The 144,179-nt window shown below is 47.0% G+C and overlaps 1 pseudogene; it reads right to left on the reverse strand.

Annotated features, from left to right (window-relative positions):
- Nucleotides 1-64,864: 64,864 nt before the first annotated feature.
- LOC120248375 lies at nucleotides 64,865-64,965 on the reverse strand (annotated as a pseudogene).
- Nucleotides 64,966-144,179: the final 79,214 nt, after the last annotated feature.

Raw genomic sequence — 144,179 nt, forward strand, 5'->3', positions numbered from 1 at the left:
TTAGTTTTCTTCCTGGAGTAATTTCATGATCCTGATGCAGGAGAGGGGAACTCAAGCTGAGCACAGCAAATCTGGTGGTGTAAAGCAACAAAAGCCAGAGTTTATGGAGGACTGAGATGGTCAGAATTTGTGGAGCAGAGTGCAAGAGAAAAGGTAGCTTCACAGGGAACAATCTCCAGAAATCTTCAGAAGTTTCATAAGACTTTGATTGAATGATGGTCTACATATTCACAGGGTGGGACTCTATGAGGCTGGACAAAGTTTATGCGGACACTCTTCTCTCCATGGGAGAAAAAACAATTACTGTGGAGTGGTAAGCCAGAACACTACCAGAATTCACAGAGTTGTGACTCATTCAACTCACAACCAACCAGAGTGGAGAGACCTTGTTCGGTACTGGGGGAATTCACTAGAAATTCCAGAAAGGCCATGCCTTAAGAATTGAGCTACCAGAGCCATAGCATTAAATCAACTCTAGACTGACTCTAATAAGTTTTTCTAGAGGGTAATGCTCATTTGTTAGTGAATTATCTGCCTGCCAGAACAAAACTCAACACCCTTTGATGAAAGAAAGCAAAATCCACCTGCTCTACAATGTAACAGTCGTGATATCCTGCATCTGGTTTAAAATTACAAGGCAGGTATAAAAAGCAAGAAAAATGTGTCCCATAACCTGGAGAAAAAAATTACTAGAGTTAGACTGAAAATTATATAGACAATGAAATTATGAGGCAAGGACTACATAGGAGCTCTTATAAATGTGCTCAAGAATTTGAAGGAAGCATCAACATAATGAGAAGAGAAATAGAAATGGTAAAAAAGAAGCAAGTGGATCTTCTAGAGCTCAAAAGTACAATCTATGTATTAAAAATTATAGTAAAAGTATATTAGAAGCTGCAGGAGAAAAGATTGAAGGTAGAGTCATATGAACAATCCCAGATGAAGAACAAAAAGTAAAAGGGTGAAACAAATGAACAGTCAGTGACCCATGACACAGTAGTACACAGTCTAATATCTGTGCAATTGTAGTCCCAGAAAGAGAAGAGGGAGACAATGGGGCAAAAATAATATTGTAGAAATAAGAATAAAAATTTCTCCAAATTTGGTGAAAAACATGAAATCACATATCAGTAAATCTCAGTGAAACCCAAGAAAGATAAAAAAAAACACATCAAGACACATAATAATCAAATTTCTCAAAATCAGTGACAAAAGAAAAATCCTAAAAGCCTCCAGAGATAAAAGACATAACATATAGGCCAACAGACGTTAAATAAATGACCTCTGGCTTCTCTCAGAAATAGTATAGTCTAGGTGATACTACAATGATATCTTTTTTATTTTTTTAAAGTAGGCTCCATGCTCAGGGTGAGGCTTGAACTCATGACCCTGAGGTCAAGAGTCTCACGCTCTACTGACTGAGCCAGCCACGTGCCCCTATAATGACATCTTTAAAGTGTTAAAAGAAAAATCCTACAAACCCTGGCCACTTAGAATTTTATATCCAGCAAAAATATCCTTCAAAAGTGAAGGTAAAATAAAGAGAAAAGCCAAGAAATATTGTCACCAGGAGACCTGTACTAACTACAGTAAATATTAAACTACATTTTTCAGGCTGAAGGAAAATGATTCTGCATGGAAGCACAAATCTACTGAAAAGAATGAAGAGTGTCAGAAATGTCATATATATATATGTTGTGTGTATGTTTATTTTTCTCATTTACATTAAAATTTTTTAATGCTTATTATTATTTTTGAGAGAGAGAGAGAGAGAGAGAGAGAGAGAGAATGCATGGGGGAGGGACAGAGAGAGAGGGAGACACAGAATCCAAAACAGGCTCCAGACTCTGAGCCATCAGCACAGAGCCCGACGTGGAGCTCAAACTCATGAACCATGAGATCATGACCTGAGTCGAAGTTGGATGCTTAACCAACTGAACCAACCACCCAGCCACCCCTCTTATTTACATTTTTAAGAAAATATAATTATTTAAGTAATAGCAATATACTGTGGGACTTGTATATAGAAGTGAAATGTGTGGCAACAACAGCAAGAAAGCTGGTGGAGCTATATTAGTATCAAAGTAGATGTCAAGAAAAGATATATTACCAAAGATAGGAGAGATATTTATAAATTATAAATGGCTTATTTATCCAAAAAATATAACAATTTTGAATGTGTAATGGTCTAGGAGCTCCTGGGTGGTTCAATTGGTTGAGTGTCAAACTTAATTTTGGCTTGGGTCATGATCTCACGGTTTGGGGGATCAAGCCCTGTCAGTCTCTGCGCTGACATCATGGAGCCTGATTGGGATACTCTCTCCCTTTTTCTCTGCCCCATATACATGGATCTAATGATAGAACTCCCACGTACATGAAGGAAAAATGGACAGACTCCAATGAGAAATAGATACATCTTTAACTTTTGTTGAAGATTTTCAACATTCTTCTCTCAGTAATTGAAAGAGTGGAAAATAGGTCGGTAAGCAAAAAACAAACCAAAGCAAAACAAAACACACAACACACACATACACACCCAAAAACCACAGACACACAAACAAAAAACCCAAACCACCCAAAACTTGAATAATACCATCAACCTACCTGACCTAATTGACATTTTAGATTATTCCACACAACTGGAGAAAATACCTTTTTTTTTTTTTTTTTTAGTGGATCATTCATCATGATGGCCCATGTGCTGGGCCATCAAATAGGTCTGTATAAGTCTAAAGAGTGTATTCTCTGACCACAATGACACTAAATGAGAACACAATTATAAAAATAAATCTGGAAAATCTCCAAATATTTGGATATTAAACAACATACTTTTAAATAACCCATGGATCAAAGAAGAATCATAAAGGAAATTAGACACAATTTTGCATAGAAATAAAATAAAGCCAAACATACTAAAATCTGTGATGTTCATGTTTTTAGAGGAAAATATTTATCTTAAATGCATATATTAGAAAACAGGAGAGTTTTAAAATAAGTGATCTAAGGTTCCATCTTTAATGATTACAAAAGGAATGGCTATTAAAACCTAAATTAAGTAGAAAGAGGGAAATAAAAACATAAGGGCGATGATCAACGAGATAGCAAATGGAAAAACAATGAAGAAACTGATGAAATCCAAAGTTTATTCTTCACAGAATTTGTTAGTTTGATAAATCTCTGGATTGATTGATCAAATAAGAGTGTCTATGAATGTTTACTAGTATCAGGAGTAAAATAGGGGATGTCATTACAGATTCTGCAGACATTAAAACTATACTAAAGAATGCGTGAAAATTACATCAATAATTTCAATAACTTAGATCAAATGGACACAACTTATCAAAATAGACATAAGAGAAAATAGAAAATATTAATAATCTTATGTCTATTAAGACTGAATTAATAATTAAGACCTTCCCACAGTAGAACTTCATGCCCAAATGGTTTGACTGGTAAATTAAATAAAAAATCTGATGAAGAAATAATAATACCAATATTATATTAATTTCTCAGAAAATAGAGGAAAAGTTGACATTTCTTAACTGAGGTTGTGATGCCATGATACAAAGACAATGTGAAAAAAAGGACAGAATAGTTTACTTTACAAATATTGAGGGGGGAAATCCTTAACAACATATTATCAAGTCAAATCCAGAAGTAATCACCAGATACAGTTAATATGCAAGTTTGGTTTGACACTCAAAACACAATCAGTGTAAATCACAATGTTAGCTGTAAAAAGGAGGAAACTCATGATCATCTCAAGAGATGCACAAAAATGATTTGATGATATTTTCCAAGTATAGATTAAAAAAACTATCAGAAAACTCAGAAGAAAAGGAAGCTTTCTCAACATGATAAAAAGCATCTATGAAAAACATCCAGCTTACATCATTTAATAGTGAAAGACTAAATGCTTTTCCTCTAAGATCAGGAGAAAGCAAAGATGACCATTCATTTTCACAATTTCTTTTCAGTGGCTAGCGATCCTAGCCAGTGCAATAAAATAAGAAAACAAAATAAAAAGCATAAAGATGGCAAAGAAAGAAATAAACCATCTTTATTTGCAGGTGATATAATTATGGGTATAGGAAATCCTAAGGAATCTACAAAAAAAAAAATGCTACAAAGTGAAAATATTGCAAGGTTGCTTGATATAAGGTCAGCAAGCAAAAATTTATTGTTTTCCTGAATACTAAGAATAATTGGCAACATGAAACAGGAATACTTGACAAAAGTGATACTGACTGAAAACTGCAAAAACTTCTGAAGGAGACTTAACTTGGAGAAATACACTAAATAATTGGAAAACTCAGTGTTGTGAAGACACCTGAAAGGTTTTTTCCTCAACACTTCTGACACGGAATGTGTGGTGGTTTCCCACAGCAATTCTCCAATTCTCTGATACCAGCCAGGTGTTCACCAATTCAAGTCAGTTATGACAACCACCCCTGGAGTTAGTGCAGACCCCACAGGTTAAAGATGCAGTCCCATGCTCCCCACTCAGATGCCAGTCACAAGTGGGGCTCCCAGGCTACTTACATTTCTGCTTGGCTGATTCCCTTGACTTATTCCCGATTGTGATAATTTACTAGAATGGCCCACAGAACTCTGGAAAACACTTTGCTTACGTTTGCTGGTTTATTATAAAGCATACGACTCTGGAACAGTCAAATGGAGAAGATGCATAGCATAAAGTGTGGAGGAGGAGCTTCCATGTCCTCTCCAGATGCACTACCTCCCTAGCACGTTGATGTTTTCAGCAACCAGAAAGCCCTCCAAATCTTCTTGTTTAAGAGTTTTTACGGAACTTAAGCTCCAGCCCCTTCTCATCTCCAGAGGTCACTGGGTGGGGCTGAAAGTTCCAGCCCTGTAATCACTTGGTCTTTCTGATGACCAGTTCCATCCTGAGGCTAGCCAGGGAGCCCACCCTAAGTTACCTTATTAGCATAAACTCAGGTGTGATCAAAGGTGGTTTGTTATAACTACTAAAAGACGCTCCCATCACCCTGGAAATTCCAAGGGTTTAGGAGCTCTGTGCCAAATCAAGAACAGACATCCAATATACTTCTTATTATACTACAACATCACTTTCACCTACGTGAATTGTAACTCTTGTAAGTGTTTCAGTAGGTTTTCTTTTTTTCCAGAAATAAATTGATAAATTGATTATAAAAATTAGATGGGAATATGACAGACCTAGTGTAGCCAAAATAACTTTTAAAAACTAGAGCAAATTTGGACAGTTTAAACTACCTAATTCCAACATTTAATGTTTATTTATTATTGAGAGACAGAGGAATAGAGCACAAGTGGGGAGGGGCAGAGAGAGAAGGAGAGACAGAATCTGAAGCAAGCTCTAGTCTCTGAGCTGCCAGCACAGAGCCTAATGTGAGGCTCAAACTCACCAACTATGAGACTTGAGCCGAAGTCAGATGCTTAGCCAACTGAGCCACCTAGGTGCTCCCCTAACTTCAACATTTACATTATAAAACTATAATATTCAAACCAGTAAGATGAAAAATATAGATTAGTGGAACACAATCATACATATATGATTGATTGATTTTTAATCAAGAGGCAAGGTAATTTCATTGGAAGATAATCTTTTCAGCAAATAATCTTAGACTAACTGAATATCCACATGGGAAAAATAAAGCTTGACTCCATCTCACAACACTCACTAGAATGAGCCTCAAATAGATTATGTGCCTTAGCACAAAGTCTGAAGTTATATAACTTCTGAAGACAAAAAGGGCACTTTATTTCTGACCTTGGAGTAGGCAGTAGGTGCTTAGAACACAAACAGCATGAATGGTAAAATAAAATTTGATAAAATGAACTCTAACAAAATGAAAACATTCTGATTTTCAAAAGACACCATTAACAAAATGGAAAGCAGGTTACAAATGGAAGTCTTTTCAACATGTATCCAGAATGATTCTTACAACTCAGTATGACAAGCAGCCCAATACACATGTGCCAAAATTTGAACATGTATGGTCTATGTATGGTTAAAAAGACCATGAAAAGATGGTCAACACCCTTAGCCAATAGGAAGTTAAAATTAAGATCACCGTGAGGTTTCTCTGTGTGCCTACTAGAAAGGCTAAATGAAAAAGTCAAACATAACAAATATTGGAGAAGATGTGGAAAAACTGAGACTCTCACATTTTGCTGGTGGGAATGTGAAATGGTATAGTCATTTTGGGAAACTGCAAAAATGTGTTATAAAGTTAAATAATACGTTATCATATAACCCAGGAATTCCATTCTTATATACTACCTTAGAGAAATAAATACATATATCCACACAAAGCCTTGTATATGAATATTCAAACAAACTTTATTCATAATATCTAGAAACTGGAAACAACATAAATGTTCATAAATAGGTGAGGGGATAAACCAGTTATATTTTTCATAAAGTAGAAATTACTCAGCACTAGAAATGAATGAATTCCTGATATCCACAGCAATATGGATGAATCCCAAACATGGTATATTAGCCTCATGTTAGAAGGCAGAACACATACTGTTTGATTCCACTTATTTGAAGTTCTAGAAGTGGCAAAATTAATCTTTACTGACACAAATCAGATCAGTGGTTTCCTCTGGGGAGGGATGAATTAAGAACGGGCTTGACAGAATTTTGGGGGTGGTGGGACTGGTCTGTATCTTGATTAAGATACATGCACATAGGGGCGCCTGGGTGGCTTAGTCAGTTGAGCGTCCGACTTTTGCTTAGGTCATGATCTCGCAGTTTGTGGGTTCGAGCCCCGTGTCGGGCTCTGTGCTGACTGCCAGCTCAGAGCCTGGAGCCTGTTTCAGAGTCTGTGACTCCCTCTCTCTGACCATCCCCTGCTCACGCTGTCTCTCTCTCTCTCTCCTAGAAATAAATAAAACATTAAAAAAAATAAAATATATGCACATATTTGTCAGAACTCATTGAGCTATAATTAAAATAGGTCCATTTTGTTGGATATAAGTTAAATCAAAATAAAGATGATTTTCAAATTTTTCAAAGTTGGTCAGTGTGTGTCTCTTCAAATTGGTCTCTGTTCTTGCATGTTCCCATCATGCCTTGAACACTTGCTCACTTTCTGGCAGAAGATGCTCCACCTACATCTTGTGCTTTCACTGTCCCACCTCTGGAATCATACACGTCTCTAAGGACCTCTTGTTCTTTTGAGTGGAGAATGGTATGTAGAAACCAAGATCTGACACTAAGTGTGCTCACTGCTACTGGGTATCACTGTTTGCAGGTCCACTTAGTGGACAGACTCGAACACAAGTTCATGACTATAGTTACACCTCTCCTTAGATATTGAAAGCTATGCATTCAGACCAACATTTTTGGTTCTAATCCAATCTGTTTCATGGTAGACCTTCACTCTGGTGGCTTCTTTTTAAGAGTCCTAAAGTTGATTACTATAATCAGCTATTTCACCTCTGTTCTGTTGGTTACCAGGTTTCCACTCTGAATTTAAATCTGAGTCCTCCTGACTGGATAACTATTTCAATATACCCTGTGTGTTCCCCGACAGGTTCCTAGAGATTCACTCTCTGTTATTGATTTTTATGTTGGTTATTGTTCTTTGTTTTCAAGTCATATATCAAATTTCTGATATATGGAAGGCCAAGAGGCTCATGGCATCTAAAGGTAAGCTGAAAAATCAAAATTGGAAACAATAAGGAACTAGAGAGATTCTAGAGATAGAAGAGGCAGAACCAAGTAGCCTTTCATCAGAGCACCACCAAAGGGATGCACCAGCTACCACTGATCTCCACCTTATGTTCCGCCACTTGCTAGGCGGAGGGTGAGCTCCAAGTGAGGGTCTGACAGTCTATCCTGGGTCATGTACCCTTTCCTTTGCTGGATGAGGTCAGGCACCCTGGCGGATCACCTCCCCCACCAAGAGTATGCCATGGAAGTAGGGCTTGGCTGATGTGAGGGAGAACTGGATGTTTGGTGGGCAAACAACAGATGCCCATGACACAAACCCTTTTATTTCCTGTACTCAGCCCCTGGGATGAGCTGCTGAACTTTCAACTCATCTGACATCCCTCAATTACCCTATTTATCGTTGGTCTTCTTCAAGTTTCCTCTTTGTCAACACTCTGCTTACTTCCTATTAGCATTTTTACCCGTCTTGTTGCTCTACCTTTCTTTACAGAAGTCCACTCCTGCAAGAGTGCAAATTTCAGCCCGTCTGGATCCTCTGTGTATTCCTAAAACTGAGAGCCATGATTGGCATGTAGCAGATGATCAGCAGATATCTGTTGAACAAATGAACCCTAAATAAGTGAACGGGTGGGTGCTCAGGGGTCGCTCAGGACAGCAAAACTGGGCTTCTTACCCTGGTCAGTCTGACCCCAGCTTTCAGGCTTTTCCAACTGGAAGCTGACTCTTGTCTACTGAAGGGACAGACAAAACAACAACAAAACAAAACAAAACCAAGCCACAAGAACAGGACAGACCAAACTCTCCCTCTCAAGAAAATATACATTTGTAACTTAACAGCCAGTGACTTGGCTGACTAGCTGGAAGGGTTAAATAAAAAACGGGTAGAGGGGAAGCCAGTTAAACTTGTTTTCCTTTTCCTTTTTTTTTTTTTTTTTTTTTGCAAGAGGCCTAAGTTTTGCAGTCAGCAGAGCTATCTGTTGGGCTGGGGAGCCGGGACAACCGTGAAAAGAAAACAGAGAAGCTTGCTCACAAAAGACTGAAATCCTGGTATCTCTTTTGTTTTCACCCAAGTCTGCGGCCACTGACATTCCTCTTTTACACCATGGGTGGATAATAAGCCCCCTTCTCAGGAATCGAAATGCTCTTATACATTTTAATGTGACCTTAGCAAGCGCTTTTCAGAAATCACAGGCCCATCTGACTACACTTGAGGTTGAATTGAGCTAATGGTATTCACCTCATCTTTAGATGCAAAATTGGAAGGATAAAAAGACCTTGCTGTGAAGGGGGGGGTGTGAAGGGAGGAGAGGACGGATGGGTTGGGGGGGCCTGGAGGGGGAAGCAGATTAGAGATAAGCTTAAAAATCTCATGATTGCGTGTTGATAAGGAAATGTCTTCTCTTTCTAAAATCCCCATGGGCTTGAGAGATGTCCTTATGCTTTTATTTTTAATGACAGAATCTTTTCATTCTTGGGCTTGGGGAAATTTGGATGTTGCTGCATATGTGGCCAGGAGATACACTGACCTTTAGCAAATCTTATTTTTTAAAAAATCAGTTGGAACAGTTACTGCAATATTCCAGCCCTGTAAGATGAGAGAGAGAGAGAGAGAGAGAGAGAGAGAGAGCGAGCACTTTTTTCCTTCGTAATCAGATGTGGATTACATTTATTAAAGATTCTGTGTCTCCATTTAAATGACTTGCAACTGTCTTTCTGAATTACAAGAAGCTAGTTGGAGACATGGCCCCCTTCTGATTTCATCTTCAGATCACAGAGAAATCTTCTAAAATGGGAAGAAGCTTGGTTTTTTTCTATTGCCCTTTGGCTAACACGTGGTTCTCATTCATGAGCCCGATGCATTCAGGGCCCTGAGGAGGTAGGAACAGGGGTGAGGCGGATGAGGGGGTTGGGGAGCAGGGTGTGGTCAGGAAAGAAGCTGAGAAGGAGCCCCTGCACTCCAATAAAACACATGTCCCCCCAAGACAGGCTCATTTCCAGTTTTGACGTGCCCACCGTCTGTCAAAGCGCTGGTGGATGCTTCCCGCCACCGGGATTCATCTGCCTCCAGGACGGAGGGGCCCGTTGGGCAATTCATCACGGAGCACACCTGGTCTGCCCAAAGGAGACAGCAGGTAGGGAGGGGCCGGCTGAGTGGTGGGGGGAGCTGATGGCTGGCTGGGAGAGTGGGGCCCCAGGCTGACTGGTGAGGATCCCACTCTCAGACAGGACCTCAAGCCTCTGGGCGTATCCGTCCAAGGGGTGGACAGAATTTATCAGCATGGAAAGGGTGACAGATTGGGATGGTCTGGCCTTTTGACTTTGCAGTTTCTGTCTGTATTTATAGAGCTGGATGCTTGGGCCTTCAGGCCCACAGCATTCTGACTTTAAAATTGGGTGTGCTGACTCAGATACAGGTGGTGAATGGGATTATTATGATGATTTAAAAACTTTTTTAAGACATGAAAATCCTGTGTGCTTCCCACTCACTGCAACTGTTAAGTTACTTTGGGGAAACACTTCTTTTGGGGAGCAATGGCCCTCTACATGCCCTCGTTACTGCTACACCTGTAAAAGGGAAATTCTGATGCTGGTTCCCAGTTCAAGCAGAATTTCTTATGTGGTCTCTATTTGGAAAGAGAAGATGGCAATCTGGGGCCACTGCGTCAAGAGGCAGAATCGTAACGGAAAGTTGGGTATAACAAAACTTCTTAAAGTCAAAATTTACGAGTTCAGAATTCACCCACCTCAGCACACCACCGCGTCATTCGCTGAGATATATGTCGGAAGAACTATCGTTGTCATTTTCTCTTAGCTCAGAATTCATTCATTCATAAGGGAATTCCAGGATGAGAGATGCTTTTGCCTAAAACACTTGGGAATTTAAGGTCTGTTGAATGAATGGGTAAATGAATAAATGTATGAGTGAATAACTGAGTAGGGTTTAGCGGGAGGGCAGTCATGCTGAGCTTGGGCATTTCAATAAACGTCAGAAATCGAGAGAATGAGTAACTTGCTGAGTGAGTAAATGGGAGAGCAGGTGAAATTTAGGCTGTAGGGAAAGCGAGTCCAGCAGAGTGGGTGGTTCTTAAATCAAGGATGAAATGCTTGAGTTAAGTGCTTCGTCCCGGCAGTTGGTGGAGTGTCCCCAGCCCGTGGTAAAGATGCGGGACAGAATGTAGAATGAGTGGATGGTCTCCTTCTCCCTGAACAAGCCCGGGGGTGTGTGAGGGGTGGGTGATCGTCTGGTCTTGGAGGTCAAGTTGCTAATAGAGCTGCTGTGTGGGAGAGCCAAACTTAAGGCAAAGCCTTCCTGCCTCCAAATTGCGTGATTGCACCTCTGTTCTAGGATTTTCTACTGTCCCCTTTGGAGCCTTTGTCCTCAGGGCTTGGCCCTGGTAGAAGGACGGGCTGGCTTCCTGCCTGAACAGCACACCTGTAGAACTCCCCGCCTGGCTTGGTGCTGGGAATCTTCTCCGTACATGAGAGGTCCCACCCCTGCCCTCCAGGGCCTGAGAGCTTTCTTTCCATTGCGTGCCGAAGGCCCAAGGCGACCTGGCACCGCTCCCCCAACCTTGTCCTGACCAGTCCTCAAAAATGCAATCGTGAAGGAGCACAGGCTGGGGTAGGGCACTTGGTCAATTCCTGGGACCAGGGCCACCTTGCCTGAAGAATCCTTTGGGGTTGGATGCTCCTGCCAGGGGCCTCTGAGGCTGGCCTGCCTCCGCCTGACCTGACCTGGCCACCTTGATGAGAGGTGGGGTGGGTGGGGAGCAGGGTGGGGCCAGGCTCAGCTGTGTCATGCGCGGGGGCTGACCTCCCCCACCACAGGAATGTGCTGACAAGTCCTGATTTTAGCGTCCCCCGAACCTTCATTGGCAGTTCGCAACGTAAATATGTTCCAAGACTCAGAAGACGATGGATCCTTTGTGTGCCATGGTTACTTTTAGGTTAGATCTGTTGTGGTTGCCTTTGGGGAGAAGGAGATGGTAGGTCCACAGCAAACCAGCTTAGGCTTCCAAATCAGCCAACCTGTGTTGAGCTGTGTGACCTTGGGTGATCAACTGCCCTTCTCTGAGCCTTAATTTTCTCTGTCCAATGAGGCTGTAAAGGATACCTAAGCTGCAGAGTCATCTGAGGAACAGAGGTCCTTATGTGGATGACTGGGGATGTAGTGTGCTGTGCAGGTATTTTTATTTGCAGAATTCGGTGTTTAATAATGGAAAAACAAAAAGATGGAGGAGCAGGAGGAGGAGGGGAGAGGAGAAAAAATACGAGTTAACGCTTCTTGAGTGTTACGCCTAAGCTCTAAGCCCTTTACAAAATGATCTTCTAAAATCCTAAAGTTTCCCCCTTCTTCTCCCCCATGGGGGAGAGGGAGGGAGGCATACCATGAGAGACTCTTGAATGCCGAGAACAAACTGAGGGCTGATGGGGGTGGGGGGAGAGGAGGGAGATGGGCATGGGGGAGGGCACTCGTGGGGATGAGCACTGGGTGTTATATGGAAACCAACTTGACAATAAACTATTTGTAAAAAAATAAAATAAAATAAAATCCTAAAGTTACTGTTATTGTCCCCACTTTCCAGTTAAGGGAATGGCTTTAGCAAGGGGAGGTGATGGTGGAGTTAGGTTTCCCATGACTGCCCCCGACTCTGTGTCTCACTCACTGGTGAGTGTCCACCATGGAGAGGACACCTGGCCTAGGACCCTCTGGTGGTGCCAATGGACCCAGCAGGCACAGTCAGAGCCTGATAGACTGGGCGTGGCACCTCAGTAGCTCCTGGACGTGCTACCTGGTCCGTGAATGTCGCTGGGGCTCTTCGCAACCTCTGTGGTGGGTGGGCGCCGATGTGGGGCGCCAGCATCCACCAGATCTCCACGTGCCCTCGGAGAGATTTGACTATGAAATACATGTGTGCTGGGAAAACGACTTCAAACACAGGCCCCCGTGAAGGAAGGCGCTCTCTTGTATTTTGCCGTAAATATTTGGAGCCGAAATTGCCTTTGAAGATAAAGATTGGGCTAGAAGCAGAGCTTGCTCTGGCCACGTCGCCCACAGTGGGAAACACTGATGGGGGGGGGACGGGTGGTGAGCAGCCAGAGAATGGGGCCTCCAGGCAGGCTGAGGACTGAATGGATTTGGGGGCCTGCAGAAAAGCGCCACCAGCCTTGGCCTGCAGTGGGTGGGGACACCAGCTGGGTCTGCCAGCCCCATGACACTGCAGGGATGGTCCTGGGAGAAGCCGGGACTTTGGGGACTTTGGAGCATGGGCTGGACTGGAGTGACCGTCCACTAGCTCTGACTTTGGTCAAGTCCCTTAATCTCTCTGAACCTTCTTTTTCTCATTTGTAATATGGGAAATAAAGTAAACCTCCTCTTGGCAAGGTCAAGTGTAACCAAGCCAATGCGTAAAGTATTAGGTGGCTCTATAAGTCCTTTTTAAACAGCTTTGTGGAGCCATACAATGTGTCCATTTAAAGTTTACAATTTAATAGCTTTTGGTATATTCACAGGTATGTATAACCATCACCGCTGTGCATTTTAGAGCATTTCATCGCTCAATAGCACTGGCTCCCACCCACCTTTTCTCCTGGCCCAGCAACCACCCATCTACTTTCTGTCCTTATAGATTTCCCTATTCTGGACTTTTTCATACAAATGGAATCATATATGTGGCCTTTCGTGGCTGGCTTCTTTCACTCAGCATACTGTTTTCAAAGTTTGTCAACGCAGTAGCATGAATCAATACTTCATTCCTTTGTATGGCTGAATAATACTCCACTGTATGGATAGACGGCATTTTATTCATCTACTCTTCAGGTGACGGACAGATGGATATTTGGGTTGTTTCCACTTTTTGACTCTTATGAATAATGCTTCTCTTTAAAAAATTTTTTAATGTTTATTTGTTTTTGAGAGAGAGAAAGAGAGACAGAGCATGAGCAGGGGAGGGTCAGAGAGAGGGGGAGACACAGAATATGAAACAAGCTCCAGGCTCTGTGCTGTCAGCACAGAGCCTGACATGCGGCTCGAACTCACAAACTATGAGATCATGACCTGAGCTGAAGTTGGACACTCAACCGACTGAGCCACCCAAGTGCCCCTGAATCATTCGTGCACACATTTTAGTGGACATATGTTTTCATTTCTCTTGGGTAAACACGGAGAAGTAGAATGGCTGGATTGTATGTTCTTTGTTTAATCATTTGAGGAAAAGCCAGACTTTTTTCCAAAGCGGCTGCACCATTTTTCGTTCCTACCGGCAGTGTATGACGGCTCTCCACACAGTATTCAGGAGTGTTCTGTGCTCCCAGGATATCCAACAACCAGAATCAGAAACCCACAAAGCCTGGTGCCCGCAGTGTCCAGCCCCATCCCTTGCTCCGCATGGTGTGGCCCTCCCTCGCCTCCTTCACCTCTCACGTGGTCCTGTCTGGTCAACCTTCCTTACATTTTTTTTGTCTCTGACGGAACCCTTTGCTCCTGGGCTCTCCAAACCTGGCTGCCCACCTGGCCGGGGCCTTCCCAGGCTTCCGTAGAGCCGTCTATGTCTCCAAGGAGCTGTGACCTTCTTGGAGAAGGACCTTGGATTTCTCCTTTGCTGTATTCCTACTGGCGCCTGATGTGCAGGACCCGGTGCCAGCTTGGGTGGTGGAGAACCATGGCACTTGGGTTCTGACGGACCAGGATTCTGATCCTGGCACTGGAATGGACAGCTGTGGGCTACCAGGCAAGTTCAGCTTTACCCTCACAAACAGCGCCCCAGGCCAAATAGCAGCGACAACAAAAAGGGGGTAATTACACCTTTCTCGGTCTGTCAGGTAGTAAATGTTTGTTGAATGTGTGAAAAAATAAGTAAGAGCAATATGCGGTGGGTAAAAAAAGAAAAAAAGGAAAAAAAAGTGGTGCTTTGTTATTTCCCAGGAAGCTGTAGGCGCCCAGTCCTGTGTGTTCTGAGAATATTTTCCTCTATTCCAGAAGCAATGGTTTATGTGGATACTATGCATGATACCCATTTTATGGATGTAAAAACTGAGGATCCAAGAACTTTAGTTGTCAAGGCTGCTCGCATTTGTGGGAAGAATTTAGAAAACTTTATGCCAGATTTAGTCATATTTAGGAAATAGGAAGGCCACCCTTCCCAAAATATGTCCCTAGAACTTGAGTCCCATAGGATGCCATGGGTAAAAAGACTCCTAAACCACATGAGACTGAGGAACACTCTAAGGGGTAGCCCATCTCAGGACTCTGTCAGTCAAAGGCTCGCCGTGGACCGTGCTGTGCACGGGGTGGTGAGTAACAATGACTGAGAAGGCTCCTGGGTGGATCTTAAACGGTCCCTGTCCTCTCTCTCTAAGCCAGGGAAGTGGTCTTGGCTGAGAAAGAGCTAGCTTGTTTGGGGTTGTGGGTAGGAGGGCAGTCTCTCTGGTAATGTGACCCCTGACTCTCCCTTACCCTGAACTGGGCAGTGCAGACAGCTGTCCTGAGCAGACAGTTCTCATGTGCAGGGAAGAGGGAATTGTGGGAGAAAAGCCAGCTGGCCTGCTGGTTGACCTCCTCTCTCTCTTTCCCAGACTGCTGTAGTCTCGCCCAGAGATTCTTTCTCCAGGAAGCTGCACCAACCCTTCACTGCCGAGGGGTGTGGGGCCCCACTGTGGTGGCTTGCTCTTTTTTTGATTAAAATTAAAAAAAAATTATTTTATTTTATTTTCAGTTCTTTTTTTTTTTTTTTTTTTTTTTTTTTTAGCAGTGGTTTGCTCTTGATTTCATGTCCCCCTCTCCTCCAGGAGAGTCTGGACCCCATCCTGGGTGCAGCATCACACAGCTCATTGGATGGAGAGAGCAAGGCTTCTCCCCTGCCCCTGACTCTTGCCAGCAGCGACTTCGGTGAGGGTCCCTCTTAGTCCCCAGGAATAAATGGTGGCTCAGCTGAGCACAGGGCTCCTCTTAGGAGCAACTGTGAGAGATGCAGCCCTTGTTGAATACCTACTATGTGCCAGGAACACACACGAGTGTTGACTCCTTCCACTCAAGGATTTTGGTCCCCTGCACAAGATGAGGGTGTTGAGGGACAGGGAGGCAAAGGGACCCCGGCAAGTTCAGACCACGGTGCTGTTGGGATCGGAATGAAGGGCTTCCAGATGGCTGCGGCTGTGTGCACTCCACTAACCTGCGCCACTGTATACAAGTGCCACCTTCTTCAACCTCTGCTGTGGTCTGCAGCCAGGGACCCAGCTCTAAGGAGGGGCCAGGCACTGAGGTCCTTCCCCCTGAACACAGGTATCAGTCTGTTCCTTGAAAGAAAAGAAACAGTTTGCTGATCTCCAACTTCAGTGCGTGTCCCCAGAGTGAGAAGCTGTTCCAGGAGCCAGCTCTGTTTCTCTGCTACCCCAGACCGTCCAACATACTTCTGCTCCCCTGCGGGCCCACGAGTCAATAACCTTCCAAAAGCCCGGAAGCGTTCCCCCTCGATCCCCACTGGCAAAATAATCACTGACGATAAATTATCTTTTTAAAATTATCTGTCTTGGGGCGCCTGGGTGGCTTAGTTGGTTAAGCGACCGGCTTTCGCTTAGGTCATGATCTCATGGTTCATGGGTTCGAGCCCCGCGTCGGGCTCTGTGCTGACAGCTCAGAACCTGGAGCCTGTTTCCAATTCTGTGTCTCCCTCTCTCTCTGACTCTCCCCTGCTCATGCTGTCTCTCTCTCTCTCCTAGAAATAAATAAAACATTAAAAAATTTAAAAGAAAAAACAAAAAAATTATCTGTCTTTATTTCTCATCTGTTTACAAGACATCATAGGACCTATTTGTTATTGTGGTAAAACATCCATGACAGAAGATTTATCATTTTAACCGTTGCCCATAAGTACCCAATTGAGGAACATAGTCTGTTCGCACCACTGTGTAACGACCACCGATCACCGCTATCTGTACCTAAAACTTCTTCACCGACCCTGATAGAAACTTAGTACCTGTGATTCATTGCCCACATCCCTCCTGTGCCCCCCAGCCCCGGGGAGAGGTCTTATTTACAAAACACTCCCCCCCCAACCCCGAGCCACTATCCCTTTTTTTTGGGGGGGGGTACTTTTAAATCAACACGGCAGCACACGTCCAACCAGGGCTGCCTAGATCCCGGGCTTGGAAACCTAATTAGGAAAAAGGAAACTACAAACCAAGGATTCCCAAAGAAAGGAACCTGGGCGGCTGGAGTTACCTTCTTCCTGGAGGGTGGGGCCCACCCCGGGGAGATGGAAAGCTGGATCCGGGTTTGTTTTTGAAATGTCTGGGCTGGGCTTGGCCTCCTGGCTGTTCCTGGCCACAGCTGGGCGGCCGTCTCCCCTTGCCACACAGACCGTGAACTATTTTCTCTTGGTCTCTGTTCCAGCTGCCTCCCAGGCCCAGCAACCGGCTCCCCTCCCCTGCGCTGGGCGTGGGTGTGGGGGGGCAGGAGGCAGCGCCGGGGGGCAGGGGCCGGCTGCTGGGTTGGTTCGTTTTGATCCCAGGCTGCAGTTTGGCCAGAAGTAAAGAAGAAGAAGAGGGAACAAAAGACACAAAGCACAGACCTCTGGCCTCAGATAGCAGCCGAGGGGGGATAAAGAAAAGTACTTGGGACATTGGAGACGGCCCTGGACTTGAGCTTAGAACTTCCCAGCTCCCAGACAGGAGCTTCAAACCTTTGAGACTGAATTTGCATCTCGGTAAGAGAAGATAGCTTGAGTGTGTCAGCCTACATTTCATCATTCTGCAGCAGGAACACGGGCCCATGGGCCTCGGCGGTGCTGGTCTTCTGAATGTCTCTGTGCTCTTCCTCCGCCTGAAAACTCCTATTCATCCTGCAAACCCCAGCTTCCATAGCTCTTTCTCTATGAGGCCCACCCAGAAGTTAATGACTCCCATCTCTGTTCTATTCCAGAACCTCATACCGTTTTCTGTATTATTGACCACCCTTGTCTGTAATGTATATTTTTACTCCTCTGTTGGGCTGAGCTTCTCAAGGGCAGGCACATTGCTGATTCATTCCTGTGTCCACACACAAAACGTGCTAGATAAACCTGAGATCTTCTTTACGTTTTGGTGACCCTGAGGTCTACTTCCCTGCTGCTGGGGCACTCGGGAGTGCACAGGGTGTGTTACTGGGGGTGGCGTGTGGGGGACTGACAGAGAATCTCCCTTTCCTCCTGTGAGTGACAGCCACCTCCAAGTGCCGGAAGTCCCAAAGAAGTGCTTACAGTCTTACTCTTTGGGGAACCTTGAAGGGAAGGTCGAGGGTCCTGACTGGTTACAGGAGTGGGAAGGAGCGCTGTTGGAGGGTGGGTGGGGGGGCTGTCTTCTTCCAGAATGTGGGGGAGCTGCTTTGCACACCGGAGTGGGGTCAGGCAGCTGGGCCCTGGAGGTCAGTACTGGTGCCTTGTCACGCCTGCTCAGTACCTGGCTCGGCCCAACCTCTCGGATTTGTTTGTAAAAAATAATTATTTGCTTAAAACACATGAAGTGGCCCCTGTAATTTTAATTGGTTTAATTTAAATTTTAAACATCGGATCTTCAACCTCTAATCACTTCGAAACTGAAGTGCTTTTCACCAAATGTGAAGTGCTTTGGGGTTGGAGATGATTATGCGCAGCTCAGAGGGAAAGAGGGGGAGAGAAGGAGAGAAACAGGAAGGAAGACACAGAAGGGAAGGGTCAGAGAAGAGAAAGGGAACACGGCAGAATCACGCTGGGAAAACTTTCTCGTGGGCTGAGTCACTGTGGGCGCACAGCTCAGCTCATTCAGGGATCTAAGCTCAGCGGAGAGCAGAGGCACCTTCACCCCTTGGGATCCACGTTTTTCTGTATTGACACAGACCTTGTGCGGACGGTGGGTGGGATTTAAGGTGACTTCTCATTAGGTTTTCTGAGTGTGAAACTCTGATAAACCTTCTGAAGATGAGCTTTGTGTGTGTCCCCAGGACCCTGGGCACGTGCCTGGTCTGCCCCTGGGGTCACCCAGCACTGGCCACAGAGCAGCCCGGACAGTAGGGGTCAGGAGGATGAGCTGAGGGGTGAAGATTCAGAAATTTGAGCTCGGCATGCAGGGCCCCAGAGCCGAGGTCCTGCTGTAGGGTAAGGCTGCAGCACCAGGCATCAGGGGACGGCATGTGTATGCACATGCGGGAGCGTGTGTGTGTGTGTGTGTGTATATGTATGTGTGTGTGTGTTCTGGGGGCAGGAGGCTGCAGACAACTGGCTGCAGCTGGCATGGACAGGCATTGCTTGGTAACTCGGGGACCCCTGAGTGGCTGCCGGGCACCGTGGGGCCTGGAAGCTTCTGCCACAGAAGCCCCGAGCTGGGGGTGGAGGTCCAGCAGCTGGGGTGGTGGGGGTGTGTGTGCCCACAGCTGCAGCCGGGTGTCCCTTCTGCTTCCTTCCTTCTCTCTGCATAGCAATGTCAAAGGAGCAAGGGAGGCCAGACTTCATTTCTACCGGCCTGACTTCTGATTTCACTCTTGCTCCTTCCTTCCATGTATAATTCTGGGCTGGCTTCTCTGACTTTCCAAGGTTGTTTTGCTCACTTGTAACTAGGAAATAAGCACTTTCTTTGTGTTGTCTTGGCTTTTGGGACAGGGTTTCCCCAGCCTCATCTCTGGGCCTTGTTTCCTCGTACTTGGCCTTCAGCAATGCATAATTCAGGCATTCCCTGTGATAGCGCATATCCTGGCCCCGTCAGACTGAAATCCAAGGCAGGCTTGGGTCCAACTAATGTCTGTGTTCCTAGCACCTACTTCAGGTTCAGAGACCCAGCACAGCTCAGATTGGAGGATTCTGGAAGGATGCTGTGGGATGGAGGAGAAAGGCCATGTGTCAATCAAGTCTTGATTCCAGGCTCTGCCTTTTCCAGCCTGAAGAGTCCGTTCAGCAGTCTGAGCCTTAATTTCATCTCCTGTAAAAATGGAATCAGACTCACATGACCTCCAAAATAACTTCCAGGTGGATTATGGCATACATGGGGAAAGAGAAACTTTAACACGTTTAGAAGAAACTATAATGGAATATCTTCATGACTTTGGGGATACAGGAGAACTTTCAAAACAAACCCACAAGAAAAACCACAGGAAAATACTCGTACCTTTGGCCACCTTAAAATTAAAACCTTCTGTTCAATGAAAGCCACCCTAAAAGAAGTTAAAAGGTACGCTACAAACTGATGGGAAGTATTGCAAATACCTCCTACCATCAACATACAGCAAATAAAGGATTGGCCTCCATACTGTGGAAAGAACATCTACAAATCAGAGTAAGAAAACATGAGGACTAGAAAGATGTGAAAAAGATCTAAACTTCAGTTCATGGAAGAGAAACTCCATGAGGCTCCAAACATAGGAAGAGATTCTCAACCTTCTTAGCAATTGGGAAAATGTAAATTAAAACCGTAAGGACTGGGTTAGCAAGAGTATCTGGCAGTGAAGTATAAAGGGCAGAAGACAGAACGTGGCTGAAGCTGATATTTGGGCAGTGGGCTTCCTGCACAGACCACCGGCCCCCCGGAAACCCCACAGAGCCTCCCCAAGGCAGCACCCTCTGCAGACCCCAGAACCTTCAGCATCCATGCCTTCTGTCACTTTCTTTGGGTTTAATTTCCTATTTTCCTCTCCTGGTTCTGGAGATGGAGGTTTGGATCATTGCCTTTCAGGCTTTATTCTTCTCTAATATATGCATTTAACGATGCACCAATTTCTCTCTAAGCATGGCTTTTGTGCATTCTACAAGTTATCATCACGTGTGATCACGTATGTCATAAAAATGTTTCATTATCATCGATTAAAATATTTGGTAATTTCCATTGTAATTTTTTTGGTTTGGCCTAGAGTATTTCTTTGACGTGTGTTTTTTAAAATGTTTATTTATTTTGAGAGAGTGAGCGAGTGTGAGTGAGCAGGGGAGAGGCAGAGAGAGGGGGAGAAAGAATCCGATGCAGGGTTTGATCTTACGAAGCATGAGATCCTGACCTGAACCCAAATCAAGAGTTGGACACTTCACCAAATAAACCACCCAGGCTCCCCTTAGAAGTATGTTTTCTTAATTTCCCTAAATTCTTAATTTCCCAAAACATTCTACTTATTTTGCTACTGATGCTTAGCTGAATTCCACTCTGACCAGAGAACAGGCTCTGTGGGATTTTAGTCCTTTCCAGTGTGTTGAAACTTGATCTGTGGCTAAGCATATGGTCAATTTTGGTAAATGCTTACAAGGTATACTCTATAGTTGTTGGGTGCAATGTTCTATAAATGTCAAGACAAATTGGTTAATTATGTTATTCAAAACTGTATTTTTGCTAATATGTTTGGTCCACTTGTTTGACCCTTGCTGAAAGATGTGTTACAATCTTTCACCGGGCTATTGATTTTGTCTATTTATCCTTTTAGCTCTGTCAGTTTTTGCTTTATGTATTTTGAAGCTATATTACTTGGTGCATACATATTTAGAATTATTACATCTTCCTGGCAAATTGGAGTTTGTATTTTATAAAATGTCCCTCTTTATAGCTAGTCACATTTTCTTCCCTGGAATCTAAATTTTCTGATATGAATGTAGCTTTACCAGCCTTCTCTTGGTTATTATTAAGATATCATACCATCCTTTTACTTTAAACTTTCCTGTATCCTTATGTTTTAAGTTTGCGTCTTGTAAACAGCATACAATGAGACCGTGTTTTTTCTAAAATCATGTCTTATAGCTTATAGATTTTTTCTAAAATCCATTTACACTTAGTGTAATGACGGATACAGTCTATTTATTCTCTCTGATCTATGTTATTTTTCTTCCTTTTCTTCCTTTTTTGTCTTATGGATTCACTGAGTCTTTTTTTTTTTAATTCTCTTTCCCCCTCCCTTCACAGTATTTATACATTGTTTTAATGGTTACCTTAGAACAATGATTCTCAAACTATTGACTCTCAAGACTCTTTTATACTCTTAATAACTTCTGAAAATCCCCAAATTAGTTTGTTTGCATTACATCTATCCATATTTTATTGTTATGATTGAGAACTGAAAATAATTAAAATATTTAATTCATTTGAAAGTAACTACATACTAGTAAATAGAAATACCTTATTTTTATGAAAAATACCTATCTTTTCTGAAACAAAAAATTGAGAAGAGGACATTATTTTCTATTTTGTATCACTTCAATGTATCACTTAGTAGAAGACAGCTATATCTTCATATCAGCCTCTGCATTCAGTTTGTTGTGATTTATTGTTTTGGGTGGCATGCAATAAATAATACATAAAGAAAATCTGGCCTTACTCAAATTTGTGCTTGGAAAAACAGAGGAGTATTTTATCTTACTTTTTAAAATTGAAGTATAGTTGAGATACCATTTTATATTACTTTCAGGTATACAGCATAGTGATTCTACTGTTCCATTCATTACTCAGTGCTCATCACAATAAATGTAGTCACCATTACAACATAATTACAGAATTATTGACTACATTACTATGCTGTAATGAAGTACTGTGCTGTACTTTTCATCTCTGTGACTTATTAATTTTATAACTGGAAGTTTGTACCTCTTAATTCCCTTCACCTGTTTCACTCATCCCCCCCATCCACTTCCCCTCTGGGAATCATCAGTTTGCTTTCTGTGTTTAAGAGTCTGTTTGTTTGTTCGTTAGTTTGTTTTGATTTTTTTAGAGTCCACATATAAGTGAAATTATAAGGTATTTGTCTTTCTCTGACTTAGTGCACTTAGCATAATACCCTTTAGTTTCATCCATGTTGTTGGAAATGGCAAGGTTTCATTATATTTTAATATTTAAATAATTTAAGTAATATCCCGTTGTAGATATGTGCCATATCTTCTTCATCTATTTATCTGTCAATGGAGACTCTGGTTGCTTCCATATCTTGGTCATTATAAATAACGTTTCAATAAACATAGAGGTGCATATATCTTTTCAAATTAGTGTTTTGGTTTTCTTGGGTAAATACTCAGTAGTAAAATTACTGGGTCATATGATAATTTCTTTTCTTATTTTTATTAAAAATATTTTTTTCCTTTTCAGTGTTTATTTTTGAGAGACAGAGACAAGAGTGTGAGTGGGGGAGGAGCAGAGAGAGAGAGAGAGAGGGAGACATAGATTCTGAAACAGACTCCAAGCTGTCAGCCCAGAGACTGACATGGGGCTCAAACCCATGAACCGTGAGATCATGACCTGAGCCAAAATCAGATGCTTAACTGACTGAGCCATCCAGGCACCCCTGATGTTTCTATTTTTAATTTTTTGAGGAAACTCATACTGTTTTTCACAGTGGCTGCACCCATTTACATTCCTATCAATGGTGTATGAAGGTTCCCTTTTCTTGAGATCCTTGCCAACATTTATTATTTCTTATCCTTTTTTATTTTTAGAAAAAAATTTAATATTTATTTATTTTTGGGAGAGAGAGAGAGAGAGAGAATGAGCATGAGCAGGGAAGGGGCAGAGAGAGGGAGACACAGAATCTGAAGCAGGCTCCAGGCTCTGAGCTATCAGCACAGGGCCCAATACGGTGCTCAAACTCATGAACTGTGAGATCATGACCTGAACTGAAGTCAGATGCTTAACTGACTGAGCCACCCAGGTGCCTCTTCTTGTCTTTTTGATAATAGTCATTCTGACTGGTAAGAGGAGATATATCACTATGGCTTTTATTTGCATTTTCCTGATGATTAGTGATGTTGAGTATCTTTTCATTGTCTGTTGGCTATCTGTCTTCTTTTGGAAAAATGTCTATTCAGGGTTTCTGTTCATTTTTTAATCATATTGTTGTTCTGGTGTGGAGTTGTAGGAGTTCTTTATATATTTTGGATATTAACCCCTGGTCATATATATCATTTGCAAATATCTTCTCCCATTCAGTAGGTTGTTTTTTTGGTTTTGTTTTGTTGATGGTTCTCTTTGCTGTGCAAAAGCTTCTAATTTTGGTGGAGTCTTAATTGTTTTGCTTTCGTTTCCTTTGGCTGAGTAGACTTATCCATAAACATGTTGCTAAGGCCCATGCCTATGAGATTACTGCCTATGTTTTATTTTAGGAATTTTATGATTTTAGGTCTCACATTTTGGTCTTTAATCCATTTTGAGTTTATTTTTGTGTACGATGTAAGAAAGTTGTTCAATTTCATTATTTTGCATGTAATTGTCCAGTTTTTCCAAAATTATTTATTGAAAAGACTGTCTTTTCCCCATTGTATATTCTTGCTTCCTTTGTGGTAAATTAAGTGACTGTATAAGTGTTAGTTTATTTCTGTGCTCTCTGTCCTGTTCTGTTGATCTATGTGTGTGTTTGTGTGCCAATACCAACCATACTGTTTTGATTACTCTGTAGTGTATCTTAAAATCTGAGACTTGATATCTCCAACTTTGTTCTTTCTCTAGATTGCTTTGGCTATTTGAAGCTATTTGTGGTTCCATACAAATTTCAGGATTATTTGTTTTAATTCTATGAAAAATGTTGTTGGTATCTTGATAGAAATTGCTTTGAATCTATAGATTGCTTTCGGTAGTAGAGGTACTTTAACAATATTGATTTTTTTCAATCCATGGACATGGTATATATTTCCATTTGTTTGTGTCATCTTCAGCTTGTTTAATCAATGTTTTGTAGTCTTCAGAGTATAGATCTTTCACCTCCTTGGTTAAGTTTATTCCTAGGTACTTTATTCCTTTTGATGTTATTGTAAATGGGAATATTTCATTAATTTCTTTTTCTGATAGTTTGTTATTAGTGTATAGAAACACAACAGATTTTTGTATATTGAGTTTTGTATCATGAAATGTTACTGAATTCATTTATTAGTACTAAAATAGTTATTTGGTGGAGTCTTTAAGGTTTTCTACATATAGTATCATGCGATCTGTTAATAGTGACAGTTTTAACTCTTTCTTACCAATTTGGATGCCTTTTATACTTTTTCTCTTGTCTCATGGCTACAACTAGGACTTTCAGTACTATATTGAATAAAAGTGGTGAGAGTGGACATCTTTATCTTCTTCCTAATCTTAGAGAAAAGGCTTTCAGTTTTTCACCACTGAGTAGGAAGTTAACCGTGGATTATTTATATATGGCTTTTATGAGGTTGAGGTATGTTCTCAACCCGCTTTGTTGAGAGGTTTTTTTTTTTAATGTTTTTTAAAAAATTTATTTCTGAGACAGAGAGACAGCGTGAGCAGGGGAGGGTCAGAGAGAGAGGGAGATACAGACTCTGAAATAGGCTCCAGGCTCTGAGCTGGCAGTCAGCACAGAGCCCGACGCGGGGCTCGAACCCAGAACTGCGAGATCATGACCTAAGCGAAAGTCGGACGCTTAACCAACTAAGCCACCCAGGCACCCCGAGATGGCCATATTTTATCTTTTCTTTTGTTAATGTGATATATCACACTGATTGATTCCTTGTATCCCTGGAATAAATCCCACTTGATCATGGCAAATGATCCTTCTAATGTACTGTTGATTTGGTTTGCCAAAATAGTTTGTTGAAGATTTTTGTGTCTATGTTTGTTGGAGACATGGACCTATAGTTTTTGTAATGTCTGTGTCTAGTATTAGGGTAATGCTAGCCTTGTAGAATGAATTTGGAAGTTTTCCTTCCTCTTCTATTTTTTTTTTTTTTGAAATAGTTTGAGAAAAATAAGTATTGACTCTTCTTTAATGTTTGGTAGAATTCACCTGTTAAGCCATCTGGTCTCAGACTTCTGTTTGTTGGGATTTTCTTGATTATTGATTCAATTTTGTTACTAATAATTGGTGTGTTTAAATTTTTTGTTTTTTCCTGATTCAGTTTTGGAAGATTGTATGTTTCGAAGAATTTATCCATTTCTTTTAGGTTGTCCAATGTGTTGGCATTTAATTTTACATAGCATTCTCTTATGACTCTTTCTATTTCTGCAGTGTTGGTTGTTAGTTTCCACCTTTATTTCTGATCTTATTTGATTTCTTTCTCTTTTTTTCTTGATGAGTCTGGCTAAAGGTTTATTAATTTTGTTCATCTTTTCAAGGAAAAAGCTCTTGGTTTCATGGATCTTTTCCATTTCTTTAAAGTCTCTAATTTATTTCCTTTCTTATCTTTATTATTTCCTTAAAAGAGGAGTATTTTAACAGCTTTTTCAGAATATTGTTTCTCTTCTTCTTTCATCTGATCCCGAAAGTTCTCAAGTAGTAGTTTCTTATAGTTACAATTTAGAATTTGAAACTATATCAGTGAACTTTTTTAAAATTTTTAAAAATGTTTTATTTATTTCTAGGAGAGAGAGAGAAACAGCGTGAGCAGGGGAGGGTCAGAGAGAGAGGGAGAGACAGACTCTGAAACAGGCTCCAGGCTCTGAGTTGGCAGTCAGCACAGAGCCCAACGCGGGGCTCGAACCCACGAACCGCGAGATCATGACCTAAGCGAAAATCGGATGCTTAGCCGACTTAAGCCACCCAGGTGCCCCAATGAACTTCTTATATTTTGTTTCATTAAAATCCATTGGTTTCTCTTGCCATTGGAATGAATCATTACTCATGCATAATTTTCTAACACTACCTTGATTATTTGGAAAATATTATTTCTTTGAGTTCTGCAGGTCTTCCAAATGTTGACACATTTGATTATATGACATACAAATTGCATTTATTTATATCGCATTGATCTTACCAGAAAAGTCTTTAAATATTTGGAGAACCACTAAGTTGATGATGGCTAATACAAGTTTTCCAAAATATTAACTTCTAATTTATAGTTTGAAAACTCAAATTATATCATGGGTAATACACACTGTAAATTGTTTTCCTTTAAGTGATGTATTAACTGTGTTAATTTTTGAGAGGATGACTGCCAGATATCCAAGTTGGAATAGCCAGAGTCTGTCAGTGTTACAAATGATGTTGGATTTAAAAGTGGCTCATTCACCTTGCAACTTAATCACATAAGTACCCTTCCTTGAGACAACCATTTTATTTCAAGATACAGTAGCTATGCTCTATGCCCATGGACTGCTAAAAATGTGTGGTCAAAGGTCATGATTTAATAAAAATTAATGCTTAAAAAAACTGTTCTATTAAGGATAGTCAAATGAAATTGGCTCACCCCACCCCACCTTTTCCTTACAAGTGAATTGCAGTGTAGACCACAAAGATTGTGGTTTCTTGCCACTCCTATGATTTGTGCTAAGGCGCCAGCATTTTTATCCACTATAGCCTTTGCAGTATCAGTACGTATGTCAACAGGACAAAAAAAGAGTGCAGATAATGCCTTAGTATTATTAATGAAATCATTTTGACCTTGAAGACACCTCTGGAACTCCTAGGGTTCTATGGACCGCATTTTGAGAACTGCTGCTTCAAAGATTACAACAGAAATCTTTGATTTTTCTTTTTCTGTCTAATATAAAACAGGACTTTCCCCACCTCTTGGCCAGGGTTTTAGAGGACTTGTATTTACTTCCCCCCTTCTCTACTTATACATGATAGTTTACTTGCATTTTAGTTCTCTATCTATCCTATACACCACAAGGTATTATTTTTCATATGGTTGATATTCATTTACATCTCTCCACACATTCACCTTTCCATCATTTTTTCATTTCTACCTCTGTCTCCAAGCTTTCTTCTAAAGGGCGCCTTTTCAGTATTTCCTTTCTTTTCTTTTCTTTTTTTTTTTTTTTACAAATAGTTTATTGTCAAATTAGTTTCCACATAACACCCAGTGCTCATCCCCACAAGTGCCCTCCACCATGCCCATCCACCCTCCCCCCCACATCCATCAGTCCTCAGTTTTTGTCAGCATTCAAGAGTCTCTCATGGTTTGCCTCTCTCCCTTTCCCCCACCATTTCCCCCCTTCTTCTCCCCTTTATTCCTCTGTTAAGTTCCTCCTAATCCTCCTATACGTGCAAACATATGGTATTTGTCCTTCTCTGCCTGACTTATTTCACTCAGCATAACACCCTCAAGGTCCATCCATGTTGCTACACAGGCCAGATTTCACTGTTTCTCATTGCCATGGAGTATTCCATCATATAGATAAACCACATCTTCTTGATCCATTCGTCCGTTGATGGACACTTAGGCTCTTTCCATGTTTTGGCTATTGTTGAGAGTGCTGCTGTGAACATTGGGGTACATGTGCTCCTGTGCATCAGCATTTCTGTATCCCTTGGGTAAATCCCTAGCAGTGCTATTGCTGGGTCATAGGGGAGTTCTGTTGTTAGTTTCCTGAGGAACCTCCACACTGTTTTCCAGAGGGGCTGTACCAGTTTACATTCCCACCAACAGGGTAGGAGGGTGCCCGTTTCTCCACATCCTCGCCAGCATCTAGAGTTCTCTGATTTGCTCATTTTAGCCACTCTGACTGGCATGAGGTGGTATCTCAGTGTGGTTTTAATTTGTATTTCCCTGATGAGGAGGGATGCTGAGCATCGTTTCATGTGTCTGTTGGCCATCTGGATGTCCTCTTTGGAGACGTGTCTGTTCATATCTTCTGCCCATTTCTTTACTGGGTTGTTTGTTTTTTGGGTGTGGAGTTTGGTGAGTTCCTTATAGATTCTGGATATTAACCCTTTATCTGATACGTCATATGCAACTATCTTTTCCCATTCCGCTGGTTGCCTTTAAGTTTTGTGGGTTGTTTCTCAGTATTTCCTTTCTTGTGGGTCTGCCAGTGTGTTCCTCAGCTTGAAAATATACTTCTCTCAATCAGAAAATGTCTTTATTTAACATTTATTGTTGAAGGGTATTTTTGCTGGGGAATTCTATGTGGGCAAATTTTGTTTCCAATACTTTGTAGATAGTGTTCTGTTGTCTTCTGTCTTTATTGTTCTGCTGAGAAGTCCAATATTAGTATTATTCTTGCTCTTTTGAAGGAAATGCTTCTTTTTTTTTCTTTTCTCTGATTTTTAAGGTTTTCTCCTTGTCATTGGTGTTCAATCTCTTTTGTATAATGTGTCTAGGTGGGGTTTCCTTTTTGTTTATTTTGCTTGGGGTTCATAGTGCCTCTTGGAGTTTTATAAATATAATTTACCACTTTTTTGGAAAATTCTCAGCCATTATCTCTTTAGATATTTCTTTCACCTCACTCTTCTTTCTTCTGGGAATCCAGTTTCATATGTTAGACTTTTGTGTGATATCTCATATACCTCTTACACTTTTCCCTTATCTTCATGTCTCTCCATGATCATTTTAGATATTTCTTCTGACATATCTTTCAGTTTACTGATTATTCTGTTAGCTGTATCTTGTTATTGAACCCATCCATTGGTTTTTATATTTCAGTTATTCAATTTTTCAGTCCTAGAATTTACATTTGATCTATTTTTATAGTTTCTGGTTCATTGATTTATTCCTAAATCTTTTCTTTTCTTTCTCTGAATATAATAAGCCTAGTTATCTTAAAACTCTGGGTCTAATACCTTCATTTTCTGGAGGTCCTGTGGGAAATTTCCAAGTTATGTAGTGTCTCTTCCTTTTCAGCCATATAATTTTGTTTCCTTGTATGCCCAGTTTAGCTTGAGTACTGGGAAAAATGTAGAGGTAAACTGAGTCCTGGGTTTAATGCTTAATTCTGGCATTGACTACTAGCAAAGCCAGATGTGTTTCATACAATTGGGGTGGAGATGTTTTAGACTGGGCTTTCATTCTTTTTGAAGGACAGAATATTGTAGGGTGTATCCTTCTAAAGTCAGTTAAAAAGCAAAACCCAATCAATTTTTCCATAAAAGACAAGGAGAAAGAAAAGAAGAAAAGAAAATCATTTAAAAAATGGAACCACTTTTGGTGTCAGTAGTTTACTAAGTCTCCCTTAGTAATGGTCCCTGAACTTTAATTTTTGTCTCTCTAGTTCCATGAATTTGTCAAAATTTGAGCCTCTCAGCCTCTCCTTCCAGAATTGGTGTGCACCTTGAGGGGAAAAGCTATCCAAATTCTGAGCTTGTCTCATTGAGTTTCCTTCTTCTCCTGGATCTTGGCTGTAATTCTTCACTATCTTGATAACTCTCCAATGCCTTCAGGCATTTAATTTTTAATTTAAAAGTTAATCCATATTTTCTAGGTTTTACAGTGGTGAAGTTGGTACTAATTACCTAGTCTGCCATTGCCAGAAATGTGGCAATGTGGTACAGCTACTATCAATTTGTCAATATCTAGGAAAATTGAAGGTATTTACATTCCATGACCCAGGAATTCTACACCTATGAATATTCACCTTAGAGAGAAACTTTTGCAAATGTAAACAGTTTTTATAATAGCAATGCCAATCAAGAGGAGAATGGATAAATCAATTGTGGCATAGTCTTATAAAAATCATACAGCAGTGAAAATTAATGAACTAAAGTTACAAGTATGAAAATGGACAAACCTCAGGAACACCATATTGAGTGAAAATGTGATGTGTAGAAAAAAATGTGTGTGTGTGTGTGTGTGTGCATGCATGTGTATTTGTGTGTGTGTAACAATACTTACATTTGTAGTAAAATATACGGGACTTGATGGTTATAATAGATACTGAATTGAATAATCATTTTATTTCTGGGGATGTGGGTTTGTGATCAGGGAGGGGTGCATTGATGTGTCAATTTTGCTGATAATGTTTTACTTCTTAAATGAGGTGGTGGGTACACCTGGGTGTTTCTTGAGTTTAAAAAAAAAACCTTTGGGACAATCTTGAATTGGTCCATTTATATTTATCTAGATTACTGATTTGCTTTTTATTGTTTCTATTGTCTTGATTTGTGATTTCTTTTTCCACTTTTTCTCTGATTCCTTTTTCTTCTTCCTTGCCTTTCGAGTTTTAAAAAAAGTTATCCATTTGCTTTTTTTTCTTATTCCATATTTCCCTTCCTCTACTATTTTTTCTTCTATCATTTTTCTGATTGTCTTGGACACTAAACCATGCATATTTAATGTATGCATATTAAATAAAAAATTATTGTAGCATCTTTTTTTTGTAGCATCTTTTAAATAATAAAAGGAATACCCAAAATCAAATCATCACCTTCTTGACCTACATGTTATTATTAGGCAATATTTTAATTCTGTTATTTTTCTTTAACTTTATAAATTAGACTGTTGTTGTTTTAGGCACAAATTTTTGCTAATTTTACATATGTGTCTATCAGCTTCCTTGAATACCATCTCCTCTTGTATGTCGCACTGCTCTTTTTGTGATCATTTGCTTTCCTTCCTTAGGAAAGATCTGGTTTACCACCAACCACGGGTGTCTGAATATACCTTCATTTCATTTTTGTTCTTGCTGGGTACATGGTTTTGTGGAATTCACAATCCTGGATTGACACTAAATGCATCTCTTCACATGTCTTCTGGCTACTCTGTTGGAGCTGAAAAGTTTTCTCTCAATCTTATTGTCATTCTTTAGAAGATGATCTCTTCTTTTTGTCTGGTTGCCTTAAAAATATCTTGTCTTTGGTATTTTAAAGATTCACCATAGGATGTTGGAGGGGATTTAAAATATTTAATCTCACTTGAAATACTTTGTGATTCCTGAATCTTGGATTTGTATTTCCCATTTGTTCTGGAAAGTTTTTAGCTATTATCTCTTCAAATCTGACCTGTTTTTACACTCTTCTGGGACTCTGATTAGATATATCTAATTTCATATCTCTTACATTTCCCTTTAAGTTTTTTATTTCCTTGTTTCTTGGTATTGCATTGTGGTAATTTAATCAGGCTTTTATTCTTGGACTCATACATTTTATTTTTAGTTATATACAGTCAACCATCCATTGAGGTTTTTATTTTTTTTATTTTTTAAATGATTTTTTAAATTTATTTTTGAGAGAGAGAGACACAGCATGAGCAAACGAGGGTCAGAGAGAGAGGAAGACACAGAATCTGAAACAGACTCCAGGCTCTGAGTTGTCAGCACAGAATGCAGTGCGGGGCTTAAACCCATGAACCATGAGATCATGACCCGAGCCAAAGTTGGATGCTTAACTGACTGAGCCACCCAGGCGCCTCTCTTTGAGGTTTTCAAAATTCGATTAAAGTGTTCACTTTTAGAAGTTCTGTTTGGTTATTTTTCAAACCTGTTTGGTCATTCCTGAAAATCTTTTGTTGATTCTTCATCTTTGTGATTCCCACCTTTCTTTCCTTACACATTACATTCCTGGATGTTATAGACTTTGAATCAGACTATTTGCTTTCTGCCATCTTTGGATGTTTACATCTCTTGTTTCTTGTCACTGCCACTCATGGACACTGGCCTCCTTCTGTTTCTGTGACTTTTCATTGTGGGGTCATTTCTTATCTTTAACCCATGGGAAGCTTGTGGGCCTAAATTGGGGATGCTTTCCTCCAGAGATTTTTAAGTGGTTCTGTTGTGATTCAGGGCCACCAGAGACATGGAAACACTTTTGTTACTGTTGAGCATCCTAGATCTGCAAGGAATCACCAGGCTCAGCTCCTCTGCCTTTGGCCCTAGGGTCAGGATCCAAATTACAGTACGCTAATTGGTGTTCACCCTCAAGGCAGGCAAACTCTTGCTTTCTGTGCATCACTAGCTCTTCTCAGCTTCAGGTCTAGCTCATGCTTGGGGAAGGGATGTGGTGGGGGATTTGGAGACCCCACGTACTTTGACAGCCCAGCCATGTGTCAGAACTGAATGCTCTTCAAGATAGTCTTGTTTCAACATGACAGGGTGCCTTGGAAGATTTGGTCTGCCATACTCCCAGACCAGAAGTTGTTGCATTATTCTGTACTAACCTCTCTGCTTCTTGAGTGCTCATAAATATTACATAATAAAGGCAATCATAGTATCCACCTTGAAAGATTATTAGAAGGATCAGGAAACCTAGAAAGCCTCTAGCATTTGGCAGATGTTAAATAAATGAGAGCTAATAACAATGATGATAGTGATTAAATATTTTCTGGACTTAATTGAACACAGATTGATTATTGTAGATACATAGACCCTGTGCATAAATTACCTCATTTAATCCTGTAATGCTAATATTATTCTTACTTTACAGTCTAGGAAACTGAGGCTAGGGAGTATAAAGACAGACATCCTTTAATAAGTGATATCAAATATATGATGGTGCCTAGTTCATTCATTCTTTGAACAGATACCTGCTGAGTGCCTTTGTGCCAGGCCGATATGCAATAGGCGCTTGCATTAGGAGGGACCCGGATAAAGTCTCCTTGGAAGTGAGGCTTGGGTCTTTGGTAATAATCTGTCTCCTATTACTTAGTTGGACCTGGAGTTATAAACACTATAACTTTGTTTTAGGGCAGTTGTTTAAGATGCAGCTGTGCTGTGTGGGCCACGCTGTGTCAATGGTATTTAGTAGTTAGTAACATCATTAGAAGGAAAGGGTGGACAAGAGCAGCACATTGCACAGATATGTGGTGCTACCCGAAGGAACAGGGCTGTGGCCATTGGGTCCCCTGGTTCTCTCCAAGAGCTGCCTAGTGTGACAGGAGGTACATTGCATTCTGGCTACTCTTGGTCACCTTCTGGAACCTTCTATTACTCCTCACCACATCCAGCTCTTCCAGGGACCTCCAGGGTGCTGTGATACCACCCCCATGCACTCCACTGTCCTGGGTCCCACACTCTGTGGGGATGACAAACCCTTGCCTCTTGCTCTCCCCTGGAAGTAGGACTTTGCTCTTCACCTCCCCCAGTCTGGGGAAGACAGGTCCCAGGGCTTGGTTATGTTCTGCTTATGGGTGATAGGGAACCCGTGTTTTGGTGAGGGTCCATAGAGTTGGAGGACTCGCCGTGACCTCACCTGGAAAGCTGCGAACTCAGGGGCCGCCTGGGTGGCTCAGTCGGTTGGGCGGATGACTTTGGCTCAGGTCATGATCTCACGGTTCGTGGGTTCGAGCCCCGCGTCGGGCTCTGTGCTGACAGCTCAGAGCCTGGAGCCTGTCTTTGGATTCTGTGTCTCCCTCTCTTTCTGACGCTACCCTGTTCATACTGTCTCTCTCTCTCTCAAAAGTAAATAAAACATTTAAAAAAAAAAAAAAGAAAGAAAGCTGCGAACTCAGTCTTTAAGCAGGCTTCAACCTTTTATGTGCATTACACACGGGTATGTGGGGCATGTGTGCTGGTGAGAGGGGGCAGGATGAGCAAGAGAATGAGGGCAAGACTTTAATTTCACTTTGTCGTCCAGCATGTGTTCATTTACTGAGCGCTGAGTTTGGGCAGCAACCAAGAGGCAGAGAGGAGCTTCAAACCCGTTTCCGTCTGGATTCCGTAGCCCATGCTCTTCCGCCAGTTCTAATACTCTCCTCCCACGGCAGCTATGGGGCTTGGAGACATTATGTGTGTGGCTAGCACAGTGCCTGGCATGTGCGATCTCAGTATATGCTATTCTCTTTCTTTCTCTGAGCAAAGGGAAATCTTAAAAGGGAGTGAAAATCTGTTGCCTTGGAGAAGTTTGAGAAGAAATCAGAGTGTGTGGGAAGGAAGTCGCTCAGCCTCAGCCTTGGCTGTTGAACTAATTCTGGTGGGCTCCAGGCTCTGGTGGGGGCTCCCAGAGTTCCTCCCAGCTGATGGGGAGCATTTAACCACCTCCTGCAGGTTTTATGTCCTCCAGGCACCCTCCCCCGACATGGGCACCTTTCCATGATGGACTTTGCTACACGAAGGCTTATCTTTTATTTATTATGATGATGCTTAGGATGAAGGGCTGCAAATCTGACAGATTGAGTAGCATCTTAGAGGTTGTACTTTTCATAATTCTTGCAGTTTGAGTTGATTTGGAAGAGAGAAAAAAGGGAGAGAGACTCTTTGTGAGGAGACCATAATTTTTTTCTGAGTGGTCATTCCAGAACATGATTATATTGTCTTCATCTAACTGTGCAGAAATTCAGGCAAATATCCTTCCTTTACTTCCCTGAGTAAAAGAAGCCCCTGTGATTTAATAAACTGAAGGAACACAAGCAATGGACTGAAAGAAGGGGCAAAGCAGTGGCCTCCACCTCCTTCCACCTGCTCCCGGGAAGGAGACGAGGGTCAGATACGCAGTGTGGTTTGACCTTCCTCTTTGGACATGCCACGTCATGGCTCTGAGGCCCTTCCTCCTCTGTAAGGCCAGTGTTCTGGTTGTCTGTGGCTGCAGCACACCTCACCCTTGGCGGAATAAAGAAACATACTCTTATCATCATTGTCTCCTGGTTGTGGGGATGGCTGGGCTCAGCTGGGCGGTTTGGGATCAAGACGTGTTGGGAGCTGTGTCGGGTGCTGGCTGCCTGGACCGCTTGAAGTCATCCTCCCGCGTGAGCTGGGTGGGTGTTGTGAGAAGTCAGCACGTTGGCTGCCAGAGGCTGGTCGGTGCCTGCGGGTGGGTCAGCGGGGAGTTGGCTAGGAGGGCCTGGCTGGTGGGGTGGGGGTTTGAGCAGAGCCCGGAGGGAAGAGGGAGGGAACCTGCAGCTCTTTGTGGGAAAAGCATCAGGCAGAGGAAACAGCAGGGCAAAGACCTTGCCTGGGTGGGGGGGTGTTTAAGTCCTGGGAGAGTAGCTGGGAGTTTTGGGGGGCTCGTATGGGGCCAGTACAGGTGAGTGGAGGAAGGGAAGGGCCAGATGCCCGGGACACTGCCGGTCACAGTAAAGAGCCAGCCTTAGATCACAGAGCATGAGAAGCCTGTGAAGATTCAGGAAGTACCCTGTCCTTCTCTCCTTTCTCTTGATATTTTACCACTTTTAAATATACGTTGAAAGACGGCAAATTGTTTGTAAATAATCATTTCCCTCCACCTTCTTTGCAGGTTTCCTTCTTCCTCTAAGAACAAAGAAACTCTACCTCGAGTGCAAAATGAATCCAAATTCCTTCATCTGCCTGGCATGTTTGGAAGTAGCAGGTGCTTTGTACATCAGCTCCAGTCACCCCATGAGGCGGTGTCATTATACCCATTGAGCAGGTCTGGAAGCTGAGACCCAGAAAAGTGAAGGAGATGGTTGCGGCCATGAGGGCTTGCAAAAGGCAGATAGAACTTGGACTCTTATGTTGTTCATCAACCTTGGCTGATGCGATCAGGTCTGGGAGCACCTGGCGTCTGATAGCACCAGGCTCTCCTCCTCTGTCCCTCCCTGTGCTCAGTTTCTGTGGCCGATGCAGGTGTATGACTTGGGCTTGCCCATCACCTGCCAGGCTGGACACGGCCGAGTCAGTTTCTTTTAATGATGATGGACATAATTAATTTGGTAGAGAAGGTGCTTCATCGCCATCGGTGCCGACAAGGAAAAGGTCACACACCAGCTCTGAACAGAGTGACCTGCTCAGTCAGAACCGGAGGGAAAGAATCGTTTGGGAGGAGTGGGCTAAGGGTGTGGGCTGGCTCTTAGAAGTGTTGTGAATGCATCATGTCGTCAACAGCAAGCAGCATACCCAGCAGGGCGACAACAGATGTGAGCGCGGGGCCTTGGGAAATGGGTGCTTACAACCAGGCAGGGGCGGGATTTCCTGCAATATCTCATCAGGTAGCAAGTCACTGGGTGATCCCCAAACTTGACTGTCTATACAAGCCATTTAGGAGGTGTATTTAAAAAAAAACAAAAAACATCCAGATTCATTGGCCATACCTCCAGAGATTCTGATTTAGTCCAATTGGGTTGGGCCCTGGAATCTTTTTATTTTTTTTATCTTTAAATTTTTTAATGTTTAGTTATTTTTGAGAGACAGAGACAAAGCATGAGCAGGGAAAGAGCAGAGAGAGAGGGGGAGACACAGAATCCGAAGCAGGTTCCAGACTGAGCTGTCAGCGCAGAGCCCAACGCGGGGCTTGAATTCACGAACACGAGATCATGACCTGAGCTGAAGGTGGATGCTTAATCAACTGAGCCACCCAGGCGCCCCTGGAGTCTTTATTTTTAACAGACATTTTGAGTGGTTTGGGGACAGGAGTTTTGAGAAGCATGGGTACAGGGTGTGGGCATGCACTCTGGCGCTTTCCAGTCGTGGGTTTGGAGCTGGTGTGACCCAACACAAGGCATCCAGTCTCTTCAAGCTTCACTTTGCCCTGCTGGAAAATGAGCCTGAAGACGGTTCACCTTAGAGGGTAGCCAGGAGGATTGTGGGTTCATGCACATACCGCTGCCTTAGTTCTGCATTTGCAAGTGGCAGGTAGTAGACTCAGCCCCCAAGTGAATGATGCTTGGGTCCACTCCACAAGTCCTAATTCCCAACGAGACTGTGTCTGGAGTTAGGGCCTGTGAGGAGATGAGGAAGGTTAAAGAAGGTCAAAAGGGTGAGGTCCTAATTCACTAGGGCTGGTGGAGGAAGAGACACTGGAGTGCTCTCTCTCCTGCCACCCAAGGACACATGAGAAGGCGGCGGTCCACAGGAAGAGAGACCTCGGCAGGAACTGAATCAGCGGGCACCTTGATCTTGAACTTCCCAGCCTCCAGAATAAACGGAAATGTGTCTGTTAGTCAGAACACCCTGTCTGCATTGTTAGAGCCACCCCGAGCTAAGTCACTGCATCTGTGTGAAGGCAGATTGGATGGAGGGGAGAAGGTGGATTCCAAAATTTTAGGAGCTCACCTCCGCTTTTCCAAATGACCCTTCTCCAGGCATCTGCCCTGGGGACAGTTGCCACTTTGTTGAGTCCGTCCCAGTATGCAGGGGGTCCTGGAAGCCTGCGGTGTCCCCATCAGCTGCGTGCATTGCAAACTCTGCTAATTGTCTGTTGGCTAATTGCATAATGCGGTTAGTTATGTGCTAGTGAATTGGGGCCCAAATGTTGCTCTTTGCAGGGTAATTATGCTGGATAAGTGAATGGCTGGAATATTTACAAGATTTTGTCCCTTGGTCGATTTCTTTTCTCAGAAGACAGCCGCTGTGTGGGGTAAAACATAAGAAAGAAAATATCTCTGGGGCTTACGCAACACGGCGGCAAGACGTTTTGTGGTGTTTGAGGGAGGAACATGCAAAATATTAAGTTTGGGTAAAAAAGAGCATACAATTGTTCCGTCCTTGAGATGCATATGCTCTTGCCTGTTTCCAGTCCGGAGCGCGTCTCGTTTCCGGCCCTGGTGGATGCGTGGCGAGGGCGCTGTGAGCCGCACACAGATCCTCAGGTGTGCAGCTGGGTGCTGGGGTTCTGCTGGGTTGGGTTGGGTCCTGGCGTCTGCATGGTTGATTTCCACAATCTAAACCTCAGTTTCCTCATCTCTAAAATGGAAGAATGATGTCTTTGCAGACCTGCAGTCTCCGAGGCAGGGAAAGGGGCCCATGCATGGTGTGCAGGGGACGTTCTACACTTCCTTCCCCGCCTCCCGGAGGCCAAGGGCAAGCCTGGGGCCCGGCACGTGGGGTTCCTGGCACACCCAGGGAGCTCTGATGCAAGTTGCCCTTTCCAGCATCTTCCCCACAGACTCAGTACAGCCAGATCAGCTGGGAGGGGTCTTGTCCCCTGAAGATGAGGGGTGGGGAGGAAGGAAAAGAACTACTTGAAGGCTCTACCTTCTTCCCAGACAAAAGAGAATTTACCTTCCCTACTAACTGCCAAGCACGGAGGGAGAAAGTGTTTTTCAATTAGACAGAAGCCTTGAACCTATTTCCACCTCCATTCTTTGCTGGAGGCATTTGAGGGTCAGAGAGATTCCATGAGGTTCTCTGGGTCACACAGCCCATAAGTGGCAGGAGCTGGGTTTGGAGCTGTCCCTCAGGTCGGCCGGGGTACAGGCGCCTCCCTCTGTCTTTTTTTTTTCTTAATGTTTATTTACTTTAGAGACTGAGCGAGATAGTGCAGGGGAGGGGCAGAGAGAGAGGGACAAAGGATCTGAAGAAGGCTCTATGCTGACAGCACAGAGCCCAATGTAGGGCTCGAACTCATGAACCAGAAGATCATGACCTGAGCCCAAGTCAGACGCTCAACCAACCGAGCCACCCAGGTGCCCCCTCCCTCTGCCTTTTGACAGGTGTGGGTAGGAGGCGTGTATGCCTCATCCTCAAACTCAAACAGCTGTTGCATTTAGCTGGGAGGGAGGTCCGATGAAAGCTGTCTTTGTCCCTTGCCCCCTTCCAGCAGTTTTCTGGTCTCTGCCTCTGAGTGACTTCTCTCCAAAGTGGATCTGACTTCCGGACGAAGCCCAGTGACCTCCGGCCACCTTCATCTGCTCTGCCTGACGTGGGAACCCCTGTCCCGTGAGCTCCTGGCCCCAGGGATCCCAGCTCCCCCACGAGGTGCTTCCGTGGCGATGGGCCCATGTGCGGGTGGCTCCTAGGGGACTCTCACACGGCAAAGCTGTCTGACTCCCAACAGCCCACAGGGAGCCTGCAGGGGAGGGAGGGGGGGGGGTCGGCGTCCTGGGCGGGGGCTGGGCCTGCATGACAGCCAGCAAGTTCTTCCTCCTCTCTGTGCCTCGGTGGCCTCATCCATCAAATGGGCATAACAACATTTCCCCCCGGGGCTGGCGGGCAAGGACAGTGCCTGGCTCCCCGAGACGGCGCCATGTCAGGCTTGCTGTCGTCATGGCAATCACTGCCACCATCAGGCTTGTGAGTGCTGAAGCCTGGCGCAGCAGGAGGAGTGAGACTGTAGCTAGACAGAACTGCCGGTGTGAGAACAGCAAGTGCCGCACAGCAGCAGGCACACGTGTGTGAGTTCTCCCCATCTCGCACGCAGCAGACATCGCGTGCTCACCAGCCCTGTCTTCATCTCCTCCAACCTGGGGCCCTAGGGGAAAGGGGCCGGGTGCCGTCCTGGGTGGGTAAGGGCCCGGGGCTGGGGGAGGCAGAGCCCTGAGAGCTCAGGGTGAGCCAGGCCTCACCTCGTTGCTCAGCTGCGACACTGTCTGCAAATCGTTTAGACCCAGAAACATGGGCCCCGAGCTCACCTGGTGCCGGGGTAGGGTCAGGGGTGCAGGCAGAGCGGGCAGACAGATGATGCACATATGAACTGCGGTTTCGTGGGGGTTTGGAAATGCATGGACGCAGCCTCTCTGATCCCCCCGGATAGGGATCTCCCCACCTTCCTTCCTATCCACCAGCTTTGGACCCTTCCTGGTCACTTCCTGACTGATGTGCTCCTGATGTTTGCGTCTGCTGCGCGGGCATCTGTCTGCCTGGCCCGACTGCCTGCCGTCCGCCTGCCCAGCAGCTGGGGCCCCAGGCCGGGCCTAGGCACACAGGACATGGGCCCTCTCGTGCAGCCCCCCTGCCCTCAGTGCCTGTGGGCCCCGCACACCGTGGCCCCAGGAGGTCCTTCTAGAGAAAGGGCCTCTCCTCCCAGTAGCTTCCCCCGCTTCTGTGTGCCTGACACGTAGTAGGACCGAGTGATGCTTCCTGAATGGCCCAGGGAGGTGTAAACTCCTACTTATCCCCATGAAACAAACAAAATGTTTTTTGTTTTTTTTTTTTAATGGCAGTTTGGAAACTCCGGAGGGTGTCAGGTTAAAAATAGAGAGGGTCGTGATGTACTTTGTGGAATGTCGTGAACATTGTTGGCATTTTAAGCCTAAAATGATTAAACACACTAAATATAGTTTGAAGCTGTGATAGGTGATATGCTAGCGCAGAAAGTCAAAAGTTTAAGAGAAATATTGGAGACGAAGAACTGGAAACTGAGAAAATTCTACCCATTAGTGTGTGTGTGTGTGCGTGTGAGCATGTGGCTTGGAAAAAGTCTTCTGTTGTAGTGGAGCTCTTTGGCTTTGCTTCAAAGCCTTAGGCATGCAAGGTATATAGCAGGTACTCGATAAATGCTCTTGGCTGAATGCTTCGTGTCCTATTTCTCTTTGCCACGGTGTATTATTTGAAAATTGCTGGCCAGCAGAGGAAAAAAGCCTTAGTTATCAGTTAACTTGGTGGAAAGATCTATTATTTTTACCCCAACACATTGTACTCACCTGTCCCTTTACTCACACGAGCGTCTGCTCTTCAGACTTGAGCACGAAGAGGGTGTGGGGCATAATTATGGGAGGCAAGTTGAGGCCCCGGGTGGTTTAGTTCTGGGGGCTGCCATGGCAAAGTATTATCGCCTGGATGAGTGAGCCAACAGAGACTGGTCGTCTCACGGTTCTGGAAGCCAGAAGCCCAAGATCAAGGTGCCCCCAGGGTCGGTTCGTTCTGTGGGCTGAGGAAGAATTTGTTGTGGGCTTGCTCCTTAGGTTAGTGATGCTGTCTTCCTGTCCATGTACTGGTTCCCTTGTGTGTCTCTCTGTGTCTAAATTTCCCCTTCTCATAAGTCATATAGGATTAGAGCCCACCCCAATGACTTCCTTTCAACTTGAAGACTTCATTTTAATCCTGTAAAGGCTCCCTCTCCAACTATGGTCACATCCTGAGGAACTGGGTGTTGGGACTCCAACATAGGAATTTTGGGTGGGCACAATTCAACCCCAGACCTTAGGACCCTGAGGACCCGTGGGAAGGCGGGAGGTCCATGGATGACCACTTAGGGGATACTGTTTCTCTTGGACGCAGAGGAGTAGCTGCTGGCTCTGCTTGGGAGGGTCTGGAACTCCCATAGGAGGCTGCATGTAGGTGGGAGTGAATGGCCAACCAGGTTTTGTGGATTGTTAAGGCAGATACAATGCAGGCTGTTCTCTGGGCCACGTCTCGCCCTCTCAGGAAGCATGGCGGCCTGGGAGGGTGCCTGTAGCATCTTGGGTGGGCAGTGGAGAAAATGCTGCAGGTGGGTGAGGCAGCCATGGGAGCTCTGAATGCCAGGTGAGGAGCTTGGGCTCAGTGTAAAGGTCACGGTGGCCTAGAAGGACTTTACACAAGGCGGGAACAAGATCAAATTCGGACCTTAGAAAATTCAGAGTTTGAGAAGCGCATACTTTGAGCCACTCATTCTCTCACTTGACAATTATTTATTGGTTGATTCTTTCCTTGGGCTCTGGGGTCTCTATCATTGACTCTATCAAGGACACGTAGCTGAGTGATGTTGGCTGAGCTACTTAACTTCCTGAGACTTGGTTTCTTAGCTTGTGAGCTTGGCAACGCCTACCTCCTGGACACTGGGAAGATGAGGTGTTGTGATGCACAGAGCACTTGCCTGGGGCCTGCCATATAGCCAAGTGCTCGATAAACACGAGCTATCATAACGGAGAAAAAGGAGAGGTTGCAGGGAGACGCAGGGGTCTGGCGGGGTGGCCTTGACACTGGGAAGAATGGTGGGCGGGGCTGAGGCCAGGAGTGCTGCGTGTCCTATAGCAGTGGCTGCAGCGACCCCTTGAGTGTTCACAGCTTTCTCTCCTAGCGCGCTCTCCCTACCTGTGGCCGGGAGACCGCTTCCCAGAGGAAGGGCAAGGTTGTTTCCTGGCTCAGTGTCTACATTTCTGGCGTGTGTACAGAGAAAGCCCCTGCAGATAATCAATGGCTGGAAGACTGATCTGTCCCTTTGGCGCCTCAGCTGGAGGGACCAGGGTCTGGCTGCTTTCTGGAACACAGGGTCCTCTGGACCAGAGGCTCGGCCTCTGACACTTTTGGAGCTGTGATCCTTCACATGGCAGGCTGTGTAGACTTGCTTGTCACCTCCCGATGGTCCCTGCGATGTTAATTGCCTGGTGTCATTCCCCAGGAGGACTCCAGAGTGTGTTGAGAAGTGGGATCCGGTTCTGCATTTCCTCATGTGTGAAGTGGACCTCCTGGACCCACGCCCAGGATTTCCGCTATTGTCCCTAATCTCCTGTCCCTTCCAGACGGATGGCGTTGGTGCCACCATGGTTCTAACACGTTATCTTGAGGTTGTTGGAGGGAGTGAAAGGATCAGTGGTGTGGCCTGCTGTAAATGTGTATCAACCAGCTTTTTCGGGGGGGGGGGGGAACAGGGGAGGGGAGGTTCTGATTTGTAGCAATCTGCCAATTTCCATGGTGTTAATACTGCCAACACAGTTTCAAGCTCTGAAGGAAGCTATTGGAACCCAAGATGGGGCGAGATGAGCACAGCCAGCTTCTGGGAGCTGCTCCCCAGGCCATCGATGCCCCTGGAAGGCGCACAGCCGCACTCAGTGGTGATTATTGTTTTCTTTGAGGGCTGGCCATATATGATTGATCTGCCCAATGAAAAATCGTAGTTCTGATGGTATGATTGGCTGGCACATGTGTCCATTGGGTGCCATGCTGAGAATATCATTGTATGTGACCTCAGTTAATCCTCACCACCTTCCATAGCAGAGACTTTTATGCCCATTTTAAAGATGAAGAAACTGAGACCTAGAGGTGTTACCCCACTTGACTAAGTTCCCCAGCCAACAAGTAGCAGAATTAGATCTTGGAACATGAGAAGGATGATGCTCACTAAGGATATGGATAGGAAACTGTCATCGGGTATTTGTCATATGCCAAGATCATTCTTCTAATGCTCACAACATATTTACTAGAAGGACGTGCTACTCTGCTCCACACAGATGATGGGGCAGCAGCTCAGGGAGGTTAAGGAAGTCCCCTCCTGCCCCCACCCCCCCCAGGTCACGCAGCAGGGACTTGGTGGAGCCGTCCCTTGAGCCCAGGTCTTTCTGCTCCTAACACTGGGCGGCCACCACACCCTTATACTGTGGCTCTCATACATGCCTTCTATTGCCTTCTGTGGGTGAAGAATCTCTATTTTTAGTCCCCGGACTTTTATAAAATATAAATCTTATTTTGGATGCCCTGCCAAGTTCAAGGGCACCACCTGCCCAACGGGGACTGCTCGGACAGAGGTGAGGGGTGGCAGGTGTTTAGGGAGGGAGGGTCAAGAGCACAGGCCTTGGAGGCAGAGACAGCCGGGTCCTGGTGACGGTGGACAAATCCGTTTACTGCTCAGAGCCTCGTTTGCTCCTCTGTATCCAGATACGATGATGCCTTCCTCACAGACGCGAGACAAGATGAGGAAAATAAAGCGCCCGGCACAGGACCTGGTATATAGTACGCGCTCAATGGATGGAGATTTCCTCCCTCTTCCTTTGTGTTCCACATCATTTTCCTCTTTCCAAATGGCCAGGGAAAGAAGACCCCTTTTGAAAGTCTTGTGCAACTTGGGCCCCAGAAAGAAGCGTTGGCGGGTGAGGACCCAGGTCCAGCACATCGTCTCCCCGGAGGTCCTAGTGTTTTGAGACTCAGGATCGAGCTTCCCAGAGCTGGAGGGTGGCATTGTGCATGTGGGCCGCCGCCTTCGCCCTCCCAGGGCCCTGCAGACGCTGGCTCACTGGGGCCAGGACAAAGCCCTATTATGAAGGGCGCTCACACACATGTCTGAAGTGTGTGAACCTGCCGCCCCAGCCCGCCCCGGCCCACGGAGGGCTGGCCTCGCTCTGCCCAGCCATTGTTCCCACAGCGCCAGGGAGGTCACCCAGGGTGATGCTGCCCAGAGGCGTCTTTTGTGGGTGTGGACTGCGAACAGGCTTTAGCTGAGACGGGACTGGGCCTCCTGCATCTCCGCTTGGTCCTGGTCACAGGCTGTTGCTCTGGCAGGAGGGCGGAGTCTCGAAGGAAAGGGTGCCCGGGCTCTGTTCAGCATCCGGGTAGAAAGCCAAGTCTCAGGGTTCTTTTAGAAGGGAGTAGGTGTTTAGCTGGAGGATGCTACCCTGGTTGGCAGCAAAGGGCGGACTACATTTGTCTTCCCCGTCAATAAATATTTATCGAGAGCCCACGATGGGCCAGGTTCTGTGGACGCAGCGAAACCAGATACAAATCTCCATTCTTGTGGGGCTTATATTCCAGGCTAGGCTTCTTCTACAAGACCGCCTCTGGCCCTTTCTGGCTTCCCACCTCTATGAAATGATTCATGTATCCATCCAACATCCATTCAACAAACATGAGTGCCCCCGCCTTCCTTGTGATCCCGCAGAGGAGTTTTGGAGTACAAGTTGTGCCTCTGAGCTTGTCGGACTTGAGGCCCAGGAGCTGAGCCAGGCACTGGCCAGGGACCTTCCGAGGGGTTTGTAAACTTCTGGGCACTTAGACTTTCTGAATACAGGTAGGGCAGCTCAGGTGCCCCAGACCGGCCCTCTCGGGGGGGTGTGCAGGTGCAGGCGGCTAGAGGCAAGAGTGATCCAACCGGAAAACACACACAGAAGTGGAAAGAGGATCCCGGGTTCCTGGGCCCATAAAAGAGATGCAGGGGTCCAAGACCCAGAGCAGGATGGACCAGTCGACAGACAGTGACATTATGGAGTGAAAGCCCCCAGCATGCCTCCCGCTGGTGCATGAGAAGGATCTGAGGCAGAGCCGCGAGGTGGGAACAGGTGGGTCTGAGTCAGGCCCTCCTGATAGGCCCTTTCTCATTGAGGCCAGGGAAGAGAAGTCCGGGAGGGCTTCGTGGAGGAGGTAACACTTCTGGGTGTAATACGGGCTAGCATACATGTACATACACCCAGAGGCAGAAACTAACTCATGGCAGAGTTTGACTTTGAAGCTGGATCTATTGATTCTAAACTTGTGTGTGTTTACTTTTTCTCCCTAATGTTTATCCATCCAAGGTCATGGCTTCAAGAATCAGAGCTCATTAGAGGTTGGAAGGAATTTTAGTGGTCTGTCCTTCCTTCCTTCCTTCCTTCCTTCCTTCCTTCCTTCCTTCCTTCCTTCCTTCCTTCCTTCCTTCCTCCTCTTTTCTATCTATCTATCTATCTATCTATCTATCTATCTATCTATCTATCATCTATCATCTTCTTTCTTTCTTTCTTTCTTTCTTTCTTTCTTTCTTTCTTTCTTTCTTTCTTTCTTTCTTTCTTTCCTTCCTTCCTTCCTTCCTTCCTTCCTTCCTTCCTTCCTTCCTTCCTTCCTTCTCTCTCTCTCTCTTCCTTCCTTCCTTCCTTCTTTCTTTCTTTTCTCTCTCTCTCTTTCTTCCTTCTTTCTTTCTTTCCTTTCCTCTCTCTTTCTTCTTTTATAAAGCTTCTGTTGCTTTTTTACTTAGTGTTTATCTATTAAAAATTTTTTAATGTTTATTTATTTTTGAGACAGAGAGAGACAGCATGCGAGCAAGGGAGGGGCAGAGAGAGAGGGAGACACAGAATCTGAAACAGGCTCCAGGCTCTGAGCTGTCAGCATAGAACCCGAGGCGAGGCTCGACTACGAACTGTGAGATCATGACCTGAGCCGAAGTCATACGCTTAACCGACTGAACCACCCAGGCGCCCACTTAGTGTTTATTTATTTTTGAGACAGAGAGAATGAAAGAGTAGAGGAGGGGCAGAGTGAGGGGGACAGGGGATCTGAAGCGGGCTCTGTGCTGAGAGCAGACAGCTCTATTCGGGGCTTGAACTCACAATGGTGAGATCGTGACCTGAGCCAAAGTCGGACGCTTTGACTGTCAGATGAGGAGGCTGAGGCCCAGAGAGGGGCGACGGCTTGCCCCTGTCACACAGCACGTTGGCACCTGAGCAGGGTCGACTGCCCTGGCCTCAGAGCCCCAGCCTGGACTTGCCAAGCCTCCGTTCCTGCCAACGTTGCATCATGGAACGTGGGCCCTGTGAGTCTGCAGTGCAGATGGGACAGGCTGCATCCTTCCGGGGGACGGCCTTCGCGGTCACTCAGAAGACAAGATTGCAGTGACGGCCAGTGGCTGATGAGACAGCAGCTGGTCTGTCTCCTCCAGGGAAGCGGCGGGGACTTGCCCAGGTGAGGACAGGTAATCTTGGTAGGGGCGAAATTGCAAAACACATTTTGTCAGTTTTGACTAGTAAGTTGGTTTAACACTTACGGTTGGGGGTGCTTGTCCATTGTACCCAGAGACTGGAGTTCAAGGTGAGAATAAGCCTCGGTCCCTCCCTCGGCTGGTAAGGGTGGGGGTAACTATCACTTGAAAGAAACTTCAGCCAGAAAAGAAGGTTGTGCTTCTTAGGTTTGCCTGGGGTGCATTTCTTATCTGTGAGTAATAGGCTTTCACAATCCACCTTTTATGTTCTTTTCAATAATGCACCTCCCTAAGCTAAGATTCTCTTAAAGGAGAAGGCTCCGCTATTTCCCCGCTCTGCTTTCTGAGCGGTGCACCTGAGCTAATAGACTGGGTGAACCTTGGCAGGCGCATCCTCCAGCCCACTCTCCCATCGATGAAAAATTAAACCAAGAACACTTGTTTCATCTAGCCTAGAAAACCAAGCAGAATGAAAAACCCTAAGCTCCAAGGATTTCAAAGCAATCCAGCTTTAGGGACTTTTGAAGGTAGAAGATGAAAGCCCCAGACAGCAAAATATACTCTGTGTCATGCATGTCTTTGGTCACAGCTGCTGACCAGCGATCCCGGATGGGCAGTTGCCAGGCCTGCCAACCAGGCGGGCTGTCAGGAATCTTCCTCCTGCTGCAAGAGGCAGGGCTGCTGCTCTTCTCTCCCTCTCATGACCCGTGTGGTGCCTCGCCTGTGTTACATCCCTCTTCAGATGGGTGGGACATTTCCTGATTCTTTGCAGTGTTTAAGTATCTCTCAAGCAAGGTGGAATTTACCTCTATAAAGCTCGCTACAGGAACTTTATAAACATCATTACAATTCATTAGTGAAGGGTGGTTATTATTAGTAGTAGTATTTTTTTACTTCCCTATTCTGAGTTCATAGAAAACAAAGGCTCAGAGAGGCTTAGCGACTGGCTCAGGGTCACACAGCTGCTTCATGATGGAACCAGGTCCTGAACCTGCTTCTAAAGCCCTTCTGTTTTCCACACGAGGGTCAGTCATCACCACCAAGGTGGTTTCAGAATAAGTCTGCACAAAGCGAGCAAATGCCCATCACACCCATCCCTCCTGTCCCTGTCCTTCCTCGATAGTTTGGGCTGCTTTTGACCATAATCGACAACCTTAAATTTTTATGCTTTTTGCAAATGTCCGTAGCTCTGGGGCAGCAGCCGCAGATGAGTAAGACCGGACAGGGGGTGCCTAGGTGTTACCCCGCAGCCCTCCCCGGGGAGGGGGTGGGGTAAACAGGCTCCCGGGAATCACGCGGGACATTTTGTAGCGTCTTGCACTTTTGGTAAGTGACAATTTTGCAAATTGCGGGTAAAGAACTTAAATGTCTAATTAAATCCTGAAGATGTACAGGAGTTTGAAACCCGTGATTGATGTTCACGGAGGTACGGGTCCCTGATGGAGGCTGTCTGACAGGGACTGCAAAGCCCGCTCGGCAACTGATGTCTTGTTGTGATCCGAGTTGTCATTTTTTCATTACTGATTAAAATTAAAAATCTGCTTGGCAAATCCATTGTAAAAATTCCCTTCATGAGCATCGACGGGTACAAATTATTTTGTCAATCCTCTGGCAATCAAAGTGGGGCTAGAGACGGCTTCTAGCCCACACTTCTTCTATATCACCCCCTCCTCACTCACGCCAATGACTTTTCACAACAAAGTTTTCAAAAGCGTAGGTAGCACTCTTGGCAGCGCTCAAAAAAAACTAAAGATTCATCTCTATTTTTTTAATGAAATGTTCTGTTTATGTGCGCCCCTCCCCCTGCTGACAGCGGAGGGGAGGGTTCATGGCGGGAGAGCCAGTCTGTGCTCTGTAATTGTCTAATGCCTTGTAATGACAGGTGGATAACAGTAATAAAAGCCTTTATTAGGATAAAAATCTGTTTTGAGACGGGAAGCGTAAATTGTCTAAAACCACGAGGCAGGGAAGGAATCTTGCTAACCTGCAAACCAAATGGAAAATATTTACGGGGACTCCATGGAGAGAGTTTTTGACTTGGCATCCAGGCATCATTAAAAGGTGGAGGGAGGGAACGGAGAGCACACAGGTGGCGAGGGGCTGCACGTGGAGCGCTAAGATGGAAGACCTGGATTCTAGTGCTGTGTGACTCTGGGTAAGGCAGTTCCCCTCTCTGGGCCCTGTTTCCTTCTTTGCAAGATAAAGACATCAGATCACTCAGCTGGTTCCTGGGTTCTCTCCAATACACACTCTGCAGAGATGTTGATTCATTTGAGGTCTGGAAGTCAGAGAGACATTTAAAAATGCTCCGGATTCATCTCCTGAGGCAGAATGTGGTGCGGAGAAGAGAGAACATCCCAAGGTTCGGAGCTGGAAGTGCTGGGTTGGATCTTGTCAGCTACAAACAAGTTCTGGGTCTTGAGAAATTCGCTCATGTCTTATGGGGTCAGTCCCCTCAGTCTTAAGTGATGAAATGAGCTAACATCTGGGGAGTGTGCTTACCATGTGGCAGTCACTGAATCGGTATTTTTATTAAGGTAAAATTGGCATATGAATTGTATTCGTTTCAGGTGTACAACATAATGATTGAATATTTGTATACACTACGAACCGTCTGTCACCATACAACTGACCTTCATTCACTTCACCCACATCATTGCCCTTCCCCTCTGATAACCAGCAATCTGTTCTCTGTATCTATGAGTTCTGTTTTGTTTGCTCATTTGTTTATTTTTAGATCCCACATAGAAGTGAAATCCTATGATATTTGCTTTTCTCTGATTTAACTTTTTAAGTGTTTATTTTTGAGATGGGGGGGGAGAGGCAGAGAGAGGGAGACACAGAATCCGAAGCAGGATCCAGGCTGTGAGCTGTCAGCACAGAGCTCGATGCAGGGTTTGAGCTCATGAATCATGGCCTAGCTGAAGTCTGATGCTTAACTCACTGAGCCACCCAGGCACCCCTCTCCATCTGATTTATGTCACTTAGCACAATACTGTCAAGGTCCATCCAGCAAGTGGCTTGAGTATTATTCCAGTGTACATACACACTACATCTTCTTTATCCATTTCCCCATCAATGGGCACTTAGGTCATTTCCCTATCTTGGCTGTTGTAAATAATGCTGCCATGAATGAAGGGTTGTAAAATCTTTTCGAATTAATGTTTTCATTTTCTTTGGCTAAAAACCCAGAAATATACCTCAATCATGTGTTCTATTATTTTAAACATTTATTTATTTATTTTTGAGATGGGGGAGGAACGAAGAGAGGGGGAGAGAAAGAATCCCAGGCAGGCTCTACGCTGTCACCCCAGAGACTGCTGTGGGGCTTGAACTTACCAACTGTGAGATCCTGACCTGAGCTGGAACGAAGAGTTGGATGCTTCACCACTGAGCCGCCCAGACCCCATTGTTTGTTCTATTTTTAATTTTTTGAGGAAACTCCCTATTGTTTTCCAATTTACATATCCACCAAGAGGGCAGGAGGGTTCTCTTTTTCCACATCCTCTCTAGCCCTTGTTATTTTTTGTCTTTTTGATAATAGCCATTCTGACAGGTGTGAAGTGATATCTCATTAGGGTTTTGATTTGCATTTTCTTGATGATGAGTGATGTCGAGCACCTTTTCATGTACCTGTTGGCCATCTGGACATCTTCTTTAGAAGTATCTGTCTAGATCCTCTGCCCACTTTTAATCAGATTTTTTTTGGTTTGCTCTTTAGCTGAGTTCTTTGTGTAATTTGGGTATTAACCCCTTATCAGATACACGATTTGCAAATATTTTCTCTCATATCCGTAGGTTGCCTGTTTGTTTTGTTGATGGTTTCCTTTGCTGCACAGAAGCTTTTTGGTTTGATGTGGTTCCACTTGTTCAGTTTTGCTTTTGTTGCTTTTGCTTTTGGGGTCAGACCAAAACTGTCACACGCCAAGATCGAAGTCAAGGAGCTTATCACTTAGGTGTCTTCCAGGAGTTTCATGGCTTCTGGCCTTACCTTCAAGTCTTTAAGGTGTCAGATAGTGATCTAATTTCAGTCGTATGCCTGTGGCCTCCAGTTTTCCCAGCACCATTATAGAAGAGATTGTCCTTTCCCCTTGATGTCATTTTGGCTCCTTTGTCATAAATTAGTGAACTACATACATGGGGTTATTTCTGGGCTCTGTATTCTGTTCTGTTGGTCTCTGTGTCTGTTTTTATGCCAATATCATGCTGTTTTGGTTACTGTAGCTTTGTGGTGTAGTTTGAAACCAGGGAGCATGGTAACTTCAGTTTTGTTTTTTCTCAAGGTTGCTTTGACAAGTTGGGGTCTTTTGTGGTTCCACACAAATTCTAGAATTTGGTCTAGTCCTGTGAATAATGCCATTGGAATTTTGATAAAGTTTGCATTGAACTTGCAAATAGTTTTAGGCAGTATGGACATTTTAACAATATTAATTCTTCCAATCTATGAGCACAGAATATCTTTCTATTTATTTGTGTCTTCTTTCAGTTCTTTCATCAATGTCTTATAATTTTCAGGGTATAGGTCCTTCACCTCCTCAGTTAAATTTATTCCTAGGTATTTTATTCTTTTTGATGCAATTGTAAAAGGGATGGTTTTTAAAATCTTTCCTGATAGTTCATTATTGATGTAGAGAATTGAAACAGATATCTGTATAGTGATCTTGTTTCCTGCAACTTTACTGAATTCATTGATTAGTTCTATCAGTTTTTTGATGGAGTCTTTAGGATTTTCTATATGTAATATTATGTCATCTGGGGATAGTGACAATTTAACTTCTTTCTTTCCATGTGGATGCTCCCTCCCGCCCCACAATTGCTCTTGCTAGGGTTTCCAATACTATGTTGAATAAAAGTGGTGAGAATGGGAATCCACGTCTTGTTTCTGATTTTAGAGAAAAAATATTTACCAGTGACCATGATTTAGCTGTGGGCTTGTCATATATATTGAAGGATATTATCTCTATACCAACTTTGTTGAGAGTTTTTGTCATAAATGGATGTTGAATTCTGTTAGGTTTTTTTCTGCTTCTATTGAGAAGATCATACTATTTTTATCTTTCATTTTGTTAATGATCATTATATTGACTGATTTGTGGTTGTTGAACCATCCTTGCATTCTTAGAATAAATCCCACTTGATCATGGTGTATGATTTTTTTAATGTATTGTTGAATTTGGTTTGCTGATATTTAGTTGTTGAGGATTTTTGCATCTATGTTCATCAGGGATATTGGCCTGTAATTTTCTTTCTTTTTTCTCCCTTCCCTCCCTCCTTCTTTTCCTTTCCTTTCCTTTCCTTCCTTCCTTCCTTCCTTCCTTCCTTCCTTCCTTCCTTCCTTCCTTCCTTCCTTTCCTTTCCTTTCCTTTCCTTTCCTTTCCTTCCTTCCTTTCCTTCCTTCCTTCCTTCCTTCCTTCCTTCCTTCCTTCCTTCCTTCCTTCCTTCCTTCCCTTCTTCCTTCCCTTCCTCCTTTCTTTCTTTCTTTCTTTCTTTCTTTCTTTCTTTCTTTCTTTCTTTCTTTCTTTCTTCTCTCTCTCTCTCTCTCTTCCTTCTCCTTGTCTGGTTTTGGTATCAGGTAATGCTGGTCTCATAAAATAAGTATGGAAGTGTTCCCTCCTCTTTAATTATTTGGAAGAGTTTGAGAAGGATAGGTATTAAATCTTTGAAGTTTTGGTATAATTCACCAGTGATGCCGTCTGGGTCTGGACTTTTGTTTATTGAGGGTTTTTGATTACTGACTCAATCTCCTTACAAGTGATCATCTATTTAGATTTTCAGTTTCTTCTTGGAAGATTGTATGTTTCTAGAAATTTATTTCTTCTCTGTTGTACAATTTGTTGGTATATAATTGTTCATAGCAGTCTATTATAATCCTTTGTATTTCTGTGGTATCAGTTGTGACTTCTCTTTCATTTCTGATTTTGTTTGGTCTCTATTCCATTTATTGTCACTCTAACCTTTATTTTTTTCCTTCCTTCTACTAACTTTGGGCTTCTTTTGTTCCTTTAGGTGTAAAATTAGATTGCTATTTGAGATTTTTCTTGTTTCTTGAGGTGGACCTGTGTCTCTGTGAATTTCCCTCTTAGAACTGCTTTTGCTACATCTCATAGATTTTGAACTGTTGTGTTTCCATTTTCATTTGTCTCAAGGTATTTTTTTTTTTAATTTCCCCTTTGATTTCTTAATTGATCCATCGGTAATTCAGTAGCGTATTGTTTAATTTCCACATATTTGTCATTTCCCAAGTTTTCTTTTTGTAATTGATCTCCAGTTTCATACCGTTGTGGTTGGAGAAGATGCTTGAAATGGTTTTAGTCCTCTTAACTTTATCAAGACTTGTTTTGTGGCCCAATATAGGATCTATCGTGGGGAATGTTCCATGTGCACTTGAGAAGAATGCGTATTCTGCTGCTTTTGGATGGGATATTCTGTATATATGTATCAAGTTCATCTGGCTTAACATGTCATTTAGTGTCCCCTTAGCCCGAGGGAGAGCTCCAAGATGGTGTCTCCCTGCCTATGTTCCTTGAGGGTGCCTCTGTAACCTCTAGATATGTGACAAACCTGGAGCTTGTCCCTCAGGTTGAAGCTCTAGGATAAAAAAGATGAGCCTTTTCACAGCAACCTGGGGTGTGTTTTAGGCTGCTGTCTGTGCAGTGTTCTGGGTGTGATAGGTTGCCAAGAGCTGTCTTTCTGATTGTGACAGTCCATTGTAGTCCAGTAATGCAAACTCCTCTGGCCACCAGGACCAGGTGATCAAGGGGTGTCCCCTGTGATGACTGCACTCACCTGCCAGCCTTGGTGATGCTTTGGGAGGGTGCCGAGGGCAGAGCATACCATGACTTTTGCAGGACAAGGAAAGAGCACAGGGAAGGGCACACCTGCGGCTTTGGTGATGCTGTGTTTCCCTGTGTCTGTGCTAGCAAGGTAGAGGGAAAGCACAAAAATGGCATTTGCTAGTGTCTTGGTACCCCAAGAAAGTCTCAATTGGTACCTGACCATCCAGCAGATGCTTTAAGGTTAACAAATGAATGTCTTTCACATATTATCCAACCACTTTCAAACTGCTGTCTCTGAGCTGGGCCCAGGATTAGTGAGTTTGTGTGTAAGCCCCCTGGAAGGTAGTATCTCAGATCCCCACAGTCCCCACAGCATGCCTCCCAGTCCCTTAGCCTCTGGATCCTCACAGCCCCCATATTCCCTGGATATAAGCTCCACTGATTTTCAAAGCCAGACATTTTTGAGGTATCATCTGTCTGGTGCAGGTCTCAAGGTGAGGGGTGTCCAATGTAGGGCATGAACCCCTCACTCAGAGAGAGGCTCTGGACCTGTGAGATCCCTCCTTAGTGTAGGTTGCTATATTGGGGGTGGGATTTTTGGCGAGACCACTTTTCTGACTCTCCTACCCGTCTTGATGGGGTCTTTTATTCCCTTGTTGGGGAGGGATCTATTCAACTACTTCTCAGTTCTTTTTCAGTGGAAAGTATTCCATATTGGAGCTATAGATTTCCTGGGGAGGTGGTGAGAGTTCAGGGTCTTTCTATGTCACATCTTGAACTGTTTCCATGGATTAAAAAAAAAATCACAATCAGCTATGCAAAGAAGTCTTTGAAGGCCTCTGAGAAAGAAAATGACTGTGTGTTTCCCAGGCCCCCAGATCCTTAATGTTTCGATCATCAGTTACAATATGTGAGGTTTCCCCACACCTACCAACAGAGTTCCACTCAGTTCTGACACCATTTACCTGGAGAGACATCAGACCCAGAGGTTAAAGGCTCAGTCCCAACAAGACTGCCTACCCCTCACTTCAGATGCCAACTGCAAGTCTAGGTTGTCACCTGTGCTTTTGACACACCAGCTATTGATTGGAAGTTATGATGACTCCCTCCCTGGGCACCATGAACTTGCTAGTGTGGCTCAAAGAGCTCAGAGACACATTTGACTTCACAGGTTAACAATGTATTATAACAGGATATAACTCAGGAAGAGTGGGATGGAAGAGATGCATAGGGCAAGGTTGGAGGGAGGGTCTCAAAGCTTCCCTACTGTCTCTCAACATGTCACCCTCCGCATGTCTCCATATGTTTACCAACTCGGAAGCCCTCCAAACTTGTCTTTTGGGGTTTTCATGGAGGCTTTGTTACATAGGTGTGATTGATAAAATCGTTGGCCATTCATGATGGATTAGACCTCAACTCCTCTTTTCTTCCCTGGAGGTCAAGACTGGGTGACACTGAAAGATGAAATGCTCCAGTCACATGGTGCATTCCCCTGGCAACCAGCCCCCATCCTTAGGTGCTTTCCAAAAGTCATCTCATTAACATAAACTTAGGCGTGGTTGGAAGAGGTTTGTTATGAATATTAAGACACTTTTATGGCTCTTATCACTTAGGAAATTCCAAGAGATTTAGTAGCCCTGTGCCAGAAATAGGGACAAAGACCAAACATGTATTTCTTATTATCGATCACAGTGTCACCTCTTAGTTCCAACCCAGCTTCGACCAGCCTGCTATTGGCCCCCGTGAATTTTATACTCAGTGGAGTTGGGGGCATCTGTTCTTGGCAGTCAACATCTGGAGGGCAAGAATTGATCTCCTCCATTACTGGGTTCCCAGAGCCCTGCTTAGTGCCTCACACTGAATAGGTGCTGTGCGCATGAATGCTTGATTGAGCACAAGGGAACGTGGAAATGTGAATTTCCCCAAATGAGATAAGCTGATCACAAGAAGACCTAAAACCAGCACCTGGCCCTGGGGGTCCCAGCATCATCCTGGTCTTGTCTTAACAAGCATCCCATCCAAAAAACACGAGTTCTGTATGTCAGGATGAGATATCACCCTCTTTCTGTGGTTCTCAGACACAGGAACAAATGGAGTGGTGAGAGACAGCTTATAGTACCTCCTAGAACTGAAACAGACCTAATTAAAAAGGTATTTCATTCTATTTGGGGTTCTTTGTTATAATTTATGCAACTTCATTTTTCCCTTCCTCCCTCCTGAAAATCTAAATATTTCCTTTCTTCCAGGAAAGGCAAAAGCAGAATATATTTGTAAAGGATTGAGATCATAGGGTCATCTTTAATAAAAAAAAAAAGTATGCTTTCTGTCTTTTTATAGACTCGTCTGCTTATTAAATACCTTAAAGAAATCACAGTGTGGATTAAGAAAATGTAAACAATTGAAATCAAGAGGTTCAGAATTCTAACTCTCCATCCTTTTCCCACTGAATTGGAATATTTATATTTTTTCACACATAGCCGGCATGTGAGCCTCATACTGAAAATAGGGATATTATAAAATGCAAATAAATCTACATTTTCTTCTCCATATTACAGTAGGTATGGGGCTGTGGGGGATAAAGGTCATGGATATTTGAATGGCTAAAAAAAAAAGCCTTTAATGGTTGGGTAATTTTCTATTTTGGAAAATCACTCATTTTATAGGATGATTTCCCCAAACCTATATTTTGTGGATATTTTGCTAATGTGCCAACCCACAGCTGGAAAGATAGGCATGCACTTTCCATACCCCCGAAATGGGAGCTCATGCATAAAGTGGCAGGTGAGAGTCCTGTATCCAGGAACCCAGGGAGGTAGGCTCTCTCTCTTCCCTTCCTAGTGAGGCTGATGCAGACGGGGCATTTGGAGAAGTGTTATCTGAGGGTCCACTGTCCATTTTCATGTCCACCCACTTCCCTTCTGGACCCGTCATTGTCGAACGAAGTTCAATTTACTTATTCATTATCCCCCCACACTCACAGGACCTGTATTATGCGCAGGTGGTGGGAGTGCAGAAGTTAATGGGACTCAGAACTTGCCTTTCAGGAGCGCTCCACACTAACTGGAGAGACAAACAGAGCAGGAGAGAAGGGCTGGGTGGGGGAGATTTGACTACAGGATGTGGCACGGGTCACTTTTGAATTCCCTCCTGGTTGCAAAATCTATCAATAAACAACAATGCTAACTGATGTGAGCAGTGTGATCTAATGCCACGGTCGCTGACAACCCTCCACCACACTCCTGTCCTGTATCAGACGCAGACATCGCAAAGTGACTGGCACACTTTCCACTTGGGCCAGTACAGGAGGGTAAATCTAGGTGTCAGTTGGGGTCTGGTGGTTGGGAAGGGCCCTGTGTTAGGAGGCAGGAGCATTTGCTGCTGATTCTCTGGATAACACAAGCAAGACTACAAATTAGAGGACAATCAATGATCTTTAAAGTCTTTTCCAGCTCTGACATGTTAGCCACAAGTTAATTGTTGAGGACGTATGTAAGCCATATTGGTTGAGGATCTACTGTGTGTTGAGAGTTGTGTTAGCTCTGAGGATGTGAGAAGTGTAAGACATGGCCTTTAGGGTAGAAGAGCATGTGCGCAGTGAATCCTAACATCACCAGAGTGAACAGAAAGTAATGGTGCTTTGGGGAAGGTCTCTGGGAGATAGGAGAGGAAAGGATCAATTGTGGGGAAGACTGGGAAGCATTCATGGAAGAGGTGGCATGTAATCTAAGTCTTGATGGATGAAAAGGAATCCAGGAAGCAAAGAGGGTTTGATTTGCCATTCAATCCAACATGCTCCTTTGCTTCATCTGCAAAGTGGGAACGTGACAACCACCTCTCATTGAGATCGAACAAGACAATGGCTGGAATGTGCCCTGTAATGCTTTATACAAGTGTCTATTATTATCTCATGCATTAGTTCATTCGAGAAATATTTGTTGAGCACCTACTACGTGCCAGGAGTACTCAAACCCTGGGGATAAAGAGGCAGATGAGGAGGCAACATCTCTCCCTCTGAGAAGTCTGCATTCTGGTCAGCATTTCCAATTTTGTTGGATATCCCAGTGTGTGAGCGTGTCGGCATAAGATGCTTCAAATGGTCATTCGCTGGTGAGGTTCTATCTGGTGAGTTTCACAAACAAGTGAGATGCAATGTCTGAGTGTCTGGGATTTAGAACCCATATTGTTTTGAGGAAATAGTTTGTGCTGGGGAGGTACCTATGCTCTCCTAGAGATCTTCCAGGAGAAGGGTAAAAAAAAAGCATCATCTTTGTCAAAGATTAGTTGACCATATAGTTGTGGGCCCATTTCTGAGTTTTGTATTTTGTTTCATTCATCTATTTATCTGTTTTTGTGCCAGTACCATACTGTCTTGATGATTACAGCTTTGTAATAAAGCTTGAAGTCAGGAATTGTGATGCCTCCAGCTTTAGTTTTCTTTTTCAACATACCTTTAGCTATTTGGAGTCTTTTCTGGTTCCACACAAATTTTAGGACTGTTTGTTCGAGCTCTGTGAAGAATGATGGTGTTATTCTGATAGGGATCGCATTGGATGTATAGATTGCTTTGGGTAGTAGAGATATTTTAACGATATTTGTTCTTCCGATCCATGAGCATGGAATGTTTTTCCATTTCTTTCTGTCTTCCTCAATGTCTTTCCTAAGCTTCCTGGAGTTTTCAGCATACAGATCTTTTACATCTTTGGTGAGGTTCATTCCTAGGTATTTTATGGTTCTTGGTGCAATTGTAAATGGGATCAATCTCTTGATTTCTCTTTCTGCTGCTTCATTATTGGTGTATAGAAATGCAACCGATTTCTGCACTTTGATTTTGTATCCTGTGAGTTCGGTGAACTCACGTCAGATCTAGCAGCTTTTGGGTGGAGTCTTTAGGGTTTTCTATGTGAAGTATCATGTCATCTGTGAAGATAGTGAAAGCTTGACTTCTTTGGCAATTTATATGTAAGTGATGAATCACTGGGTTCTACTCATGAAACCAATACTACACTGTATGTTAACTAGTTTGAATTTAAATAAATAAATGTAGAAAAGAAACATCATTGTAAAGAAAAGGACCACAAGATGATGTGAATGGAGAGCTCGCCGTAGCTCCTGGCCTGGGGTGTGAACCCTGCAGACCTGGGGCTGAGGTCTGAGGTTGCCGACAGGCTGCTGGGCATCGTCACCACCATGGCTCAACTTGAGTCTCCCAAGAGCTTGTGGGCCCCCCTTATGAATGTGGGGACTGAGGGTTACTGGGGGAACGTCCGCTGCAGAGGCACACAGCATGCATGTGGCAGAGTGGCCGTAGCTCCATTGAACCCAGCGTTTGCATCTCTACCCCAACCCCACCAGCTGGAATCCGCCCTTCTAGCTGTGAGTTCCCCACATAGGACTTCAGGGAGTCGCGATGAGTAGGTGAGCCTGGGGCTCATGACCTGGGCCAGCTCCTGGCTTCATTGCTTATTTACTGGGTGTCCCTGGCCATGTCAGTCCTGTGAGCCTCAGTTTCCACCTCCGTAGCATGGGGATCCGGAGGAGCTGACTCAGGCAGGGCGGCAGGTAAAGGTGGGAAGGTGGGAAGGAGAAGACATTCAGAGGAAGTGTGTGGCAAAGGCCGGCTGTGAGATCGGCCTTGACGTCCTGCTGGTGCCTCTGAGCCCCTTCGGCATCAGGCACCAACCTCCACGAGAGAGAGAGAGGCCTCTGAGGCTGCTTTGTCACCCACCCCCGAAGCTGCCACTGCCAGGCCGGGCGCACACGGTGTCCTAAAACGCTCCCTGCCTCTCTCAAGCTGATACATACTTGTCGTGGGCGATGTTCCTACTATCAGACATTTGGTGGAATCATAAAAATCCATTCCTCACCCTGCTTAATACATTTGCATGCTTCTTTCTTGACAGGCCTAGGTGCGTTGGATTTGGGGTCCCACTGTCCTGAGGCCCACGCTTCTGGTGTGTTTGTGAAGGGAACACGTGTGGGAACTGCCCAGGCCACTGAAACAAGAAAAGAGAAAAGGCAGGATCAAGGGCAAGTGTCCAGGTGCAGCCCGCCGCTGGGCTGTGCCCATTTGCCTTTTTCTGTAGCCTCCTAGTCAGTAGGAGGCTCGCACACATTCAGGGCTTAAGACCTGTTTCTAACTACGTGCCCACAGTTAATCTCTTTCAGCCTCAGTGTTTATGAAACGGGAATAATAAAAATGCCCACCCGTACATTTAAGTGATTAAACGGAATGATGCATGAAGACAGCTGTGCCCCATGCCCAGCTCATGGCAAGAGCTCAGTGTGTGCTATATTATGAAGGCATTAATATTACAAGTCTCCAAGCATTTTGATTCTATGGTAGGAGGCTGATCCACGAATCTCACTTAAAAACTCACAATAACCCTGGTTGAGGAGGGCTGCTGTTATATCTTTATTTTGTATATAAGGAAACCGAGGCTTAGGGAGGGGCGTGGCACAACCGGGTGAAACCCAGGAGTTTACTAGAGCCACCAGTGCGGTCCCCTGCTGCACCCACCTGCACCCAGGATGCCTGACTTTGGGCAGCACACGGAAGCAGGCTCTGGATGGAGAGGGGGAATTGAGGAGGTCGGCTGAGTAATCCAAAGTGCCGCATCAACCAACGCTCTTACTGATGCTTCCGGAGGGCCCTCCCTCTGGCAATATGGACATCTTGGTTCCCAAGGTCTGGAAGCCTCAAGCATGTGCGGCCCTCAAACCTCAAAAAGGGTTTGGCTGCTGTGGTGTCTCTGGCAACAAATGCTGTTAATTTATTTTTCAGGCCAAGTGGCTGGTGGAGCGCACCAGCTACAACCTGCTATTAGGAGCCCCTCACTGTGGTCTACGTGGAAGCCTTGGGGTAGAACCTCTAAGAGGGGTGGGACCCCTGGATCGCTCTCTCCTTTCCTGTAGGTTGGCATGTGTCTGTGGCAGGGAACACACGAGCAGTCCCTCTCCGTGGCTCTGCAGACCCCGTCAGGGCTCATCTGAGGTTTGTGGGTCTGACCACGTTTGCTATTGGCTTGGACGCTGGTCTCCTCCTCCGGAACGGTGCCCAGGACTCCTCACTGCCAGCCCAGCACCCTCTTCAGTCCTGAAGTGTTTCCCAAAGTGCTGTGGGACCAGCTTCTGGAGAAGTTCCTACAGATGTTGATGCAAATGCTGAAGAAGGGCAGCCCCAGAGAGCTTGTGGGGGTTCTGATGTCTGTCTCCATGGATGGCCTTGTCTAGCTGGATGCAGGGCAGGGTCCTGGCCCCTCTTGTCTCCAATATATCCTCAGTGCCTAGGAGAGGGTGTTCTGGAGCAGCATATAGCAAGCGCTCAAGATATTGAATGAATGGGTGCATGGATGGTTGTATCAATGGATGCTGGGTGGATTTAGCCTTAACTTGGACATATTTTAGGGCAGCCGTTCCCAGTCCATGGCTCTGCCCCAGCAACTGGTATAAAGTCTTCTGTTCAACATCTGCTTCATCAGGGAGCTGGACTCGATTATCCACTAAGTGATGGGCATCTCCTCTTTCTATACCTAGGGTTTGGCACAAGCCTGGAATAGTAGGCGCATGTTAATCTTTGTTGAGATGAATAGCTGGTGTGCCACCAAAACCACCAGGTGAGGGATCCTTTTGGGCCAACTCCTGACCCCCCTTCCAGTTTCCTCTGTCTGTTCTTGGAGAACCCTCTGTGTGTGAAGAAATATAATTACACCAAAAATGCTCAGCACACATAAAAGTGCCCCCTATGCCAAGAATCTCAATTAGGGTCAGAGTGTTAACCTCTAAACATGTGCATTTCTGTTGATGTTATAGGCTAGGAACAGAGCTGGAGGTTTGGGGTTTGTGGGCAGCTATAGACATTTGTATCAGTCAGGATAGGTTAGGTTCTGCTGTATAACGAATAGCTCCAGGGGCGCCTGGGTGGCTTAGTCGGTTAAGCGTCCGACTTTCGCTTAGGTCATGATCTCTCGGTTCGTGGGTTCGAGCCCCGCGTCGGGCTCTGTGCTGACTGCCAGCTCAGAGCCTGGAGCCTGTTTCAGTCTGTGACTCCCTCTCTCTCTGACCCTCCCCTGCTCATGCTGTCTCTCTCTCTCTCTCTCTCTCTCCTAGAAACAAATAAAACATTTTAAAAAAATTAAAAAAAACAACAACAAATAGCTCCAATATCACAATGGTTTAATACAAGAGAGGTTTATTTACTTCCACTGCACAGTTTTTGTGGGTGAGATAATAACCATCACATGAATAAACGGGGAAAATTGATTGTGATGTTTACTTTGAAAGGGAGTGTGATACACTGATTGCAGACATGGTCCCAATTCCCCTCCCTTTGCTGTGCAATGTGACCTTTTGGTTCCTCCCAATAAGAGGTGGAAGGTATTTCTCCACCCTGTGCCTATGGGATGGCCTGTGACTTGCATTGGACAACAGGACACAGTGAAAGTGATGCTGAACCGATTCCAAGTCTATGCATCAAGAGACCTTACAAGCTTTTGCCACTGCCATGAGAACATGACCAGGTTAGCCTGCTCTGGATAGAGACCATGTGGAGCACGGCTGGTCATAGAACCAGCCTCCAAACTTGACTCACCAGCAGAACCCACCTGAGATCAGCTGAGCCTGGCCCACATTGGCAGAAGTGTCCAGCTGACTTACAGGCTTCTAGAAATAACACATGGTGGCTGTGTTCAGTTTTGAGGTGGTTTTGTTTTACAGCATGATCATGGCAATTCATGACTGATACAGGGAGCTCCATGAGAATGTGGAATCAGAGAATTTGACCAGTCTTGGAAATCAGGGAGGGCTTCCCTGAGGAAACAAAGACTGAGCTAAGACCTGGTGACAGAGCAGAGTAGGCGTTAACCAGGTGAGGGGGTGGAGAAGAGTATTCCAAAAAGGGAGGACAGTATGTGTGCAAAGGCCCAGTGGTGGGAGGAACTTGGCTTATTCAGAAACTGACAGAGGCCAGTGTGGTGGGCAGTGGCAGCAGCAGCAAGAATGTTGGCTCCCCTTCCCACGCTTCTATAAATAAGCCTTTTCATTTCTAGGGAACTCAGCATCCCACTTACCATGAGCAATCCTAATACTAACGCCACACTCTTCACCATGGCTGGTGCTGATGTTTGCGTAAGACAGACCTTCAAGGCTCTGCTTTCATGGGTCCCAGGGGAACCAAGTGGGTGACCCAAGATGGCGGAGCTAAAAGTATTCTTAGAGATTGTCTGGACCAACCTGTTCTTTAACGACTGGGAAGTAGAGGCTTGCAGAGGGTGTGTGACTGGCTTAGGGTGTTCTGGGGATGGCCACATGTGTGCAGAACAATACACCATTTATTTCAAAGGTGACCTGTGTGATCTGGGTGTACCCCATGCTCAGGAGTTTGGAATTTTTCTATAAGAACAGGTATCCACTAGATGATTTCATTTTATTCTTACAAAAACCTGAGGTAACATTTAAGGTTGGGCTGGTGATTCCCATTTTAAAGACAAAGAGATGAAGGCTCAGAGAAGCTAGTGCTTGGCCAGGTAGAGGTGGGTTGAGTTGGAAATTAAGCCACCTGGAGAACTATGCGTTCTTTGTTTTCATACCCTCAGGCCCACAGCCAGCACTGAAGAGGTGGAGTGTGGTGTGATTCAAGCTGTATTTTCACACCATAAATGTCTAGAGAGCATAGAATGAGTGGGAAGGGGTTGAGGTAGGAAGACTCTTTGGAAGAGAATAAGAGTCTGGTGAAGAAGGGGCCCAGGGATCATGGAGACAGGATGCTTGCAAAATAGATGTCTTCAAGTTCCCATAAAACATGACGCAGTGTCTAATTGGGTTGGAAGATTATGGTCTCATTTTCCTAAGTCTCTTGATTGTCTGGAAGTTCGAATTCCTCATCTGGATATATAATTCGTAATACTGTGCCCCTAATGATTGCTAAGGTTCAAATGAGATACGAGTACTTAAAAAAGAAACTGTTTTCAAACTTAAGAATATTAGAAGAGTAATGTAACCAATACCCATATGTACCCACTACCCAGAATAAACAGATACTAATGTTTTGCTAAACTGGCTTTGGCTTTTTTGTTTGTTTTGGAAACAAAATCTTCATAAGTTATATTGTCATTCCATATGTACCCTTCTCCAAATCTGTTCTCACTCACTGCCATGGGTACCATTATCTGGAATTGGATGCATTTTTTTTTCTGTACTTTTACTACCAAAGAACCTATCCGTAACAGTAAATGGTATTGTTTTGTGTTTTAACCTGTATATACATGGTTTCATCCCTATCATTCGGCAATGTGGATATTCTCATAGATAAATTTAGTCCATTTACTTTTGTTGTGATTCTTAACGTACTGATTTCTTTTTGTTTTGCTTTTTACATATATACATTTTCTTGATTACTCTCTTTTGTTCTTTCATTTGCCTTCTATTACAACAGATAGCAAATTATGGCCTGAGGGCCAAACCTGGCCTGCCACTTATTTTTGTAAATAAAACTTTATTGGAACATAGTTATGCTCATTGATGTACGTATTGTCCATGGCTGTTTTTGCATTACAGAGGCAGTGATGAATAGTTGGTAAGAAGCATACAGCTGTCAAAGCTGAAAATATTTACTCTCTGGCCCTTGCGAGAAAAAGTTTGCCCAGACCTGTCTGTAGGGTTGATTTGATTTTTTGTAACTGTGGGTTTGGAAGAAATACTTTCTACATTTATATTTTTAGCAGTTGCCCTCAAGATTGTAAGGTGAATATTTAGCAAAATGTGCAGCTCTCTGTATCCTTCTCCCTAACTGCTCAGTGGCCTTAAAACCCTTTTAATTCTGAACTTTTCCTTCCTTTAGAGAGTATTCATGTTGTTTGATATTTTAGTTCTGCCCTGATTTTACTCTCCTTTTTGTCATTCTCACTTCCTTTCAGTTAATATATATATATTTTATATATATATTATATATATATATATTTATATATATTTATATTTATATAATATAAAATATTATATATATATATATTTACAAATAGTTTATTGTCAGGTTGGTTTCCATATAACACCCAGTGCTCATCCCCACAAGTGCCCTCCTCCATGCCCATCACCCTCCTCCCCCCCAACACCCATCAGTCCTCAGTTAGGGATATAAGAACGCTGATGCATAGGAGCACATGTACCTCAATATTCATAGCAGCACCCTCAACGATAGCAAAACATGGAAAGAGCCTAAGAGTCCATCAACGGACGAATGGATCAAGAAGATGTGGTTTATCTATACGATGGAATACTACATGGCCTTTCAGTCAATATTTGACACCCCGGCTCAACTGTTTACCATTCTGTAGGCTCACACTGCTTCTTGCCCTCCTCTCCTTTCTGACTTTGCTTTATTGCTGTAGTACTTTTCTTTAGTAAGAGTCTGTGGGTGGATATGTCTTGAGTTTTTCCTTGTGTATCCAAAAACGTCCTTTACAGCTCTCACTTGAGTGGTGGACTTATTATTTTCTGTAAGTTTTTATAAGATGGTATCATTGTCGTCTGGACTTGAAAAGTAATAGCAGGTGGTCTGCTGTCATTCAACTTTCGCATCTTTCTTCTCTAGTGATTTTTGAGCTTTCCTCTTTGTCTTTGATGTTTGATAAAGCCACTACACTTTATTTCTATTGTTTTGAGTCAATGTGAGGACCCATGTTTTTTCGATTCTTAAAAACTGTCTGCTGTCTGCTCTCCAGACATTGTCTCTCCCACATTCTTTAGTGTTTTTCACTTCACCACTTGTATTGGACATTGTAGGTAAAACTGTATGAAATTGCTGATAGTCAACCATTTTAGACCTACAAAGAGAGTTCAACCTAATATATTGGAGCTTCTCTTTCTTTCTTCTGCTTTTTTTGTAATATGGAACACTTCATGATCTGAATGCCATCCATGTGCAAGACCCATGCTAATTTTCCCTGTACCATTCCAATTTTTCATCTATATGCTGCTGACACTGGCCCAGGAGCCTCTCTGTCTGTTACTCACATCTTAAATTACTCTTTCATATTATCCACTTAAGTATTTATTTTTTTCCCGCATTCTGTGTGATTTCCAAATGTCTGTTTTAGAGTTCAATATTTTTGTTTCAATGTATCTATTCTTCTCTGTAACCTATTTAACTTTTCTATCTTTCTAAAATTTATTTTTTAATGTTTATTTATTTTTGAGAGAGAGACAGAGACAGAGCATGAACAGGGGAGGAGCAGAGAGAGAAAGACACAGAATATGAAGCAGGCTCCAGGCTCTGGGCTGTCAGCACAGAGCCTGACGTGGGGCTTGAACTCATGAACAGCGAGATCATGACAGGAGCCGAAGTCGGATGCTTAACTGACCAAGCCACCCAGATGCCCCTAACTTTTCTCTTAATGATTGTATTTTTCATTTTTTGAATCTGTATTTAGTTCTTTTCTGATGTGCCTTTGTTTCTACGTTCAATCTTGATTTGTATGTATTTCTTTGTTTCTTTTTGAAGATTTTACCTATGTTTAAAGTTTCTTTTAATTTTTTCTTTTATTTCTAGTTCCTAAGGTGAATCTCTCTCATTTGCTATGTCTTTTGATTGCTATTAGACCTCAGGGTGCTTTTTCTTTTTTTGCTCCTGTGGATTGTAATTTTTTGTTGTGAGCTTATCTTTCACAGGGGGCAGGTTTCATAAGAGTCCTGTTCTCTTGGGTTTTGGAGGGATCCCTTCTGAGTAGCTTCACCTTTGCCTCTCTGAGGGTCCTGTGAGTTTTATCAGCTCTGGACAAAATTTGTAACGTTTCAGCTTGGAGTTTCAGGGGCGGGTCATGCTTCATGGTTCCTGGCTTCATAAAGGGACTCAGAAGCATACTCTGCCTCATTTAATCCTGATGTTCTTCCGCTAGACATGAGTTCCTATAACCAGTTCCAATATCTTGTAAGACTGCTGTCTTCAGCGTTTATCAGCCACTTTGGTTTGGGTTTTATCTTTGTTTTGAGCTCCTTGAGATTTTCCTTGGCTTGATTTTTTTTAACTGACTTTGTATTTAAATTGTTTATTCTATATTGTATCCAAGACTTTTATTTGTTTGGACTGGAGGTGGGTGGGGTGGATAATCTTTCAGTGTCTGCTCAGACCATACTGAATAGAAGTCTGAGGCCCAAGAAGTAGCTATATTGTGGCTACTGTTATTATCACGAAAGAAATACGTAAGTAGGCAAGGTACAAGATGCCCAGTTTCCATTCTTAAAGGAAGAATTTAAAAAATACCTCGTATGTATTGAACTTACTTGCAGTCTTTGCCTTCCTCATGCCCTCACAGAACTGGTGTGTTTCAGTCAAGGTCACCCGTGTGCCCTGCATCTGGCCAGTTCCAATAGGCAGCTCTCTGTCCCTTGCTTCCTTGGCTCAGGTGGCCATTCCCTCCTTCCCCAAATTCTTTCTCTGTAGTCCTTCTGGGACACTGTGCTCTCCTGGTTTCTTCCCACCTCACTGGCCACTGTTCCCACACTCGTTTACCCACTTTTACTGGTTGGGCTTTTTTCTCTTCTCCAGATGCCATCTAATTCCATGGTCCCATCTCCAAGCTATATCCCCAAATTAATATGCTCCTCTCCATCTCCATTGCGGTTGTGATAGTCCATTATCTTTGCTAGACTGAGAGTGTCTCAAGTGGCCTTCTTGTTTTCTTCCATATCTTACTGTGATTCTGTCCCCAGCATCAAGATGCAAATTAATCCTGCAATTCCACCGCTTAAACCCCACCAGTGGCTTCCCATTGAACACACAATAAAGCCTAATATAACCTCTGGTCATGACCTTCGAGGCATCCCCCGATCTGCTTTTGCATTCCCTTGCAGCCTCTCTTCCTCTACTCCTTGCTAGCTCACATGTTCTAGCTTGGCCATCTCATCTGCCCCAGGGCCTTTGCACTTGCTGATCCTTTCATCTGGAACACTTTGCTCCCAACCCTCTTTCGATGGATATCTCTTTTTCTCTTTTCCCCCAGTCTCAGTTCAAGTGCCAGCTCCTCAGAGATGCCTTCACTGGTTATCCTTGCTGAAGCAGCCCAGCCCTCCCCCCTTCCCTCTGTACCTTGTTACCTTCCACTCTTCAACCCTTCATCATCAAATGTGATCTCATTTATGTCTTTACTCATGTATGGTCTCACCTCACTAGGAATGTACCAGGGCTGGGGCTGGGTCTGTCTTGTTCACTGTCCATCTTCCAATTTTGAGAATAATGCCTGGCACTTAGTAAGTACTCAATAATAAGTTTCTGAAAGAATGGGTGGATCTACCTATGCTTTACATATATAATCTCTTTCAGGTTTTTCAACAACCCTACACATAGACCTCACTGTGCCCTAATTATAGAGATGCGGAAAGCGAGGATCCTCTGAGATTCCTAGGATTCTCAGAGTCCTGAAGTTAGGAAGGAGCCGAGTCAGGCATTAGGTTTCCTGGGCTGGATCCGAGGTCCACGCTCACCCCCTGTATCACATTGCCTCTTGTGGGCAGATTTGGGATTTGGGTGCAGAGGTCAAAGCGCAAACAGTTGTTGAGTCAGGATGCCTCTTTTGTTTGAGAACAAAACCTTTTGTTTAAGCCAACAGAGAACACCCAAGTCCCCAAAGTCCCAGCACCGGATGGCAGGCTTCCTTGAGAATGCCCACACAATGGTCGGCATTATGCAGAGACGTTTTTCAAATCAACTCTGTTTTGGAGTCTTTCGAACCATAAAAAGACCAGTGTGAAACCACAAAACTTCTATGTTTCTTGCACTCTTAAAACTAAAGAAGAAAAAAAAAGGTTGGGGGGAGGGAAGGAGACGGGATTATTTGAACCATATTTTTTGCAAACGCCAGCTTCTCTCCTCGTCTGAGGCGGCTAGTGCCAAGTTGCAACTCGCCGCACATTTTTATGGGTCGAGTTGTTAACCTTTGCAAACAGCTGGTTGCAGCGAGATTATTGACAGGGCCCAGGTCTCCGGGCGAGGGTAAGCACTGCTGCGGTGCCTACCAAATGTAGAGCTTTCCACCCGGGCTCCAGAGATTGAAAATGTCCTTTGGCCACACATGCTTACTGGCACTGCAAAGAATTCCCTTGTGCTTTCATTCACTTAAGACTTGGAGGTTTTGGGAGTTGGCGCTAGCAATGTGTTGAGCCACGAGGTAAGCCCCACCAGGAGGAGCATGCGCCTTGTAGCCTAAGCTACCTGGAAATAGTGTGGAATCAGAAAAAGGGCTGTCTGGTTTGATGGACTAGAATCTGAATCCTGCCTTCCCAGACTGACACTTGCTTTGGGTGATCTGGCCCATTCCCAGTTTCCTCATCTGTATAATGGGCCTCCTTGCCTTGCAGGCTGGATGTAAGGATTAAGTAAGACACTGCATGGGAGAGAACAGAGCCTGGTGGTTAAAAGCCTGGGCTCTAGACTCTGTGAGACCCGGTTGGATCCAACTTAGCTCCTACCAGCTGCTTGACCTTAGGTCAGCTTAGACTACGGTCTCTTAGACTCAGTTTCCCCATCTCACTGGGTTACACGGAGGTTTAAGGGAGAGAATGCATGTGAGGTCTTGGCACAAAGCCCGGCTCATTGTTCTCAATAGATGTCTCCCATTTCTGTCTTCTTCCTTTTTGTAAAAAAAAAAAAAAAAAAAAAAAAGTTTATTTGCGTGTTTTTGAGAAAGAGAGATAGAGCATGAGCAGGGGAGAGGCAGAGGGAGAGGGAGGCAGAGAATCCCAGCACACTCCACGCTGCCAGCACAGAGCCCGGCGCGGGGCTCAAAGCCATGAACCATGAGATCATGACCTGAGCTGAAATCCAGAGTCAGATGCTTCACCGACTGAGCCCCCCAGACCCCACTTATCTTCTCCCTAAAAACCAATTCCTACGGTAGTAGATGATACTGAGCATGTCCTAAATGAGCACCGTCAATATTACCCATGTGTTCTCAGGCTGTTTGGCTAACTTAAAAAGTTTTCTCATTTGGTAACCATGATGAGGTTATGCGTACGTTGTTTCACCTAAAGTTAGAAAAATTGGGAAAAAGAAGAAAGTCCTTTGTTCCGTGGAGAACATGTTTCAAAGAAACGGTCATCAGCCAAGAATATTCAAAACCTTTTGTTATGTTTTGAAGAGATGGTTATTTTGTAGACTCTGAGGCACTTAAACTCTGTCCAGAAATTCCTTTGGTAAATAATAATAATAGAAAATATCCTTTGGAAATAATAGAGGGGATTTAGCAAATGCCTTTCCTTCACGGATCTCAAAGGCTTTCACGTAATTTTAGGGCTTTAGCGATTTTCTTAAAAGGGTTCGACTCTCTTTCCTTTATCAGCCAGAGGTATGTTTACAGGAACTGTGGAACTTGAGAGCTGGAACAGGTCCTGGAGGTGATCTGGTCCAGCCTGTCTGCTATGCCTGTAGGGGAGACTGAGGCCCAGAGAGGAGAAGAGCTTGTGAGGGCACTGGAGGCCAGGGCTTTGTAACTGGCTCAGTGCTCTGACTGCAGGCTTCCTGATGCCTGTGGCCTCCACATCCTCAAAAAGGCCAAGCCTATATTGACATCTGACATATATTTGCTCATTTCACCTTTTGGCATGGGCTTGGGCTTCTCCCTGGGGCACCTGTCCTGGAGTGTGAGTGTCCCGGCCGGCAGGGGGCCATCCCTGGCTATGGGATCCGGTTGGGGGCTCAAATGCTGCCTGTGACCTTGGAGGATTCACCTAAGTGCTCTGGACCTCTTTGCCTTGTCTTTAAGAGGCAATAAGTTATTCATAGTTACCTGGGTAGGTTTGGGGTTAGAATCAGGAGCCTGTGTGTCATGATCACCCATCCCTAGAGGGTGGGCCGTCATTGCCCACACACGTGTCAGATTTACCTCCCTGGTTCAGATATGTCATTTTACATCATCTGTGTTTGACTCCTCTCTCCATGGAGTCTTCCATTCAATAGACATGCTAAGCCCAGCTATATGCTAGGTTTTTTCCTCATGTCAAAAGGAGACATGGAACCCGCCATCATGGATCTTTCTAAGAAAAACCAGGGCAAGGCACATAGCACAGAGCTATGTATCTGTTGGGGTGAGGCAGGTATGCTGCAGTAACAAGCATCCCCCCCACCCGCCACGGCTTAAACATGACAAAGCTGAACTTTGGCTCTTGCTATGAGTCTAATGCTTATCAGCAGGAAGCTTCCATTTGTCATAGCTACTCAGAAATGCAGGCTGATGCAGAGTCACCTTAATGAGGGCCTGCGCCGTCGCTGTGTGGCCCACAGCAAGACTCTTAGAGCTTCTGCCAGAAGGGACACATGTCATTTCTGCTCATAGGTCATTGGCCAACACCAGTCATGCGGCCACACCTAATGTCAAACGAGGTGAGGAGCTGCTGCCTTTCCCGTGTCTGGAAAGACATCTGGCATATCCGTGTGCCTCGGTTTCCCCACATGGAAAAGCAGGAGGCAGGACCAGCGGGTACCATGCATTCTGAGGCAGTGCTCGGTCCTGCCTCCTGTGTGATGGGAGGGGGTTCACTCATGTTCACCTTCAGAGAGTTGGCGGGGAAGTGGGTGTAGCCAGCGCTTAGAACTAATTTAGATTTCTGATTTCCAGAGAGATGCCTTTATTTTGGGCCTCCTTTCCCTTCTGCTCTTAAATTCTGGCAGAAGTATTTTCAAGGTTATGGTTATTACATCAATTATTTTTCTAATTTCTTTTTTTGAGTGAAATCCATTTTTGCAGAGCGAAGAAGGAGTGGTGTGAAAGGGGTTTAATAAGGGGAGGGAAGCCATACTTTTGGCAGGAGAATCGTGACACTTCCAAAGTGAGTAATTACGGATGGGGTGAGCTTGAAATCAACTTTCACAGCAAATCTCCCTGCTGTTTCCAATTGGGTTTGTTGGTTAGCTTTAAATCTTGCCCTGGCTTTTTCCACTGCTGGTGGAAATCCTCGGCCCGCGGCTGTGGGCCCCTCTGGCGGCGGCCGCATTCCCAGCACTGGTGAAGGCACGGGGTTCGTCCTGAAATACCAACTTGGAGTTTGGTTTCTGTGCAAATCTCAGGCCACTGTCTGCGGGCGTGCCAGGGACCTCCTTGAAGGCCCCATGACTGAGCTTCATTCCAAATGACAGACACATAACTCAGTTTAGGGAGGCCCCTGGCTCTGGGGTTGAGCCTACCTTCTAAGGGGAACATGTGTGGGCCACCTGTGGTCATCGCCCGTCCACCTCTACATTCTGTGTGGTCCCTGGCATGTCCCCAGCAGGGGGGCCCAGGAACATCTTCCTGGGTCCCTGAGAGCTCTTTGTGGCCACATCGTTGCTCCTGGTCACACTGTTGGCAGAGGGAATGCCATGGGCATGGCCTCTCCCATGCCCTCTTGAAAGGAAGGCAGAGCTCTGCTCTGTCCTCAGACAGACCAAACCTCACCTCCACGGCTGACCTCGGACTTGGATTTCTTCTTCATCAAAAATGTCAGCACTGAGGTGCCTGGGTGGCTCAGTCAGTTGAGCGTCTGACTTTGGCTCAGGCCATGATCCCATGGTTTGTGGGTTCGAGCCCCATGTCGGGCTCTGTGCTGACAGTTCAGAGCCTGGAGCCTGCTTCAGATTCTGTGTGTGTGGTGTGTGTCTCTCTCTCCCCAACCCCCCCCCCACCCCGCTGCTCATGCTCTGTCTCTCAAAGATAAATACACATTTTAAAAAATGCCAGCACCCAACTCTCTGACTTCATGCTTGGCTTGAGCAATTTGCTCCTGTGATGGACCTTCATTCTCTGACAGTGAGGACCTCGGGTACAGGTGAAGTTCAAGTAGCCCCGGTCTGGGTTGGTATCACCCCTCAGGCCTGGCAGCGGGAGCTGGGGACCCTTGGGTGGCCGTCCTCCCACACAGCAGAGGGCTGACTCTTAATAGGGTCTCCTCCCTCGGCCTGGGGGCCACAGCCGCCTCCACTGGATGCTCCTGGTGTTCAAGGCTGAGCTCAAGGCCACCACTCTCTGTGGCTTCCCTGGCACCCTCGTCCCACAATGCTTCTGCTTTACCCATCTCAGAGGTTTCTCTTATGTTTGGCTCGTCGCTGAGCCCGAGCAGGGTCGTCTTCTCTCCCTTGGGGTGCGGTCAGAGGATTGGAGCTGCTGGAAGGTATGTGGTCCTGATGCAGGGATGGGGCCGTGGGAGCTCTGTAAGTGCTCCCTGCACACCTGTGGGCCTTGCCTTCGAGTCTGGAGCTTCCGGTCTGTAGAGCAGAGGTGGGGAGGGGATGGGGCTGTGAAATGGGAAGCGGAGGGGGGGGGTCAAGAATCAGCTGGAATCACAATGTGCGGGACAACAGGAGCCTGCTGTGCGGCCCCCAACCCTCCTGGTGCTCTGCAGGCTGCCCTGCCTGAAGGGGAGACACACGCGGGCTCAGGGCTGGGACTGAAGGAGCGCGTGGGGGGTTGGGGGGGGTGCAGGTGCAGCGGGCATCGCGTGTGAGCTACGAAAGTGCCAAGTGCCGCCGGGGCCGCTGGGCGGGAAGCACCAGCGGCTGCGGCTTGCTCCGCGGGAGGGCTTCAGGGAGGGACACCTGGGAAGGGCGGCCCAGCCAGGCCTGGCGCCGCCTCACAAAGCCACCCGCTCCTCCAGGAGCCTTGAGCGCTCAGAGGGAAGGCTGGTGTCTAGGTCAGGAAACTTCATTCTCGGGGAACATTTCCGTTGGGCACCTACCATGCGTCAGGGCCTGTGGAAGGTACTGGCAACACAGAGCCAGCCCCTGCCCCAAGCGCCCGCCGGGCTGGAGAGAAGGACAGGCTCAGGACCAGGCAGCGCGAATGCAGAGGTTACCTTAGAGATGATATGGGCTGAGGGTCTGCAGAGGGGGCACAGAGCCAGCCTAGGGGCCAATGGGAGAGCAGAGGCTTCCTGGGGGAGGGGCTGCCTGAAGGATGGAGGAGTCGGCCAAGCAGGGGAGAAGGGAGGTTCCAGAGATAACATATGCAAAGGCCCTGAGGTATAAGAAAGCACACACAGTGCTGAACCATGGGCCACGCGATCCTCCCAGAACATGGAGGGTGAAGTTTTGGGTGAGTGACACGGGGGCAGGAAAGCCCGGGTTGGACTAACACGGGCAGGGTCTGCGGTTCTCAGCTAAGGAACTTGCTGGATGAAGTACTGGGTGTCACGTAGGCTTTGGGTGGTGCTCTGACTTGGATGGAAGGGAGAGACTGCTCACAGGCTGGCCAGCTCTGGGTCCTGGTGAGCAATGACAGAGATCTATCTGCAAGGACACGGTGAGGCGTCATGGACTCAGTTATGTCATCTTCCTTCACAGTGCTGGGGGAAAGGAAAAAAAAATGCATGAGTGATGGACACCCCAGTCTTGGGGCCAGAAGGTCAGTTTAGACAAAGAGTAGACTTTCTTTTTCATGCTCCGAGCTCCCAAGCCAGGGGGCCTCCTGTCCCGAGGTGGTTGGGGCTGGAGTGAGAGCTTGGGCCCATTTCTGTGCCTGCCCGCTGGTGGCGAGGGGCCCCCAGACACCATCGGGGCGCTCCCTGCATGGCCACAGGGAGCCGCACGGAGCCCAGGGAAGGCCGATGAAGCCTCTCGGCGGGAGAGTGGAATTCCACAGACCACGTCGGCCGTGTCCCCCGCCCCTGACCACGCGTGGCCACATTCCACAGGCTTCTGTCCTGGCAGAGGGGCAGCCCAGCCACTGGTGGGGCGGCTGAAGAGAAACCTTTCCAATGCTGGCCTTTCACATAATGCGTTGCAGCCGCAATAGAATTCTCCTTAAATTTCAAGCAGAAATTTTCATCTGCAGTGTTTTGAGAAGGGTATTATTACCTAGCTTCTAATTCCCACTGCCGCTAAGTATGTATTAATAACAAGGAGAAGTGTGGAAATGTGCTCCAGCCAACGGCGCTTGACATTTAGTGGATGAATTAAAGTTTACAGAGAAACGGGTCTTTAACTAGTAATATTAGTGGGCTTCGTTCTTGGCTTTGCTTTCCTGCTGCCTTCACTTTGGCCACGTCTCTTTCTCTCTCCCTCTCCCTCTCCCCGCTCTTGGCGGCTGCGCCTGTGCGTGATGTGCCGCGTGTCCCCCATCCCTGCCCAGCGGGGCCCAGAGCTCCTGCTCCCCTGGCTGGTGGCAGGAGATCTGTAAATGCGGGTTGTCTGTCCTCTCCTGGGAGGGCTTGGGAGCTGGGCCCAGGGGACTAGCCCCGGACAGAGGCCCCTGTAACTCCCATACTGTCCCTCTGTACACTGAGCTGGGTTCAGGACACATTCTGCGCATCCCCAGTGGGTGTCCGTTCAAGGGTCCTGTCTGGGCAGCCATGGAGGGAGGCGGAGGCAGAGGGAGAGACAGAGGCCATCAGCACAATAGTGGGCATTCTGGGGGCTAAGGATATTAGTTTGCAAACACCCCTGTCCTGGCCTTTGCTCTGCCCTCTCCTCCACCACCTTGACAAACCTTCCAAGGGTGGGTGGGTGGGGCCCGTGGTGCCAGCCCTGATGTGTCACCCCCGCCCGGCCTTCAGGGAAGGTGAAACCCCTCCAGACCATCACACGGAAACGGTAGAGGAGTCCAGGAGGGTGGAAGGTGGTGGGAAGACCGGCAAACACCGTGAGTCCAGCTGTGAAGGCAGACAGAGGGGGGAGGGCTGCCTAGAGAGACGGGGGGTGGGGGGGAGAGCACACAGGCGGTGCCGTGCGCCCATGACGGCCTCTTTTCTCTGGGCCAGGCACTCCCATGTGGACGTCTGTGACCTCTCCTCATGCCCTGGCCCCTCATTTACTGGGGCAGACACAGACTGCAGTGGACACTTGATGAAAGAAGCCTGGGTCTCCAGAAAGCTGCTTGGAGACCGGTCAGCCCCCCCCCACCGGCCCCTCCGCCCCTCCCCATGAAGCTCCCCTCCCCAATGGAAGACTGCGACAGGAGTCAGAAATACAGCATGACCGTGTCAGGGCACTTGGGTTTTCAGGTTGTCTGCAGCGAGCGCAGCCCGGCACAGGGAGAGGGAGCCATGGCCGGCGGAAGCTGTCAGGGGTTAATGCTGAGGCTCTGTTTCTCTGGCAAACAGAATTCTTTTGGTTGCAAGTGATAGAAACCCTATTCAAAATGGCTTAAGAAGAAAATGGAATTAATTAAAGGGTGGGGGATAAGTCCAGCCTCAGGCGTGGCTAGATCTGGGTGCTCATAGTGGCAAGCTCTCCTTCTCGCTTACTTTCTCTCCTCTCCTGCTCTTCTTTGTGTTGACTTCATCTTTTACAAGGCAGCAAGGATGGCCAGTGGCAGCTCCAAATGTAGCAGCTTCTTTACCTTTGAGGAAAGAGACGGTATTTATCTCAGTTATTTAGTAAAAGGTCTGGAGTCCACTCTGATTGGCCCACTTGGGTCGCACATACATCCCGTGGTTGGTGGTAAGGGTTCCAGTGCTCTGACTGGCCAGACCTGGGTCATGTGTCCGTCCTTGGCATTGAGGGTAGGGCCAGTCTTGGGCAAAGCTCAAGGAGAAGGGTAGGTGGTCAGAGGAAGACACTCGCATACCCCTGGCAGTGTCTACACACTCCCGCATGGTCGGCCTCTGAGGTGATGGAAGGAAGCTGGTCAGGAGGGTCACGAGCCACCGCGTGGCCTCCTGACTTGCCTGCCCCCATCCTTGGGCGTGGTTTGGGGCAGGAGAGGATAGAATGGTACTGGAAGCCTCACTGAAGGTCTGTCTCTTGGAGGGGAGGGCACAGCCTCCTTTACCCAGCGTGGTTTTCTATCCCACAGAGAGAGCCCCGCCGTGATATCAGGGCGAGATCACCACCCTGTTTTCCCCTCCCTCTGGAGTGCGTCCGTCCTGGACCATTCAGCAACCTCGCTCTCCCTGAGGTCCATGTCTGAGCCTGGCTGTGTCAGCACCTGCAAGGTGCTTTGTGCTGCAGAGACGCTGATTTCTCAGGATCAGAGTGACCTGTCGCCTGTCGGCCCAAAGACCACCATCCGGGAGCCTCAGCGGCTGTTTGTGTTTTCTCGACCTATTTTTTTTTTTTAATAGATATATTTTTTAATGTTTTTTATTTATTTTTAGGAGAGAGAGAGAGACAGTGTGAGCAGGGGAGGGTCAGAGAGAGAGGGAATCACAGACTGAAACAGGCTCCAGGCTCTGAGCTGGCAGTCAGCACAGAGCCCGACGCGGGGCTCGAACCCACGAACCGCGAGATCATGACTTAAGCGAAAGTCGGACGCTTAACCGACTAAGCCACCCAGGCGCCCCTTCTTGACCTATTTTTTTATATCGTGGTAATAAAATGCACATGACGTAAAAATTACCATCTTAGGGGCGCCTGGGTGGCTCAGTCAGTTAGTTGAACATCCGCCTCTTGATTTCAGCTCGGATCATGATCTCATGGTTCCTGGGATTGAGCTCCGTGTCGGGCATGGAGCCCACTTGGGATTCTCTCTCTCTCTCTCTCTCTCTCTCTCTCTCTTTGCTTCTTCACTGCCTTTGCACTCCTGCGCTCTCTCTCGGTCTCTCAAAATAAATAAATAACCATTAAAAAAATCACCATTGCAACCATTTTCCAGCTTGCAGCTGAGGGGCACTAAGCACATTCATAATGTTGTGCCGACCTCATCACCGTCCATCCCCGGAATACCTCTCATCCCGCAGAAAAGAAGCTTTGGTGCGTTAGACACTGACTCTCCATTCTCCCTCCCCCTATCCTGGCAACCTGTGTCTTTCTGTCTCTATGATTTTGACCTCTTGTAAGTGGGACCACGCAGTATTTGCTTTCTGTGGCTGGCTTATCTCACGTGGCACAATGTCCTCAAGCTTCCTCCAGGCTGGAGCAGGAGTCAGCATCTCCTTCCTTTTTAAGGCTGAGTAATGTCCCACTGTTCGGATGGACCACATGTGCTTATCCACTCATCCGTAGATGGACACTTGCGTTACTTTTACCCTTTGGCTGTTGAGAATAATGCTGCTATAAACCTATGTGTGCAAATATCTGTTTCAATGCTTTTGGGTGTGTCCCCAGAAGTGGACTTGCTCGATCATATGATAATTCTATTTTTAATTTTTTAATGAACTGCCATGCTGTGGGAAGCAGGTTTAAAAGACCCTGGTCCCACTAGCAGGGGTTTATAAATCAGAGGGGGAAAAACAGATAAAGGGGAAAAAAAGAAGGAAAAGCCCTACCTTTGGGGGCTGAAATGGCAGCCCTGGAGGGAGAAAGAATTTATTTTGACTAGCAGACCAGGCGAGGCTAATCCAGGTGCCAGGCAGGAGGCAGAGGGGGGCGGCCGGGAGTCACTTGGAGCCTCGCGACCGGATGCCGAGCCGGCTAGCAGCGCGGGCAGTGGCTTCATGTTGACGGCAAATTGTCACTTTGGTGGAATTCAGGAGCGCTACTTATATCATTAGGCGGGAATCTATAATTAAGTCACTCAAGGCTGTGTGAAGGGTAGGACTCCTCCAAGGGCAGCTCGAGTGAGCCCACCTGCACCTCGCCGGGAGGGGGTGGGGGACCTCACCTCAGCCAGCAGCTGACACATAATTAGTGGCATTGGATTGTTCAGTGCTCCCTCCACCGAGAAGCTTTTGGACTCCCGGCTGGGGGTGAGGCTGTCTGAGAGGTGGAGACCAACGTGTGTGCCTGGTGGGCAGGCCCCGGGGAGGCTCCGATCCAGAGGTGCCTGGGAGCCGAGAGGGGTCTGGCCTGCTCTCCAGACTCACGTTTACTCCTGGCTGCGGGGGCCTTGAATGCCGGGGTCAGAGCCCCAAGAGTGTGGCCCAAATTCCTGGAGGGATTAAGCAACTTTTAAAATGTCGACAGGGAAGAGAAAACACCGTGGCACTCTGACCACGAGGCCGCCTGCAGCCCCGTTTCCCAAGCCATGGGCGGGATTGGCGTCTGCATGTCCCCTCTGGAATGTCTGGGCTGTAGCCGGGGCCTGCTCTAAATGAGAAACAGGCTGGCCATGGCCAGCTCCTCGTGCGGTCTGGGCAGGGCCGCTTGGCACGGGCCGCCGTGGAGGACACACTGGCTGTGCCTGGCGGCTCTCCCACCAGCATGGGAGGCTCGGGGGACCGGCCAGCCGGTTCAGGCCAGCGCCTGCGAGGAGGGAGGGCACCGCCCTGGAGGCAGATGGAGCCATTCTGTTCCTGGCCCGGCCCCCATCTCGTTCTGCAACCTTGGGAACTACGAGCTTCTTGGCGTCTGCGCTGAATGTGGGAGCAAAAATGCCTCCCCGGATGCGGGTGCCTGCTCCTCATGGCGTGGAGCTGGGGGAGCGTGGGGTTCACTTCGTGAACCTTTCGTGCCTGGAAATCACGGCTAGCCCGATATTCTGATTTTACAGCTGTATGAAAGGGGTTCAGAGAAGTTCAGGGACTTACTCAGGATCACACAGCAAGGTATGGGCAGGTAGAGTCTTCTATAAGCAACTGATTCTGGAGATCAGCACTCTCCGCTGGAGGCCAGCCTGTAAGAGGGATTTCCAGCTGCTTCCCAGCCTTTCCCTCTCGTTGCACCCCGCCCCCCCCACCCCGAACCCAGCCAGGAGCCAGGCTGCGTTGGTTAGAGTCAACCCCCCATTTGCTCAGAGCTCCTGGTTCCCAGCACGCTTTCACGCATTTTTCCTAATCCTACTGGGTGAACAGTCAAGCTTGTCTCCGGGGCCTCCCAGATCAGTTACCCCTGAAACTTGAGGGGTTTCCAGTCAAGCCCCCCTCCCCCCCCCCAGGGCTCTCTCAGTTTTCCAAGCCAGGCAGGCGGGACTCTGCTGCAGAAGGCCATTGCTTTTTTATGAAAGACCCAAGACTTCCCCCTTCCCCTCCCAGGAAGCCTTCCAGGCTGTGACTTCTCCACCTTCCAGAGTGAGAGCCCGAGGCCTTCAGTGACCCAGCAAAGGTCACCCGGGGCAGAAGGGAGGAAGATGGGCCTCCGGCCAGCGCCTCCTGGGAACTGCGGGCCGGGCTGCTTCTGCTCCGTCTCGGCTACAAACGGGTGGAGAAGCAGCAGCCAAGCCTAACCGTCTGACCCTTTTCCCGTGGGAGAGAGGGCGTGGGATTCAGGTCTGGGCACGTCCTGGTGTGTGACCTTGGGCAAGCAGCTCAGTGTCTCCAAACCCTAGTTTCTCCACCTGACGTTGGGGCTGACAATGCCGGAACGTGAGCGAAGGAGAGGAGGTGGGGGACGTGCCGCCCGGGCACCTGGACTTCCTCAGGGGCCGCCCGGGGTCTGCGGTGAGGGGTCCCCTGCGCCCAGAAGAGATCTGATTTTATCTTCTTCCTGGCAGGAGACTGAGGGTTCAGTGGGAGGTGACATGTTTCCTGGTGCCTTGGGAAGGCCACCCTTTTCGCCACATTGGAAGAAGGTGACTTGGGGGGATCCAAGGTGGGAACAGAAAGAGCAGTGGTGGACAGGGGACTGAGAAGTGGGGGAGGCCCCGGCAAGAGAGACCCCGTCCCTCCCCTTCCACGCCCCTCCCTTCCTTTCCTCATGGGATTGGCAGGACCCACTTCTTATCCCTGCTGAAAGTTTTGGTTTTAGTTCCATAAAAGCGATGGAGCGTGTTGTGATGAAGATGAAGAAGGAGGCATACTTGGGGCACCTGGGTGGCTCAGTCAATTAAGCGTCCGACTTCAGCTCAGGTCATGATCTCACGGTTCGTGGGTTCGAGCCCCACATCAGGCTCTGTGCTGACAGAGCCTGGACCCTGTTTCAGATTCTGTGTCTCCCTCTCTCTCTGACCCTCCCTTGCTCATGCTGTCTCTATCTCTCTCTCAGAAATAAATAAAAAAAAAAAAAAAGAAAGAAAGAAGGAGGCATACTCAAGGTCAGTACCAGGGCACCCCTCTCACTGCCTATGTCCTTCTTTGTGTTTCCTGGGAGGCCCTGAACCCCAACTGCTGAGAAGTTTCCAGTGGTCAGCAGATGCCCTATCGGAGGCCACACTGACACTGGCTGTCACAGAGGACAATGGAGGTGCCCCGTCACCGCCACACCAACCACCTTGCACCCGTATCTCGATGGCTCTCCTGTCCTGAGCCCCACACAGGCTCCTAGTTCTCGCTGGACCCCATCCCTTCATGGCTGTGTACAGAGCCCCAACCCCACCGACACGCGGCGTCCCGCCATCCCCTGTAAGGATGAAGGGCCGCGGGGAGTGGCTGAAGTAGAGACCTGTCAGCCCACCGTGGCGAGAAATCCCAGCTCAGGAGAGCAGGCTGCGGCTCATACGCTCCATAGAGATCCTCCTCCAGGGACGAGCACAGCTCTAAGTCGTAAAAATATCCCAAAGCTCTCTTTTAAGTAACTATTTTTAATAACGACTTGGGACATCTTGAGAGCTATCTCCATGGTGCACCTGTGCTTGGTAACACTGTGGTTGGTAGCCATTAGTTAGATGTGTGGGTGACATCTCTGAGTGGGGTGGGGGTGGGGGGAAGGAGAGACCCAAATCAGAACTGTCCCTGAAGTTCGGGGTGGCCCAGAATGAACTCTCTTATACACCATTTCCCAACTTCCCAAGTGGTGAAATTGGGTCAAGATAAATTCAGTGGGAGAGACAGTGAATGGCCCCTTTCTCCTGGTAAGGGGTAGTTTACAGACCTATTGCTTGTATATGAACTTCAGGCTTTTGCTTTATTTCAGTGCTGGGTTTACATGGGTCTCTATAGGTGCCCATGAGATGCTGTGTGTGTGTGTGTGTGTGTGTGTGTAGGGGTGAAGGGCACCTCCTTATTTCCCAAATGCCTTGAAAACTGCACTTGGTGAACTGGTTCAGCCAGGCTTTGAGCCCAGGGAGGGAGCATCAGCCCAAGCGTCTGCAAGGCGATGGCTCTTGCTGGGAGCGGGATTCTAGAAAGGGTTAAGGGGCTTGACAGGCTGCTGCCCAGAAGGTTGGTGCCCCTCAGTGCCCAGCGAAAGATCGATAGGCCTTTAAAGTGATTTATAAAAATGGATGATGGGGAAGCAGCGTCCTTTCCTCAACTCCGGTGAGTCAAATCAGCATCCTCTCCTCGGTATTGATCGCCCTGCTCCGTCTAAACACACATTAGCAGGGGCCGACCGTAAAAACGAATCCTCCTCTTCCATCAAATGGAAGGTCATCTTCCCAGCTCCCCTGAGGGGAGTGATGTCATGAAACATCTTGTTCGGAGGGAGAGATTTTTATTAGACCTGATGAGGCCGTTTGCACAAAAGCTAATTAGGGGGGCCAACGAGAGGGCAGAGCTCGGGTGAGCGTGTTTGGAGGGCTGGTGTGCCGGACACAGTGGTGAAGACCTTCTGGGTCATGCACCTTAATGTGGAAAGCCTTCGTTCAGAAGTTGTACCCGTTGCTGACCCAACAGACCGATTTCAGGGTTTTTAAGGAGCATGGAGCTAGTGCCATAAAGATGTCGGGGAAAACTCAGTACTGGCAATGATGCTGGCTTCTGTCCCTGTGCCCTCTGATACTGTCCAGGGCTGGGCTCTGCCTGCTGGGGGGGAGCTGGTGTGAGCATCCTGTGATCAATGCCAGGCTTCTGCTGTGTCACAGATAACAACTCTTGCCTTGTTTGTGGGCTTCCTTTACTACTATTTATTTAACCTTTTCATGTAAATCAATTCACTTTTTTTATATAAACTTGTTTAAAATGGAAACATTAGACTATTATTATAAAATTAGGATTATGTGCTATAAATCAAAGGCAGTAATCAAAACAAGTATAGACCTGCATTTGACATGATGGTACGTATAGAAAATCCCTGGAGCTCCTGGGTGGTTCAGTCGGTTAAGCGTCCGACTTCAGTTCAGGTCATGGTCTCCAGGTTCATGAGTTTGAGCCCTGTGTCGGGCTTTGTGCTGACAGCTTGGAGCCTGGAGCTTGTTTTGGATTATGTGTTTCCCTCTCTCCCTGTCCCTTCCCTGGCTTGCACTCTCTTTTTCTCTCTCTCAAAAATAAATAAACATTAAAAAAAAGAAAATACCAAGGAATCTACAAAAAATACTCCTAGAAGTAATAAATGAGCTCAGCAAAGTTGTAGGATACAAGATAAATATACAAAAAAAGCTTTTATTTCTGTATACTAGCAATGAACACATGGAAATCAAAATAAAAAATACAATACTGTTTATAAACACTCAAAAAAAAACTTGGGTGTAAATCTAAGACAACTCATATGACCTTGGTTGCTGAAAAGTACAAGGTCCACATGAATGGAGTGACATGCTGTGTTCATGTTGAGAGACTCAAGACGATAAAGATGCAGAATTCCCCAAACTGAGAAAGAGGTTTAGTGGAATTCCTATCAGAATTCCAGCACGGATTTTGTAGACTGAGGCAAGATTATTCTAAAATTTATACGGAAAGGAACTAACTAGAGTAGCTACAATAAGTCCGAAAAACAAGAATAAGGTGGGAGAAATCATTTTGCCTGACTTCGAGTCTTATTACACAGCTGCAGTAATCGAAAGACATGTAGACCAATAAACGTGACAGTGAGTGTGCACACACCAGCTGCAAACTCACTGCATGTCATTGCTTCATCTGGGCCTTGTACACGTGCTACGCAGAAGGATGGGCACTCTCCCTACCCTCAAGGGGCTCCAGCCTAGTGGGGACACCAGCTGAATGCAGACTGTGTGTGTGTGTGTGTGTGTGACAACGTAGAAGAAAGGGTGAGTGGACGCAGAGCATTCATTACACAGGGTCCTGCGCTCTGTTCAAAGCCCTAGATATCTTTCTTCTTTTCCCTTCCCCCACCCCTTGTGTTTCTTTTCTTCTTGCTTTTGATCAGCTATCTCTGGGGATGCTGCATTTAGGAGGAAGTGCTGTGTGGTGCAAAAGCTTTAATAATTTTCTAATTGTCAGCAGTGAATCCCTTTTAAGAATGCAGTTCAACCGGGCACGTGCAGTGGACGGCACACTGGTGTCCCCCAAATCCATATGGTGAGGCTCCAATCCTGAATCCCAGGAACTGGGTCTTTGGGAGGTGAATGAGATTAGTGTCCTCATAAAGGAGACTGTGGCGTGCTTCCTCGTGTTTCCTCCACGTGAGGACACAGCAGGACGCCATTGTCTGTGAACCAGGTAGCAGATTCTCACCAGACGCTGAATCTGCTGGCACCTTGACCTTGGACCTCCAGCCTCCAGACCAGTGAGAAATAAGTGCTTGTTATTGAAGTCCCTTTGTGGTGTTTTGCTCTCGCAGCCCAAATAGACAGTACAGCAGTCCAATATCTGAACTAAAAGTGCAGCTTCTTGGATGGAATCCTACCCACCTCTGCACACACTGCAGGTTAGAGTCTCACGAAACAGACAGTGAGTTGAAATGTGATGGGCAGGGCATTTATGAGGGATAAATGCCTGGGGGGTGGGCAGGAGAGGCAGCGGGGGTGTTTAGAGGAGGAAGCCTAGATGGGATGCAGGCTGCCAGCACCTCAGCCCGCCCCATGGGGAGTGTAGATGGCTCACTTCTGCGAATGGACTCCTATCTGTCAGTCCCTGGCTGGGGCTGCTCTGGGGAGTGTGTGCTCGTGAGTAAGGCTCCGAGGGGGTTGCCGGCTGGAGGCTGTCGGCTGGGGCAACAAACCCTTTGCTTAAGGGGATCTGGGTAAGAGATGGTGGAACTCTGGGGAAGGAGAAATGTGGATTAAAAAAATTTTATTTTTGAGCGACAGAGAGAAGAATTGGGGGGTGGGGACAGAAAAAGAGAGAGACATGATGTGAAGTAGGCTCAGGTTCTGAACTATCAACACAGAGCCTGATGTGGGGCTTGAACCCATGAACCACGAGACCATGACCTGAGCTGAAGTCGGATGCTTAACTGACTGAGCCACCCAGGTGCCCCTGGATGGGGTTTTATGACCTGTTTTAGAGGTGGCCTGGGCAGCACTTGGGGGTGACAGGGATGTGTGATGTGAGGGAGAGGCAGGTACCAGGGAAGACTCCTGGGTTTTCGCTGTGAGAATCTGCCATGGATGCTGGGGCCAGTTTTTGAGATTGGCTCCAAATAACTGGACTGAAAGATGATGATGTTTGGGAAATAAAATCTGCAGCCTAGTTGGTGGCTGATTGGTCATACTTTCTCCCATCTGTCTGGTTATTCAATGAGAATGTACCAGTGCTTCTGTGTGTGAGGCACTGTTTGGCGTCCCATGAGTAGGTGCCTCTAAGTAAGGATGGGACGGGGAAGGGTGTCCCAGGCAGAGGGAGCAGCCTGTGCTCAGCCCAGACACCTGCAGCAGCCTGGCCGGGATGGCATAGCTGGGTACGCACGGCCAGCGGGTAGGAAGGAGGGTCCAGGAGAGCCACGAAGGCCAGCCTTTCTGTCTTCTGCTTGCTGTTAAATAGCCTCTTGAAGCATGGAGAGAAAACATGCATCTCTCACAAGTCAGTAAAGCTCTCCCAGAATTACTCAGGTGAGGCGGACACTCCCCCGTTCAAGGATGGTGTGGTCAGTGACCAGGTCAGAGGCACTGCCCCTGCCCAGCGTGGGACATTCCTCCACGGAGGCTCTCTGCATCTTCACAGATCACTGTACAGGGACAGGCCGATGTGAACATGTTAATCCGGCCCTGTCTGGTTCTTTTCCACCAAAGCTTCAATATGCATCTGATCTCAGGATATTGGATTTTTCTTTGAGGAAAGAAATAAATGACTTATCTGGGGAATAAGCCCAGAGTTCCCTCCATGCATCACACATCCTCTATATTGGGCTAAAATAAGGTTTGCTGATTCTCATGTAAATCTCTAAAGCCTGGGTGTCATAATATGAGTATTTTATGTGCCAGGTGAGTAGGTTACATCCCCAGGAAAAAAAGAAAGAAGGCAAGGAAGAAAGATTAGTGATTGTATCCAAAGAGAAGGAGAACAGATTCAAATTCTTTAAGTGCCTCCAGCTTCTTGATGCAGAGGACAAGAAATACGATTCCCTCTGAAAAGCAGTCATTTTGGTGTATACTGGAATTGATCTTGAAGTCTGGCAGATACGCCCTTTTTGTAGTTCTGGCAGCTGTGTTTCTTTTCTACCTCCTCTAAGCCTGACAAAGCGATGCTTCACAAAATCCTAGCAGTTTTTGCTTCTCTCCTGTGTGGCTTGTGCAGGGCTGATGGAGAGCAAGGTTCCCTGCCTGCCGCAATAGTCATTGCGCTCCTGATGGGTTTTCGCCAAACGAGTCCTTCAGAGAACCTTGGTCCTGTCTGGATGGGTGCTAGGAGTGAAAGCGAAGGCCAGCCCACAAAGATCCTGTCCGCATGACTTCGCCAGGCTGGTGGCAGTGAAAAGACGTGGCTTTCCTGATTTGAACACCCATGGGAGAATTTCAGGGTTTGGCCAATGCTAAGCAAGAATCGAGGTGAGAGCAGTGATTCTGGTCTACGTCAAATACGCAAAATGTAAGGTAGTGTGTGTGTTCCCCAACTTTATACTGATCTTGGAAGTTTAGAGTTGGAAAGTCTTTTGACACATTGAATTAATTCTCCTTTTCTGTTGATGAAAACATGGAGACCAGCCCAGAAAAAGTGATCCGACCGCCATCCCAGAGTGGGCGGAGTGAGAGAGGCTCACCCCGTCGGTGATTGCGGCAGACCCTATTTCCCACAGATGCAAGTGGCCACGTCTCCCATCCCATAGCTCTTCTGTCTTTCCATCCTTTCTTGCAAGGGTGAAGTCTATTCTTCCCCCTTGAATCTGGGATGATGCTGTGACTGCTTTGACCACTTCCAGGCAGAACCTTTAATGACCTGGAGGCTCTTGCTTCTGGCTTCTTGGAAGCATAACTCTTGGTTTACTTTCTCTCGGAACCCAGCTGTCGTGATGTGAGAAGTCCACATCACACGGAGAAGCCATGCGCAGGTGCACTGGCTGACAGCCTCGGCGGGCCTCCTAGATGGCCGCCGGCCAGCTGAGGGCACCATCGTGGATGTCCAGCCCAGTTGAGCTTTCAGATGACCACAATCCCAGCCGGACCCGAGAGAGTTCATGTAATTCTCCCAGTTGTGAGAGTCAATAATAAATTATCGGTATAAGTTGCTAAGTTTTACTGTTGCTTCTCATGCAGTAATGCTTCCCCGGAACACCACCCACAATGCTACTCTGCAAACTTACTTTTGATCATCGCTCTATAGTTCTAACAACTACTCTCCCCTTTATTGTAAAACTTAGTGTTTTTCTAATGGAGGGTCATGACTCATTGGTGGGTCATGAGATCACCTGAGTGGATTTCAGAAGCTCAAATCAAATAGAACTTGTTAGCGTACATTAGACACAGTAAAGGAGATAGTTGTTTCAGGAAACTTTTGTTTCAGTTGTGTGTGTTCTAGATTTTACTGTATGGTAAAACCTTGGTGTGTGCACATAATTCATTCTGGAAACATGTTTGTAATCCAAAACACTTGCCTATCAAAGTGAACTTCCCCACAAGACATAATGGAAACTCAGATGATTTGTTCCACAACCCAAAAATATTCATATGAAAGTGATTGCAATACTGTAATATAATACAAAATAATAAAGAAAATACAAAATATTAAAAAAAATAAATTAACCTGTACTTCCCTTTGAAAACCTTCGTGGCTGGCGTGAGGGAGCCAGAGAGGAGGATTACTGTGTAGGATGACTTTCACGATCACCAATGGAATCACTTCTGTTTATTGGCTCAATGGTTTTTTTTTCTGCAAGGGGGCCATTGTATATGTGCTCACAGATGTTGACTACAATACAATATTAATAAATTCTTGTCATCTACTGTATTTAATGGAACTGCCATGAAGCAGCAGAGGAAAGGGTCTATATCTGTAGGCAGCCTGACCTAGAATGAAGCAAAGCATTCCTAAGCTTACTCTTGTCTGGAAAAGCAAAGGACTGTCTTTTTTTTAAGTGCTTGCAAGTGACAAAAAGATATATACTAGTGCCATTGTGGGTACCCTCCAATGTTCTGAAAAATCAATGATTCTGCCAAATTTCTGCCAAACACCGCAGCCTGAGACTGAACATTGGAGCGTGGGAGATGATCACCCACAATCCTGTAGCCAGAGAGAGAGAGAGAGAGAGAGAGAGAGAAGAACCACTGGCTCAGTTGTGATCATGTGACACTCAGCGTCATGTGATGTTCAGCGGCACGGACTACTCGTATCACAAGACATTGCTCGTTTATCAAGTAAAAGCTTGTTAGAAACGTTTGCCCCTGCTGTGGAACACTCCCAGCACACGTTACTCGCAATCTGAGGCTTTGCTATACCTTTCCTACCGTGGGTCACAGTCACAGAAGTTAGGAAAATGCTGATCTGATTTGACCCTCACCACAGCTTTGACAAGCAAGGAGGAGAGGTTTCATTTTCTCCTTTTCATCAACAAGGAAACCAAAATGAGAAGGTAGTTTACATGGCAGATCTGGGATTCTCTCCTGCCGCCCCACAGCCACATGTCAGAGAGCCTCCTCACCGTTCTTAAAGCATTTAAAATCTTTCAGGGAAAGCCCACTTTCCGGACCTGGAGTGTCTGTGTGTGTGTGTGTGTGTGTGTGTGTGTGTGCACGTGTGTGTTTGTGTGTGTAGACGACGGTAATAGCACGTGACACATTTGTGTGCTTACCCTGTACTTGGTAAGAACTCACTGTGCTAAGGACTCCATACTGTCGACTTATGGGATGACTATGATCGTGTCCATTTTACAGGTGAGGAGGCTGAGGTTCAGAAAAGCTGTGCAGTTTTGCCATTATTGTGCTTCCAGAATCCAAGCTGACGTGAGCTGTCTCCACATTGGTGTTCCTCACCTCCAGACTCCTGTCCTGGCTGGGAAATCTCGAGTGTGAGCAAGCCATGCGCCTGTGTCCCTGCTCCCACGGGGCTCTTTTCCTCACGTGCTCCTTGCTGGGTCTGTCACTTACAGCCCCAGACGAGACTGCCGGGGCTGGACCTTGGCGCTCCTCGCCTGGCGGCGGCCGTGGCTGCATGGCAGAGCTGTGTGTCCCGCGGAGACTCGGGGTGGCCACCTCCCGGGGTCTGGAGGGAGGCCAGCCTTTCCCGGTGCCTGCGAGGGAGGGTGTTGTCTTTCGAGCCTCTTCCCTTCTTGTTTACAAGATGGGGATCAACTCCGTGGTCAGATAGTCGATGTTGGCAGAAGACTCCAGATAAGGAAATCCGTGTGTTTGGAGACCGTTTCTTTTCCCCTGGCTTGACTTTTCGGCTCCCTCTTGATGGGGTGTGTGCTTGTCGACCGGAAGCCCTGCAGGGGGAGGAGAAGCCTGGCCAGCAGACCACCTCTGTTGCCCCATTTTTCAGCTGGAAAAGTGAGAACCTGGACTGGCCTAATCCAGTGGTTTTCAACTGGGGGCAATTTCTATCCCAGGTGACATTTGGCAACATCTGGGGACATTTCTGGTGGTGGAGGAGGTTGCTGGCACCTAGTAGCCAGAACAAGGGATGCTACGTACAGGAGGGTCCCCAAAACAAAGAAGTGTTGGCCCTGGATGTCCACAGGGCTGAGGTTAGGAAACCTGAATTACTCTCTTAATGTAAAACCCCGCTCGCCGAGGGCCTTCTGTGCACCAGACGATGGGAAAAGCCAGAGATGAAAACAGAAGACAAAATAAAACACGGTCTCTGGACTAATTCAGTGGGAAAGCCCAATGTGTAAATGTTTTCAAAAATGATAAACCCCAGAGAGGAGACATGTATATGGTGTTGCAGGGACACAGAGCAGAGAGAAGCCAAGTGCCAGGTAAGCACTGAGGGCTCCATGGGGGAAGATGCCGCTGGAATTGGCCCCAGGGGGCCCCAGGGAAAGGGCAAGCAGTACAGACTGGAAGGTGGGAAGGCACCAGATGTGTGCAGGGTCACTGGAGTGGGGACATCATGGAAGACGCATGTGGAGAGCCTAGGAATGGCCAGAGCTGCCCCGCCTGCCTCAGTGCCTTAGCACGTGCTGTTCTCAGTGCCTCGAAGGCTTTATCCTCTCTCACCTACTTTTCTCATCTCTTTGGTCTCCCCTAAATACTACTTCTTCGGGGGAGGCTTTCTTGATCTCCTGAGGTCCTCCTAGTCCCCTGGGACCAGGCTTCCTAGCATCTACTCAGTTTGGAACTTATTTCTCTGGGGGATTTGATTATTATCTGGGTGCTTCTGCCTACACCGCCCCATTCAGCATGGCCTTCCTTCTTCTGAAGCAGGCTGCACAGGTCTCTCTGGGGTCCTTCAAGCTCCCTGCACTAGGGCAGGCTATTGGCTGTGTATTTGGACTTCTCATGAACCCCCACTGTCTTCAAAGTAAAGCCCAAATGCAGAGCTCTGCACTGTGGGCCCTTTGTCCTTCGTGATCTGACTGGAGCAGGGTGTTCCTGACTCCTCACCTCTGGCTTCACCCATCTCCCTCCCAAAGGTCCAGAGTGGCCTTCTGTCCTCCAGCATCTGGGCTTTGCCCAGAAAACTCTGCATGCATCAACCTGTTTCTGGTTAGATTGTAGACTTCCTTCAGTCTTGCTGACTCCTCCTCTAGGAAGCCTTCTTTCTTTCCCTCAGGTTGGAGCTAGGTGCCTCTCCTCTGTGTGGTCAGAGGCTCTGGGATGGCCATGGCTCTCGCACACGTGTTGCACTGAAATGTCTTGAGGGAGAGGCTGGGCGGTGTTTGGAGAAGCATCTCTGGCACCCCACGTGGAAGCCGGCACCCTCAACGATTCATTTATTGGGCAAAACGGCCGATGCCAGTTTCTCCATGCTAATTCCTGGATCTGGTTGAGAATGGATTCGGCCTCCTTGGGAGCCTCCTACCAGAAAAATCCTCTCTGGTCCTGCTAGCTTCGCTCCTTGATGTAAATTTGTAATAAAGCCAACATTTTTTTCAGCAATACTAAAATCGAGGCCAAACCTCTATTTTAGCGATATAACGACACCAAATAGAAATAGCACTAAAGAAAAACCCCAAGAAATTATTATGAAAATGACCAGTGCAATTCTTGAGTGACTGAGAGATTCCGTTACACATGTGCATTAGCCTCTGAACTGGACATGTGGGATAAGATACTGAACTGCCCAAATTTATACTGTTCAGACTCATAGCGTAATGGTGGTTTTCATGATTGATGTTTGGCGTGATTGTGAAGGCATCAAACAGGCTCATCTCACAGTTATGCTTCTAGCTCTCGGACTCCCAGCAAACCCACGAGCTGGCTCTGTGCTGACATCCCCAGCACCCCCTGGCATCTGGCTATGGCAAGGTCTTGGCAAATGTTGGTAATGCCTATTTTGTGCTAAGTACTGTGCTCAGCACTGGGAGAAAATAGAATAGAAGAGAAAATAGAATTAGACCTGACCTCAGCCTTCAAGGAGCTCCCTGTCTTATGGGAAAATTAAGATGTATATTTCTCAAGAAACTTGATCATCTGAGAAATACTGAAAAACTAGAACAGGTTGGAAAATTATAAAATTATAAAGCATGAGAGATAAATTTTACCTGGAAGGACTCAGGGAATGTGGGAATGATCGTATTTGGTTTCCATCCTGAAAAATTAGAGATTTGGAAGAATAGTTATTCGTAATGTGTTGATACACAGAGGCGAGGGAAAAGGTACTCTGGGTAGGGAGAATGGCCTGAGAAAATGTCCAGAGGAAGACAAGTGAGGTCATGAAGACTGACTTCCATTTTCTTCCAGAAGATTTGTGATTGTAGGTTTTACAATTTAGAGCCATAATCCACTTGAAGTTAATTTTTGTATATAGTGTGGGGTATGGATTTAGGTCATTTTTTTCCCCATATAGATAGTCCAGCATCATTTATTACATCATGCATGAAAAAAAATCACCGAATTGGTGATGTTTAGACCCTTTATATTTAATGTGATTGTTATTTTCTAAGTTTTTTTAAGTTTATTTTTATATTTATCTTTGAGAGAGAGAGAGTGAGCAAGTGGGGGAAGTGCAGAGAGAGGAGAGAGAGAATCCCAAGCAGGCTCTGCACTGTCAGCACGGGGCCTCATGCGGGGCTCGAACCCACTAACTGTGAGATCATGACCTGAACAGAAACCAAGAATTGGTTGCATAACGGACTGAACCACCCGGGTGACCCTAGTGATTGTTGATATAGTTAGATTTAAATCTATCATCTTGCTGTTTTATCTTTCTATTCACCCAATCTGTTGTTCCTCTTTTCCTTCTGTTCTGTCTTATTTTGAAAAATCTGAGTATTTTTATGATTACAGTGCATCTCCTTCACTGGATTATAAGCCATAGCTATTTATTTGATAATTCTAGTGGTTGCTTAAACTTAGCCTAACTTGAAGGGATGTTTTATTTCAAGTATAGAATAAGAACTTTATAATAGCATTTTCATTTCTCCCTTCCTGTCCCTTGTGTTATTGTTGCTTTCTATTGTACCTTTCATATCTTATTATTTTATTTATCTATTTTTTAAATGAGTTTATTTTTTCTTTTTTTAACATTTTTATTTATTTATTTTTGAAGGAGAGAGAGACAGAGCATGAGCGGGGAAGAGCAGAGAGAGAGGGAGACACAGAATCTGAAGCAGCTCCAGGCTCTGAGCTGTCAGCACAGAGCCCGACGTGGGGCTCGAATTCACAAGCCGCGAGATCATGACGTGAGTCAAAGCCAGACGCTTAACTGACTGAGCCACCCAGACGCCCTCTTATTATTTTTGTTTAAATGATCAACTATCTTTAAAGAAATTTGATAGTAAGAAAAACATCTTACGTATTTACCCATGTATTTACTGTTTTGGGTGCTCTTTTTTCTTTGTTTGAAATATTTCCACCTGGAATATTTTTCTTTCTGTATAATAAAAATAAATTTTTGGCTTTTGCAGTCTTTCTAAAGTCCTGGTTTCTCCTCTTTCTTGGGAGATATTTTTGCTGGTTATAGAACTTGAGATTGGCAGTTTGTTTTTTCTTTCCAGTAGTTTTGTTTTTATTGTTTTTTTTTACGTTATTTTATTTATTTTTTTTTAAAGTTTTTTTTTTAATTTTTTTTTAATTTATTTCTAAGAGAGAGAGAGACAGCGTGAGCAGGGGAGGGTCAGAGAGAGGGAGACACAGACTCTGAAACAGGCTACAGGCTCCGAGCTGGCAGTCAGCACAGAGCCCGACGCGGGGCTCGAACCCAAGAACCGTGAGATCATGACCCAAGCGAAAGTCGGACGCTCAACCGACTAAACCACCCAGGCGCCCCTTTTTTACATTATTTTAATGTTTTATTGTCAAGTTGGTTTCCATATGACACCCAGTGCTCATCCCCACAAGTGCCCTCCTCCATGCCCATCACTTCCCTTCCCCTCTCCCCACCCCCCTCAGCCCTCAGTTTGTTCTCGGCATTCAAGAGTCTCTCATGGTTTGCCTCCCTCCCTCTCCCCCACTATTTTCCCCCTTCTTCTCCCCCACGGTCCTCCGTTAAGTTCCTCCTAATCCTCCTATATGTGCAATGTTTATTTATTTTTGAGAGAGAGAGAGAGCAGGGAAAAGGCAGACACACACACACACACACACACACACACACAGAATCTGAAGCAACTCCAGGGTCTGATCTGTCAGCACAGAGCTCTACACAGGGCTTGAACTCATGAAATGTAACATCATAACCTGAGCCAAAGTTGGCTACTTAACTGGCTGAGCCACTCAGGTGCCCCTCTTTCCAGTAGTTTAAAGAAGTTGCCCCACAGTTTTCTAGCTCCCCTGGTTGTGAGAAGAAATGTATTGTAATTCTTACCTTTATTTCTCTGTATATCTTGATCTTTTTTCCTTCTACTGCTTTTAGGATTTCCTTTTCACTACTGGTTTTGAACAATTTGAAGATAGGGGGCTTTGGTGTAGTTTTAATCATGTTTCTTGTTCTTGGGGTTCATTGAACCCCTTGGATTTGTAAAATATAGTTTTCATCCAGGGGCACTTGGGTGGCTCAGTTGGTTAAGCATCTGGAGCCTGTTGGATTCTCTCTCTCTGCCCCTCCCTTGATCTTTCTCTCTCTCTTAAAATAAATAACTAAACTTTAAAAAATGTATATAGTTCTCATCCAATCTGGAAAAACATTCTAGCTATTATTTTTCATAAAATTTTGGGTCCTACTCCTTCTCATCTTCTGGGACTCCAATTTCACATATTTTAGGCTACTCGAAATTGTCACATAGGTCACTGATGCATTTAATGCTCTGTTCATTAATTTTTGCTTTTATGTTTCTGCTTCGTTGTGGATAGTTTCTATTTTATGTCTCCAAACTGTTGATTTTTTTCTTCTTCAAGGTCTAATCTTTGATTAGTCCCATATAGTGAATTTTCCATTTCAGGCATTATATTTTCATCTCTAGAAGTTTTATTTTGACCTTTTTATTGGTCATCTTTTTCTGCTTCTTTGAATATCTATTAATTTCTGCTTGAATGCCAGATGTGACGTGTACTTTGTTAGGTGCTGGATATTTTTGTATTTGTAAATCTTGAGCTTTGTTATGTGGTATCATTCATTTACCTGGAAATAAGTGAATGTTTTGCTTTTAAGTTTTGTTAGGTAGAATTGGAGTAGTATTCAATCTAAGGTTAATTATTTTCCTTTACTGAACCCAAACCTTTCTGACTGCTCTACCCAACATGCCATGAATTGTGAGGCTTTCCAGTGTGGTGGGTGAGTGGGTGGGGGGACAGGGACTATTCCTGGCTCTGTGTGAGCCCCAGGCACTGGTCCCTTACCCCACTGGATGGTTCTTTCCCCAGCCTTGCGTACATATGGGGATACACTGCAGATTTCTGGAGTTCTCTCCCTCTCTCTCTGTCTCTCTCTCTCCAGCTGTCTTCTCTTCAGTGCTCTGTTCTACAAACTCTGTCCAATTTATTTTCTCTTGTTCTCAGTTCCACGTCTTCAGCCTTTCCTGGAAACTGTCAAGGCAGTAACCTGGGACAATTGTGATCAATGAAACTGATCAACCCTCTCTTGAGTATGTCTTTTGCTCCACCGTCAGCATCCCCTCCACCTCTACCTTTTCTTTGGTCTCTGCAATCATTTCTAGAGGGACGTCCAATTTCTACCTCAGCCCCTCTTCAATCCATTCTTATGGCGAGCATTTGACCTTTGCTCAAAGACAGACTGGCCTTTGCCCTCAGCTCTCTGGAGGTAATGTTTAAGCCCTTGGCACCTTATTTCTGATAGGAGTATCTTCGTTTCCCTGGGGGCTTCGGGCCACACTGACAATGTGATTTAGGGTGAAGGCTTTGGGTTATAAGACATTGGCTTCACCTCTGAAGGGAATGGGAACAATTCAACCGTGTTGGCAGCCAGTCAGGTTTATGAGCATGAGCCTGAGTAAAAACTTTGCTTGGGTGAGCTTCCCTGGTAGGCAATACTCCATGTACATTGGCACACACCAACACAGGGAATGTTCTGTTGTCCACAGCTCCACGGGGGCGGGAGACTGGAAGTTCTGCATTTGGAATCTTCCTGGCCTCTGGGCTCTGTGCTTCTTCTTTCAGCTGATTTTAACCTGTGTCCTTTAGCCGTAATAAACCATAACCATGGATTTCCCAGGTTTTCATCCACTTCTTCGAGTCTTTCTAACGTGTTATTGATGGGTGGGCTTGAGGATCCCTAAAGTTTTGACTGGTGTCAGAAGTGAGGTCAGGCCTGTGGACTCTTCCATCTAACTCTGAGATCCTTTTGAATGCAACTTGCTTGATCTCTAAAAAAGAACAACAACAACAAAAAAAGAAATTTGACATGCTCCTCTCTTGTTTAGACCTTTTGGTGACATGGTGATGGAGCGAAGGACAAGCCCATGCAACTGTAACTGGCCATGCAAGCCTCAGCCTGGAGCCTGTCCCCCTCACCTTGCCCTCTGTCTCCTCTACTCCTTGCTTTCTTTTTCTGCTTCCCTCATACCCTTCCCTTCACCACTTTTTCTAGTTAACTGACTTTCAAATTTCAGCCCTCTTGGCCTGGCCAGCACCTCCCTTCCACAGGTACCCTTTCAATGGCTCTTGAATTCACAGAACACCTTATGGAGGTGCAGCTCAGCTGCTGAAGCACCCAGCACATGGTGAAAAGCACTGTCTACGTCCATCCATGGAGGCAGCTCAGTTCTCAGCAGAGGGTGGTCCAAGGACTGCTGAGAAAATTCTTTTCACTGACACTGGTGGATGATTTAAACATGGGCTTGGGGTCAGAGTGACCTTTGGCCCCAGGCCCCCAGCTAAGTACAGAACCCATGTTCCCATAAAGAGTCATCTCCCCTTGTTTGTATCCACCTTCTCCCTTCTGTCTGCTCTCCCTACTCTCAAGCAAGAAAGTGGAGTGGGAACCATAAATCATATTTCTGGGTCACATTTCTTGGTATGTCACCACCTTCTTTTATGATCCTGGGTATGAGGCTTCCCATCAGGGCCTCTGGTTTCCTCTATGGAAAATGAAGGGTTTCAACTAGCTCAGTGGTTCCCACCAATCTGACCACAAATGTCCCCTTTTATTTTTCCTTCTCCTGTGAACAACAATCATGTTGTAAATGACAAAGAAATTTAGGTCTTGGTTGTTGGTGTGGCCTTAGGCTATAACAAGGTCCTACTAGGTGTCACGCCTGAGTTAGGCATCAAGATGCAGTGGTCGATTCGGCGTGGGTCCACACCCACAAAAAGCCATAGTGCTTTGGCCAAGGCAAACACACAAGCAGATACACTCAACACAAGGACTACGGCTTTAGTGGGGCCAGTGAGCTGGATGGTGTGGGAACCCATAGGATGGCCAGTGGAGGGAAACTTCACATTGACCCCGAAGGACAAATAGGAGTGTCAGGTGAAAAAAGGGCATTTGAAGGCCCTCCAGATTTAGGCACATGGGATGCCGTGGCCAGATGGACTTTTTGTATGACTATCGAGAGCTAAGGTGTCTTGGGAAACATTGGAAAAGATCTTTTCTTTTTTTTTTTTTTCCCAAGTTTATTTATTTATTTTGAGAAATAGCACACAGTGGAGTGGAGGGGGAGAGAGAGAGAGAGAGAGAGAGAGAGAGAATCCCAAGCAAACTCCACGTTGACAGTGTAGGGCTGGATCTCACGAACTGTAAGATCATGACTTGAGGTGAAATCAAGAGTTGGATGCTTACCCAACTGAGCCACCCAGGTGCCCCTGGAAGAGATATTTTCCAAAGTGAGGGTGTCAAGTCTTGCTATAACACTGGGCAAGTCACCTCAACTCAGATTCCCATCCCCCACCCCAAGCATGTAGATTTCCAACATGTGCATGAGTTTACATGTTGGTGTAAGATTTGTTCTCATACTAATTAGTGAAGGTCAACAGTTTCTGGAAGAGGAACACCGAGCTGCTTGTGAAATCCCAGTTCCCACAGACTTTGGGTAGCCATGTGGCCCTCTTATAGAACCCCCTTCCCGTCTCACCTCCTGGGTATTTGCAAATGCAGGGAAACAGAAGGTGCATCCTCTGTGTGTTGAGAACCAACCAGGTTACATTCATTAGACTGTGTACTTCCCCTAAGTCGAGGATGTAGAGCTTGGTCATTTGAGAGGTGAAGATAGGTGTGTAGGGGGAGCTCAGAAGGCTTGTGTGGGTCCCCTAGCTGGCCAGTGGCAGAGCTGAGATTCAAAACCAGCTCGGAGTGGACCCAGAGCCCATGATCTTCCCACTGACCGTACCCCCTTCTAAGTGTGGGGCTAGGCTGTGGGGAGATGGGTAGAGTGTTGGGATAGGGGAGCAGATGAATCGAGGTCCTTGTAACAGGTTGAGTGGTGAACCTCTTCAAAAGATAAGTCTGTTTGGGGGCGCCTGGGTGGCTTAGTCGGTTGGGCATCTGACTTTCGCTTAGGTCATGATCTCGCGGTTCATGGGTTCGAGCCCTGCGTCGGGCTCTGTGCTGACTGCCAGCTCAGAGCCTGGAGCCTGTTTCAGTCTGTGATCCCCCCCCCCCCCCCCGGACCCTCCCCTGTCTCTCTCTCCTAGAAATAAACAAAAAAAAATATTAAAAAAAAAAGATAAGTCTGTTTGGAACGTGAGAACGTGAAAGTATTTACAATATTGGCCTACGCAGATGTAATTATGTAAGGATCTCAAGATGGGATCATCCTGGATTAAGGTGAGTCCTAAATCCAATGATAGGCTTTCTTGGAAGAGATGGAAAAGAGAAGACAGACAGACATAGGGAAGGAAGCAATGAGCCCCAGATGCAGAGACCACCTTGAATTTGCACTTCTCGCCCCCAGGACTGTGGGATAATAAATTTCTGTTGTTTTCAGGCATCAAGCTCATCATAAAACTTGTCATTTGTCACAGGCAGCCACAGGAAGCTCATAAGCTCTTCAAGATGGCGTGAGGCTGGTGTCACACCTCCACGTGGGCATGGAGAAGAGTGCAGTGAACAACGTCCACAAGCTGTACGAACATGGAGGGATCCTGAAGCTCAGTCCTAGGATGGGAGAGATGCTCTGCCTGGCGAAGGCAGTGGGGCAGTGAGCGGTGGTCTGAAACTCTGAGGCAAAGACGCCTGCTCCTTCCCGCTGCCTCCCTTCCCTCGCTCCCCGCAAGCTGGGTGTCCCATGTAATCGCCTGCCCTGTGGGCTTTCTGGGGAGTTACGCAGACCTGAGTTTTGATGCTGCCACGTTCCGGCTGTGTGAAACGGGACAGTCCCTTCCTCCTCTGTGGGATGGGCTAACATCCTTCCCTGGCTGAGCCCAGTGTGGGGGCCAGAGGAGGCGTGGCGTGTCAAGCACGTGCCACCACTCCTGTGCTCTACAGGAAGCACTAATACCTTGTGACTGGAAACACAGCAGACTTCTTTCTGAAACTTCAGTCTCCTTCTCTGGGAAATGGGGGTAATGAGTGTCCCCGTGGAGAGGTGTCAGGAGGATCAGAGCCGCGTGCGTATGATCGACACTCTGTAGCGGGGAGTAGGTGTGATCGCGGATGCTGCTCCTGAGAACAGGGACAGCTGGGGTCACGGGTTACAGCGCCCTGGTGTGTGGAGCCAGCCTCCCAGGCCTCCTCAACCCACACCCTGTGACCATGAACCTCACCCTCTCCACTTGTGCCTGGAAAGTGCTGGTCAGGGTGGCCCGAGGTCCCCCCGAGGCCAGGCCTTGCCCACACGTCGGGCCTCAGTATCCGTTCCAGTGCCAACGGTGCCTGCTGACCTCACCTGTTGGCCCCCCCGAGAGCTCGGCCACCTGAGGCCGCGCCCCGCAGCCCGAGAGACCCGGCTTTCTGCCCCTCCCGGGGTAACATGGCAGCCATCCTGGGGTGTCGCGGTGATGCCTGGCGTCCCTCGAGTGAAGACTGTGTCCTTTCTGGTGCAAGGAAAAAGGGGCTGGTGTCCATGGGGTGCCGCTGGCCTGAGCGTCCGTCAGGGCGTCTGGAGAAGAGAGAAGGAGCAGGAGCCGAGAGGAAGGCTGGGAGCACAGGCCCCGCTCGCCTCCGGAAGCGCAGCCTTCCAGGCCCGTGTCCACACTGGACATGGTCCTGCTTCCAAGTCCGCGCCGTCCCCCGGGCTAGGGGCCTGTTACCCCACTTTACGGGGTAAACAGGCTCAGAGGTCGAAGGAGTCAGCCAAGGTCACCCAGCTGGGGGTGACAGGGTTGGGCGGAACTCTGGGGCCTTAGCGCTCGTGACCTTCGCTTGCAATCTCTCGTCAGCCTGCGAGAGGTTTCCGCGTTGCCTGGGCTCGCTGCCCCCCACCCCCGGACCGTCCCGCTCACCCGTCCGCGCTCCCTCCGGCAGACGGGCCCCAGTGGCCAGGGCGGTTTCAGAGCCCCGACGTCCCCGCGCTGGCCTCCCGGGGGGCGCCGTGCTCGGTGGCACATCACCGTGGGGCCGCGGGCCGCCTCCGCCCACGCAGACTCCCGACGCAGCACCCCCCCCGGCCAGGTTCCGGGGTTCCAACCCCTCCTGGCCCTCAAGGGGGCCGCACGCGGCAAGCCCGGTGATAAACACGACCCCCGGGTTCAGAGAGCACAGGCCACCTGGGGCCCCGCCCGTCCTCGGCTGGTGAGGGACCAGGGACCGGAGGCTGGGACGGGCGGACAGGATGCGAAGCGTGGCTCCAGTCCCGGCGGCACATGGGGTCCCCGGGGACCCAGAGCCCGGAGAGCCCGGTGCAGCTGGTCTTCGTGGGGCGGAGCCAGTGGTGTTTTAAAAGTTCCCTGAGTAATTCTAGTGGGATGAGAAGTGCTTCCTTTGGATGTGGAGGATGGGGAGGGAGGAGGGGGAGGGAGGGTGGGGAGGAGGGGGGGGGGGGGGGGGGTTCTGGGCAGGTGCTGAGCTTGGCCGGGATGCGGGCAGAGAGGGAGAACTGGTCTGGACGTGGGGGCTGGATGGTGGGGGTCAGATCTCCAAGGTTGGACGCAGGCCCTGGGGGCTTGGACTTCATCCAAAGGTGTTAGAGAGAAGGACACTGGAGCTCGAGGTGGGGTCGGGCCAGCTGAGCTCTCCTGGGGGCCCCTGGTGCCCGAAGGAAGCCGCCTGTCAGGACAGGACGGGGGTGCGAGTCACGGGTGGGAGGCGAGGGGACGGTGTCAGGGACAGAGTGCAGCAGGGGTGGGTAGGGGCCCACGAGTCTCTCGCCTGAGTGGTGCTGGATGGGGGCCTGGGGTGCAGGGAGTCAGGAGCAAAGAGAGATGCTCCGGGTCCAGGCCCAGCCCCCAGGAGAGAAGGACAGAGCCTCCAGGATACCTCGGGGCCGCCGCCACGCTCCTGGCCTCCGTGTGCATTTCTGGGCGCACCTTGAAGCCAACGTTGCCTGTCCAGCTGTGGCTCTTTTGGAAATCAGCATAATTTAATTGTGCCGGATCGGCTCCATCCTGTCCCCCCCAGGACCCCCCTTGCCGTACCATCCTAAATATAGATGCACCTGAGGCTGCAGCCATTTGATGTATCATTAAATACACCTTTTCACACTTGGCACATAAACCCTGATAAAGTTTCACCTTTTAACGAAATAAATGACTCAATTAACAAGATGAAAAACAGCAGTGTGGTGGCGGGCCCACTTGGTGGCCGGAAAAAAAAGGCTGGAGAAGAATTATCCCAGCAGGGAGTTAATGCGGGCAGAGGCCCTGTGCTCGGCGGGCGCCCGCCGACTGCCAGCCTGCCAGCCCGGGGTGGACGGGGCCTGCTGGCCGCCGTGGCAGCGGGGGTCACCCACGTTCTGGGCCAGGGCCTGGTGGGGGCTGTGGTCCGGAGGGGCTCCCCAAGCCGAGCCCTGCATTACTGAATCAGGCAGGGTCAGAGAGCCTGGTGAGAGCCAGTGCGTATTGTGTGTCTGCGAGCATTTGCCTCCTTGCCTCGCCGGACTGGCACCAACGAATCGTGCTGTCCTGTCTTTAACGGTGAGACACTGCCATGCTTTGCTCTGGGGTAAATCTTTATGCATTTTATCTCTGTACGACAGAGGGCTGACCTAGACATCAGGAGGCAGGACGCCGGTTCTGAGTTCAAACTTTGTGTAGCATTGTGTCACCCTCCTGTGGCCCCATCTCCCCTGCGCACAGAGTGATGGGCTAGGGCAGGGTCTCCCCGGTGGAGGCGATGGCCTGTGGCCAGGTCCCGGAGCCTGGCTGAGGAAGCAGCACCGCTCCTCTGTTTTCACTACTCACTAACTGAAACGGAGCACCCTCTGCTCGTCGAAGATGGTATCGTGGAGGCATGAGATTCCCGGGGCCTGCGACTTTGTTACCAAGAGGAGCCCCAGATGCTTTCATTCTCCACTGCAGCTGGAGGAAATTTCAAGATGCTGCTTGCACTCCTCGCGGCTTGGAAATTATGATAGTTATTAGACCCTCTGGTACGGCTTGTTATTTAATGCATTAATAAAGAAGCACATGCACTTCTAGATCACAAATCTGTTTTTAATATTTGATAACTTTCAACATAATTGGTTTCCTTTGTCATCATATGTATTCTGTCTTATGCGGGCGAAACTATATTCTGAGAAAGGGCTGTAGGCATCACGCACCTGTCCAAAGGTCCATAGCATGAAAATGATTGGAGACACCTGGCTAGGGATTTCTAAGGGTCCCTCAAACACTGATGATCTGTGAGTCAGTGTGAGCCACAACAATCAGCATCGATGGCAATAGTTAGTTATGGAGCACTTGCCATGTGCCAGGGCCACTATTATTTTTTTATTGAGGTATACTTGTACATTTCACATCGTCAAACTCTTAAGTGCACAGGTTGGTGAGTTTTGACAAATGTGCTCCTTCCTAAAACAATCCAGTGGAAGTATAGGGCACTGCCACCCCCACAAAGTCCCTGCTGGTTCTTTATGGACCTATCCCCTCCTTCCTGCGTGGAGCCACAGGCAACCATGATTCTGTATTCTTTCACCATTGATTGGGTTTTCTTCCAGAACTTCGAATAGACAGGCTCATACCATGTTCCTTCTTTTGCATATAGTTTCCCTCCCTTTGCATGTGCCTGGGGGATTCATCTATGCTGTCCAATGCGTCTGTGATCCATTCCTTTGTATGTTTGAACAGCGTTCCATCATGTGGATTAATCCATCATGTGAGTGATTCACTCCCTCACTTCTTTATTCATTCTCACATGGATAAATATTTGAATTGTTTATTATATAGTATATATTATATATTGTAAACACATGTACAGATCTTTTGGGTAAATACCAAGGAGCGGAATTGCTGGGCCATGTGATGGTATATATTTATCTCAATAAGAAAATGCTAAACTATTTTCCCAAGTGGCTCCACCACTTTGCATCTCCACCAGCTGTGTGTGAAAGATGCAAATGTTTTACATCCATGCCACCTTTTGGTATCATCAGTCTTAGCCATTCCTGAGGGTGTGTGGTGGTACCTCAGGGTGATTTTAAATCTTTACCGGCATCGTTTGCCCAGTCCTGTGAGGTGTGGGCTCTTTCTGTCCCTACTTGGTGGATGAGGAGCACATCACAGAGTGGGAAATCATTCGCATGGTGGTGTGACCATGGTTGGAAGGCAGGCTGTCAAGTGTGGGGAGAGTGGACCATGTCCCTTCTGAGGCCCACCCCAGGTCTGAGACCATCTGTGAATATGACTCATTGGCCTGGAGTCCCTGCTGGAATATGGAGCCTTGTCCGGGTCCCCAGATGATCTGGTTCAGAGCACATTCCATCCATTGCTTATGGTCTCTGAGTGTTTTGGTCTGACCCTTGATTCTCGGTGTGGACACTGGCCAGGCGGGGACCAGAGGCAGAGAGCTAATGAACATTCAGTGATGGCTGTGATCCAGGCAATGTGCCAGGTGCTGCCACAGCAATTAGAAAGTCTCCCATGAAGCAGATCGTGTTGTTCCCACTTTGCAGATGAACAAACCAAGCCTTATCCCCAAGCTAGCCTGTGAAAAGGAAGTGAACCCAAGCACTGCACATCAAGGGTTAGATGGTCAAGGCCATCCTCAGGTCTTGGAGGGAGGCCCCTGAGCCAATGCCCTTGTGGGAGCATCAAGATGGGGGCAGGTCTGGGCAGGAGACCTGTACCCTCGGTGAGGAGGGTGTCACATGGTGGGAGCACCTCAAGCAGGACTGGGTGTGGAGCCGATGGGAGAGGATGGGGGCTGGGTCCGGAGGGTGTGACAAAGAACATTTGGTTAGGGTCCCAGGCGTAGGCGACGTGGAGAACTGAGGCAGACTTCAGATTCTAAGCACATGCTGTGAACTTGAACCCTCTTCAGTGCTGGAGGGAGATCAGATGTGAGTAATAACAGAAAAGGCCACTTTGAGTCCCTCTCAGTGGGACACAGCTCTGAGACTGGACAGTGAAATGTTTCTCAGTGAAATGACACATATCATGGTCCTTGTTGTTTTAAACGGGTCGTTCTGTGACAACTTTTTCTCTGCTAACCCCTCTAATGAACTGTGCATTGCAAATTTATTTCTAATCATGAGTCTTTCACATTTTTTTCTAAAGATCTTTTTGTATGAATATAGTAGATATTACTTATATATATATAATTTCCAATTATCATATTAATATGTGTAATATATGACTAATATATTAATGTTTAATTATATATCATTTAATATAATTAATAATATATAATATATGTAATTTCCAATTATTTGATCTTTGGATGATTTCACTGTCTTGCTACAATTAATAATATGGCAATGAACATTCTTATCGATGAGTCTTTTTCTATTTCGCCTGTTCTCTAGGATACATTTCTTGAAAGGGACATGTACCTTTGAGTCTGCTGATCCATGTTGCTAAAATGACTTGCAGAAGGGGAGCACCAAATTGGGCTTTCATGAACACTTTTGGGACCCCTATTTTGCTGCTCCATGATCAAAGCTGTAATCTTAAAACACACACACACACACACACACACAAAAACTTTGCTAAGTGGGTAAGAAAAAAAATGTTTTATTATTATTATTATTATTTTTTAATATTTTTATTTATTTCTAGAAGAGAGAGAGAGAGACAGCGTGAGCAGGGGAGGCTTAGAGAGAGAGGGAGTCACGGACTGAAACAGGCTCCAGGCTCTGAGCTGGCAGTCAGCACAGAGCCCGACGCGGGGCTCGAACCCACGAACCGCGAGATCATGACCCAAGCGAAAGTCGGACGCTTAACCGACTAAGCCACCCAGGCGCCCCTATTATTATTTTTTAAAGCAGGCTTCATGCCCAGTGCAGAGCCCAACATGGGGCTTGAACTCATGAACCTGAGATTGGGATCTGAGCTGAGATCAAGAGTTGGACCCTTAACTATCTGAGCCACCCAAGTGCCCCAAAAGAACGCTGTTTTATTTTGTATTTGTTTGACTGATGAGGAAGCTGGACAGTTTTGTATCATCTTGGAATTTATGCATTTCTTTTCTTCTTTGGAAGTTGCTCATTCACATCCTGAATCTGTTATTCTCCCCTAAATGTTGCCCAAGTGTGGGCAGGTTGGCATAGGCTCCATCGGCGTGCCAGCCTGCTGCAGGGGTGTGAGGGTCTGAGGCTGCAGAGCGTGTGCCTGGGCCAGATGCACCGTGGGGCCCTCGGGCCGTGCCTTCTCCCGACGACCGCCAAGAATGAGGTGTCCCAGCTGCACCAAGCAGGAGCCGTCTTCCTCAGGTGCAAGTCCCCCGGGGCTCCCTGCTGAGGGGCTCCCTGGCTGGGGGGCTCAGACCTCCGCACCTTCACTCACGGCCTTTCTCAGAGTGGAACAACAGCACCAGGAGAGGAGGATTTGGTAAACCTGGGACTCCCTTCAATTTTGTACACCTCCTTGGAGAGTCACAAGGGAAGTTCACATAGTAAAGGCCCTGAGAAGTCCTGCAGCAGAGAAACCTGTCTCACTTTGTGCAACCCACTGCTTACCTCTCTTGAATGACCCTGAGCATCAGCCTGGCGGTATCTGAGGATCACGCCTGGGGACACGTTGGTGTTGGTGTAGACCCTGGAGCAGACCAGGTATTGTTCTATATAACTGTAGGTTTCCACTTCGCAGTGCAGATTTGTCTGTGCCTCTTCCCACCTTCTGAACAAAGCGCGTGTGTCACGTTGCTGTAGGCCTGATGCCCTGCAGCCTGTCTGGGGTAAACAGGGGCCCAGGGTCTCCTCTCCCAGAGAGCTCATGCTTCCCCTTCCCCTTCCTTCAAGCCGGAACCCTGCCATGCATCTTGTTTTTATTTCTGATTTGCAGGAACTCCAGGGGGCAGGGGAAACCCGGGGCTTCAGGCCCTGAGCCTCAGTCCCAGCTCCCCTCTCCCTGATCTGAGTGCCCCTCTCTGCCTGGCCTGCCTGGGAGGGGGTGGGGCACCTGTCCTCTGCCGTCCCCTGCCCTGTCCGTGAGCACTAGCAGCTTCCAAAGATCAGACGAGGCTGCATTTCTAAGGACGGAGCCAAATGTCACCAAACTGACAACGTCTGAGAGCTGCAGCCCCAGTTAGTACTGCCCCAGGGGCCGGGCTGAGAAGAGGGCAGGGGCTGGAGAAGGGGCTTGATGACAGCGGGGGGGCCAGTCCCTCCTCAGGCCCTTGCAGCTGAGCTGGCTGCGAGGCTCTGTCCCTCTCTCTCTTCGGCTTACATCTTCCCCTGAAGCCTCAAATAGTTCAGTGCACTGTGTAGCCAGGATCCCAGTTGGGGGTCACCTTACCTGCTTCATCTTCCTCCCCAGCCCTTATCTTTCTGTTCATCTTGAGTTCTGGACTCAACAGAGGGCAGAATGTCCCCCCTCCCACCACCCCCGGTGGCAAACACAGCCTTTTCAATGTGGTAATAACATGTATCTTTTTTGGGTGCTAGGGATGTTTTCATCCTGAGTCTCTGACATTTTGAGCTTGACAGGACCCCCTTTTCTGCCCAAAAAAAAAACAGGGGCAGGTGAACATACTTTGGCAGTGTCAGCAGACAGTAACAGAAGTTTCCAGGTGCTCTGAGCATCCTTTTCCTCCTCATGATCTTTTCCATAAATGGCCTTTTCCCCGCTGCACGTGAGCCCCTTCCTGAGCCTCAGTGCTTCATCGTGCAATGGTGCTAAGGCCATAGACCCCAGGGGTGTGGGCAGAGTGAGGTGAGGTTCTGTGTAAATGGTGCCCAACACGGGATTGGGGTAGGGAGCCCCGCTCTCTCCCCTAATGGCCCCGTGAGTGCCTCCCCCATCCCCGCCCCCATCAGTGGGCCATTTGCAGATCAAGTCAAGGGAAGAGTGGGTGAGTCCTCACATAACATATGAGAAAGCACTTTCTAACCTGGAAAGCACCACGCACATTTTAACAATTAATCTCCCAAATACCACCAGGGACTTCAGGTGTGTGGTATTAAATGGATCCTTGGAAATGTAGGTCATTGATTTCTCAGCCCACAGAAACGAGCCACCATTTAGTGGTTCTACTGTGTCTCTGTGGAGGTGGAGGGGTGTTGACAGAAAATAGGGACTTTGGAGCCAGACAGTCATGGTGTGAAGCCTGGTGCTACCACTTCCTAGCCGCGTGACCTTGGGCAAGCCAGTTTGCCTTCCTGGGGTGCAGTTTGCTCATCTGTGCACTGGGAAGGCTTCGTGCTGACTCACAAGGTCATGGGCTCCAATGAGGTCATGGGTCTGAAAGGTGCTCGGTCTGCTGATAAGGAAGAGCTATAGAAATATGTCACGTCGTGGCTCAGAAGAGACTGCCGGGAAATGCACTAGGCTGGGGGACCTTGGCTGGTCAGCTGCCTGCCCCGGCTTCCGTTCCCTCAGTTGCAAAATGAGGAGAAGGAAGATGGAAGTCCAGAAAGTGATTGATGGTGGCTGCAGAGCTTCCCGGGACGGTCTTTGCGAGGAAGGCCTTGGGTTCCTGGGCTCGCTCACATGTTTGCCTCTGAGCGCATGCTGCTCTTGTGTTGTTCCCATTGGGAGACGTGGAAAGACCTGCAACAGCAGGGACCCCAGTGGGCTCTCCCTGCCATGACCTGTGACTGTCAGGAGAAGGTGAGGAGAAGCTCTGAGGATGCAGCCCGGGCCCAGGAATTGATCTGGGGGCTTCCCGGGTGGGAAGAAGCGGCCAGCCTCCTTGTGAAGTCTGGGTCCCTGAGACCTGCAGGGCAGAGTCTGCGAGAGCCCCGCCATGCCTCTCCCTGCTGTCTGCACTGCCCTGGTCTTAGTCATTCAACACAGAGGACCCTGACTGCAAAGTCCACTATCTCAGACTGGTGTTTCCAGGGCTCGGTGTATGCCGATTCCAGTAAAGCAACTCAGGTCAGGTTTGCCCCAGGCTGTTGCCTGGCATGGAGAAAGAGGGAAGCCTGTGTTTTTAATTTAATTTTGAAAAAAATTAAAAAAAAACTTTTTTTTAACGTTTTATTTATTTCTGAGAGAGAGAGAGAGAGAGACAACGTGAGCAGGGGAGGGGCAGAGAGAGAGGAAGACACAGAATCCAAAACAGGCTCCAGGCCCTGAGCTGACTGTCAGTACAGATCCTGATGTGGGGCTCGAACCCACGAACTGTGAGTTCATGACCTGAGCCAAAGTCGGACGCTTAACCGACTGAGCCACCCAGGCGGCCCTAAGTTTTAAAAAAAAAATTAACATTTATTTTGGAGAGAGAGAGACAGTGCAAATGAGGGAGGGGCAGAGAGAGAGACACAGGTTCCCTCTGAAGGAGGCTCCAGGCTCTGAGCTGTCAGCACAGAGCACAACACGGGGCTCAAACCCACCAGCTGCAAGATCATGACCTGAGCCGAAGTCAGATGCTTAACCAACTGAGCCACTCAGGCGCCCCAAGCCTGTGTTTTTTAGATGGTTTGTCTAGAAGCCTCATTAACTATCTTCTGTGGTTCATTCCAATGATATTTTCCTTTCTGCACGTGGCAAACGTACCTTGCTGTAATTACAGTTTGGGGTCCACTTCATGGGGCGGGACTGTGGCCCTGACCCAGGATCTGGGCAGGGCTGCCTGCTCCCTGCAGAAACCAGATCCCCCCCCCCTCCCCCTGCCCCCAGTGCTTCATGGATCTCGGGCCAGAAGGACTCACTGATTTGCACTCTGAGGGATCACAGATCATTTTTTTTCCTTTTAAAAATATTCCTCTGGTCCAAAGTGACGGATTACTTCATAACCTCGAAGGCTGATGCCATAGAAAATCCTGGAGCTAAAAAGAACTGGGTTTGAAATCTGTTCTGTTTCTTACATGCTCTGATGGGCAAGACCCTCCCCTTCTCAGGCTTTCCGGGGCCGGCAGGGGCTAAAATAGCTTACATTGAAAACTTTGAGCATCAGACGGGATAAGCACATAAGAAAGCTTTGTAGCTTAAAAGAACTATAAATTTTCTCAAGTACTTCTCATTTATTAAAAAATGAACTGTCCATTGAAAGATGTGTTTTTTAGTAAAAAAAAAAGTGGGGGAACCCTGCATATTCCATTTAGTCATTAAAAAATTTTTTTTGATGTTTATTTTTTGAGAGAGAGAGTATGAGTGGGGGAGGGGCAGAGAGAGAGGGAGGGAGACACAGAATTCGAAGCAGGCTCCAGGCTCCAGGCTGAACTGTCAGTACAGAGCTTGATGTGGGGCTCGAACTCCCTGACTGGGAGATCACGACCTGAGCTAAAGTCAGATGCATAACCAACTGAGCCAGGCAGGTGCCCCAAGTCATTTTACAATTAACAGGCACCAACTGTTTTCAATGCAGTCCTGTCTATATCGTTGAAAATAAAATGGCTTCGCTATAGTGGCCACGTCCGTTCCCCCGAGTTAATTTTTCATCTGTTTCTATCTTACTAAATGTATTTTGGTGAATCAATTTAGAACATGTTTGGAAAGAGACTGGGTGCAAACCAATTAAGCCCTGGTGTTTGAAATGATCAAACATGTGGAAGGAATACGGATTTTTGAAATCGAGTTGTTTGGCATGGAGTAGAGAGTACCAAGAGCCATGGGGCTTTCCTGGCGTTCGAGAGACGGACCTCTTCCGGGTGCCCTAGGGTTCTGGGCCTGAGGTTGGATGGCTTGGCCATGAGAAGTGACTGCGACAGCAGCACCAAGTCCAGGGCCAGCTTCGTGGCCGTGTGGCCGGGGCCTGTGCACAGGGCTCCGCTCAAGAGGGCCCCGTGCTTGGGTTCATGCTCTGCTCTGGCCTTCTTGTTATTTGCAGTCATGTTATCTTGGGACTTGGAGGCGGCATCCAGTGGGACAATGGAGCACGTGTGTGAGCAGAGGAGATCTGCGCCATGTGTCCCCATTCCCTGCTGAATGCGTAGTTATCCTTCACGGTGCCCCGTGAACACAGAATGTCACATCCACGAGGAGGCTTGGAGGTTCAGGGAGGTGTCCACGCAGGCGTCGGGTCAGCGTGTTAGGGAAGCTAGTGGGCGCCAGGGAGCATTGGGAGAGTGTGCAGGCATTGAGAAGTGACACAGGTAAGAGTCCCGTTGGTTTTCTGCAGTGAGTGCTTCCCCCAAAATGTCTGGACCAGGCTCACCGGCCCCGGTGCTGCCTGCTGGGCAGGTGTCCCTGTGGACAAACTCAGGTCTGGGAGGGAGGCTGCGGAGAAGTGGCCTCGCCGTTGCTCTCTGTCTCATGCTGTCCGTGTGCTCACGCCTCCCTCCCCTTTCTGGACGCCTGAAGGTCAAGGCCTAGATACTCCTATCTTTGAACCTTCCTCATTGCCTCGATCACCAAATGCCATCCTGGGAGTGAGCTGTTTAGACTTTCCTTTTTTTTTGGTGAGTTAAAACAGGACCCCAAATGCTACAAGCATATCAAGAGTATGTAGACACTGTCATCGTCTTGTGTTTTTTCCATTCCTTTGGGGGTACTATTTCCTCCCTTCCTTCCTTCCTTCCTTCTTTCCTTCCTTCCTTCCTTCCTTCCTTCCTTCCTTCCTTCCTTCCTTCCTTCCTTTCGTCTCTCTTTCTCTCTCTCTTTCTCTCTCTCTCTCTTTCTTTCTTTCTTTCTTTCTTTCTTTCTTTCTTTCTTTCTTTCTTTCTTTCTTTCTTATTAGAGAGAGACAGAGTGTGAGTGGGGGGGGCAGTGAGGGAGAGAGAGAGAATCAGAATCTGAAGCAGGCTTTAGACTCTTAGCTGTCAGCACAGAGACCCATGTGGGACTCGAACCTACGAACCTCGAGATCATGACCTGAGCCGAAGTCGGGTGCTTAACAGACTGAGCCACCCAGGTGCCCCGTAGCGCTGACAACATGCTCACAAAGGTGCTCACTGTATCCACAGTGAGCAAACAATTTGCAGCAGTGACAGGCCACCCTGATGCATATGTATGCTAACCACTGCTTTGGCTTCTTTTCGGAAGGTGGCCCTCTCACCTCTGTTGGTAAAACTGGCCTTCCCTCTCCCATCTTCTCCCAGATTCTATATTCTGAGGGATTTTGCTCATGAGCCCAAATCAGGACAACTTCCCTCTTTTAAATACACAAGGGCACAGACATGCAACTCATCCTAAGAAAAAATCTACTGTACACAGATCCTTTCTTATCTGTGGTGCTGGCCTTCAAACTTCCAAAATTTGCTTCCCATCCATCCTTGAAATCCAGAGGAACTTTCTCTGGACTGTTGAAGATGGAATGCCAAGGGAAAGCTGGGCCTGAGCCCCAGCGTAAGAAATGGATCTAGAACTGAAGGCAGGAAAAAGAGAGCAAATCAAAGAAAACTTGCCCCTCGTTTCAAAAAGTCACACTTTACTATTCTTCCCTCATTTTCATCAATCACCAGGGCAATACCCCCTAGATCAATGCATTAACTTGTTTGTTTTTTACAATGAAGGGAAACTTCATAGCCTCATCATTCATTCCAGAGTGTGGGGGAAAAACACAAAAGCCAGCCACCGAAATTTGCATGGTGCTCAATTATACATTAGTGAACATCACTTGGCAATCTGTTCATATCAATTTAATTGGATTTTAATACTGCCTCTGATCTTGTTTTCTAATTAACAGCAGTGCTTGGAAATAAAGCAGAACCATGCACCCAGCAACACCTTTGATCTCAACCATATGGAGCTCCACCAAGCTCTGGAAAAAAATCTCCCTTGCCTCCACAGCCGGCCGAGAGAAGCGGGGGCCCCCAGATGGCCAGATACCATGGACACCCGCACCCCATGGATTGTCTCATTCTCTGATTGGTCCCTGTGGCAAAGACAGAGGACTCACTTCTCCAGCTGGAGGCACGTCCGTGTCCCCAACCTTGGGTGAGCTTGATGGTTTTCACGGCTCGGTTTTGGGGGACAAATATTTGAGTAAACAGACTTGACCTTGGAAGGCTTGCTTTAGAATGGGGTCTCAGCAGCAGGACAGGGTGACGGTGGGAATGACGGTGGCAGGTGCTGGGGCCGGGGAGGTCTCATCATCACATCTCTTGGTCAGGGAGCATCCTCAAACCTGCATGGGAAGCGCCTGAGGCGGGTTTCCAGCCGGACTCTGCTGCAACACATCTCTCTCTTCGCTTCTTTTTGCCTTTTCTTCCTCTCTCTTTCCTCAAGCTTTTCTTCTGTAACCTTACATCTTGTGGAAAGCTTGATCCCACACCAAGACAACCTGACGTAGAGTAAGACCATGACCAATGACACGAATGCGGGGCCCCCAGGGATGCGGGATGTGCAGGGGGGGGGCAGGGGGGGCATGGCCTAGGGCCTGGAAGGTTAGGGGCAGCTCGGAGAGGTGGGTGAGAGCCCTGGTGGGGAGTGCCTATCAGCTGTCAGGGTACAGTCGCTGTCCATGGTAACAGTACTGAGACCCTGGCTGGTCCCTGGACCTCCCTGGGTGGTGGCCGCTCGTGGACAGTTCTGAAATCCAAAAAGCTCCAAAAGTTGATTCTTTTACACATTTATAGCAAAGTCATTTGGCGGCAAACCCTGACCTGAACTGATGTGAGACTCTTTGTAATCTTCATTTATCCTACTTAACTCCGAAATTCATTCATTTTGCGGGAGAAATAGTCATGTCTGGAACGATGGAAGACTGCCCCAGTCTCCACTGCTATATTATGTATTTATCTTTCTAAAATCCAGAATCTTCTAGATTCTAATCTACGTCAGGGCTCAAGGGTTTGAAATGAGGGCCTGTGGCCTAGCACGTTCCTCAGGGATGTGAGTTAATCCACCTCTAGCAATGATCCTCAATTGGAGAGTTTACCCTCCACCCCGCCCTTCAAGGCACATTTGCCAATGTCTGGAGACATTTCACACAATCTGTATGGGGGTGTTGCTTCCTGGCATCTATTAGGAAGAGACCGGGAATACCATGAACCTTCCTATAATACACAGTCCTATCCCCCAAGGCAGAGAAGTACCTGGTCCCAAATATGGGTAGTGCTGAGGGGAGAAACCCTACTCTGCAGAGGCCAGCTCTCTGCTCACCCCACACACCGAGCCTCCCTTTCTGCATCAGGCACCTGGAGGTAATGCACATCTGTCTCCAAGGGCTGTGGGAAAACCCTGTGAGACGGTAGTCGTGAATGGACCTTACAAACCTCACCACTCTGTAGGGACATGAAGTGCTGTTTAAGTCACTCAAGGAATAAAATGTGATTTCTGTAACCTCTTTTTTTGCACTAACCACTTATCTGTCCATACGCCTTGGGAGCTAAGCAGTGTGCAAGACACACAGACAGAAAGATTCATGGTCTCATTTTCATGGAACTCATAATCTAGTTCTTTGCCTGTCATAGGTAACCATTTATAGCTTGGTCTATATTTCAGGTCTATATTGCACATATTTCAGATATCTTGAAAGCAATATTTCCCTTGGCTTGTTTTATTTTAAATTAAAGAAAATTTAATGGCTTTTTATTAAAAACTTTTTAAAAATGTTATTTATTTTTGAGAGAGAGAGATAGAGTATGAGCAGGGGAGGGGCAGATAGAGAGAGAGACACAGAATCCGAAGCAGGCTCCAGGCTCTGAGCTGTCAGCACAGAGCCTGACGCAGGGCTTGAACCCACAAACCGTGAGATCATGACCTGAGCCAGAGTTGGACGCTTAAGCGGTTGAGCCATCCAGGCACCCTACTGTCTATTTATTTCAGAGAGAGAGAGAGAGAAAGAGAGTGTGTGTACAAGTAGGGGAGGGGCAGAGAGACAGGATCCGAAGTGGCCCCTGAGCTGACAGCAGAGGGCCGGGTGGTGGGACTCGAACTCACAAACCGTGAGATCAGGACCTGAGCCACCCAGATGCCCTTCCCTTGACTTGTTTTACTCTTTAGACTTCCCACTTACCAAATAGCCCCCACCAGGGCACTCACACCCCTTGTTACTAATTCGAGAACTTTGATATGCATGATAAAACTCTGACAAAGAAACTTTAAATGGCAGGTCCTGCTGGGCTTCCATGTCTCCTGAGCTCCTCTACCTCCAACTGAGATCACTTCACCCCTACTCTCCTGCTTCACTCCAATACTGGCCTCTGGGACCAGTGTCACCTGGCTGGTGGGGGCTGGGAGCAAGAAGCATTCAGCTTTTTGTTCAGAATTGCCTCTCCATGGGCTTAATCCATTCCTGCCCTTGTAAGTCGTTTGGCCTCTGGGTTTTGGCCTTGCCCTAGGTCCTCATTTCCTAAATGGGTCTTAGGTTTGGGAATCAGGTCTCTCTATTGCAGGTGCTTCCTGGCAACCCAGGTCATTCTAGTCCCTTCAAGCTGGGCCTTGCTTCGTGCTGGTGGGAACTTTCCCCAGAAATTGGACCTTGGCTCTGATCAATCAATGAACCACCGACTAGCCAGATGTTGCCCACCTGTTCCCAGATCCCTGTCCCTGGACTCTCACATGCATGCTCCTCTGCGGTGGGACAGGGTCTTTTACGCAACAGGTGATTCTGGGATCCGTCCGTCCGTTTGAACTGCTGCTGCTGGCGGGAGGCGACCTCTGCATGCAAAAGCTCCGACTGACCACACTCACGCTGACGTCTGGCCGTTTCCACACCACCTGGGTTCCTGCAGAAGTTTTGCAAGCTCCTTGGATGTTATCCAGCCTTCAGACTTGGCTCAGAAGTTAGACGCACTCAGGCCCAGCTCACTATATGCTTCCTTAAACATGACCATGTACATCAGTCAGTAGAAGTAATAGCACTGGTTACAGAAACAACTCCCATACCAGCTTTCAGGACTGGTAACTTAAGGAGCTTAAGAAAACAAAAGTTGATTTCTTGCTCACGTCATCGTCTGATGAGACAGCTCCTGGACAAGTCCCCTTGGGGTATGACCTATGAACTAAAAAGACAAGCTGTTGAGTTGCAAAAAAACCTCTTCTAGCAGGAAAATGGATGATGGGGGGATACTAGCATCCCCGATTTGGAGCAAGTCTGAAATCCTCAGGTCCTGTGGACACTGTGAAGGGTCCTTGCCCTGGGGACTGGGGAGCATCCTTGCTTAGGGTGTGATCCTCGTGTCCAGGAGAAACTCCCTGGTCTGGGTATCTCTGTGCCTCCTGACTCCCCGCTTTAGGGGCTCTTCCTTGTCTACCCCCGTCCTTGGCTGCATCTGAAGTAGTTGTTGAGAGAGAATGCCCTCTCTGGGGACCCTGCAGGTTGAAGTGTGCCTCTTGCTCCAGGAAAGGTGGGGGCTTAAATGTGATGTGTATGTGTGTTTTTAATGCTAAGCAATATCCGTTACCCACCATGAGCTTTTAAAAAAGTATTTTAGGGGCGCCTGGGTGGCTCAGTTGGTTGGGTGTCTGACTTCAGCTTGAGTTATGATCTTGCGGTTCATGGGTTCGAGCCCCCCGTCGGGCTCTGTGCTGACAGCTCAGAGCCTGGAACCTGCTTCAGATTCTGTGTCTCCCTCTCTCTCTGCTCTCCCCTGCGTGTGCTCCTCTCTCTCTTTCTCTCTCTCTCATAAATAAATAAACATTAAACAAATTTAAAAAAGTATTTTAAAAGTTGAGGTATAATCTAAGTATGATAAAATCCATCTTTTAGTGGACAACTATTATATTCGTTAAGGTGAACACATATAATCACGTAACAACATCCACAATCAAGACTTAAGGGACGTCTGTCACCCCCACATTTCCCTCATTCCTTGTAGGCAACCCCTCTGGCCAACCCCCTCCTGGACCCTGCTGATCTGTTTTGGAATCATACAGTATGTAGCTTTTGAGTCAAACGCCATGCATCCAGCACAATGCACTGAGATTGTTGTGTGAATCGAAGGGTTCATTCGTTTTTGTCGCCAAGCAGTATTCCATTGTCTGGAGGTCACCTTGAAGGATTTCACAGTGATTCCTGTCTTGGGCTGGAAGCGTGAACAAAACTTCTGCCACCATTTGCATCTAGGTTTTACGGGAACCTAAGGTTTCATCCATCTTAGGTCAATACACAGGAGCAGAATTACCAGGTCAGATGGCAAGTGCGTGTTTCATTTTGTGAGAAACCGCCGAACTGTTTTCCAAAGCACCTGTGCTATTTTGCAACCCCACCAGCAAAGTGCAAGAGCATCAACGACTTTCTTTTTCTGTCGCCACTCAGCATATTTCATCGTTTTGGTTTTCGCCATTCTATTTAGGGGGGTAGTTTGCATTTCCCTAACCACGGGTGATGTTGAGCATCTTTTCATGTGTCTATTTGCCATCCACATATCTTCCTCAATGATCTGTCTCTTCAGATCTTTCGTCCATTGTATTGTTGAGTTGTTTCCTCATTTCAGGTTGTGAGTGTTCTTTATTACATAATATAACTGCAGATATTTTCTTCCAGTCTTTGGCTTATGTGTTAAGTTTCTTGCCAGTGTCTTGAAGAGCAGAAGTTATAATTTTGAGGAAGTCTATCAAGTTTTTCTTTTAGGATTGCACTTTTGGTTCTCCATCTAAGAAATCATCACCTAGCCTGGGGTCATGAAGATGTTCCTCTACGTTTTCTTCTAGAAGAAAATGTGTGTAAATCTTGAATAGCGAAACCATTCGCTTTTGGTTTCCTTGGCAATGCCTCACCCTCAAGAACTTTAGAAGTTTCTGTACAGCTTGCTTTGCTCCGGTACCAGTAACCACATCCCAGGTCCCTCCCGAGCCACACCCTTACCCCCGATCTTTGCTTTAAGTTACTTTATCCAAAAGCAGAGGATTTATTTGGACTTTGCCCCTCTAAGTTTCAAATTCCATTTCTGTTTGGGACCAGAAGCCATTGGCTTTTTTAACTTGGTAGGACCCCCCACATTTCTGGACTTTCCATTCTCCCTAGTCTGCTTGCTAACTGGATAATTCTTTTTTTTTTTTTAAATGTTTTATTTATTTATTTTGAGAGAGAGAGTGTGCGAGCAGGGGAGAGGCAGAGAGATAGGGAGAGAGAAAGAATCCCAAGCAGGCTCCACATGGCCAGCCCAGAGCCAATTGTGTGATTCTTTTCTGAGTTTATCCCTGTAGAATGTTTTCCCGGTTGTGCCCAACTGTATCTGATACACACAGACTATTAAGGCTCTCTTTTCAGACATCTTCCCTAGAGCTATAAGTTCAGGAGTCATGGGTTCTGCCCTCTGGATTATCACAGACACTAGTCTTAGAAAATGCTTGCCCTGCATAACCTAGATGTCCATCCGTACATCCTAATATATCTGTTTCTTCACTTACCACTGCTGACTGATAGATAAGTTGATGCCATCTTTTTTGTCTCCTAGTTCTTTAACAGTCAGGATAGGTAGCACTAGCTGCTAAAACAAATAACCTGAAATTGCAGTGACTTCATGTAGTAAAAGTTTATTTTTTTCTTTTGTTAGCATCCACTGAGTTTGTTGGCTCCTTCTAGCATTGACTTGTGAAACTGGGGTCCTTCTATTATGTGGCTTCCCTATTTCAGAGTCCTTTACCTCTAGCTATGAGCGCAGAGGTGAAAGGGATGGAGGGCAGGCATGGAGGACCACATGGAGTGGTTTAAAGCTTAGAGAGTCCACATCCATTGCCCAGAACGTGGGCATATGGCCCTACCATACCTGCAAGGGATGCTGGGAAACATAGTCTTTCTGTGAGTTCAAGAGGGTCAGGAGCAGTCGGTCTGGCTGCATGACCCATTTCATTGGCAGGACACTGGAGGCTCTTTGAGTCAGGTTTCTCCTTTGTCTTCTAGGGATTGTGTATCGAGTAAAACCTCAGCATTTCATTTAATTTCATCCATGCAGAGATTTCTTTAAACAAACATTAGTAAGGATCTCAACGTGCTAGCTATAGCATTGGCATGGGAAAGGGGGAGATGGGAGGAGACAGTGTTAACGTTGGTTAAGTGGCTGCTGTATATCTAGCACTTGAAATGATTAATTCCCACAGTGACAGGGAGACCTACTTTATCTCCATTATACAGATACACGAACTGGTTCCGAAAGGCAGTCTTGACCAAGGTCACAGAGCTTGTAACTTGATCAACCGTGATTAAATCTTATATTCATTCTGAGTGGTTAACCTACATTTGCATCAGGAGGAAGTTTATACCCTCCAGGTTATAGTCTGGTGGGGAAGACAGACACAAAACCAAATACTTACATTCCAGGGAGACAAGCAGACAAGGCATCATCAGAGCACTGACTACGGGAGCTGGGGGCTGGGAGGCGCTAGTAAATCTTCCTAGGGAAAGGCCATTTGAGCTGGGGTTCTGTGTGGGTAGTCAGGAGCTCACCAGATGAGGAAGAAGGAAGAGTTTCACTATATCTATTTCTCTGTGGCCTCTGCCACAGGCCAGGCCCTACATGGAAGGCTCCTTCAAGTTTCAGTTTTAACTGAAGTTAAGTCTCTGGTTTTCATTTGTGATGCTTGTGGTAGGGACTTCTGGGGGAAGGAACTAAAGGAAATTGCTGTTCTGAGCTAGCTGGGCTGTGTCCCCAGGAGGTGAAGATGTTTTGATAAAGGGCTGTGATCGTGACCTTGCTGAGCAGCCCTGCCAGGAGATAAAGGCAGAGAAGTAGCAGAAGGAACTTCCTGCTGCAAGCTGATTGGCAAGTCTGGGGAGACCTGCCTCGGTGGGGCGGGCCGGGCCTGACTGGGGTGGTGATGTGCTGAGGCTGCAAGAATGTTCCCTCCCATGTGGCTGCATCTCCAATCACCTACTCCATGAAAGACCCATTCCAGATAGTCGGGGGCAGGGGAGTGAACTGGGTTGGCTGCAAGACCATGGGAGTCACCCCACCACGTGGACTTCCCTTTCCTCGTATGGAGCAAGGTGATCAATCTTCACTCTGAAGCACTGTTGCTGGGAATCAGAGCTGAAGTACCTACAAGGGGTTCAGGGTCGAATAGATGCTCAATAAAAGATCACCATCACCACCACCACCACTATCATCATCATCCATTATCCTGGTCTGATTGCAGCCTATGCTTACAGAGGATTACGTTCCGGATCTTTCTTGAGCCCTGTAGGCTCTGGGGATACAGCCTTAACCAGCTCTGGCCCCGCTGGAGCTTCTGAAATAGGAACTGAACAAAACAAATAATCAAACTCATAAGCCACCAATGGTGGTGAGATTTGTAGGCGGGGGGTGGGGGAGGATCACAGGTGGTGCCGAGAGGCAGCCCCACTGCCCTAGCCCAGACGGGGACCCAGAAGTTCTGCCCTAATCCCTCGGCCCAGTGAGTCTCAGGCCTGGGTCGTCGCCAGATCCGCCCAACTCTGAAGACATTGCGCTGTTTGGTCCCTGCACAGTGAAGCCACCATGTTCTCAGAATCCATTTTTGTCTTATTTGGCAGCACTATAGTCCTTTCCATTTGGTCCTCAAGACAGACAGGGTAAAATGTCACTCCTCTCCTAGTCAGTCTGTCAAAATGCCGATGGCTTTTTGCTGCCTGCTTGCTTTCCTCCCTCGCTACTTTGGTCCCTCCTTCCTCCCTCCCTCCTTCCTCTTTCCTTCCTTCACTTTCTCCCTCCTTCCTCCCTTCCTTTTCTCTCCTTCTTCCCTCCCTGCTTTCTTCCCTCCCTCCCATCTCTTCCTTTCTCTCTTCCTCTCTCCCTCATTCTTTCCTCCCTTCTTCCTCCCTCTTTCCTTCCTTCTTCTCTTCCCTTCTTTCCTTCCTTCCTTCCTTTCTTCCTTCTGACACTGCTTCACAAATACAACTTTATGCTCCTGTTAGCAGGCAATTTGTAAGCATTGCTGAGAACTATACTTGAGCTTCAATGTCACACCTATACTTCCATGTGCACTATAAAAACTGATTTGCTGTCTACAAGGTTCTGAATACTTTAAATGGCAATGGAAGCTTCCCTGTCCCATCTTGGCCACCAGCTTACTGTGTGACCCCGGGAAGACCCCGGCTCCTCTCTGGTTTCCTGGGCACCTCACCTGGAAAATGTGTGAACTGGCCTCCTTCATCATCTCTAGATCCCTTGTAGCTCTGTGATGCTGCTACACTCTAGCTGGCCAGCATTTCTCCCAGAAACACTCATCCAGAATCTACTGTGCTTTGGAAAAAAACCCCACCAACATATATAAGATGTTGCCTTGGGTCTAATGCATGAACAAGAAGTCCATCAGCAAGATTATTAAGACAGAGCCCAAAGTAAGAGTTGAAGAGAAGAATGGAGGTCCCCTTGTGGGGACAAATGCATGAGTGCACATGGCTGTGTTTTTGTACCAACTTTGCACACAGCTGTCTTGCCTGTTGACAGGGCTGGAAATCTGACTTTGGGAGGAAGCAGGGACACTGTTCTTTGTGAGTGGACAGAACCTCTGTGCACATGGTGTGTGCAAGCCTGGGGCTGCCACTCTGTCTGAGTCCCAAGTTCTAAAGCAACTCTCAGTTATTTGGGTGGACAGTCCAAATACAAATTTGGGACCACAGGGGAACTGTCAGAGCCAGCTGCAAGGAAACTGGGTGATTATGAGGACTTTTCTTCAACCTGTGCTACAGAATGACTGGCAGAAACATGGACAGGTTCAGGGCACCTGAGTGGCTTAGTCGGTTAAGCGTCCAACTTCGGCTCAGGTCATGGTCTCACAGTTCATTAGTTCAAGCCCCACATCTGGCTCTGTGCTGACAGCACAGAGCGTGGAGTTCACTTCCACAGTTCTATGTCATCCTCTCTCTGCCCCTCCCCTACTCTCTTTCTTTCTCTTTCTATCACTCAAAAATAAATAAACATTAAAAACACACACACACACACACACACACACACACACACACACAGACAAGTTCATTCATTAGAAACATCCCCCTGGTGTCAGACTCAGGTTAGTAACTCAGGTGAAAGGGTGGGGGCTGTGGGTCTGGAAAGCTCGTGTCCATCATCGTCTTTGACAGCTTTATTGAGGTGTAATTGACAAGCAATAAACCACACAGGCTTAGAGTGCACATTTTGAGAAGTCGTGACATTCGAGTGTACCCATGAAACTGTCTCCACAAACCAGACAGCAAACAAATCCAACAGCTCCACACATTTCTTCAACTCTGCCATCTCTGTCTCCTCCCCTCCTCTACCCTCAGGCAACTGCTGGTCTGCTCTCTGTCCTGGGGATTAGTTTGCATTTTCTAGAGTTTTCTTTGAAGGAAATGGTACCCTTTGTACTTTTCTACATCTGGCTTCTTTCACTCCACATAATGATTTGAAGAATCACTGATGCAGTTTCCAGTATGAAAAACTCCTTTTTTACTGTTGAATGGTATTCTGCTGGGTGGCTGTCTTACAATTTGTTAGTCAGTTCACCTGCTATGGATGTCTGGATTGTGTCCAGCCATGGACTATTACAGATACAGTGGTTGTGAGCATTCATGTAGGAGTCTTTGCACAGACATATATCTTCTTTATCCTTGGGTAAATACCTGGGGGTGGAATGGCTGAATCGTAGATGGGAGGTGTAGATTTCACACTGTAAAATCTGTGAGCCTATTTTCCAAAGTGATTATTCCACTTTCCATTCTCACCAGGAATGTGAGTGAGTTCTAGGGCCCCATAGCTTCACCCACATTTGGTAGAGGAAGTCGTCTGAATTTTTGATATTCTATCTAACGGATGGATAACTCACTGCAGTTTTCAACTTACACTCCCCGCATGGCTAATGATGCTAGGCATCTTCTAATATGTTTATTTGCCATCCTTTTATTTGCTTTGGTAAGGCATCTGTTCCAATCTTTTGCCCATTGTTTAAGTTTTTGTTATTATTCTTGGGTTTTGAGAGCTCTAAATATTCTAGTGTTGGTTCTTTATCAGATATGGGATTTACAAATATTTTCTCCCATTCTGTGACTTGACTTGTAAATTTCTTAAAATAATTTTTTTTAATCTTTATTTTTGAGAGAGAGAGACAGAGTGTGAGCAGGGGAGGAACAGAGAGAGAGGGAGACAGAGAATCTGAAGCAGCTCCAGGCTCCGAGCTGTCAGCACAGAGCCTGACATGAGGCTCTAACTCACAGACTGTGAGATCATGACCTGAGCCTAAGTCAGATACCCGACCGACTGAGCCACTCAGGTGCACCTTGACTTTTCAATTTTTTAACGTTTGATGTTGTCTTTTGACGTTTTTAAAATTTTTTAAATTAAAAAAAATTTAAATTATTTATTTTTAAATATTTTATTTATTTCTGAGAGAGAGAGAAACTGGGTGAACAGGGGAGGGTCAGAGAGAGAAGGAGACATAGAATCTGAAGCAGGCTCTAGGCTCTGAGCTGTCAGCACAGAGCCCGACGCGGGGCTCGAACCCACTGACCGTGAGATCACGACCTGAGCCGAAGTCAGACGCTTAACTGACTGAGCCACCCAAGTGTCCCTAAATTTTTTTATTTTTTGAGAGACAGAGACACCACAAGCAGGGAAGGGGCAGAGAAAGAGAGACAGAATCAGAAGCAGACTCCAGGCTCTGAGCTGTCAGCACAGTGGTCGACGCGGGGCTTGAACCCACAAATGTGAGATCATGACCTGTGCTAAAGTCAAGTACTTAACCAACTGAGCCACCCAGGTACCCCCAGTGTCTTTTGAAGAGAAGTTCTTAATTTTGCTGATAATGTGATTATCATGTTTTTTTTTTTTTTTTTTTTACCTTTAAGAATTGTGCTTTTGCCATTGTGTCTAAGAAACCACTGCTTAATCAAAGGTTACAAAGATTTTCTTGTGTAATGTCTTCTAAAAGTTTTATAGATTTAATGCTTTACATTTAGGTTTATCATTTATTTTGGGTTAAGTTTTGTATGTGAGATGAAGTATGGGTTAAAGTTCTTTTTTTAAAATTTTTTGCACATGATTATTTGCACTACTTTTTGAAAAGATTGTTTATCCTCCACTGAACCACCTTTACATCTTTGTTGAAAATCAATTGAATATGTTTATGTGGATTTATTTTTTTGGAGCCGAATCTGCTTATCTATCTTGACACACTGTACCACACTGTCTTCATTATAATAGCTTCATAAGTCTCAAAGTCCAGAAGTATTAATCTTCTAATTATGTACTTTTTAAAGCTATTTTTCCCCATTCTGGGCCTTTTGCACTTGTATTAAGAATTTTATTTTATTTTATTTATTAATTTTTAAATGTTTATTTATTTATTTTGAGAGAGAGATCAAGCAGGGGAGGGATCAAGAGAGAAATAGAGAGAAGATCCCAAGCAAGTTCTATGCTGATGGCATGGAGCCTGATGTGGGCCTTGAACTCACAAACTGTGAGATCATGACCCCAGCTGAAATCAAGAGTTCTGTCACTTAACTGACTGAGCCACCCAGATGCCCCAAGAATTTTAGAGTCAGTGTGCCAATTTCTATGAGAAGCCTTGGTTGGATTTTGGCTGGGATTCCATTGAATCAATGGATCAATTAAGGAAGTACTGATATCTTTTTTTAAAAGTTTATTTATTTATTTGGAGAGAGAGAGAGAGAGAGAGAGAGAGAGAGAGAGAGAGAGAATCCCAAGCAGACTCCTCACTATCAGTGCAGAGCCAAATGCAGAGCTTGAACTCATGAGCCACAAGATCATGACCTGAGCCAAAATCAAGAGTTGGATGCTTAACCCGCTGAGCCACCCAGGCTCTCCAGGATACCTGATATCTTAACAAGAGTGAATATTTTGGTTCATGGTTACAATAAATCACTTCATTTATTTAGAATTTTTATCAGCAATATTTTGTAGTTTTCTGTGCTTGGGCCTTATAAATCTTTTATTAGACTTTTCCCTCACTATTTCTTATTTCTTAATGCTATTATAATATTTTTTTCATTTCAATTTCTGATTGTTGCCAGTATATGGAAATAGAAATGATTTTTAATGTCGATCTTCTATCTAGAATCCTTGCTATATTCACTTATTAGTTGCAGTCACTTCTTATGGTATATTACATGGGATTTTCTTTATAAACTATCATGTCTGTGAATAAAAACAGCCTTACATCTCTTTTTCGTCTGGATTCCTTGTATTTCTTTCTCTTGCCTTATTACATTGCTTAGAACTTCCAGTGCAACAGTGAAAAGAAGTGAGAGCAAACTTCTATGACTTGTTCCTGATCTTGGGCTGAAAGAATTCAGTCTTTCACCATTAAATACTATGCTAGCAGGTGTTTTTTGGAAGATGCCTTTTATTAGAAGTTCCCTTCTATTTTTAGTTTGCTGAGAAAAAAAACTCAGAAATAAATGCTTGTTTTGGCCAAATGCTCTTTATATATCTATGAAGATGACCATATATATTTTTTCATTTTTTGGTCTATTAATATGATGAATGGGGCACCTGGATGGCTCAGTCAGTTAAGCGTCCGACTTTGGCTTAAGTCATGATCTTACGGTTCATGGGTTAGAGCCCCGCCTCGGGCTCTGTGCTAACAGCCAGTGCAGAGCCTGGAGCCTGTTTCAGATTGTGTGTCTCCCTCTCTCTCTCTGACCCTCCCCTGCTCATGCTGTGTCTCTCTGTCTCTTTCTTAGAAATAAAGAAAACATTAAAAAAATATGATGAATGACTTTGATTGATTTTCAGAAATTAAACCAGTCTTTTATTCCCAAGAAAACCCACTTGGCCATGATGTTATTGGATTCAGTTTGAATCCAGTTTTAAAAGAAGTGTAAAAGCATTTTTGAAGTTTTTGTATGTCTTTATTTGTTTTTATATGGGATATTGTGCTATTGTTTTCTTCTCTTGTGATATCTTACTCTTATTTTGGTATCAGGATCTTGTTGGCTTTATAGAATGCACTGAGAAACGTTTCTTCCTCTTCTATTTTATGGAAGAGCTTGATATTAGCTCTTTCTGAAATGTTCAAATGGGATTCACAAGGATAGCCATATGGACCTGGTGATTTCTATTGAGAAAGTTTTCTATTGACTAAAATTTCAATGGCTTTACTAGTTAAAGTACTATTTGGGTAATTGATTTCTTGTATAAGTTTGTAGTTTGTCCATTTCATCTAAATGACCGATTCTGTTGGCATAAATTTTTTATATTAAAATTTTTTTAATGTTTATTTTTGAGAGAGAGAGAAAGACAGAGACAGAGAGAGACAGATATGGGTAGAAAGGTAGAGAGAGAGAGACGCACACAGAATCTGAAGCAGGCCCTAGGCTCTGAGCTGTCAGCACAGAGCCAGATGGGGGGTTCAAACCCACAAAGTGTGAAATGATGACCTGAGCCAAAGTTGGACACTTAACTGACCGAGCCACCCAGGCGCCCCGGCATAAAATTTTTAATTATGTTTCCTAACTATCCTTTTAATATCTGCAGAATCTGTAGTGATATCATTGCTCTGATTTCTGATATTGGTAATTTGTTTCTCTATTTTCCCTAATCAGTCTGGCTAGAGTTTTGTCCATTGTATGGATCTTTTAGAAGAACCAGTTTTTTGGTTTTATGAATTTTCTTCTATTGGTTTTCTATTTCTCTGATTTCTCCTCTGATTGTTTTTATTTCCTTTTTGTCTATTTAATTTTGGTTTATTTTTTCTTTTTCAAGTATTTTGTTTCATTGCAGAAGCTGAGATTGAGTTGAGAACTTTCTTTCTTCTTCACTAATGTAATGTAGGGTTTAAAGTTACACAGTCCACCCCGAGTGCTATGTAACAGAAGCCTATAAATTTTGATTGTTTTCATTTTCATTCAGTTTATACTACTTTCTAATTTCCCTTTTGATTTCTCCTCTGACCCATGAGTTATTGGATGTATATTACTTAATTTTCAAATTCTTACAGATTCTCTAGATATCTTTCTGTTATTGACTTTTAATTTAAGTCCACTTTTGTCAGTGACCATACTTCTAGGACCTGGGTTGTTAAAACTTCTTCGACGGCCCAGAATATGTTCCATTTTGGGAACTGTTTCATGTGTACCAGAAGGAATGTGTATTCTTTTATTGTTGGGTAAAGTGCTCTGGAAATCTCAGTTAGGTCAAGTTAGTTGGTAGTATTCAAGTATTATTAATGATTTTCTGTCTACTTGTTCTGCCAATTATTGAGAAGAGGATATTGAGATTAAAAATTTTTTTTAATGTTTATTTATTTTTGAGAAAGAGAGAGAGACAGAGCATGAGCAAGGGAGGAGCAGAGAGAGAGGGAGACACAGAATCCGAAGCAGCTCCAGGCTCTGAGCTGTCAGCACAGAGCCCAACACGGGGCTCAAACCCATGGGCTGTGAGATGGTGACTTGAGCTGAAACCAGACGTTTAACCAATTGAGCCGCCCAGGCAAACCAAGCATATTGAGATTTTCAACTAAAATTGTGAATTTGTCTGCTTCTCCATGTAGTTTTAACAGTTTGCTCCATGCACTTTGAAATTTCTCTACTAAATGCATAAACATTTAATATTAGAATGTCCTTTTGATGAATTAACCCCTTTCATTATGAGATTGCCTTTGTTATCCCTTTGTTATTCTTTATTCCAAAATCTACTTTGTCTGATCTTAACATGGCCACATACACTTTATTTTGTTTTGTGTTAGTATGGTATATTTTTTTTCCCCATGGTTTTACTTTTAACCTATCTGTGTCTTTATATTTTTTTGTGTTTTTATATTTTTTGGGTTTTTTTTGTAGGCAGCATAAGGATTTCACAATTATTTTATATTATTTTTAATTCAATCTGACAAATGTTTAATAAACATTTAAAAATGTTTATTTTTGAGAGAGTAAGAGAAGGACAAAGCACTAGTGGGGGAGGGGCAGAGAGAAAGGGAGACACAGAATCCGAAGCAGGCAGCAGCTGCTGTCAGCACAGAGCCCAGTGTGGGGCTTGAACTCATGAGCCGTGAGATCAAGACCTGAGCCAAAGTGGGATGCTTAACCAGCTGAGCCACCTAGGCCTGCCAAAATTCTGCCTTTTAATTAATTTTAATTTTTTTAATGTTTTATTTATTTCTAGGAGAGAGAGAGAGACAGCGTGAGCAGGGGAGGGTCAGAGAGAGAGGGAGTCACAGACTCTGAAAAAGGCTCCAGGCTCTGAGCTGGCAGTCCGCACAGAGCCCGACGCGGGGCTCGAACCCACGAACCGCGAGATCATGACCTGAGTAAAAGTCGGACGCTTAACCGACTAAGCCACCCAGGCGCCCCTAATTAATTTTAATTTTAATGCCACAATTGATACGGTTGTATTTAAATCTACCATCTTGCCATTGGTTTTCTGTTGGTCTCATTTATTCATTGTTTTCTTTCCCCTCATTTTCTGCCTTCCTTGGATGCTGTATTTTGATTACGATTCTATTTTGTCTCCTTTATTGGTATATTAGCTTTAACTTTTTATTGAGTGATTTTAATCTTTGCTTTAGGGTTTTTAATATGCATTTTTAATTTGTCATAGCCTTCAAGTGACATTATTCCATTTCATGTATGGTACAAGAGACATGGAACAGTGTACTTTCATCTCCAGTCTCCTGGCCTTTGTGCAGTTGTTACACACGACACTTCTTCTCACGCTATAAACCTCACAGTACATGTTTATTTTCCTTTAAGCAGTCGATTATCTTTGAAAGAGTTTTGAATAGAAGAAGCATCTTTATATTTATGCTTGGAGTTACCATTTCCGGCACTCTTCATTCCTTTGTGTGGTCCAGATTTTCATTTAGTATCATTTCCCTTGTGCTCGAAGAACTCGTTTTAACAGTTCTCCTAGTGCAGGCCTGCTGGTGCTCAATTCTTTCACCTTTTGTGTGTCTGAAAGGCATTATTTTGCCTTATTCCTTGAAGGAGGGCCTCAAAGTCTCTGCAAATCTGCCAACATTTCCCTTTCCACTGCTCCCCAAGGCTCGAGGGGATGTGTGTGTGTGTAGGGGCAGGATTTAGAATTATTTAATGTATTTTTTTATTTTTGAAAGTGAGAGAGAGATAAAGTGCGAGCGGGGGAGGGGCAGAGAAAGAGGGAGACAGAGACTCAGAAGCAGCCTCCAGGCTCTGAGCTGTCAGCACAGAGCCTGACTCGGGGCTTGAACCCACGGACCTTGAGATCATGATCTGAGCAGAAGTCAGACGCTTATCCGACTGAGCCACCCAGGCACCCCTGGATTGAGAATTATTTCTTTTGTGTGGGATATTTTACAAGAGCATAGAGGAGTCTGTCCCGCACCCTACGGTCCGCCAGGAACTGGTGTGGCACATGCTAGAGCAAGACCATGCTCTGTAGAAGGAACTAGCTTTGCAGAACCAGTGATAGACATTTCTCTCCTCTTGGCACATGGTGCCGCCCTCACAGGTGGCATCTTCCTTGTCTTCCAGGCAGGGGAACCGCAACATCTCAGCTCAGCTCAAGTTCGGAGCCATTGCGTATACAATTTGGTCAGCAACACAAAACTATGTTTCCGATCACTTCCCCCCTGGTGGCGATTTTTACCAATAGAGCAGCCCTGGGAGTCACACTTCAACCCACCTGATTCCTCCAAGAGAGAACTTAGGTGGAGAACCCACAAAACAACAAAGCTGGGCCAAACAACAAAGCTTTATTTCTCACGGCTGTGGAGGATGGGGGTCGGAGGTCAGGGTACCCGCACTGTTGGGTGGCGTTCTGGGACGCAGACCTCTCCTTGCACGTTCAGGTGCTGAGAAGGCCTTGCAGCTCTGTGGGACACAAGCATGCAGACCACAGCTAAGGAGGGCGGCTCACTGCTCCACATGCAACAGAGTCCCTTTCTAGAATCTGAACATTTCTCTATTTGGAAACGTAACTGGGCTCAGAGGTGTCAGATAAGTAACTCTGAATCTATAATCAACAAGTAACTTACAGCCGCTTAACAGACAAACACGATGCCCTTTTATTTTAATTTGCATTTCCCTATTCACCTGTGAGGTTGATGGAGTTTTGGGGTGTCAGTGGGGTTCACGGGATCCTGAGCTGATGTCCAAGAAAAAATCCTTGAAGACATCTTTGGTGCAAAAAGGTGGTTTTATTAAAGCACGGGGATAGGACCTGTGGGCAGGAAGAGGCGCCCCAGACCCTGGGCAGAGACTGGTTACATACTTGGGAGTTGGGGGAGATAAAGTCCAGGGGAAATTTCCTGTGAGATTTTCATCTGCTAAAGACTCACAGGAATTTTGAGGCTTAGCTATTGTAAGGCTGAGGTTGGGTGGTTTTCCCTCTGGCAAAGCATCAGCATTAGGACAGTACGGAGCTCTGGAGAAACGTTACACTGCCTGCCTCAACTGTTTGTCAATGGGCTGCAGGTTGTAAGGAAATTAAGTTTTATCTTCCATTTTCCTTCTGCGTTTGTTTCCCACATCAAGTTAAATACATAGTATATCTTTGACATCCATATTATTCATATCTCTTGTTCATTTTGACAGAATTTTTAGTTTTCTAGAGAATTTCTTTGAAGATCATATTTTTTTCTCCTCAAAAGTCGCTGAGGGATATACCTTCAGCATCCTTGCTTTTTGGGAATTCCTTTTCCTTGCTTCATCAATGAGCGGTTTCTTGGCAGAGGTTGATTCTTGGCTTGGGCCCCTAATGGTTTTTCTTAATTTATGGAGAGCACTCTGACATGTTCTGTTATTTGGGAACATGGAGGAAAGTTCTGGTGCCAAATCATTGTTAGGTTCGTATGGATGCTGGTAAATTTTTTTTCATCCTTTAGGTTAAAAGAAAAAAATCACTAACACGTTGGGCTCTTTAATTTTGTCTAATATTTACAACACAAAAATGGCACACAGGGAGATGTTCTTCATCTCCGGGAAATTGTTTTTCTCTTGGTCCTCAGGTTAGATCTGACTTCCTGGCTGACCTGGGCTGTCTGGCTTCCCAGCTGCACGCATACTGTGTCGCCATGATAGAGTTTTCTTGCCTTCTATCGTTCTCGTCATTGTATTATTGGTCTTTTTCTTGGGTGTTGGGTTTCCCCAGCCAATGCTCTGTTTCTCTGCTTTGGTTTTGTGCCCTCTCAGTTCTTCCCATTCTCTGTCCTTCCCTTGTGTTTACCTACATGAATATTTCCTTCTGAGGCACCTGGCATTTGACCATGACTCTGTGTCTGCTCAAGAAATGTTAGCATTCTTGGGGCGCCTGGGTGGCTCAGTCGGTTAAGCATCCGACTTTCGCTTAGGTCATGATCTCACGGTTTGTGGGTTTGAGCCCCATGTCGGACTCTGCGCTGACTGCCAGCTCAGAGCCTGGAGCCTGTTTCAGAGTCTGTCACTCCCTTTCTCTCTGACCCTCCCATGCTCACGCTCTCTCTCTCCTAGAAATAAATAAAACATTAAAAAGAAAGAAACGTTAGCATTCTTGATCTCACTCTTTCTGGCCAGAGTGGATGGGGGAGTGGGAGTTGGGCTGGACACCCTTTAAGGTCCTTTTAGCACCATTATTCTGGAGAGTGTCCTTGAAATTGCTGCACAAAGGGAATAAATGATGCTTGCTTCCAGCCCTTTCTCTCTCTTCAGTGAGAGACATTAACTGCCCATGATAGTATTTAGTGCTTTGGGCCAGAAAAAATTCCTGTAAGAATAATTAAGGGGGCACCTGGGTGACTCAGTCAGTTAAGCGTCCAACTCTTGATTTTGGCTCAGGTCGTGCCCGGCGTCGGGCTCTGTGCTGACAGCGCCGAACCTAGTTGGGATTCTCTGTCTCCCCCTCTCTCTGTGCCTCCCCAACTCATGCTCTTTCTCTCTCTCAAAAGAAATAAATAATCAAACAAAAAGAATACATTAGGGTGCACCTTGTATCGAGTCGTTTTGCTCCAGAATGTCCTAGAAGTCAGGGGTCCATGCGACCCACTGAACACCTGAAGCAAATCCTTTCTCTCTGTGCCTCAGTCTTCTCATCTGCAAGATGCATGGGCTCTCCGTCTCATGCCAAAGCCCAGCCCGTTCCATGTGTCTGTGGGTCTGTGGGGGGGAGGGGGAGAACTTTGTTAGTGAGTGAATGATAATCGGTTCTTAATGAATATGTTTACTTTCTTTCCTTGGGATCTTCAAAACTGTGAAGAACATAAGAAAAATGTATGCCCGAGGCACCTGGCTTTGGGCCAACCCTTGAAAATAAACAGTATAGAATTTTCTTGGACGTCAGGTCAGATTCACCTGCAGGAATTCACTGGGAAGTCCACTTCCTGAGAGCCTCCCTGGGGGCTGGTCTTTCCATGTATACCCAGCGTGGATTTGTCACCAAGAACACTTGGCTATACATACAGGGTTTGTCTCTTTGTGGGGGTCAAAACTAGGGGAAAGCAAGTTCCACTGCAAAGGGCTTTAACGTGGCAACTTTCAAGGGAATGTTCAACTGAGGTTTGGCCTGAGGTTTGCGTTTATGGTGAAGCCATACAAGATATTGCCCGGATTTACACGGCTTTAAGTATGGGCCGGGCTAGAAGTTCCGGCCAGAGGGAGAGCCTTGGCATTTGTGATGCCTCCATTTCTGACCTTGGGATGCAGCACCATGTCTTCTGAAGATCTCTGGAGGTAGACGGATCGGGGATTAGTCTAGCTCTGGGCACTGCAGACATGCAATTAACCATCAGGGCCTCAGCTTCCTCATCTATAGAAGAGATGCAATAACGGTGTAAAGTCAAATCAGACCACACATGAATGGTGTCTGCCAGCTGGTTCTATTCACTGATGAGTGGGGGCCGGGTATAGATACAGTCTGGGGCTTCTCCATCTCAGCACTCTTGACCTTTTGGACGGACTAAGTATGTGTTCTGTGGTTTGTAAGATGTGTACAACACTGCTGCCTTCACCAGTAGATGCCAGTGATGCCCTCAAGGTGTACCAGACATCTCCCAGACATGGCTGAATGTGCCCGGGGGGCCATAGTCATCCCCAGGTTGAGAGCCACTACTCAGAAGCAAGTAAGGTGCCCCTCTGGACGCTGGCCCCAAATGGTCAGTGTGGGGATATTTTTTGTGCAGGTGGAGTGACACTCATCTAAAATAGCCATCTTGCTAGAGATGGAGAGAGTGCCTTCAAAGTGAGGCTGCTCTCTGGCTGCTGGGAATGTGGATTGACCCGACTGCCTACTATCTATCCTGAGCCCTCCCGCAGCAGCCACTCCTGTCCACTCTCCTTGGTGCACACCTTGCATTTCTCAGGGCACACCAAGAAGCAGGCTCTCTCTATTAGCTCTGGCGTGACCCCCTCCTTGGAAAGGCCAGAGGCTCAGCTTTCATTCATTCTGTACCGGGAGCCGCCATGTTTCCTGACACTGGGCTGAGATGATGCCATATGGGGTCAGAGGGAGATGAGATGGGGGGTGGCAGGGAGGGGGGAGGCAGCCCGGGTGTCCTGAAGGCAGTCTTGCCCATGGATGGACATCCAGAGGTGCCCCAGCCACCAAGTGTCTGCTTCCCTCCATGGACCCCATGCCCTGTGGTCTCTGACAAGGCCCTTGGGAATTATGGCACCAGAATGTTTTCAGTGTGAATCCTCAACACTTTGAGTGGATAGACCTGTGTCTGTGGAGACAAGCTCCCAGCCAGTGACTCACTGGGACTCATGATGGCAAGGAGGAAGGCTGGCCAGACTCTATCATACCTCCCATTTGGCAGGTGGGGAAATGGAGGTGCGGAGAGGACAAGCAACTTTCCGAGGCTTCATAGGCCACCTTTCTTTCTCTGATAATGAGCTCTCCATCCCTGGATGTGTTCAACACTGGGGACCTCTGGGCATGGGGCAGGGGAGCATGCTGGGCCATGCTGCCGAAATCTGACGTGCTGGTGAAAGCAGGGTGGTGTTCTCACTCCCTGGACCACACTCATCTTCCTCAGAGGCCACCCACCGGGTTCCCGGCTCTTTCCAATGTTTCCCCTCCTCCCTTGGAACCTGGTCTTCATTCTCTCTCTGAAGTGAACTCGCTCTATAAGTTCTAACAAGAAATACTATGATCTAAGTTTTTGTGGCTTCAGGAGAAACAAATCTGTGGTAACACTTCAAATTAAGTGTCGTGAATGAGTAATTACTTTCTGAACCTGAGGAGCCCAATTGAATGGGAATCATTATTGTACGTTAATTAAAATCCCACTGATTATTAAAATTATATTTTGGTGTTTTAATAACTCTATAAGGGACATGCAGATAAAACTCAGAGATATATGCCAGTATGGGTTCTTGCTAAACCCCGATAAATATTGGTACTAATTCAAACATATCTTTATTGTTTCATAGAACTTAAATGGAATTGTACCTGAGATAGGTCAGGTGTCGCAATTCAGGTGTGTGCCTCTTTGAAACCTGAATACAGGGATCTTTTGATCTTTATGAAGTCTGAGTTTGGGGCAAGCATCGTCTGAGTGCAGAGAGGTGGTTATGACATGCTCCCTTCAAATTCCTCTGGGCTGTTCCAAGGACCAGAGTGGAAATGGAACTTGGAGTCCTCCTCGAATCTGATTATTCTTAGATCATAGAACTGTATGTTCTCAGTTGGTAGGAATTTCAGGTCATCGATTCACCCAGCCTATTGGAATCACCTGGGGAGGTTGGAAATGTTCATATTTCTCATGGCTTCCTTGGGGCTTTGAGTGGGTAGGTGGTGGCGGGGGTGCCCAGACCAGCGCCTCAGGTGTCTGCCCACAGGGGCCTGAGGATGCATCAGGGACATTCTTACTTGTGCCCTTTGCACTCTTCTACCTCCCCTGAGGGCTCCCCCTAACTTGGGGGTCTGCAGAAGTATCTTCCAGGGGTTCACATTGCACTGGGGACCCTCACAAGTTTCTATCCTCTGTAGGGTAGGGGCTCCAATGTCCCCAGTACACTGGGTCAATACTGCTCTCCTCCTTTCAGACAGGGCAGCTTCTGGCCTCCTCAGAGGCTAGGGTCATGCCTGGCCTTCTCAGGGGCCTCAGAGATTATTTCTCTAAGGAGATGGTGGTGGCCTAGGAGCTAGATGGAGAAGGGGTGTTCTGTGTCCGAGAGAGACAGGGCATTTGTGATGGCCCGTTTGACAAGGCCGTTTTAACAAGGCCGTTTTGATACAGGATGCGTGTTGGTTAGGCACTAGAAGGAAGCGGGGCACCCTCAAAGTGGGTCATTTGAGGGGGGTTGACATGTTAGCATCTTGCAAAGGGCTAAATGGGAAGGGGGAAAAGTCTAAGGATAGCAGCATCCAGCCACATGCCACGGTTGGGGGGTGGTCCCGGGGGTGTGGCCACTTGTGGGGGGTCCTGGGGTGCAGCAGCCTGTGGGGGGTCCCAGGGAGGGATCTGGGGGCCCAGAGGGCCTGTCTCTCACTACAGATTGGCCTCCTGGGCTCACAGGGGAGACTATATTTCACAGAGATGGAGGACGGAGCTGGCTCCGGCTTGTACCAAGTGTTGCTAAGGGACCAAGGGGCAGTTCCCAGAAGGCGTGACCTCTGAGACGGTCTTGAAGGGCAGGCAGGTTCAGATTGGTTGTAGGCGCATGCAGGTGGCGAGCAGGGGCGGAGGGAGAAGGGCGGCCCTGGGCAGCTGACTTGGGAAGGTCGCTTCAGCTCCTTGCTGGTGAAAGCCCGCTGCCACAGGACGTGAGCGTGCACTGAGTGGATGCGGGGAGCAGAGCCATGTTGGGGAAGGAAATGTGGGTGGAGGAGGGGAGTGGGGGAGGCAGGGGAGCCCTTAGGGGTTACTGCACTGGTATAGGTGAGGGCTTAACCAGGGTCAGGGTCCCAGTGGTCACGGCAGGGATGGAGGACAGGCTCTGAGGTTCTGGGCAGAGAGAGGACAGAATTCATTCCCTGGTGGGATGAGGGGGAGGGGAGGAGAGCTCTAATGCCTGCCGAGCCTGGGCACTAACACTGGTGAGGTCTCCCGTGTTGGTGCTGTTCCAGGTCTTCTGTGCCCGTGACCTCGGTGCATCCCACCTGGGTCCCGTCAGAATCACCTGGAGAGTCCATTGGAAATACAGCTCCCTAGGGAGTGTCGGGGGTGGGGGGCGCTCAGTCGGTTGAGCACCAGACTCTTGATTTCCGCTCAGGTCATGATCTCACAGTTCTGGAGTTCGAGTCCCGTGTCAGACTCTGGGCTGATGGCACAGAGCCTGCTTGGGAGTCTTTCTCTCTCTCCCTCTCTCTCTCTGCCCCTCCCCCCCCACTCTCTCTTTCAAAATATATAAATAAACTTAAAAAATATATAGTTCCCTGGGCCCATACTCAGATGAGCCAGACTGGCTCTCGAATCTGCATTTTCAAGGAGTCCCTACAAATCTCTCAAGATCCAGCTGCTCTTTCCCTTCTCCTTCCCAGCCTCCAGAGAAGGTCCCTGCGGGTTTTCTTTCCTTTCACTGATGTGGAAACTAAGGCACGGGAAGGTGAGTGGCTCGCCCAGGCTCCTGTTCTGCACCCAGTGGTGATGAGGCCTGGCGGGGATCAAGGGTGAGGCGGGGACCGACCTTGATTCCTTTATTCTCACGTCACTGGGTGCCCAGCAGCCGGCCGCAGGTCGTGTCCCCAGGGCAGGGCAGCGTGGGCACTGGGCAGGTGGGTGCCAGGCCCTTCCTGGTGGTTGGGACCTTGGCAGGGGGAGCCCCGCTTAGCCTTAGCAGCCCGAGGGGAGGGAGCTGGTGGGGGGAAGGGGATGAGGAGCGGGTGGCCACTTGGTTCCCCGAGGGCACCCCGTGACAAGGTCTTGAGGGGGGAAATGAGTGTGTATCCGTCCCCCTTCAGCTGGGAACACCGTCAGGTAAATCAAGTCTTTGGGGGTTTCCCTGAATCAACTGTTCTCTATGGAGGCACGGCACGTGGCCTCGGTTTGCCCAAACTGTGAAATGGAGACGGAGGTGGAAGTATCGCATCACACGTCAGACACACCTGCAAGTGGCCCCAACCCCTGGTTTCCTCACCTGCAAAACAGGGACGGCAAAGCCTATGCAACTCTTGTCACGTCATGTGGTGTCGGGGGATGAGCGTGGGCAGCGTGCTTCACACGTGACCAGGCCCCTCGGCTCAGGGCAGGGAGAAGCGATCCGTCGCCACTATCGTCACCGGTACTTTGCCAGGCACTGTGTGTCACGCAGCTGTCCGCTCAGGCAAATATTGAGTGAGCACCTCTTAAGTGTCACACAATGTAAATCGCTGTAAGGACATGCAGAAATATGCACACGCATATGGGCCTAGGGGATCAGAAGCTTGTATTCCTGTGTCTCGGGCATTGGCCTGGACCTTCTTTGGAGCCTTGGGACTATAACCAAGAAACAGAAACAACTTCTTCGTATGCATTATGGGATTCCTCACGTGATGGGGCTGCCCTGGACTGTTTGTCGTCAACTAGGCTGAACTATTTGGCATCTTTTCCTAATCTTGGTCTACATTTTACCTTTTTACTCGCTCCACAGACTCCTACGCATCCTTCAAAACCCTCCTGGGGCGCCTGGGTGGCTCAGTCGGTTAAGCGTCCGACTTTCGCTCAGGTCATGATCTCGCAGTTCGTGGGTTCGAGGCCCGCATCGGGCTCTGTGCTGACTGCCGGCTCAGAGCCTGGAACCTGTTTCGGATTCCGTGTCTCCCTCTCTCTCTGACCCTCCCTTGCTCATGCTGTCTCTCTCTCTCTCTCTCTCTCTTCTAGAAATAAATAAAACATTTAAAAAAAAAAACCCTCCTCTGATGTTCCTTCCTCTAAGAATTGTTTTCCAACATGTGTGTCCCTCCTGGGCTGGTTCAGTAGCTCCTCGGCTCTCACAGGCCAGTGCCAAGGCCATTAGAGCTCCCATCATGCTGTGTGGTAAGGGGTGGTTGCCTGACTTCTCATTCATTGTCAGCTGCCAGAGGACACAAATCTGAGCCACCTCTTTGTGTCTACGCTTCCAGCCCCGGGCGTGGCACAGAATAAAGACCAGGTGATCCATTGGCCCAGGAGAGCCCAGGGTCAAACGCAACGGAGCAGGAATAAGAGGTAGTGTACTGGGTGGGTGGGGGGCCCAGAGCAATCTGCCGTTCCCCCCAGGGACCCCGAAGCACTTGCAGAAGCAGGCGGCTTTTGAGACAGGATTTGAAAGGTGACAAGAGATCTCCTTCCTAAAACCGTGCTCTTCGTCTTATAAGGTGCAAGCTAGGGGGCCAGTGGGAGGTGGCATGAAGGGAAATGACTCATCCTAAGAGGGTTTCCTCTCTGCTGCAAAGCAAACACATATTTTCCAAGGAGGCAAGTGGGTCTCCATCCCTTCGGGGCCGGACTAACCACAGTTCTTTTCTGATGCAGCTGAGATTTTTACTTTCGGAGAAAGCTGGGGAAGGAAGGGCTGGTGTAGGAAAAGTCCTGGCAGGCTGAAGAAAAATGAAATGAGGCAGAAAGGGCCAGGGCTGGGCAAGGCCCAAGAAAGGGACATCAGGGTCCTGTGGACACCTTTTGCACAGTAGCCGCTGCTTTCTCCGGTCAAAAACAAGTTCAGGGAGCATCTCCAGTGGGTGAAACTTCATGCTCTGGGCTGTGGGGGAGAAGGCGGACAGGTCATGCTCACTGTCCCCTGGAGACCACAGGTGAGAGAGACAGACAGACGTAGGGATGATCAGTGTATTAAAGCCTTCTAGAATCTCTGAGAGTTGACTCCACAGAGATGGTCTGCAAGGAGTGGCAAGTCATACCCATGTGGGCAGTGCTAGATCCCTAACCATGCAGAGAGACAGTTAAAATGCTTTCCCCATGGAATTTACATTCCAGTGAGAGAATCAGTCATTTATCAAAGCAAGTAAGACCTGGAAATGCCAGGAAAAGTGAGGTCTTTCCTGCTAGGAGAGGCCATGTGCAAAGCTTTGAAGGTAAGAAGGCAAAGTGGAGCAGAAATATCCCATGAGGTGTGAACAACACGTGCAAAGGGCCTGTGGCAGGAAGGACTCAAGAGGGCTTCGTGGCCGGTATGCAGTGCGCGGGGGCCTGCAGAAGAAAGCATCACGATACCAGTCATCCCAGGCAAATGTTCACTCATCGCCTGTCTGCACTTTCTCCCCATCTGACGGTCATGGAAGGGTGAGGCCCGGCTTGTTGTGACTGCCAGAGGCTCAGCGACATCATGGACAGGCGTCAGAGACTCACAGGAGAAAGGGAGAAAGAAGAGAGAAAAGGAGGAAAAGCCAAATGCCTCAGTGCCAAAAGATAGGAGCCAGGGTTGCCGGAGCCCAGATTTTCAGGCCAGAGGGTGAGTGAGGGGTCAGAAGAAGTGCTGGGAAGGGACGCTGGGGTTTCGGGTTTCCACGGGGGGCATATGACGTGACCAGATCAGCATGCTGGAGGATGGCGTGCTTTCTGCGTGCATGGACGGGAGGGCACGTACCGCAGCCTGGTGAGTACTGGTCCTCCCAGGAAGGCCAGGCAGAGTGGCGTCGAGGTGGGGTTGTGTTTCATTTATTTATGTATTTATTTATACTAAAGACATTTAAATGTTTATTTATTTATTTTCAGGGGGAAAGAGAGAGAGAGGAGAGGCAGAGAGAGAGGGAGAGAGAATCCCAAGCAGGCTCCACACTGTCAGTGCAGAGCCCGATGCGGGGCTTGAACTCACCACCCGGGAGATCATGATCTGAGCTGAAATCCAGACTGATGCCCATCCGACTGAGCCATCAGATACCCCAACGTGGAGTTGCCTCTTTTTATAAAAAATGTTTAAATGTTTATTTGTTTTTGAGACAGAGACAGAGCATAAACGGGGGAGGGGCCGAGAGGGGGAGACACAGAACCCGAAGCAGGATCCAGGCTCTGAGCTGTCAGCACAGAGCCCGACGTGGGGCTCAAACCCACAAACCATGAGATCGTGACTTGAGCCGAAGTTGGATGCTTAACCACTGAGCCACCAGGCACCTCAACATGGAGTTGCCTTTTCAACACTGTATCTAAATTTGTTCCCGGACCAGCGCATGCACTCCTTCTTTACCGCCTCTCTCTGTTTTGAGGAGAACATTCGGGAAGGAAGGGTTCTCTGCCTCCTGGTTCTGTCTGTTAGCATTTGGTGCCAAGCACACGGGGGCTGTGCCCAGGGCTCTGGGGACTACTCACAGGCCGGGGGGCCCTCAGGGACTGCCCTGCCCCTCGAGGCGGGGGGCACCTGGCGGTGATGACAGAGCGTGCCCTGATCCACCCTGCGGGGCCAGGGAAGGAACTTTGCCTGAGAAGTCACCTCAGCCTTATCGGGCGCAGAAGGCAAGGAAGGGCATGTCCAGCGGGAACAGCAGACGGGGAAGCGTGGAGACCCGTGAGAACACGGTGCTGAAGGGAGGTGGTTAGACGTTGTCAGAAAGGGAAATGTGAGTAGCAGGTGGGGTGGAGAGAGGTGCTGGCCAACGTGGGCAGGCCTGGGGTCTGGCGGGACGCGTGGGGCCCGCTCCAAGCGCTGGGGTGCTTCCCGCAGGTGGCCCTTTGATCTCACAACAAATGGCCTATTCAGCATCTCTGAGACTGGCCCGGCTCCTGGCAGCCAAGGTAGGAAGGTGGCAAGACGCAAGGGATTGTCTGCCGGGTCCCAGGCCCGGGAATTGGCTCGGAGACTCCCACTGCCTGGGAGGGAGTGGCCGGGTCCCAGCAGCCACGAGGAGTCCCCGGACAGGCCACGGGGCTGGGCTTGGGGGCTGGTGTCTGGGCGGGCGTGGGGGTGGGGCAAGGTAGGGAATGCCCTGGATTGGGTTCATGGGGGCTGCTTGTGCTTGGGTGCACGGGTCCAAACCCCCCCCCCCCAAGAGCTGAGTGTTGGGGGAGGTCCTTCCTCCACTGGAAACTTCCCTGTGGCGATGGCCCCTTTGCTGGGAGAGGCGAGGCTGACTATAGCGGCCCTGAATACCACAGAGTTTAGATCTCCTCCCCACCCCCACCTGCCATTCAGGGGTCGACTCTAAAACCACAAGAGGCTGTTTTTTCATAACACTAAACATTCCTGATGCTCAAAACCAAACGGCTGATTTCGAGACTCTTCGGCTCTTTCTATTTATCTCGGCTGTCTCGGCTTCTCTGGTATCCTGAGCACGTGAGTAGAAGGCCCACTGGCCGAGGGGCGATGCTGGTAAAGTCGCGTCTGCAAATGCCAGGTTAGGAGAGAAAGCTTGGCAGTGTCAGGGGTCAGGTGTGGACTCATGTCTTTGGGCGCGACAGGTGGGCTCCCTGGAGGAAGCTGACCCAAGAAGGTTTCTTTGGGTGGTCCGTTTGTAACAGACAACGGAAAAGCAAGCAGATCTCCAACGTGCTTTTGAAGACGTTGCCCAGGGAGCCTGCAGAGCTGCTCAGGGCCCAGGGGCAGCTTCTCGGGAGCCTGGCTGTCTGGGCGCGGGGCTTGGATGAGTGGGAGCAGCTGCAGGTAAAGGCAGAACTTGTTCCTCCGGACTGTGTTTACCCTGCTTTTCTGACCTCAGAGCCCAACCATCCTAATGATTTTTAATGACTCTAATGTGCCTTGCGTCTCCACCGGACCCATTGGCCACACAACCACGAGCCTCTTCCCCTTGTGCCCCGCGGAGGGCAGTCAGACTCCAGCTGGGATTCCACGGTTGGGCTTATAGTCGAACAGGCTCTAGCCCAGGACTCCGTGCAAGCTCAGGGGATGGCTCCCTCCAGTCAGTGGTCTCCATCCAGCCAGGTGGAAAGAGGTGCTAGGAACTGGTACCAGGCTGGAAGTCAAGAAGACGTGAGCGCAAATCTTTTTCTTTTTCTTTTTTTTTTAAGTTTTTAAAGTTTATTTATTTTGAGAGAGAGAGAGAAAACACAAGCTGGGGAAGGGCAAAAGAAGGAGGGACAGAATCCCATGCAGGCTCCACGCCATCAGCACAGAGCACGATGGGGGGCTCGAACCCACACCCTGTGAGATCATGACCTGAGCTGAGATCAAGAGTCAGGTGCTTAACCAACGGCACCACCCAGGCGCTCTGCGGAGAGCATAAATCTTAAGTGCATCCCTTACCGGTTGAGCCCTCAGGGGAGTAACTCTGCCCCTCGGGTCCCTGCTTCCTCATCGGAGAAGTGGGCATGACATGAGCTCCCTGGGAGTCTCCCTGGGACTGAGCTTTGCCACTCGCCAAGTGGACGGTTGCTCAGGCGCCTCTTTGTTTTGCAACGCTCTGACTCTCTTGCTGGCCAGCTCTTTTCTGCCAACACCCGCTCCCATCCGTCTGAAAATACCTGCCTTGGACAATGTGCGCTTGGCCAAGCCTGGCTGAGCTCCATGGAATAGCCTGGAAGCTCACTGGCCCTTGAACCCTCCCTGATGGCTGCCCCCAGACCAGCCAGGTCCAGGAATACCGAGGCCCCTAAACTCCCTCAACACGCGTGGTGCAACTGTTCAGGAGAACGCAGATTTCTAGAGACTGAGGTTCCTCCATCAGTCAGTCCAGGGCTCGGATCACCTCCCTGCATCTCCTAAAGGTTTCAGGTCTTGCTTCACTGGGATCCACCCACTTTTGTAAGCCATGGCATCTGCCAGCTGGCTCACTGGAGAGTCTGGCCAGAAAACGGTCGCAGCTCCGTGGCCCAGACCCTCCTGGGGCACGCCTCATGCCTTCCCGACTGGCCATGTGGGTGGGAGGCCCTCCCCTGGGACATTCACTTCTCCACCTTCCCATTCTACAGATGAACAACCCGAGGCAAGGGAAAGGGCCAAGGGCCTCAGGGCGGGGGGTGCAGAGCAGCTCTGTCCGGTGTCTGACAGTAAAGCCCTTGCTCTGATGACTGTTATATTCTTGTTTTTTATTTTTTATTTTTATTTTATTTTAATTTTTTAATGTTTTTTATTTATTTCTGAGAGAGAGAGAGAGAGAGAGAGAGAGAGAGAGAGAGAGAGAGAATCAGTGTGAGCAAGGGAGGGTCGGAGAGAGAGGGAGACACAGACTCTGAAACAGGCTCCAGGCTCTGAGCTGTCAGCACAGAGCCCGACACGGGGGCTCGAACCCACGAACCATGTGATCATGACCTGAGCCGAAGTCGGATGCTTAACCGACAGAGCCACCCAGGCGCTCCTCTTGTTTTTTTTAAAATCAGTCTTATGTGTGTTAGATGTGAAGCTCGAGGGCCTGAATTTGAAAGTGTCCCTTAATATACGACCACTGTGATCTCGTCCCCCTAGGAGACGTTTGGCCATGTCCAGAGACTTTTTTTTGTTGTCACAGTTAGGGAAGGGCTGGTTCCTGGCATCTTGTTGAGAGTTTGGGAGGGTGCTCAAGGCCCTGCAGGTACACAGGACGCCACAGCCCGCCACAGAGAACGATCCGGTCCAAACCATCAGCATTGCTGAGGCTGAGAAGTCCCTGATACGAAGGAAAGCAATGATGTCCCTTTAAGTTTTGCAACCAGACTGTGAGGTCTCCAGAGGCTCTCAAAAGTGCACAGCACATGCACACATGTCACTTCTATTGTAGAATAAAGATTATTTTAGAGGTTGAAGGAAAGGCTGGTTAGTGTGCAAGTCGAGGTTGGGTGTGGCCTGGTGGCTTCCCTGAGCCCCGTCTCCCCCCAACCCTCCCTGCTCCAGGGCATGGATGACGCCAACTCACTGCTCTGGGTGTGGGCACCTGGCGCACCCCACAGTCTCCAGCCTTGATCTCCATCTGGGGTGACGGTCCCACGTCTCCACTGGTAGTGAGGACGCACCTGCGTCTCAAATCGTGTGCCCATCCTGAGCCCAGTGTCTGCCTCCCCAGACAGCTCCTCCTTGGCCGGCCTTGAACCTGGCCTCAGTGCTCAGCGGTCTCCTCCCCACCGCCCCACCACTGGCCCGTTTGCTTCGCGTCCACAATCGCTTTTCCATCCAGGCATTGCTTCTCCATCCTCCACGGTTTCTGTGTTCCTTTCTTCTCTTACCTGGAATCCCGCACCCTCCTCCTGTCTCCAGGTCCCCTCCGGCTCAAATCTTTTGCTCAGCCCACTATAAAATGTATCTTTGTAAAGGCTGTTTTCTCTGGTACACTCTCCTAGGGAGGGTCCTTCACGGCTGCCCTGGCTGACAAGGTCATGCCACCTCCTTACCTTGGGGTTCACACCTCTGTACACTGGGGCTGTCTACTTCCAACCAAGGAGGAAATGTCTCCTGCTTCTGCTGCTCCCCTCGGCCACACAGGCCAGCACACGGTGGCCCCAGCTGCCCGTGTTCCCTTTGGTGGAGGGACTGGGGATGCAGCCTCTCCTGTCCTGACCCCCGACTCCCCTCCACTTGTCCCTCCTGCCGCGCCCCATCCTGGAAGGCCCCTACTCCTGCAGCCACGCCTAAGTCCCATCCGAAGCAGGCTGTGCTGAAGTGTTGCCTTCTCGGACAGGCGCTCACCACTCTGTTGTGAATTACAGCGATTTATGATAAACTAAAGAATAATGGTGGTAGTTGTTATGTATTCACAGGCCAGGCATGCCTTTTGAACCCGCACAACTACCTGGTTCAAATAAGTATCAGCGGCTCCATTTTAGTAAGAAGGAAGTGAAAGTTCAGAGCCCTTCATAGACGTGCTCATGGGTGAGAGCCAGAGGTGCTGCCCTGTGGTTGTGGGAAGGCCACCTGGGGACCGCACATCTATCAGAGCACCATGCTCTGAGCATAGGACATCCGTCTGTCTGTCCATTCATCCATTTGTCTGTCCAACCATCCATCCATCCATCCATCCACCCATCCGTCCATCCATCCATCTGTCCATCTATGTGTCCAACCATTCATTCATCCGTTGATCCATCAATTCATCCGACCATCCATCCATCCATCCATCCATCCATCCATCCATCCGTCTATCCACCCATCCATCCATCCATCTATCCATCCATCTGTCCATCCATTCATGCATCTGTCTATCCATCCATCCACCCATCCGTCCATCCAACCATCTGTCCATCTATGTGTCCAACCATCCATTCATCCGTTGATCCATCCATCCATCCATCCATCCATCCATCCATCCACCCACCCACCCACCCATCCATTTGTTCATCTGCCCATCCATCCATCTGTCTGCTCGTTCATCTATCTGTCTGTCCGTCTGTCTGTCGGTCCATCTGTCCACCCATCCACCCACCCATAGACTCACTTATTTGTGAGGGAATGCATAAATTAGAGAAGTGAATAAATCAATTTATTTAAGACACACTGAGTATTTTTCAGGCATATCATATAGGTACTCAGTAAAAGATTTCCTGCTGTCTTTTTGTTGTTGTTGTTGTTAATTTTAGTTAGAGAATATCAGGCAGGCTTCATGTTCAGTGTGGATCCTGATGCAAGGCTTGATCCAGAATCCTGGGATCATGACCTGATCCCAAATCAAGAGTCAGATGCTCAACCAACTGAGCTACCCAGGTGCCCCATCCTGCTCTCTTTTTGAGAAGGAAGAGTGAATACATTTATGTCTCTGGCCTATTAAATCAGGAAACAAGTAACTTAACAACTTTTGAAATTTTAGAAAATTCAGAATTTTCAGTTTAGAAATTTTCAAAATTTAGAAATCTTACCACCATAGTGTAGCAAAAGTGGAAGGGAGACAGGGGAGATCACTCTTACCCGGGGCAGCCGGTCACATGAGAGAGCCATGGGCCCAGCTCAGGGGAGGGGCTGGCTGGCTCACCCTTCTCCCCGCCGGACCGATGTACCAATCCAGCTCCAGGAAAGTGTGGACCAGCAAGTTGCGGGTTTGGAGGTGTAGACCAAAAGAGAAGCCTCGGAATGCTCACCTTGTAGCCTCAGCTTCTGTAGCCTGAGGGAGGTGTCCTGGTCCCATTTCACAGGTGGAAATGCGAAGTTCCTGGAGGAGAAGTGACCCGCCCAGCTTGCAGCCTTGCGCTCCGGGTTTGGGATTGGACATGATGGTGCTGCCCGGAAGCGAGGCGTCCCTATATGTCAGAGCCCGGGTTTGAGCTCTGCTCTTTTCTCTGTGTGGTCTGTGAGGATTGGGTGAGTTATTCCCATCGGGGCTGAACACGGTGCCTGCACAAGTGTGTGCCCATAGTGTGTTGGTAGTAGTCATACTGTGATTGTCAGGCCGTCCTTTGGGTCCAGATCCAGAGCTGCCCTCAATCCTTGGGTGACCTTAAGGGATTTCCCAAGGTCAAATCCTTGGTTTCCTCATGTGTAAAATGGGGCCATGGCACCCCTTCTTCCCCTCACTCCCCAGATGCTGGTGTTCAGCCGACGTGGACTGCTATTTTTATTTCCATTTCTCAGTAGAGGTGGTTAAATTAAAAGAACAGGAGAGGGGGTTTTGATGTGGGAGAAAGTCATGGGTCGGGTCCTAGGGGCGCTGAGTGTTGGCTGCTGGGAATTCTGGCTTTTGGCAATTCCCCCGGGGCTCTCTGGAAATGTTGAGCAGACAGTGCATGTCCTACTTGCCTCATTCACTGGGCATTGCAACACCGACATGGTGTGGAGAACGGCAGTGCCCTGGGAGAGCCACCTGAGTCATGGGGACCCAGGGAGCCTCTCCTGGGAGTGTCTTGCAGGGGGCAGGGCCTGGCAGAGAAGACCTGGTTCTGTAAGTAGCCACCTGGCCTACCTTGAGGCACACCTGGAGATCTCTGTGTGCCCAGGGGAAGCTGTAGGGGCTGCCTGTGCTTCCCAGCAGAGGGGAGGGCACGGCTGGGATTCCTGTGACCTCCTGAGCAACCTGGGAGGCACAGACCCGGCTTCTCTCCTTGCATCATCACCTTGCTGGTGAACTTGG

Source organism: Hyaena hyaena, unplaced genomic scaffold, assembly GCF_003009895.1.
Source record: "Hyaena hyaena isolate Hyena2069 unplaced genomic scaffold, ASM300989v1 scaffold_587, whole genome shotgun sequence".
Classification (NCBI taxonomy): Eukaryota; Metazoa; Chordata; class Mammalia; order Carnivora; family Hyaenidae; genus Hyaena; species Hyaena hyaena.